This window comes from Boleophthalmus pectinirostris, unplaced genomic scaffold, assembly GCF_026225935.1.
Source record: "Boleophthalmus pectinirostris isolate CB_2022bp ecotype Guang Dong unplaced genomic scaffold, ASM2622593v1 HiC_scaffold_1, whole genome shotgun sequence".
Taxonomy (NCBI): domain Eukaryota; kingdom Metazoa; phylum Chordata; class Actinopteri; order Gobiiformes; family Gobiidae; genus Boleophthalmus; species Boleophthalmus pectinirostris.
In genome coordinates, this window is record NW_026570970.1 from 4,338,358 (window position 1) to 4,482,536 (window position 144,179).

Sequence of the window (144,179 nt, forward strand, 5' to 3'; positions counted from 1 at the left end):
TCAACTGGACAAAAATTGATTTTGGTCAAATACGTTTGGCAGCTCATCCAAGCTGCTTCTTCAGTTCTGGTCAGACGCTGGTGGACACTTCCTTCTATCTGTCTGACGGGAGGAGCTAACGACACTGAAACTACTCTGAAACTAACACACCTATTTGTTTACAGTTTCTGTTTGTTAGTTCGGCCTATTGAACCTATTGTGAACAAGTTGTGTGTTAGTTTCAGAGTAGTTTCAGTGTCGTTAGCTCCTCTCTTCAGACAGATATAACGAAGTGTCAGCCAGTTTCACCGGTCGGGTTTGACCTCACAGCATTAGGATTTGTTCACTCAACAGTAGGTTGGTACTTTTTTTATTTAACTAATCCCTGCTGTTTGGTCATGACGTATGTCACCAAATTCACCAAACTTTCTCTTTGTTGCAGCTTTAAATCCTCGATCTGGGAAATCATCGCCACCACAGAATGTTTGTCTTCGTCTACGTCCATCTCCACGCTTTGTTTACTGTTGTGCTGTTCCACAAAAGGGACACAGACAGACGCCACCAGTTTGACGTCATGACTTCACAGCTCACAGCTGATTGGTCGGTGCGCCGTCTACAACTTCCGGGGTTCTTGTAAACCGTCTAGTGTATTCTGATTCCTGATCTAGTCACTGGAGAGAAATGAAATTGAGCGGAGGCACTAGGTGACACCAGCCTGACTAATGTCCACCAGACCAGAACTGAAGAAGCAGCTTGGATGAGCTGCGAAACATATTCGACCAAAATAAACTTTTGTCCAGTCGACATATTTTATTTCTTCTTTGCCGTGGACGACTGAGGGATTGTACACACATCTGGTCACACTATGATAGTTAGATGACACTTCTCCCTCTACACACTTTGTTTGGTTTGAGAATCACGGACGACTCTAAGTGTTTAGTGAAGGTGACTGAACTTTACTCACCCTGTTACCAGGTCAGACCTCCTCCTCCTCCTCCTCCTCTCGTCCTCCTCCTCGTCCTCCTCCTCTTCCTCAGGGCACCACCTCTTCACTACAGTTACTAAAAAACAGAATCATGGAATCAAATAAAGTCCAGGCTTAACTAACAAAAAACTCCTGAACACATGAAACACGTAAATATGTCAACGTTTCCCTATTTACATCAGATGGCCTTCCTGACCCAACCACCCTGGACCGTGGGCTCCCTGTGTGGTAACGTAACCCCTGACCTCTGACTCCGAGCATGAGACCATAGTGCATTTCAATCAGAAGTTTAGAATATGTTTTGGTCAACAGTAAACAGAAAAAGTGTGGTGTTCTAAAACCTTTGACCTGTAGTAAAAGTGTGTCCACATTTGTCAGATAGAACAGCTGAACACACTCGTGGCTCGTTCTTTTTACAACCAAATCAAATATTGTTCAGAAAGTTTTTCCCGAGTCTGTCGCAGAAGTTTCCATAAATGTGTAGCACTTGTCGGTCGCTTCACTCTTCTGTCCAGTTCATCCCAAACCAGCTCCATGGGGGTTTAAAGGTTGTATGGAGGATTTTTTTTTTTCAGTTTCAAATTTTCAATGAAAGTTTAAAATACCATTACAGAGATGCAGCAGCTTTGTAATTATGATGACCAAAAAAAAAAAAAAAAAAGAATGAAAATCCATCAACTGTGGACATGTTGAGGCCAGAGAAACATCAGCCAATAGAAAACGAGGCTGCCTCATTTTCTATTGGCTGTTAGGTTGTCAATCAAACTCCCTACGTTTCTAGTGTAACTGACTCGCGGTGCGCTGGGATTACGTGGTTTAGAGGCTTAGAGGCTTTTTCAAACTGTCGCTTCCTCGCATTTTGCACAAAGTTTGTTGCGATGGCGGACGAGAATCCACGAGCAGTTCGCCGCAAAAGAAAGTCCGTTTTTGAGGTCACTGAAAGAAGAAGAGAAGGGGAAAAGGAGCGAAGACAAACTGGAGTGATTCTTGGAGATTTCTTCCAGCGATGGCGCGACTGAAGAAGACGAAGGGTCTAAAAACTGATGACACGTCTGTCGCTAAATTATTTCAAGACAGGTCACTTCAGCAGTAATTCTGAACACGCACTGGATGTAAACAAGCGTGATTTCTCCAGTAAAGAGGCGGGAGGAGATGTTTCTACTGAGGGAGCTGGAGGAGGACGGTGGTGTCACACATGCACAAGGAAGGACTGTCGCTGTATTTCTCTTCCCTTAAAAAATCCTCTGTAGAGGCTTTGCACCGTCACGTGACCCCTATTGCAACGGTACTTACGTTGCCATGACACCGGACACACTATGTCATTGACTTCAGCTGCATCGCAGAAACACGGGCAGGTTTTGTTGTGTATTTGGTTGTTCTAGACGCTCTGAAAGAGATAAAACGAATCATTTCTTCACTGTTCCTCTGGAAATGACTCATCAGGATCAAACAAGGGAATTATCGAAAAAAAAGACACAGGTTATGTCTAGAGAACATAAACCACGAAGAGATTTCCAATGGTCCCATCAAGACACACTCACGTCACTTTCATCAAGGTATTTGCTATTTAAATTGTTTCATAGTTTATTTAATGAGAGAAGCACATTTACTGAACTAAAATGTAAAAAGAAAACATTTGCAGTAGAAACTGTATCTTCCAGCGCACATATAAACATGTCACTCGTCGTAGGACCCATGTTTTCTTTATTGTCTTGTTTATCCACAACTTTGTCTTCTAGAATTAATCACTTTTTGTGAGTGGATCTTTGTAACGTTCGCGAGGATCTTTTCATGGTCGATTCTTTCGAGGTTCGGCTCACAGACTCGGCGTCATGTTGATCATAGGAGCCCAGTGTGGGTTTGTTGAATCGTAAACTAGTGCGGGTTTTCCTGGATAAATTAATGAAATTTTAGTTCAGTAAATGTGCTTCTTTCATTAAATAAACTATGAAACAATTTAAATAGCAAATACCTTGATGAAACTTCGTGTGGCTTGATGGTACCGTTGGAAATCTCTTCGTGGTTCATGTTTTCTTGACATAATTCCCATCTTTTTTTCGATAATTCCCTTGTTTGAGCTCCTGATGAGTCATTTCCAGAGGAACAGTGAAGAAACGATTCGTTTTATCCCTTTCAGAGCGTCTAGAACAACCAAATACACAACAAAACCTGCCCATGTTTCTGCGATGCTGCTGAAGTCAATGACATATTGTGCCCGGTGTCATGGCGGCGTAGTTACCGTTGCTATAGGGTCACGTGACGGTGCAAAGCCTCTATACAACCTTTAAGTCTTGACACTGTGCTACTGGACACTCCAGGTTTTCAAGTTTTACCATCTTGTTCTTTTTTCCTGAGGTCGTTTTGGCAGAGCTTGGACTTGTGTTTTGTGTCTTCTATCTTTTTTTTTAACCTCTGTCTGTTCAGTTTTTACTTTTGGACCATTTTAGGCTCTTCATTGGACTTGCACAACCTGAATTGCAATAAATAACTGGAAAAATGAGTGTGTTCTAAAACTTTTGACCGGTAGTGTATGTATGGATTAATCTTGTAGCCCTAACACAATGCACAATGTCCCGCCCCCTCCTCTCCTCTTTCCCCTCCTCCCTCTTTCCTCTCGTCCCTGGGCCCCCGGTCGGGTTCATCTCTCACTCTTCAGGACGCCTGTTACCTCAGCTGTCCACGGCTCTGCTTTCACACACGCCCAGCGGAGGAGGAGGGGGAGGAGGGGGAGCGAGTTCGCCTCTGACCCAATGAATGAGTCAAAGGAGAATCTGGAATCTTCGATATAAACTCTGGGTCATTTCAGTGTCTAGTGTGTCATCCGCTCGATCTTATAGTACACGAAATGAATCCATGACCCGTGAGTGGATTTGTGACAGAGTTTCCCAACAACAACAACTCAGACACATGGTTTATAACAGGGGTGAGCACTTATTTTTTTCCTTGGGGCCACATGAGAAACAGAAAATATTATGGAAGGCTCAATTCTGCATAATATTAATTGTATTTCTTTTTAAAAAGCAGTAAATAGTATTGTTTGGACAAGCTGGTAAGAGTGCTGTCATTTCCCGACTACTGAGCGCACTTGAATATAAGCCACATCAACTAAATTTTGAAGGACAAAAAACCCTGCATATAATGGCCGCACTTGTCTATAAGTCGCAGGTGTCCATGTTGTAACTTGCGCCTACATCCGCTGTGTTCATAAACAAATAATCTGTCCATAAATTTGCCACATCGTTGTATAAGCCACAAGGTTAAAAGTGTGAGAAAAAAGTAGCGCATATTGTCCAGAAATTATGGTCTATGTAATGAATAAGAAATGAAAAAGTTAGTTTGTCTTACAAGAAATGTTATTAAAAAACACCTAAAATAAGAGCAGTGCAGCTTTAGTCCATGCATGAGGTATGCTTCTTAAAGGATCCAGTCAGAGTCGACCAAAGGGTATGTGTCCGGGAGCTGGACTATGCTCAGGTCTGGTTTATAAGAACTGTCATAAAATATTTGGGCTTTTATTTGAACACAGTGGTGAGTTTCTTTGGTTTGACTCGTGTTCGAGCGGTTGGCTCCTGTTCACATGAGGAGGCTCCAGTTTGGACGGTGTGTGAAACAATGTGAAAACTGCTGTTTATAGCAGTCGTGCCCTTTGACCTTTAGAGCCTGGGCTCAGGCAGGTTTCATATTAACTTTTACCAATGTTCTGACTTTTATTAAAAGGAAAACAGAAAACGCACACCAAGATTTCTGCAGAGGTGAATGCAAGGAGTAGCCAGATCAGAGTGAAAAAATGCATAGCACTCGGTTGGGATGTCCAAATACTATTTTATTAACAAAATAACGTTTCGGCAAAAAAAAGCCTTTCATCAGATATTTTTCTTGTCTTGGACCACAGCACACAGTTCTGACTTTTATTACACAAAATGTGAACATTACATAAGAGTTTTTCATCTCTGGTTTTCCACTGAAGTGATGATAGATCATAATACAACAGATCACTTCTGTATGACTCTGCTCTGTACTCTATACCTCCATAGTCTCTACAGTGTGTGTAGTGTGTGTAGTGTGTGTAGTGTGTGTAGTGTGTGTAGTGTGTGTAGTGTGTGTAGTGTGTGTAGTGTGTGTAGTGTGTTTAGTGTGTGTGTAGTGTGTGTGTGTGTGTAGTGTGTGTGTGTAGTGTGTGTAGTGTGTGTAGTGTGTAGTGTGTGTAGTGTGTGTAGTGTGTGTAGTGTGTAGTGTGTGTGTAGTGTGTATAGTGTGTGTAGTGTGTGTAGTGTGTGTAGTGTGTGTAGTGTGTGTAGTGTGTGTAGTGTGTGTGTGTAGTGTGTGTAGTGTGTGTAGTGTGTGTGTGTAGTGTGTGTAGTGTGTGTGTGTAGTGTGTGTAGTGTGTGTAGTGTGTGTAGTGTGTGTGTGTGTAGTGTGTGTAGTGTGTGTGTGTGTGTAGTGTGTGTGTGTGTGTGTAGTGTGTGTGTGTGTAGTGTGTGTAGTGTGTGTAGTGTGTGTAGTGTGTGTGTGTGTAGTGTGTGTGTGTAGTGTGTGTAGTGTGTGTAGTGTGTGTGTGTCTGTGTGTAGTGTGTGTGTGTGTAGTGTGTGTAGTGTGTGTGTGTGTAGTGTGTGTAGTGTGTGTAGTGTGTAGTGTGTGTAGTGTGTGTGTGTGTGTAGTGTGTGTGTGTGTGTAGTGTGTGTAGTGTGTGTAGTGTGTGTAGTGTGTGTAGTGTGTGTAGTGTGTGTAGTGTGTGTAGTGTGTGTAGTGTGTGTAGTGTGTGTGTGTGTAGTGTGTGTAGTGTGTGTAGTGTGTGTAGTGTGTGTGTGTAGTGTGTGTGTGTAGTGTGTGTGTGTAGTGTGTGTAGTGTGTGTAGTGTGTGTAGTGTGTGTGTAGTGTGTGTAGTGTGTGTGTGTGTGTGTGTGTAGTGTGTGTAGTGTGTGTAGTGTGTGTAGTGTGTGTAGTGTGTGTAGTGTGTGTAGTGTGTGTAGTGTAGTGTGTGTGTGTAGTGTGTGTGTGTAGTGTGTGTAGTGTGTGTAGTGTGTGTGTGTGTAGTGTGTGTGTGTGTAGTGTGTGTAGTGTGTGTAGTGTGTGTGTGTAGTGTGTAGTGTGTAGTGTGTGTAGTGTGTGTGTGTGTAGTGTGTAGTGTGTGTAGTGTATAGTGTGTAGTGTGTAGTGTGTGTAGTGTAGTGTGTGTAGTGTGTGTAGTGTGTGTGTGTGTAGTGTGTGTAGTGTGTGTAGTGTGTGTAGTGTGTGTAGTGTGTAGTGTGTGTAGTGTGTGTAGTGTGTGTGTGTGTGTAGTGTGTGTGTGTAGTGTGTGTAGTGTGTGTGTGTGTAGTGTGTAGTGTGTGTAGTGTGTGTAGTGTGTGTAGTGTGTAGTGTGTGTAGTGTGTGTAGTGTGTGTGTGTGTAGTGTGTGTAGTGTGTGTAGTGTGTGTAGTGTGTGTGTGTGTGTGTGTAGTGTGTGTAGTGTGTGTAGTGTGTGTAGTGTGTGTGTAGTGTGTGTGTGTGTAGTGTGTGTAGTGTGTGTAGTGTGTGTAGTGTGTGTAGTGTGTGTAGTAGTGTGTGTAGTGTGTTTAGTGTGTGTAGTGTGTAGTGTGTGTAGTGTGTGGTGTGTAGTGTGTGTAGTGTGTGTGTAGTGTGTGTGTGTGTAGTGTGTGTAGTGTGTGTAGTGTGTGTAGTGTGTGTAGTGTGTGTAGTGTGTGTATAGTGTGTGTAGTGTGTGTAGTGTGTGTAGTGTGTGTAGTGTGTGTAGTGTGTGTAGTGTGTTTAGTCTTTGTGCATTCAGGCTGATTCTGTAAGAAACACTGCAGGGCCACTGAACTGACCAGAGAATTATAATTGTGCTGGACAAATCCTGCACTTTATGCTGCAGTGACTTTGCCTCATCGTCTCATTTAAACTCATAGTCTCATATCTAGATGTGTGTTCATTCTGTTGTGTTCATTCTGTTTCTATTTGTGTATTTGTGTATTTGTGTATTTGTGTATTTGTGTATGACTCTGAACCCTCAGGACTCTGCGCTGGTTTTGTCCAGTTTAGTCCAGTTCAGTCTGATTGCGCTTCTGTTGTAGGGAGTATTATACCTCAGCTGATCACATAACAGTGAGCCTCCTCTGCACATTCTAATGTCTTTACACACACACACACACACACACACACATAGAGTACATACATTTGCCCTTTTGGGAGTTATTTCAGACTCCTCTGTGTGGAGTTATGTTAATCTGTGTTTACAATAAGAGCGTCTTAGCTGCAGGCCTGACTCTTCAAGCCTGCGCTAATGCTCGCTTACGTAAGACGCTCTCATGTCCCAGACTCACACAAAAGCGGCCGAAGAAAGGACGTCCAGAGAGAGAGAGAGAGGCCATGTGACATTTAAACGTACAAAGACGCAAAGTGCATTTTTTCCTTTAATTACATTTTTAGCCTCAATATAGTAAGAAAAAACTGACATCACGTTAAAAACCTTTGTAAAAACATGAACGACAGCTGTCCACATGATCGGGAGGAGGTACAGAACGTCTTTAATGACCTTTGACCCTCACAGGTGATCCGGGTGTTTGTTTGGCGGCGTTTCCCGGGGACCCGAGTGCTGCCGCGGTGTGAAGTCTGCTCATTTGCATCGCGTCAGCTGCTGCGAGGTGAGGTCAGCTCTATTTTGGGCTCGATGTGTCCGTGGTCACGTTATGGTCATGTTTCTCTAAATGTTGTCAGCTCGTTCCAACAGCTGTGGGCCCGAGCTGAGCCTGGACCGTCGAATGGACAAGGAGACACCCACACAGAGAGAGAGAGAGAGAGAGACAACCACTGGGAGATTTTAAAGAGCTAATGTGACCAGACGTCCCTGTTTACCCGGGACAGCCCCAGTTTTGAGCCCAGTGTCCCCTGTCCCAGCAGATTAATCCAAAACCACTGATTTGTCCCAGTTTTATAAAAGAAATGTTCCAGATATCCAGATTTTTGACAAATTTGATCCCTGACAACAGTAAAGAGACACATACATTGACATTTGTTTGGGTAAATTACAAAAAAGCTGCTTAAAAATGACCAAAACACACAAAAAAAAGTGTGATGGAAATTTATATTGTGGAAAGATTTCTCTCAATCTGTCTTTGTGTAAAAGGAAGTGATTTCTGCCAGAGACTAGACCAGTCATTAACAAGTGTAAAGGCTCAGCAAACACAACTGTCTCCTTTCTTGTACTTCCTGTCCTCAAATGTATGAGCACAAATCTGTGAAACAAGTCTGGATCTATTAAAATAACCGGAGGGTGTTGCTGCTTGTATCTGCCTCCAGTTGCCGTAGTGACACTCGCCGGTACTGGCCGAGAAAGGATTTTTTCTCCTCGAGAGCAATACAGACTACGTTTACACACAGCCGTGTATGTTAAGAAACAAATATTTCTCTCTCTCTGTTTTCTAAAATAACATTGTACACAAAGCATCGTTTTCAAAAAAGTTTTCGTTTACATCGACCTGCATAAATACGCCATCGAGCGCCGTCATAACTATGCATTTATTTCATTACAGTTGTAAATTTTACTCACAAATACCTTGAAAAACGTGCATTAGTGAGCAGCTCGCCTCTCCACAGATCTGTTAGAGAAGTGGTAAAATCACTGACCTCCGAACTCATTAGTCTCTGGTCATGGATATGAAACATCAACTGTGTGAAAACGAAACACATGAAAAGTGTTTCACCTGAAGAAATGTGACTGTTGCTCTGATGCTTCATCATCATCATCATCATCATCATCAGAGCAAAAGGGAAACACTGGTTGTACTTTTGTTGCATCAGCTCCTAAAACTCTGTTTATCTCACTTTACCTGCATGTTTTGCAGAATCTTCACTCCAGCTGGAGTTTTTAGAAAGATTCGTTTTCAGAGGTGAATTTGCTGTTTGTGTGTAAAAGATGGAAACAAACAAAGGGAAATGTTTCCATTTTTAAAAATACTTGTGTACATATAAAAGGGGCTGCAATCAAAACCGTCTCATGTTTGTCGGACAGGGCACCAACAACTTTCAAAAATGTACATTTTTACCTGTTTTTAGATCATAAACTTTTTCTCCGCTCAAAATTCTTCTGTTGTGTAAAAAACACTTTATGATCGTTCACTCCGGCTCCGCTCTTCTCCTCTCGCTCTGATTGGTCAAAGTGATTCATTTTATTTATTTAGACAGGGACAGTGCACTATTTTGACATGAACCTGAACAGGAGAGATGTTTGTACATCAGGTTGTGGCACCAGTCTTAATTTCCACCTGTCGTCCCTGGACAGATTCATTGATTGATTGTATTTTTAATATAAAATATTTCTGTATCGGGCTATTACTGATCATCAAGAGATACAGTAAATTAAGAACATTTAGCTTTATTTGAGTAGATTCATTTTGACAAGTAAAATGAATTCAAGCAACATTTGATTTTGTTTCTTATTTCAAGTCAGTGCAAAAAGTTGTAGTTTTTCTTATTTTAAGTGCAGCAAGATGCATTTTCATATTTTAAGGACAAAAAGTCTTATTCCACTGGTAGATCATTTTACTTGTCAAGTGAAATTTACTCAAATCGTGATAAAACTTTCTTAATTCAAGTCATCTGAACTTGACTAGATTTTGTTTTTTGCTGTGTACTTTACATTTATTCAGTTACAGGTGGTTTTAAAGCTCAAAAATACCTAGAAAAACAAGATTCTGACTGTGAGCGGGGTCGCCTCTCTGCAGATCTGACCTGTAACTTGGTTTGGTTTCGTCTCCATGAAGATATAGTTTAATGCCATACTGACAAAGTAATAAATAAAAGTAACATCATGGAGAAAAGTGTTTGACGGACGCTGTACCGGAGAAGTGCCAGAGTGCACCTGTTTTCCTGCGTGTTTTCCCGTCCGACCTGCCTCATGAACCTGAAATAATGGCGTGATCTGAGCCGCGCCGGAGTGAGAGCCGAGGTGATGTTTTGATACCCCAAAAACTTCCCGTCAGAGGGTTGCTACACGACCGCAGACACACACACTGCTCGTATCTGACCCAGCGGCTAAAATAAAACGCGCTTAATTTAGCCCTCACATCCGAGCATGACTGGGAAAATAGTTTGTGCACATGCTAACGCGCTCAAAATACCTGCACCAGACGCCGACGGTACGGACTATTTAAAGCACAGGCGGGTTCAGGAGAGGCGCCATCTACAGGAGGAAAAGGGGACTGCGCTGTTGCACACTCAGAGGCAATGTGTTATTTTAAAGCACGGGGGAATTTCCTAAGTCAAGTTTAGCAACGTCCACTCAGAATTTTTAAAAGCAGTTTTTTTTTTAAAGGTTCTATGTTACGTAAAGTGGACTCTTGTGAACTTTAAGCCGTGTTTAGAATACTCTTACCTCCTCAAAAACAGACCTGGAGTTTGTGGCAAAGGAGAAATTCAACTAGACAAAGATTATTTTGGTCAAAAACGTTTCTCAGCTGCTTCTTCGTGAACTGAACTGAACCGAAGAAGCTTGGATGAGTGTCAGGGAATTTACCCTAAGACATCAAAATACATTAAATAAAGACACACCAAAACGAGACAGTTAAAAGTAATCACTTGCGCAAGGGAGAGAGAGCTGTCAGAGCCTGTCAATACCACTGGCTGAGCCTCTCTACTCTCTCAGCTCTCCTCCCAACAGCAGTATTTATTGCAGTCATTTCACAGATAACAATACAGTACATTATGTTATATCACACGATGGTTACAATGATCACATGGTAACAATCTTTAGGCTAAACCACCCTCCCATTTCACACTTGATTACAGGCTCCAGGTGATAAACAATTTGGTCAGTTTTCTCCCAAAAACTTATGCTAACCACATGAGGGAAAAAACCCTTAGCTGTCTTCTCATGGGCGACTCAGTAGATTGAGCTTAAAGAGTCAGGAGTTCTTGAACTAGGACATATGATATACATATGGAAAAACCCTAAAACGCAATTGTTGATAACTTTACAAATGATTATGATTTTAAATGATTCATAATATTTAAAATAACACAGAAATTCTTTCACAATGAGCTGCGAAACGTTTTTGACAAAAATAAACTTGAAATTGCAAATTTTGTCGTGGATTTTTCCTGGACCGACTGCGGGATTTTACGCACATACCTGGAGTTTTGTTTCATTCACACATGTCTGAGTTCCACCTCAAGTTTTTGCCGTTTATTCCGACATCCCAAACTTTAGACAAGCCGGTATTACAACATCTCAGTTAGTATTGGTGTTCCGACATTCCCGACACTTTCTGGTATCACAATTCCGACATGTGTTATAAATAAATAAATAAATATATATATGTTTTTTTTTGTTGTTGTTTTTTAGATAGAGCAGATAAATAGGTAGGTAACATGTAAATGGCAGGTAGATCTATAGTTACGCTCAGTGTGTTGGACACCAAGTGCTTGGGGGGCTCCACGTGAATTCTCGTAAAACTATTGCTCATCACGGGCGTCTCTGGAATCACCCTCGGTCCTTCTCTGTCGCAGGCACGGATCACACACATCTCAGATTTAGTTCAGTGCTTCACTCAATGATTCTGCAGAAATCCGCTGTGTGAATCTGCCTTTCTTTTTCTTTTTTCTCCATAAGCAGACATATTATTGCTTTTGAGGAGCCACGATGGACGAGTGCGACTGAAACGTTTGTTACAGCTCGAGTGAAAACTTTGCGAGCTGCACTAAGAATTTTAATGTACAGTTTAATCTGCAGACTGAACAAATCACACAATGAAATAATAATGTCACTCACAAATTTGAGATTCAGTGCAATAAGTTCAGTCCGACATGTGGAGACTCTGGTGCGGCTCTTTTAAAAACATGGATGTTTATTGTTTTGTTTTGTCACTGTCCTTGTCTGTTTTTTAAATGGACCATGAGTCCAGAATAAAAATGATGATGATGATGATGATATTTGTTTTGATGCAGCTGGACCATGTGGGTTCCTGATTGGCTCGTCCACCTGTCAATCACTCCCATCTGAACTCAGGGAGATTCACGTCTCATTCTTCACACGTCACAACTTCGTAAAGTGTTGAAGAAGTGTGTCATTTCTATATTTCTACACACTTTAGTCTCAAATAAGTGACGTGTGTTTTCTTCTCAGGAAAACAGGACATTGTGACCTGATTATGGACAGATCGATCTATACTTTACTGATCCCAAGAAAATAAATGTATCAATAAAATAAATAACATGTTAAATAAGTAAAAATATATAAATAAACATAAAATAAAAAGCTAAAACATTGTCTTGTTGTTCTGGTGTGGTGATGCTGAGTTGGTTCACAGACATTTGGGTCTCACTTTACAGCAGGGTCTTGGGTTCAATTCCCTCACCGTGTGGGGTCCGTCCGTGGCACTTTGCACCTTGTGTTTGGGTCGTTTTCCTCCGGTGCTCTGGTTTCCATCTGAACACAGTCTGATGTTTAGATCTGCAGAGGAGCTCCTGAAAGGCTCCTGTGGTAGAACAATAATAATAATGATACATCGGATTTATAAAGCGCTTTTTGGACGCTCTTTTGGCTTTACAAACAAATAAGAGTAACACTGTAGAAAACGGGGAAACATGGGGGGGATGCCAGGTCGAACAGGTGAGTTTTTAGATGTAATTTGAAGCGCCGCAGTGAGTCCGAGTTCCTGATGGATTGTGGGAGTGAGTTCCAGAGGGAGGGGGCAGCAGCGGCGAAGGCGAAGGCTCGGTGCCCCAAGGTCCTGGTGCTTTGTCCGGACGAGGGGAGTGAGGAGGTCGGTGTGGGCTGATCTGAGGCGGCGGGTGGGACGGTGCAGACGGAGGAAGGGGCCAGGTTACGGAGGGACTTGCAGGTGATGAGTAGAACCTTGTACTGGATGCGGTGTTGCACGGGGAGCCGGCAAGAGTTCTGAACGTATTGCAGTTTTTGGAGGTGGGTGGAGGGGAGACCAAACAGGAGGCTGTTGCAGTAGTCGAGTCTGGAGGGATGAAGGCATGAATGAGTATTTCTGCGGTGGGCTGAGAGAGGGAGGAGCGGAGACGGGCGATACTGCGAAGGTGGAAAAAAGATGTTTTAGTGATGTGACTAATATGGATCATCAGAGAATCATCAGAATCTGTCATAAACACTTTAAAAGAGTCATGTTGTGCTTCTTTCTCGTACTTGATAATACAGTATGAAATAAATACATCATTATTTTGAATTTTGTTTATGGTAAATTTCAAAAACTGATCTAAAATGACTTCGTAGTAGGAACGGGACCTTTGACTTCCCGTTGTCGTTCAGTTTCGCCTTTCACTTTAAAGACTTTCTGATTTACGGTTTAACGTCATTCACACACACTCAGCGTTGTGAAGGTGACTTGTATGTATGTAATGTAATCCCCTACAGATTACAGATTATATAACCCAAAATGTAGTTTGTAACGTATTACATTAAATTACTTAAGGTGAATAACGTAATATGAATACTTAGATCACTTGGTTTGCTGTAAAGTAGCAAAGACTAGGATGGTTTAGTCCTGGTTTAGACCTGGTTTTAGACCTGATTTTAGTCCCGGTTTAGTCCTGGTTTAGACCTGGTTTAGATCTAGTTTAGACCTGGTTTTAGTCCTGGTTTAGACCTGGTTTTAGACCTGTTTTAGACCTGGTTTAGATCTAGTTTATAACTAGTTTGGACCTGGTATTAGTCCTGGTTTAGACCTGGTTTAGATCTAGTTTAGACCTGGTTTTAGTCCTGGTTTAGACCTGGTTTTAGACCTGTTTTAGACCTGGTTTAGCTCTAGTTTAGATCTAGTTTAGGCCTGGTTTTAGTGCTGGTTTAGTCCTGGTTTAGACCTGGTTTAGATCTAGTTTAGACCTGGTTTTAGTCCTGGTTTAGACCTGGTTTTAGACCTGTTTTAGACCTGGTTTAGCTCTAGTTTAGATCTAGTTTAGGCCTGGTTTTAGTGCTGGTTTAGTCCTAGTTTAGACCTGGTTTAGTTCTAGTTTAGACCTGGTTTAGATCTAGTTTAGTTTCCGGCAATGAGTGAAATTACCAAAAAGGGGGATGGATTTAGCCCAAAATGCAAAAACAGGAAAATCCCTCTGTGTAATCCATTTATTTGAACAAAGTAACTGTAATCCAATTACCACTCACTGAAACAGTAACTGTAACTGAATACAGTTACTCATCATTTGTACTCTGATTACATAACTCCAGTACATGTAATCTGTTACTCCCCGACACTGCACACACTGACCCGCGAACGTGTCCGTCACTCATGTGGAGAGGGTCGGGTCGGGTTTGCAGAGTCCAGCGCAGCAGTGTGGGTGACAGGATCTGCTTTCGGACTTTTCCTTTTGATGCCACGTGTTTGGGGTTCTAGCGTAGACGCAACTACACACTTCACCAGAGTTCAAAGTTATTAGAGGTTCTATATTATGCAAAATGGACTCTTGTGAGCTTTAAATCATGTTATAATGTTGTTACTTCATCCAAAACAGAGCTGAAGTTGTGTTTTCATTCATATTTGTGCATCCGATAATGCAGCAGGAATTTACCATTATCGGGGATAAATACGCGAGGTTACGCACTGTGTTTGACGCTACCGTGTTTCTTGCCTCTGACCAAAATATTTCCCAGCAGCAACGCGGGCTTTTAATAACAATGACGTCAGCTGAAACTCTCCTATTGAATTGTTTGCATCATTGTCTGTTTTTGTTTACTTTCTGGATGCTGTTTTTATTGTTCTTTACTGCGTGTACAGCACTTTGTAAACCTTGGTGCTTTATAAAAAAAGATTTGTATTATTATTACTACATCTCCAAAGCTCAAAACGCACTGTTCCACTTTGCGATGTCATGAAGTGTTAGTTTTCACGTTAACAACTGCCTTTTACATTTAGTTTAGTACAGAGATTGACCATTCCAGAACTGAAATGATCCAAATGTGACGTAGTGAACATATATGGAGTTTAAAAACACAGTGGAGCACTTCCTGTATCACCACATGACATCACAAGGTGGAGCAGTTTCAGTTTGAGAGAAGAACTCAGCGTAAATGTGCAGAGTTTGTGCGTTAAACGTGTGTGAATGAAACAAAACACAACTCCAGGTCTGTTTGTGACGAGGAAACGACAGATCAGAAAATAGTGTCATACGGGCCCTTTAAGGATGAACGATGACGGACACAGATGCATTATGGGAAACTACGGTGTTCGATAACATATATATATTAGTTTGTATTATCATAACTATAAACAGGATTGGCTTGCGTACTAAAAAAAGCAAGTGGAATCTGTTTACGTATTGAATCACCACATATATTTAAACGTGTCTGGAGGTTGTATTGCGTAATATTAGAAAGAAAAAGCACCTTGGTGACTTGAGCGTGTCGTGGTGAGACGGAGCGGGGCTGTACGTGCACACGGAGGGTCCAGAGGCATGTGTGTACTCATGTTTGGACTGTCACCCAGCAACTGGTTTATGAGGGGAGAGAGACACCACCATAACTCACCTTCATGATCCTCAAAATGTGGTGCTCTTTATCATTCAGTCTCATTTCAGAATAAAAATAAATCAGTCAAATTCAATTATATTAACTAATACTTATACATACATACATACATACATGCATACATACATGGGCCCGGTCAAGCAGAAGTAAACAACAAGGCCAAAAATTCAAGTTATTTCATCTGATATAAAAATGTATTGAACAGATACATATGTACTTTAGTTTATGAAACTGTTGACCTTTTTTCTGTACCATTTTTGATTCTAAAGTTCCATATGTTTTAAACAGACCATGTATGAAACATGGAACAAAAATTATTTCCCAAATTTCAAAGACCTGCAAATAATGAAAATAAATGGATGTATTTCATCATATCTTGTGTTATTCCATCTTTGAACTGTTGATGAAGGTGCATGATTTTTCAACAAAAAAAAAGTATGTAAAATGATAAAAATTTGCTTGGAAGGACTGACGTATTTTATAGAAATAGTTTCCTTTCATTTTGAAGTAATATTAAAGTATTCAGAAGAAAAAAGCGACAAATGATGTAAAATCCTGCACCTTCTACTTGTTTGTACAATTTTCCCTCCGTTACTTTTCCCTCCGTTACCATGACCTTTCTTAATAAAAAATCTCATGAGTCAAAAAGTAAGAGGTTTTTCAACCTAATCTTGTACCATATGGTAGAAAACTATATGAAGCAAATATTCAAACCAGTTTGTTAAGGATATGTAAGTGAGAACCAAGAGTTATCACTGTTTGGATTTATTGCCCAAAAAGTGCTGCATATTTCATTCCCTCCGTTACCGACATGAGTTTTTAAAATTTTTTGTCAACAACTTGAAAGAATCTCACAGGTTTAACTTGACCCTGTTGGAGTGTAACTCTTTCCTACATTCTGATACTTTACTTATTTCAATAGTTCCTCTAGTTTCTGAATAAGAGACATTTGAATGTCAAAAATCTGCCCCTGTTTCCCTCCGTTACCACTTGACCAGACCCAAGGGTTTCGTAGGAGCCGTATTGTACACTGGGTCAAAACTCCTCTAATGTACACTGAAATTATAATTAGACAAAAAGCAAATTTAGGAAAACGCCTTTATTTTGTTTAAAATGTTGGAAAAAATGTGTTTCTTGTGTAAATTGTGCAGAGCTGGTGCACAGTGGCTGGTGGCTCCACAGCAGCCTCCCTGAACTGAATCCAGTCACTGTCACAGAGGCAAACATCCAGGAAAGAGTCTCAGGTATGAAAAACTGGACAGCACCAGGCCCTGACATGATTTACACAAACTGGCTAAAGTAACTCACTGCACTCCACGAGCGCCTGGGCAGAACAAAAGAACCAGCTGCTAAAGGATGGGACCCTGAATGACTGAACAGGTGAACGAACCTGATCCTGAAGGATTCCTCAAAGAGTCCCATTAAACTGTCAGCGTATAACCTGTCTCTCCACAACATAGAAGCTCATGTCAGGCATCATCATGACTAATATCAGAGAGCACGTGGATCAGTACATGAGCACAGCACAGACGAACATCGGCAAAGACACCAGGGAAGCCAAACCCCAACTCCTGGTATGGGGCTGGGGTTTGGTCTACAGGGCTACAAACATTTACCTTTATCAAAGCCACTTAATCTCAGTGACACAGTTTCTTTGTTAGATTCCAATCAGTTGTGAGCTGTGAAGCCATGACGTTAAACTGGTGGCGTCTGTCTGTGTCACTTTTGTGGAACAACACAACAGTAAACAAAGTCGAGATGGATGTAGACGAAGACAGACATTCTGTGTTGGCAACGATTCCTGAGGATTTAAAGCCGGAACAAAGAGAATGTTTGGTGAATTTTATCAAGGGGAAAGACGTTATTGTCCTTCTTCCTACAGGATTTGGCGCATTACATACGTCACGACCAAACAGCAGCGATTGGTTAAATAAAAAAAGTACCTGCCTCCTTCGTGCGAATGAATCCTAATGCTGCGAGGTCAGACGGTTTCCATGAAGTGAAACCTGCAGATGAATCAGGCTATTACACTGCGGCATTTCCAAAAAAACTAATCGAATCAGAGCATTTTCCCATTAAATAAACAGCTATTGTCCAAAACTGTTTTATTATTAAACTTACTCTCAGACACCAGTGAAGATTCCTGGGTCTCGTCACTCTCGTCTGGACAGAGTTTGCTTGAGGTCTTTCAGGCCGTGTGTGGAGATCTCCTCTGTCCAGAGCAGAGCCATTATGTTCGGTCTATTTTAGTTTTAGCAGGTTCAACCCAACAATAAAAGTCAAAACCAACCAACCATCCAGCAAAAGGTTTAAAAGTTTAATTAGACTTTGATCAAAGGGGACAAGTACATACATGAAACTGCTCCTGTCTACACTGCCCAACTTTAACATGTTACAGAGAAGTTTTGTGCTGTGAAAAGAAAGAAGCTGATGGGTTAAAGCTGAATCTTCTGTTTAGTGTGACATTGGTTCACAGGGATTTGAGTCCAGTACATCTTCATTCTTACAAAGCACAATCAACCATCTGAGTCTATAATAAGAAGATACACTCACTGGACTGACAGCTGTACCATTAACTGACTGTTTTAGTTGTAGCCTTTATTTTCAAATTCAAGAAAGAAAATAACAGAGTTAAAATTCAACTTAACAACAAAAACACACGTATTCTTAAAACATAAACCCAGCCCTGCGTGTCAAACATCTAAATACACATTGGATTAACATTTACACCACACTAATCATATTTTCTGAGGCAGGATGGACATCGACTTGGAGGTTGTGAACATTGGAAAGAGTTTCTGGCGGTAGAGCTGAGAGAAGCTGTGCAGGCGACTGTTTGTGTCAGCGTCGTAAAAGGTCAGTTTGCGTTTGTCACACTCGAGATGAACTCGGATTCTCCTGGGATTATACTTCAGTTTGATGACAGATTCCTTTTTCTTGTCAATGTTAAATGCAGAATATTCATTCATCCTCAAATTCAAGTGACCACCATCCAGCATCATCAGGAATATAGTCATTATCTTGTGAGATATAATAAGCAGAATGTGTCACTAATCCAATCCCCATTCATCACTGTCTCCTACATCTACATCCCAGCTGTGAGAGCCACTGTTCAAAGCCAACAGAACCACGAACCATTTTATAATCAAGAACTCTTACTCTTTCAGGTATTTTTGGAAGCTTCTGCTCTTCCCCAGCTGTAAAACTCCTCAGATCAGTGGATAGAATGAGTTCTGGGTGAGCTGTGTTAGGATCCAGTATGACTGAAGAAAACTGCACCAGTCTCTTCATCTTGTTCCAGATGTCATAAGATAAGTTTCCAACATGTTTAGCCTGGTCTATCAGAGCTCCTGTGCCCAGCTGTGGTTCTTCCTGCAGGGGGCAGCGCTGCACTCTCTCTGTTGTTGCTTTATAGTTGAGCAGGAAGGAGATGTCTGCAGCTCTCAGCTGCTCTTCTGTGGTCCTGATGGTTTCTAACAGAACTTCTATATCTTTGTTCACAGCAGAAATCTTGTCCTTCATGCTCTGAGTCTTCTGCTCCTCTTCCACCTTCAGAACCTTCATCCTTGACTCCTGTTGTTCTGAAAGAAAGTCATGCAGTTTGATAAACTCTTTCTCAATCAGATTTGCCATTTCACGTGCCTTGGCCTGAATGTGAATCAAACTTAATTCACAGTTTTCTTTATATTGTTCCATAGTCTCCAGTTGTGCTTTTAAAGGATCCAAAAACACCTCCAACTTGTTTTTTAGATCTTTTGTTGCTTCATCAATGGGTTTAAACTTGTGACGGCTGTGTGCATTCGAGTCTCGACACACCACACACACAGGCTGCAGGTCAGACAGACAGAACAGTCTCAGTCTTTCTGAGTGCAGTGGGCACATGTGCTCCTCTGATTCTGGAGCCTTTTTCTTATGCTTTGCATATGCCTCACACAGGTTTCTCAGAGATAAATTCCGTGGTGGATCACTCTTGGATGATCTTCTCTTACAAAAAGGACACTCTTGTGTGGGCTTCTCTTTCCACCATCTCTTCAGACAGTCTTGACAGAAGCTGTGGCTGCAGGTCAAAACCACAGGCTCTTGAAAGATTTCCTGACAAATGGAACACATATCAAATCTTCTTCAGGTAGAAAAGCCATGATTGTTGAGTTCACACGCCCTTCAAACAGTGACTCCTGACTGCTTTCTGTATTTATAAGATCACCCTGGAGGTGTGTCACTGGTTGGGACTTTCCCATAAGAGATTTCCTGTTTCCTGTAATTCGTGAGAGACCTGCCAACAAATCATGTGGGAGATACTTTCTTCCTTCTTAAACAGATACTTGATTCTCCATGAGATAATAGAATGCTTTGAATATGATTGCAGCTTCTCTTTGTCCTGTCTAAAGCCCTGTGACAAAAAGAAAAAGAAAAGAAAGAAGTCTATAGCCAATTCTAACAGGTCTATAGTAAAAATGACAGAACAGGCTTGTATTCATCATCTGGGCAAGGTGACCTTGGCAAACGCAGCAATATCAAAACTAAATTCAAAAATTGTCTTTCTGAACCTAGGCTTCTTTAAATCACTCATAACTGCCACAGGAATACTGTGCTGGTGGTCATTGCACAAATACAACAATAAATACATGCTTTCATGTTAAACTGCAAAAAAGAAACTGTTAGATTCCAGTCCAATGAGGTCCATTTGGTCTTCCAATTATTTATTTTAAGTGATTCTTTTTTAGACCAAAGTTGAATTTGTTTTCATACCTGACAGTTTGGACTAGTGGTCTTCCTCAGCCCCTGATCCCGGTTTGTAGTCCCCTGGGTATGTCTCTGTATTTTGATTTCCTTCTTGACCCAGCGACAATATTTGTTGTCTTCTATCGCAATAATTTTTGCCATAGTAATATTATTGTACATTAGGGGTATGACAGAGAAAGTACAGAGGAGAATGATAAAACACAATATAAACAGACAAATAAAACCATGCAAAAAAACTCAGCAGCTACTCTTCCACCCAAAGATAAAATAGAACTGCAGCACAAATATCATGTCATATACAAAACACCTGCATGACTTACAATAAAACATACACCAGTAAACTGGGGAGTGTTCAGTACTTGAAAAAAGGAACAGGACAAAATGTGAGAAGGAAACAAATTACAACATAGATTACAAGTTCAAATTTGAGTTGAATTGTAATAAAGTATAATGGAAAACTGGGAAAATGGGACCACCACCCCAGTCTGCCAGTCCAGAGGTATTGTCCCAAACTGCCACACCATGTTACAGAGACATGTCAGCCAAGCCCCACAACATCCAGAGACTTAAGATACTCAGAACGGATCTCATCCACCCACAGAGCCACCGAGGAGCTTTAACCACCTCAGTCCAGGGTGATGGACGAGTTTGCCTCCGAGTCCCCAGCCTCGGCTTACTCCTCGGAAGACGTGATGGTGGGAAATTGAGGAGATTCTCAAAGTTTTCCTTCCATCATCAAAACAACATCCCCAGTTGAGGTCAACAGCTCTCCCCCTGCACTATAAACAGTGTTGGTGAAGAACTGCTTCCCCCTCCTGAGGCACCGGATGGTTTGCAAGAATTTCCTTAAGGCCGACCAGTAGTCCTCCTCCATGGCCTCCCCGAACTCCTCCCAACTCCGAGTTTTTGCCTCTGCAACCGCGCAGGCTGCAGCGTGCTTGGCATGGTGTTTGTTAAGGACAAACTGTGAGTAGCACATAAGTCCAGTAACAGAACACCACTTAGGTTCAAATCAGGGAGGTCGTTCCTCCCAATCACCCCTCTCCAAGTGTCACTGTCGTTGCCCACGTGGGCGTTGAAGTGCCCCAGGAGAACAACGGAGTCCCCAGTCGGTGCACTGTCTAGTACCCCTCCCATGGACTCCAAGAAGGCCGGGTACTCTGCACTGCTGTTTGGTCCGTAGGTGGACACCACAGTGAGAGACCTGTCCCCGACCTGAAGGCAAAGGGATGCGACCCTCTCATTCACCGGGGTGAACACACGGTGGCTGAACTGTGGGGCCCACACCAGCCCGCCGCCGCTCCCTGTGGGTAACGCCAAAGAAATGGAGGGTTCAGTCCCTCTCAAGAAGTTGGGCTCCAGAGCCCAAACTGTGTGTGGAGGTGAGGCCGACTATATCTAGCCGGTACTGCTCAACCTCCCGCACAAGCTCAGGCTCCTTCCCCCCAGTGAGGTGACGTTCCACGTTGCCACAGCCAGATGTGTCCGCGGACCGGGTTGTTGAGACACCTGTCCCCGACTGCTGCCCAGTCCTCTGTGCACCCGACCCTTATGAACCCCTCTGTGGGTGGTGAGCCCACAGGAGGGTGAACCTACATTGTCCTTTCAGGCTGGGCTAAACATTAATGTGCATTTTATTATCATTTTAACAGTAGGTGATTTGATTGACAGGGAGGGGGGCACTTGGAAAAATAAATGGAAAATGCTTTTGAAAAAAATATTTTCAAAATCTGTTTTGTACCAACATTTAAAAATTACCAACTTATTATGAACTGGTTTGTACATTTAGACAACTGAACATATTCAGACAAATTGGACAAATCAAACTTTCCTTAAGGTGAAAGTGAAAGAGCAAACATTTACTGACTGCTCTTATCTGTATTTAACCTGTATTTAGTTTGAGGTGTGTCACTGATTGGAAATTCTTGTAAAAGTTTTCCTTGTTTTAGTCATGCTGAGAATTCAGCCACCTACGTGGTAAATGTCTTTCTTCCTTGTTGAACTACATAAGATAAAAAGAGAATGATAAAACAAATATATAAACATACAAGTAAAACCATGCAAAAAAAAAACCTCAGCAGCTATTTTACCCAAAGGTAAATTAGAACTGCAGCACAAATATAATGTCATATACAAAACTCCACATGAGGCAGGGACTCTTCACCCACCTGGAGAGGGCAAGCCACCTTTTTCCGGTCAAGAACCATAGCCTCGGACTTGGAAGAGCTGATCTTAATCCCAGCCACTTCACACTCAGCTGCAAACTGCCCCAGTGCTGCAGGTCCTGGTCTGATGAAGCCAACAGGACAACATCATCTGCAAACAGCAGAGATGATCCTGTGGTCCCCAAACCGGACCCCCTCCGGCCCCTGACTGCGCCTAGAAATTCTGTCCATAAATACAATGAACAGAACCGGTGACAAAGGGCAGCCCTGGCGGAGTCCAACATGCACCGGGAACAGGTCTGACTTACTGCCGGCAATGAACACAGCTCCTGCTCCGGTCATACAGGGACCGGACAGCCCTTAGCAAAGGGCCCCGGACCCCATACTCCCAGAGCACCCCCCAAGGGACACCACGAGGGACACGGTCAAATGCCTTCTCCAGATCCACAAAGCACATGTGGACTGGTTGGGCAAACTCCCATGAACCCTCGAGCACCTAATGGAGAGTGTAGAGCTGGTCCAGTGTTCCACGGCCAGGACGAAAACCACACACACCACACATTCCTGAATCCAAGGCTTGACTATCGACCGGATTCTCCTCTCCAGTCCCTGGCATAGACCTTACTGGGAAGGCTGAGAAGTGTGATTCCCCTGTAGTTGGAACACACCTTCCGGTCCCTCCTCTTATACAGAGGGACCAACACCCCGGTTTGCCAGTCCAGAGGTACTGTCCCCGACAACCACGCAATGTTGAAGAGACGTGTCAGCCAAGACCCACAACATCCACAGACTTAAGATACACAGGACAGATCTCATCCACCCCCGGAGCCTTGCCACCAAGGAGCTTGCCAACCACCTCAGTGACTTCAGTCCAGGGTGATGGACGAGTCCGCCTCCGACTCCCCAGCCTCGGCTTCCTTCTCGGAAGACATGATGGTGAGATTGAGGAGATCCTCAAAATACTCCTTCCACCGCCGGACAACGTCCCCAGTCGAGGTCAACAGCTCTCCCCCCGCACTGTAAACAGTATTGGTGAAGCACTGCTTCCCCCTCCTGAGATGTCAGAATCTCTTTGAGGCCGTCCGATAGTCCTCCGCCATGGCCTCCCCGAACTCCTCCCAACTCCGAACTTTTGCCTCTGCAACCGCACGGGCTGCAGCACGCTTGGTACCTGTCAGCTGTCCCACAAGGTAAAGAAGCCTGATAGGACTCCTTCTTCAGCCTGACGGCATCCTTACTTCTGGCGTCTACCACCGGGTTCGGGGATTACTGCCACGACAGGGACGAGAGACCTTGCAACCACAGCTCCGAGCGGCCGCATCGACAATAGAAGCCGAGAACGAAGCCCACTCAGACTCCATATCTCCAGCCTCCCCTGGAATCTGGGAGAAGCTCTTCTGGAGGTGCGAGTTGAAAGTCCCTCTGACAGAGGCTCTGCCAGACGTTCCGAACAGACCCTCACTACACGCTTGAACCTGTCAGGTCTTTCCGGCTTCCTCCTCCGCCAGCGAACCCAACTCACAACCAGATGGTGATCACTTGACAGCTCTGCCCCTCTCTTCACTCGAGTGTCCAAAACACGCAGCCGGAGGTCAGATGACACGACTACAATGTTGATCATCGACCTCCGGCCTAGGGTGTCCTGGTGCCACGTGCACTGATGGACACCCTTGTGCTCGAACATGGTGTTTGTTATGGACAGAGAAATAGAGACTCCAGCCCTTCTCAGAGCCCAAACTGCGCGTGGAGGTGAAGCCAACTATATCTATCTATATCGGTAACGCTCAACCTCCCGCACAAGCTCAGACTGCTTCTCCCCCATCGAGATGACATTCCATGTCCCCAGAGCCAGTCTCCATGTCTGGACATCCCGTCGCTGACGCCCCGCCTTTGACTGCCACCCAGATCTCAAGTGGAGGAGTTCAAGTATCTCAGGGTCTTGTTCTTGAGTGAGGGGAGGACGGAGGAGCTCGGTATAGAGTCACCGCTCCCTCCACTGGAGGGACTATGTCTCTCGGCTGGTCTGGGAACGCTTCTGGATCACCCCAGAGGAGCTAGAGGAGGTGAAGGAAGTCTGGGAGACCCTGCTTAGACTACTGCCCCCGCGACCCAGCCCGAATAAGTGGAAGAAAATGGATGGATGGATACAAAACACCTCCATACCTTACAATAAAACGTAAACAAACAGATTACTTGGGAATATGTTTTTTTTTTTTTATTAGCAGTTTTTTTTTTTTTTTTTTTTTGCATGTGCAGTGATTAATTGACTTTATGACTTAATACAGTTATTTATGTGTTACAAAAATAAAACCAATAGAAGCCAAAATCAGCACCACATTCATAAGAGAAAACCTGACTTCATCCTCTCACCACTTGAGATCCTCCTCAGTGCACACCAGAGTATCTGACAAACAGATGATGCTAACAGATTCATTTAAACTACACGTACGTTTGCCTTGCATTTTGTTTACTTATGTGACAGAACAATTCTATAGGGTACTAATTTCAGTTCTCGGCCCCCTCCTCTTCATCCTCTACATCCTCCCCCTCGGTCACATAATTCGCTGCCATGGCCTCCAGTTCCATTGCTACGCTGACGATATCCAACTCTACCTGTCCACCAAAACCATAACCCCGGCCACACATTCCACCCTCACAAACTGCATCTCCGAAATAAAGTCCTGGCTACAGTCAAACTTCCTCCAACTCAACTGCAGCAAAACTGAAATAATCATCATTGGCCCCAAAACACTAACCAGAACTCACAATAACTTCTCCCTCTCCATTGATGACTCCTCAGTCCCCTCCTCCTCCCACCTCCGTAACCTCGGCATCCTCTTTAACCAGACCCTTTCCTTTAAACACCATGTTAAACACATCACTAAAACCGCCTTCTATCACCTCCGGAACATATGCTCGCCTCCGCCCGTCCCTCTCCCCTCAGTCTGCTGAAACCCTCATCCACGCCTTTGTCACCTCCCGCCTCGACTGCTGCAATAGCTGCTCTACGGTTCACCCTTCAAACTCCTCAACAGACTCCAGTACATCCAGAACTCTGCTGCCCGCCTCCTCACCTGCACCTCCTCCCATGAACACATCACCCCTGTCCTCATAGATCTCCACTGGCTCCCCATCCCCCAGCGCATCCAGTTCAAACTCCTCAACACTGTGTACAAGTCCCTCCACAACCTGGCCCCCACCTGCCTCTCTGAGCTCCTCCTCCACCACCACACCCCCGCCCGTGCCCTCCGATCAGCTGATGCCAACCTCCTGTCTCCCCCCGCCAGGACTAAACATAAGACCTGGGGGGACCGGGCCTTCTTCTCCGCCGCTGCTCCCACCCTCTGGAACTGCCTGACCAAACACATCAGAGACTCATCCACACTCCCCATGTTTAAAAAAGCCCCGAAAACCCATCTCTTTAAAAAAAACTTTCATTAACTGTCTTTTTCTCTTGTCATTGTTTGTCTTCCCATGTAAAGCATCTACGGGTATCTTGAAAAGCGCTATACAAGTGTTATGTATTATTATTATTATTATTATTATTATTATTAATAATTTTTATCTCAGCTGTAACTAAATTTAATTACTAAATAATGCAAGTCCATTGCTGAGTACAGAAAGAGGCAAGGTTTGAGTTATTTACATGGAAGGATTTATACTTTAAATAATTTTGCTTGAAATAGTTTGTAAGAGTTCCATTCTTAACTACCTGGAGACGAAGGTGCTGAGGGACAATGACAAAAGGGGATCAGAAGTGTGAGAGGTCAGAGGGCGACACTTACAAAGTGCCACTGAGCATTAATGTGCATTTTATCATCATTTTAACAGTTGGTGATTTGATTGACAGTGCGGGGGGGCACTGGCAAAAATAAATGGAGAATGCTTTTGAAAAACTGAAAAAAAAACTGGTTTGTACATTTAGACAACTGAACATATTCAGACAAACTGGACAAATCAAATTTTCCTTAAGGTGAAAGTGAAAGTTAGTGTGATTGATTGATTGATTGAGTCCACACCCTTCAAATATTTATTGACTGCTCTTATCTGTATTTAACCCATACTTAGTTTGAGGCGTGTCACTGATTGGAAATTCTTATAAATGTTTTCGTTGTTTTAGTCATGCTGAGAATTCAGCCAACTACATGGTAAATGTCTTTCTTCCTTGTTGAACTACACAAGATAAAAAGATAATGTCTCATTTCTTCTTTATTTGTCCGCCACTGCTCTTTCCTCTCTTTACTTCCTTCTCAGAAATTGAGAGTTTCACACACACAACTCTTCAGTATTTCTTCTCTGGCTGTGAACACTTCACCAAAGTCTCCTTTCTGGTTAACGTCTGGACCAACAGTGCAAACATACAATATGGGAAACACTGGCGCCATCAGGTGTCACTGCTGAGACTCAAACTCCCAAAAGAAAAGAAAGAATCAAGACGGGCAAAGAAACAAAGTGTGAGATTGCAACAGCACCTGATGCAACTCTGTAGTGACAGACTGATCAGTGGCTCCTGAAGAGTTCCTGGAAACCTGGACCTTTTCAAGATATTATTGTTTGCACTTTATGATTTTCTTTTCTTTTTATTTACTTTATCCATCCAATTAAACGCTCACTTTGTTTTTGGGGAAAATTTTATCTTTAGCAAGTTACTGGAGATCTTCTCCCAGTCTGTGGGGCCAACGCCCTGGACTTGGCTGTGTCCTGCTGGAGGAGCAGCTCCAGTAAAAAGGACATTGGGCAGATCGACAAACTGATCCGTAAAACTGGTCACGTGATCAGCTGGGAACTCGAGCTTAGAAATCATTATTACTATGTTATCCTCTTTATTATTATATATTGTGATGTGTGAGCTACTGTGTCCAAATAATTTCCCTTGTGAATCAATAATCCCCTCACTCTCCCCTTTAGTCCTCCAGACCCTCCTCCTCCCGCTCACTCTCCCCTTTAGTCCTCCAGACTCTTCCTCCCCCTCACTCTCCCCTTTAGTCCACCAGACCCCCCCCCCCACTCTCCCTTTTAGTCCTCCAGACCCTTCCTCCCCCTCACTCTCCCCTTTAGTCCTCCAGACCCCTTCCTCCCCTCACTCTCCCCTTAGTCCTCCAGACCCTCCTCCCCCTCACTCTCCCCTTTAGTCCTCCAGACCCTCCTCCCCCTCACTCTCCCTTTTAGTCCTCCAGACCCCTCCTCCCCCCTCACTCTCCCCTTTAGTCCTCCAGACCCCTCCTCCCCCCTCACTCTCCCCTTTAGTCCTCCAGACCCCTCCTCCTCCCGCTCACTCTCCCCTTTTAGTCCTCCAGACTCCCTTCCTCTCCCCCTCACTCTCCCCTTTAGTCCTCCAGACCCCTCCTCCCCCCTCACTCTCCCCTTTAGTCCTCCAGACCCCTCCTCCCCCTCACTCTCCCCTTTAGTCCTCCAGACCCCTCCTCCTCCCGCTCACTCTCCCCTTTAGTCCTCCAGACTCTTCCTCCCCCTCACTCTCCCTTTAGTCCTCCAGACCCCTCCTCCCCCCTCACTCTCCCCTTTTAGTCCTCCAGACCCCTCCCTCCCCCTCACTCTCCCCTTTAGTCCTCCAGACCCCTCTCCCCCTCTCTCTCCCTTTAGTCCTCCAGACCCCTCCTCCCCCCTCACTCTCCCCTTTAGTCCTCCAGACCCCTCTCCCCCCTCACTCTCCCCTTTTAGTCCTCCAGACCCTCCTCCCCCCTCACTCTCCCCTTTAGTCCTCCAGACCCCTCCTCCTCCCTCACTCTTCCCCTTTAGTCCTCCAGACCCCTCCTCCTCCCCCTCACTCTCCCCTTTAGTCCTCCAGACCCTCCTCCCCCTCACTCTCCCCTTTAGTCCTCCAGACCCCTCCTTCCCCCTCACTCTCCCCTTTAGTCCTCCAGACCCCTCCTCCTCCCGCTCACTCTCCCCTTTAGTCCTCCAGACTCTTCTCTCCCCCTCACTCTCCCCTTTAGTCCTCCAGACCTCCTCCAGACCCCTCCTCCCCCTCACTCTCCCCTTTAGTCCTCCAGACCCCTCCTCCCCCCTCACTCTCCCCTTTTAGTCCTCCAGACTCCTCCTCCCCCTCACTCTCCCCTTTTAGTCCTCCAGAACCCCTCCTTCCCCCTCACTCTCCCTTTTAGTCCTCCAGACCACTCCTCCCCCCTCACTCTCCCCTTTAGTCCTCCAGACCCTCCTCCCCCCCTCACTCTCCCTTTAGTCCTCCAGACCCCCTCCTCCCCCTCACTCTCCCCTTTTAGTCCTCCAGACCCTTCCTCCCCCCTCACTCTCCCCTTTAGTCCTCCAGACCCCTCCTCCCCCTCACTCTCCCCTTTAGTCTCCCAGACCCCTCCTCCCCCTCACTCTCCCCTTTAGTCCTCCAGACCCTTCCTCCCCCTCACTCTCCCCTTTAGTCCTCCAGACCCCTCCTCCCCCCTCACTCTCCCCTTTAGTCCTCCAGACCCCTCCTCCCCCCTCACTCTCCCCTTTAGTCCTCCAGACCCTTCCTCCCCCCTCACTCTCCCCTTTAGTCCTCCAGACCCCTCCTCCCCCCTCACTGTCCCCTTTAGTCTTCCAGACCCTTTTTAAAAAAATTTTTTTTGTCATTTTGAGGGAAGTAATACCAAGCACATTAATAACAAAACAAAAGACTAATACAAATACAAAAAAGTGTGCATTTGCATTTTAAATTCAAATTTACATTTACATATTTTCTGTTTGTTTATATATTTTTTTTCTGTTTATTAATCTTTTTTTTTTTTTTTTTTTTTTGACTATCCATATGTAGGGTTTTAATTATTTTCTTTTATTAGCTGCTTGTCTTTACAGTCTTCATTTTTAAAGGTGCACTAAATAAACTCTTCTGTGGCTGAACGTTGAGGTTTAGTCAATGATCCTGTACTGCAGAAATAAAACAGCAGGGGGCAGTAACGCGCCACACACGGTCCAGAGCCAAAGCAGAGGAAAGTGAGCGACAGAGAGCAGAGATTCTTTAGCGGAGGGAGATTACAACCTTATTATACAAAAAAAAAATAAAAAAAAATCGATGTTGGAAAGAATAAGTTTTGTCTTTTAAGCATGTAATGATGATCCCTCTGTTTTAAATGAGAGATTTTGAATATTCACAGATGTAGTAACATTTGGCTTTTTGTGTGAATCTGACCAGAAATGTGTAAATAAATAAACAGCATAAAAATCTGAATTTGTCTTTGTGTATATTAGTGTTGTCGTGATAATAAATTTCTAACTCCTGGTTTAGTCCTGGTTTAGAACCGATTTAGTCCTGGTTTAACCTGTTGTTGGCTCTGGTTTGGACCTACTGCTAGTATTAGTAAGACTATAATTTAGTCCTGGTTTAGTCCTAGTGTAGAACAGATTTAATCTTAGTTTAGAACTGATTTAGTCCGGTTTAGTTTAGTCCTGGTTTAGTCCAAGTTAAGAACTCATTTAGTCCTGGTTTAGAAACAATTTAGTCCTGGTTTAGTCCTACTTTAGAACTGGTTTAGTCCTGGTTTAGTCCTTGTTTAGAACCAGTTTTGTCCGGGTTTAGAACTTATTTAGTCCTGGTTTAGTCCTAGTTTAGAACAGATTTAGTCCTGGTTTAGTCCTAGTGTAGACCTTATTTAGTCCTGGTTTAGTCCTAGTTTAGAAATAATTTTGTCCTGGTTTAGAATTTATTTAGTCCTGGTTTAGTCCTACTGTAGACCTTATTTAGACCTGGTTTAGTCCCAGTTTAGTCCTAGTTTAGAACTGATTTAGTCCCAGTTTAGAGCTGGTCCTAGGTCCTAGTTTAGAACGATTTAGTCCTGGTTTAATCCTAGTTTAGAGCAGATTTAGTCTTGGTTTTGTTCTAATTTAGAAATAATTTAGTCCTGGTTTAGTCCTAGTGTAGAAATAATTTAATCCTGGTTTAGTTCTAGTGTAGACCTGATTTAGTACGGGTTTAGTCCTAGTTTAGAACCAGTTTAGTCCTGGTTTAGTCCTAGTTAAGAAATTATTTAATCCTGGTTTAGTCCTAGTGTAGAACTGATTTAGTCCTGGTTCAGTCCTAGTCCTAGTGTAGACCTGATTTAATCCTAGTTTAGAACCGGTTTAGTCCTGGTTTAGAACCAATTTAGTCCTAGTTAAGAAATTATTTAATCCTGGTTTAGTCCTAGTTTAAAACTGGTTTAGTCCTGGTTTAGAACCGGTTTAGTCCTGGTTTAGTTCTAGTGTAGACCCGATTTAGTCCTGGTTTAGTCCTAGTGTAGACCTTATTTAGTCCTGGTTTAGTCCTAGTGTAGACCTTATTTAGTCCTGGTTTAGTCCTGATTTAGTCCCAAAACTAAATAAACACGTTCTTGATTTTTAAATTTAAATCCGCCGATGGTCTTTCCCGCTTTCCGATTGGCTCCGGGCTCGTCACGTGACCGGGGGGTGGGGCTTACGCTGGAGCAGGAGGAGATGCCCGTGTGTTGTGTGTTTTGTCGGCGATCTCTTCCGGTCAAACAGTCTCTGATGAAGCAGCAGCGGCAGCAGCAGCAGCAGCGACACGGGAACCGGACCGCTCTCGTTTCTGTGCGGGTTCTGTTCTGGTTCTGCTGCTGAAAAAAACCCAAACCCGCGCTTTTAATCCCGGAAAACTGCGGGGGGGAAAAGAACGCGACGGATCGGGCAGCGGCGAGACGGGAAAAGGAGCGGAAAACGTGGGACGCCGTGGCCGAAAAAGGCAGCTCCAATGCGGACTGGCTCGTAAGGTAAGATCGATATCGTTCACTTACGGAGTTGGTATCGATCCGGGGCTCGTCTGCGGTTCGTGGGGGGGTTACTGCGCGTGCTAAATGTAGGTCATTGTGTCTGTGGGCCGAGCCGAACCGCGCCGAGTCGAGCCGAGCGCAGCCGAAGGGAGTGTGCTGCATTCAGGGCCCGCGGGGAGAGAGAGGGACTGGCTCCTGGACACGGATCAATACAGAAGGGATCGGATTTATGGAAATACTCAGGGTCATCACAGTCCTGGTTTAGTCCTGGTTTAGTCCTGGTTTAGTCCTGGTTTAGTCCTGGTTTAGTCCTGGTTTAGTCCTGGTTTTACCTGTTGTTGGCTCTGGGTTGGATCTACTGTTAGTATTATTAAGGCTATAATTTAGTCCTGGTTTAGTTCTAATTTAGGACAGACTTAGTCCTGGCTTAGTCCTAGTGTAGAACAGATTTAGTCCTGGTTTAGTCCTGATTTAGTCCTAGTTTAGTCCTGGTTTGACCTGTTGTTGCTCTGGTTTGGACCTGGTGCTAGTATTTTTAAGGCTATAATTTAGTCCTGATTTAGTTCTAATTTAGAACTAGTTTAGTCCCTTTAGAACAGATTTAGTCCTGGTTTAGTCCTAGTTTAGAACAATTTAATCCTGGTTTACTTCTAATTTACAACTGATGTCCTCCTGATTAGTCTTGGTTTAGAACTGATTTAGTCCTAATTTAGAACTGATTTAGTTCTGGTTTAGTCCTAATCTAGAACTGATTTAGTGGTGGTTTAGTTCTAGTGTAGAACTGATTTAGTCCAGATTTAGTCCTAGTTTAGACTTACTTTAGAACTGATTTAGTCCTAGTTTTGTCCATGTGTAGAACTAGTTTAGTCTTAGTTTAGAACCGATTTAGTCTCGATTTAGTCCTGGTTTAGTCCTAGTGTAGAACAGATTGAGTCCTGGTTTAGTCCTGGTTTAGTCCTGGTTTAGTCCTGGTTTTGGTCCTGGTTTAGTCCTGGTTTAGTCCTGGTTTTACCTGTTGTTGGCTCTGGGTTGGATCTACTGTTAGTATTATTAAGGCTATAATTTAGTCCTGGTTTAGTTCTAATTTAGGACAGACTTAGTCCTGGTTTAGTCCTAGTGTAGAACAGATTTAGTCCTGGTTTAGTCCTGATTTAGTCCTGGTTTAGTCCTAGTTTAGTCCTGGTTTGACCTGTTGTTGCTCTGGTTTGGACCTGGTGCTAGTATTATTAAGGCTATAATTTAGTCCTGATTTAGTTCTAATTTAGAACTAGTTTAGTCCCTTTAGAACAGATTTAGTCCTGGTTTAGTCCTAGTTTAGAACAATTTAATCCTGGTTTACTTCTAATTTACAACTGATGTCCTCCTGATTTAGTCCTGGTTTAGAACTGATTTAGTCCTAATCTAGAACTGATTTAGTGGTGGTTTAGTTCTAGTGTAGAACTGATTTAGTCCAGATTTAGTCCTAGTTTAGACTTACTTTAGAACTGATTTAGTCCTAGTTTTGTCCATGTGTAGAACTAGTTTAGTCTTAGTTTAGAACCTGGATTTAGTCTCTGGTTTATTTAGTCCTGGTTTAGTCCTAGTGTAGAACAGATTGTGTCCTGGTTTAGTCCTGGTTTAGTCCTGGTTTAGTCCTAGTGTAGAACAGATTTAGTCCTGGTTTAGTCCTGGTTTGATCTGTTGTTGCTCTGGTTTTAACCTGCTGCTAGTATTATTAAGGCTATAATTTAGTCCTGGTTCAGTTCTATTTTAGAACAGATTTAGTCCTGGTTTAGTCCTAGTTTAGAATTGGTTTAGTTTTAGTGTAGACCTGATTTTGTCCTAGTTTAGTCCTAGTTTAGAACAATTTAGGCCTGGTGTACTTCTAATTTCATCCTGATTTTGTCCTGGTTTAGAACTGATTTAGTTCTGGTTTAGTCCTGGTTTAGTCCTAGTGTAGAACTGATTTCCTTCTGGATTAGAACCAATTTAGTCTGGATTTAGTTCTGATTTAGTTCTAGGTTAGAATTGGTTTAGTGTTAGCGTAGTCCTGGTTTAGTCTTAGTTTAGAACCGAGTTAGTCTTTATTTAGTCCTAGTTTAGAATTGATTTAGTCCTGATTTAGTCCTAGTTTAGAACTGCTTTTGTCCTGGTTCAGTCCTAGTGTAGACCTGATTTAGTCCTGGTTTAGACCATAATTTAGTTCTGCTTTGGTCCTAGTTTAAAACTGGTTTAGTCCTGGTTTAGTCCTGCTGCAGAACAGATTTAGTCCTGTTTTAGTCCTAGTGTAGACCTGATTTAGTCCTGGTTTAGAACACATTTAGTCCTAATTTAGGCCTGATTTAGTCCTGTTTTAGACCTAGTTTAGAACTGGTTTAGACTTAGTTTAGAACAGATTTAGTCCTGGTTTGCTCCACTAGTTTGGTCCAACCTGCACTGTAAATATTAAAGGTTCTATATTACGCAGAATTGAGTATTGTGAACCTTTCTCCTCAAAAACAGACCTGGAGTTGTGTTTTTTTTGGAGTAATTTTTATTTTATTATTAGTCTGTCTACATTTCCAAAGCTCAAAATGCTCTGTTCCACTTTGTGATGTGTGACGTTTCAGTTAACAACACTTTTTAACCTTTTAGTCCAGTAGAAATTGGCAAATAAATGAAACAAAACACAGCTCCAGGTCTGTTTGTGATGAGGAAACGGCATTATAACGTAGAACAGAAAATAATGTAATATGAAACCTTCAATTTCGGCGTGTGCTGAGCAAATGTCTGAAGCAGCAAAAACGCAAAAGCAAACACAGACAAGACAGAAACGGTGAATTAAAGTCGTCCGCCTCTCTTTAAATGACCGCTGATGTCATTAGATTATGTTTTGGTTTGGGCGCGGCGTCATTAAGAAGTTGCTGATACGATACAAACCTCGATACAGTGCACTTTTGGTTTCGATACGATATATTTAAAATAAAGAATCAAGTCTAAATCATATCTGTGGTACAAAAAGTCTTTGTTAAACCTCTTCATATGAAAGACAAACATTTTAATTATGTCCGTGACCAACGTGACCCGACCCAGAGTCCTGCACCGGTCCATTTTTAGAGATCCGCACCCGCCCGGACCTGTTAACATTCTACCTGTTAATACACGGACCCAGGACGGACCCAGGACGGACCCAGGACTGACCCAGGACTGACCCAGGACTGACCCAGGACTGACCCAGGACCGACCCAGGACGGACCCAGGACGGACCCAGGACAGGACTAACCCAGGACTAAAACAGGACAGACCCAGGACAGACCCAGGACGGACCCAGGACGGACCCAGGACGGACCCAGGACGGACCCAGGAGGACCCAGGACGGACCCAGGACGGACCCAGGACGGACCCAGGACCCAGGACTGACCCAGAATTAACCAAGGACTAACCCGGGACTGTCCCAGGATTAACCCAGGACAGACCCAGGACTGACCCAGGACTGACCCAGGACTGACCCAGGACTGACCCAGGACTGACCCAGGACTGACCCATGATAAAACAGGACTAACCCAGGATTAACCAAGGACTGATCCAGGACAAACCCAGGATTAACCTAGTACTAACCCAGGACTGACCCAGGACTAACTCAGTAACCCAGGACTAACCCAGGTGCGCCCACGTAGACTGTCGGGTGACCACAGGCAAAAGGACTGCCTCTTTGAACAGAATATTTTTGTTAAACCGTAAATAATAAGGCTGATCACACTCTGAAAACTCACATTTAGATATTTATTCTGACTCAAAGCCCCGCTGTGCACTACCGTACAATTATCGAGAACAAAACGTGCAGAAGCTTGACTACATTGTTGACAGTTTTCCAAGTGTTTTTACTGCTTCTGTTTTCACTGCTACTGCTGATGTTCCTGCTGTTTATTAAAGGTGCATTGCGTAACTTTTCTGTCAAACGCTTTTCCCCATGGAGATGTTATTGCTTTGTCAGGAATGTTTCATAGTATGGCATGAAACCTTTCTATTTTCATGGAGACTAAACCAGACCAAGTTACAGGTCAGATCTGCGGAGAGGTGACCCCGCTCATACTCAGAATATCTGTTTTTCTAGTTACCGTATTTTTTGGACTATAAGGCGCACTTAAAAAACTTTAATGTTCTCAAAAATCGACAGTGCGCCTTATGTATTAATTCTGGTTGTGTTTACTGACCTTGAACTGATTTTCTGTGGTACACGGCGCTCAAAAATCTGTCAAAATATTTTAGTGCGACATTGGTAAACTAGGAATCCGCACTGCTTGATGGATTGTGGGAGCATTAAGGCGACCGTAGTCAGGAGCCTCGTGGAGTAAAGAGCGAAGTATTGTTCTGCGTCGACTCACCGCAAGCTGCTGCCGTTGCCTTGTCGCCGTCGTTTTTGATTTAAGGGTTTGTGTCGAGGTCTGTGCGCCGCAAAGTAATTCACTGCCACAGTGCTAGGAGACGAGGATTTAAACCTGACGTTCGTGTAAACCAGGGGTCGGCAACCTTAAATACTCAGAGATATTTGGATCATCTCCCACAGAAAAGAAAACACCCAGAGCCACAAAACCCCTTTTGACTCTAAAATGAGGAGAAGACTGCAGATCATTTATTTACCTGTGGCTCTGTATAAAAGACTCTAGTGTGTTGCATTTATGAAATCAAAGAAATGCTACAGAGAATATTTGTTCATTCATTTACCGTATTTTCTGGGCTTTTAGTCGCTCTGGATTATAAGACGTACTGTCATTAAATGGTCTATTTTTGAACTTTTTTCACAAATAAACCGCGTGGGACTTTAAAGGAAACACAACAGTGTGATGGGTGAGTGGTTTTGTTTGTTTGTTCGTTCACGGTGACTCTGGGCTTTGTTCAGTTGTGGCGTGTAGGGAGGGTGTGTCTGGGACCAACGGATTGTCGGCGTGTTCGCAGTGACTCAGTTGTTCAGTCGTGTCTAGAAGTGGCACGTCCAGCTCGCTTTTTCGGTTCATTCCTTTGTTCCGTTCCTCGTCGGCGTGGAGTGATGAGTGTGTCTGTGGGTGTGTTTCGCTGTGCGGTCGCTGTCTGCTCCGTGTGTGTTTGCGTGTTCTGTGGGTGGTGCGACTTTTTTAGTAGTTTACTGAAGTCGTGCTGGGACACCCGAGTGGATTCGTGTATGGGGCGCTCTGGCTTGCGGCGAGTGCGGTCTTTTTTTGATGGGATTAGAGGCTTAAGAGCGCGTCTAATAGCCCGGAAAATACGGTATACAGTCTCTGCGTTTGACCTGCAGATTTATAATCTCTGAAAAGTTTAACATGAACCATCTACAAGAACAGACTCACCATCAGCAGCACATCCTCTGCCACAGAAAGAACACTCATATTCCACTGAGTCGTGTCCTTTAGTCCGACAGAAGCTGAACTGTATCAGCGCACAAGGAAAGAGCTGTTTTTTTTCAGCGCTTATAGTTTATGCAAATCAGTCATGTGGTTTGAAGTTTCGTTTCTGTAAAACGTAAACAAATGTGCACAAAGCTGCATTAAACACATTATTACTCAATGTATATTTGAGTCGTCCTCGTAGGAAATAAAAAAACAAACTTAAATGATCCACCCACATTCACATTCATAATCCACATTCACCAAGACAGAGAGGAAACACCGGGCGAATTACACCACGATCTGCCGATGGATCGTGGACGCCTGGACTAAGGATCAGACTCAAGTGTCTTCCTTTTGTTTCACTTAATGCTCCTTGGAGTAATCAGGTTCACCGTATAGTCAGAAAAATATGGCATTTTTGAGCTATAAAACCACCTGTAATTGAATAAATGTAAAGTAGTGCTGTTGTTTGTTTTGGTGCAGCAATAACTAACAAAAGGAGGATACTACATAGACCATGATCCTTTGCTCTTTTTAGTAATTTTAAAAGGAAAAAGAAGCACAATCACAGTTTTGTTGGCCATCAAAAAAATATCTTAATAAATATGTTATAGGGAGATTTGGATATTGTTTCATCCCTTCTGTTTATGTCCTTAAAACGTGATAGTAAAGCTGAAGAGAGAAATACTAAAATTCAATCTGCTGTGATTTTGGAGGCAGCATTTTCCAAAATATTTCGCAATAATCCTTTTCATAACTCGGAGTAGACTTTTGGGTTCAGAAATGTACAAGTGGTTTTGATTAGGCTTTCCTTGGCACACCCTGGTCTGGCTTATGTCATTGCCCCAGTAGACTTTTGTCCTTCTACTATTACTCTATTGCGTAACTTTTCTGGTGGACGGTCCGTCAGATGCTTTTCTCTACGGAGATGTTGATGTTGTCACCTTTTTAAAGCTTCACTATGTAGCTTTTCTGGTGGTGAATCTGCTGTTTGCTTGTCTTTGCTGGATATTATAGCTTATGTCCCACAGAATAGCTTTAAATAGAGCTGGGTATCATTAAGAAGTTGCTGATACGATACATATCTCCATACGTAGGCCATGATACGGTACATACCTCGATACGTAGGCCACGATACGGTACATACCTCGATACGTAGGCCACGATACATACCTCGATACGTAGGCCACGATACGGTACATACCTCGATACGTAGGCCACGATACATATCTCGATACGTAGGTCACGATACATACCTCGATACGTAGGCCACGATATGAGGCATACCGCGATACGTAGGCCACGATACGGTACATACCTCGATACGTAGGCCATGATACATATCTCGATACGTAGGTCACGATACATATCTCGCTACGTAGGCCACGATACGAGACATACCTCAATATGTAGGCCACGATACGATACATACCTCGATACGTAGGCCACGATATGAGGCATACCGCGATATGTAGGCCACGATATGAGGCATACCGCGATATGTAGGCCACGATATGAGGCATACCGCGATACGTAGGCCACGATACGGTACATATCTCGATACGTAGGCCATGATACATATCTCGATACGTAGGTCACGATACATATCTCGATACGTAGGCCACGATACGATACATACCGCGATATGTAGGCCACGATATGAGGCATACCGCGATATGTAGGCCACGATATGAGGCATACCGCGATACGTAGGCCACGATACGAAACATACTGCGATACGTAGGCCACGATATGATACATATCTCGATACGTAGGCCACGATATGAGACATACCTCGATACATAGGCCATGATACGATGCATACCTCGATACGATGCATACCTCGATACGTAGGCCACAATACGAAACATTACACACATAAATTACTGCTTAAACTTTCTTTTTTGAGATATAATGTTAAATTAGGACACTTTAGGTAATAGGTAGAAACAGAAAGAGATTATTATTATTATTATTATTTTTATTGATGTTGTATTTCATTGACCTCCAATAGCTATCAGCTTTTCTTCCTGGAGACCTATGTTGCATGTTTTTTGGGTTGATGTGGGAAACCGGAGTGCACGGAGGAAACTCACCAAGACACGGGGAGAACATGTGAACTGTAAATGTTTTTTTTGTTAATAAAAAAACAGTAACTTTGAACGATACAATATTTTTATTAACCCACACAAAGAAAACAGTCATGTGACCTCCTTAATGCTTTGGAGTTTAGAAAAAATAGTTGTTTAACATTACAAATTAGACGATAAGAAAGGGATTATGCAGTATTTTTTATGCCAGCCTCGTTTTCATGTAGTCCATTTTGTGACATGCATAGGTCTCAACTACAGTGTTTTATTTGACTTGGTTCCATATCCAGAAATATTAGTCCTGACTGTGTTAAGAATCTGGCAAAGTTTCATATTTGTTACATAAAAGTGAAATATTTTGGTCCTTAACAGCTCCACTATATTGTTACATCTTCACTTAACACTGTCTCTTGTGTTTCTGTAGATGTCTAATGTTATGATGGAAGCCACCACCATCCTCCCCATCCTCAAGAAGAAGCTGGCCTTCCTCTCAGGTACTGCACGCGCCCACATCTCGTCAACATTAAAATTGTAACGTACATAACGGTAACTGGAGACGTATTTTGTACCCAGGGGGTAAGGACCGGCGCAGCGGGCTCATCCTCACCATCCCCCTGTGCTCCGACCAGACCAGCATGGAGGAGCTCAGTGCCACGCTCGACTACCTGCTCAGCATACCCAGGTAACACTCAGCAGCATACCCGGGTAACACTCAGCAGCATACCCGGGTAACACTCAGCAGCATACCCGGGTAACACTCAGCAGCATACCCGGGTAACACTCAGCAGCATACCCGGGTAACACTCAGCAGCATACCCGGGTAACACTCAGCAGCATACCCGGGTAACACTCAGCAGCATACCCGGGTAACACTCAGCAGCATACCCGGTAACACTCAGTGTACCCATGTAAAACTTGACATACCCTGGTAACACTGCCCATACCCGAGTAACATTGCCCATACCTAGGGAACACTCAGGGTACCCAGGTAACACTCAGTAACACTCTGCATACCCGGGTAACACTCGGCGTGCCCGGGTAACACTCGGCGTGCCCGGGTAACACTCGGCGTACCCGGGTAACACTCAGTAATTCTCAGCGTACCCGGGTAACACTCAGCATGCCCGGGTAGCACTCAACATACCCATGTATCACTCAGTAACACTCAGCATACGCAAGTAACATTCAACATACCCAGGTAACACTCAGTAACACTGCATGCCCGGGTAACACTCAGCGTACCCAGGTAATACTCAGCATGCTCGGGTAACCCTCGGGCGGGACGCGAGATGCATTTACATGAGAATAAAACTGGTAGAAGCCGTTTAATTCAATGGGAAACACAACTTTTTGTCTTTTTTCCATTTGCTGGCAGATTTTGTGAGTCTGAACAGACATTGTCGTCATGGTGTTGGACCATAGAAGTAAACAGATTGTTTTTTACTCATGTTAAAATAAAGCAGACTGCGTTAGCCCTCAGCTACTGTGAGCAGTCTGGGAGTTTTATTCAGATTTGAGCAGCTGGACCATGTCACTTTATGTTTCGTGTCTGTTTTTGACAGAATCTCCTAAAGTCTGTTTCTTCTTGTAATTGATCAGTTGGGAATAGAAAAGCTCTTCTACATTTAAAGGAATATTTTGTTTACCCCCTCGGAGATGTTTCCACCGTCCGTCAGTGGGCGTTTCCGCATAAATCTACTGCAGTATTATTACATCTGCACAATATGAGAAAAATATGTCAAATTCAAACTCTTTTCTTTTGCGGTAATGATATTATTTCAATATTTTAAAGGTGCATTCTGTAACTTTTCTGGTGGAGGGTTCGTCAAATACTTTTCTCCATGGAGATGTTATTGCTTTGTCTGGAATGTTTCACAGTACGGCATTAAACCTTTTTATCTTCATGGAGACCAAATCAGACCAGGTCAGATCTGTGGAGAGGCGACCCTGCTCACAGTCAGAATGTTGTTTTTCTAGGTATTTTTGAGCTTTAAAACCTGCACCTGTAATTTAATGAATGTAAAGTAGAGCTGTTTAATGTCACACTGTGGAACATTTTGGGCAATAACATCTCCATGGAGAAAAGCATTTGATGGACCCTCAGTCCTGGTCTCAATCCTGGTCGGGTACTGGTCTCAATCTTGGGCTGGTCCCGGTCTCAATCTTGGTCTCAGTCCTGGTCTCAGTCCCGGGCAGGGTCTGGTTCCGGTCTAGGTCCCGGTCTGGTCCTGGTCTCAGTCCCAGTCTCAGTCGTGGTCTCACTCCTGGTCCTGGTCTCAGGCCTGGTCTCAGTTCTGGTCTGGTCCCGGTCTCAATCTTGGTCCCGGTCTCAGGCTTGGTCTCAGTCCCGGTCTCAGTCCTTGGTCTGGTCCCGATTAGTCCTGATCCCCTGACAGTCCTGGTTCAGTCCTGGTTCAGTCCTGGTTTAGTCCTGGTTTAGTCCTGGTTTAGCTTAGACCTGGTTCTGGTTCCTGGTTCCTGGTTTCCTGGTTCTGGTCCTGGTTCTGTCCTGGTTTAGACCTGGTTTAGACCTGGTTTAGACCTGGTTCAGACCTGGTTCAGACCTGGTTTAGACCTGGTTCAGTCGCTGAACTGGTTCAACGTTAGGTTTTCTTATTTTTGGTTTTACTTTGAACAAGGAATGAACGAATGATACACGGATTCACCAGAAAAGTTACACAATGAAACTTTAAATCATATCAGATTAATATGACAAGTTTGTGGATCCAGTTCAGAAACAGAAAATCTCCCGTAGAGTTATAACGGCACCTGCCCTGGCTCCATCTGAAATCCTCATCAAATTCAAAGCAATTTTATTTAAATATTTTATAACAAGACCAGATAATAAAAAGAAAAAGACGAAAATTAGGATCCATCCATTTGAGAAAAAATTTAAACTGCCCTATTTTGTTCTGCTCGTTTTGATTTTGTGTGAACATGTCTTTGCTTGACTCCACAAACAACTTTTCTCAGAGGAGCTGTTCCAAAAAAAAAACTTCTGTGATTTGGTGACTCAGTGTTTATTTTAAAGTTCTTCGCAATATCCGAGGATTTCCAAAAGAAGGTCGAGAGCTGAAAATCTTTGAAAATAACATGATCTGAAATGCACGGGATTCTTGGACTAGTTTATTTATCTGTTTGTTTTTGATTGGTTAAAGAAATCTGTTTACATCGAGTTTGTGCCTAGAGAAAAAATAATATACATATAATAAATACATACTACATTATAAACAACAGACTTATATTAACTCACACATGTTCATTACAGAGTTTTAAAAACATATCTGGTTACTTATGAGCCCGGTCAAGCAGAAGTAAACAACAAGGCCAAAAATTCAAGTTAATTCATCTGATATAAAAATGTATTGAACAGATACATATGTACTCTAGTTTATGAAACTGTTGACCTTTTTTTTGTACCATTTTTGGTTCTAAATTTCCATACGTTTTAAACAGACCATGTATGAAACATGGAACAAAAATGTTTTCCCAAATTTCAAAGACCTGAAAATCATGTAAATAAATGGATGTATTTCATCATATCTTGTGTTATTCCTATCTTTGAACTGTTGATGAAGGTACATGATTTAAAAAAAAAAAAAAGTATTTAAAATGATAAAAATTTGCTTGGAAGGACTGACATATTTTATAGAAATAGTTTCCTTTCATTTTGAAGTAATATTAAAGTATTCAGAAGAAAAAAGCGACAAATGATGTAAAATCCTGCACCTTCTACTTGTTTGAACAATTTTCCCTCCGTTACTTTTCCCTCCGTTACCATGACCTTTCTTAATAAAAAATCTCTTGAGTCAAAAAGTAAGAGGTTTTTCAACCTAATCTTGTACCATATGGTAGAAAACTATATGAAGCAAATATTCAAACCAGTTTGTTAAGGATATGTAAGTGAGAACCAAGAGTTATCACTGTTTGGATTTATTGCCCAAAAAGTGCTGCATATTTCATTCCCTCTGTTACCAACAGAGGGAATAAGTTTTTAAATTTTTTGTCAACAACTTGAAAGAATATCACAGGTTTAACTTGACCCTGTTGGAGTGTAACTCTTTCCTACATTCTGATACTTTACTTATTTCAATAGTTCCTCTAGTTTCTGAATAAGAGACATTTGAATGTCAAAAATCTGCCCCTGTTTCCCTCCGTTACCACTTGACTGGACACATATGTACATTGATCATGAAACTTAACAAATATTTACATTATAGCAAAATAATTCACACACTTTTTGGCATCAGTTTTGGCAATTTAGACAATTTTGACCCATTTTATTTTGGTTTTTGTACTGTATTATGTTTTACAATTATTATTTTATCTGTTTACTTTTTTTAAATTATTACATCTTGCAGCGCTGTCACTCACTCACCCTTATACCACGAAAGCAAAAGATCTTTATAATTTATTTTGAAGCTGTGGCCGCGTCTCATTTCTCTTTCCTCACGTCCTTCTTCTCGATCCTCCGTTTTTCAGCTGTCAATCAAATGTTTCATATGAAGTGTTGTCCCAAAGAAAACCACAGAATGAAGGAGTAAACCTGAGGGAGGCTTCAGGAGCAGACGCCAGAGAAAAAAATCAAACTTTATTTGTCTCTGTGAGGAGTTTAGATCCCGGGACAGTCCCAGTTTTGAACCTGTGTCCCCAGTCCCAGCAAATTTATCCAAAAGCAGTGATTTGTCCCAGTTTTATACAAGAATTGTCCCAGGTGTTTCTATTTTTGACCAGTTTGAGCTAAACCGGGACTACATCAGGTCTAAACCAGAACTAAAACAGGACTATTACAATTTTTGACTAATTTAATCCCTACCAGCAGTAAAAAGGAGCATACATCGTCATTTGTTTAGATAAAATGCAGAAAAAAAAAAACGTGTTTGCAAATGACCATAAAGAGAAAAAATAAATAAATAATGCAGTGTCACAAATTTCAAATGAGCAATTAATTGAATTTTGATCATGATTTTGATTTGTGTGTCAAATCTCCAAACTCATATCATCGAGTTAAAATGATAACTTGACTGATTATCTTTTGGGATTTTTTAAATATAAATAAGTAAATTTATTTGATTTTTTAAAAAATATACAGATTGTAGAACAGCTGGATATATAGTTTATTTTGGACACATTTATGTTTTTTTTTTTGCTTTATTTCATGTTCAAAGTTTATTTCTTTTTATTTTGTTTTATACAATCGTAAAATTGTTCATACTTGTATCCTATATTTATTTTCAGTTTGAAAGTTTTGTGTAAATTATCAGTAACAAAGTGTTTTTTGAGAGAGAAGTGCTGAATAAATGCATAAAATAGTTTATAAAATAGTTTAAATAATCGTGATTTCAATATTGACCAAAATAATCGTGATAATGTTTTTTTTTCCATAATTGAGCAGATCTAGTCACATGTCCCTCAGCTCATAACTGAAACGAGAATCCACAATGTTACGCACCTTTTTCACAATTTTATTTATACCAAACATCTCAACCCGGGTTTTTCCCCGTTTTGAATTTTGACGTTTTAACCGTAAAATTGTGTGTGTTTTTTTTCAGCGAGAAGTGCAAAGCTCGGGGCTTCACCGTGATCGTGGACGGACGCAGGTCTCAGTGGAACATCGTCAAGACCGTGGTGCTCATGCTGCAGGTAACCCACGGCAACGGGGCGCGGGATCGTTTTCCTACGCGTCTGTTTTGCATTTTTCATTTATCAGACCTTTGTTTTTGCATTCACCTCCGCTCTTGTTTATTACTGACACCTATTTTGTGTTTACGAACGGGACGAACATTTCCATATGACGAAGCAGGGCAAAAGTCGGATGTTAAATGTCGTATGGAGGATTTTTTTTACTTTCAAGTTGTCAGTGAAAGTTCAAAATGGCGTGATAGAGATGCAGCAGCCTTGCAATTAAAATCCATCATGGTGGGACCAGATAAACATGAGCTGATAGATAACGAAGCTACCACGTTTCACACGAAGGATCTAAAGACTGATGCACTGGTCGCTAAATTACTTCTGGACTAGGGACGGGCATTTGATTAAATTTTCTTAATCGATCGTCAGAAGAATTAACCATCGATTATCGATTAATCATTAACGTTTTTATATTAAAATGATCATCATTATTATTACTATCTGCACTAATCTGCATAAATAAATTCAACTTTACGACAAATAAACCGTAACGACTCTAGAGCCACATCAGCTGTTTGACATTATAATGTGTTTAATTCAGTTTTGTTCAAATCTCACAGAAACAAAACTTAAAACCGCATCACTAATTTGCATGAATTAAGCGAAGATAAAACTGCAGCTCTTGTGTCGCTGATGTGGTTCAACTTCTGTCGGATTAAAAGACATGACTCAGGTGAATACAGGTCAGTGTGACCAGATTTGTGTTTGTCAAAACCAGGACAGCGTACGGGGGGAGGGGGGCGGGGCCTCGTCATCCACATTGAGCGACTCTCACCTGGAAAAACTTTTTCCCTCTGGACACAGAAACATATGTGCTGCTTTATACACTGTGCACATGGACTCACACTTGTCCCAACGCAACGGAAAGTGTGGAATTTCTTGTACAAATCATCGTTAAATCCACATTTGTGCTTCGGTTCGTTACAGACTGACCCACTGTTTGTGTCTCGCTCCTTCTGATGCAGAGACACATGTACACACCTGTTTGGTCACGATACACACAGCAACCTACATTCGGTTTGTCGATTAAAATGAACATAATCCATGAAATTCTTAATGATCAATTATCGATTAATCGACTAATCATGCCCATCCCTATTCTGGACAGCTAACTTCAACAGCAGTTTTGAACGCACACCAGCTGTAAACAAGCTTGATTTCTTGCCTAAGGAGGAGACAGGAGGAGACGTTTCTACTTAATGAGCTGAAAACCGACAAACAGTCACTGTATTTGACTTTCCTTGGAAAATCCTCTCTGCCAGTGTTTCCCAAAGACTGGGTTGCAACCCCCAGGTGGGTCGCAAGAGATTTTTTTTGGGTCACCTTGTCACGATCTGCATGTAGATTGTAGATTTTGTTCCAGTATTGCTGGTTCAGTTGAATGCTGAAAAGAAAAAGAAATGTTCTACATTTAATGTCCAAACAGGCGACTTCTGGATCCTTTTATTGCTGCTTCACTGACTGTTTTTCATTATTTAAAACTTGAGTAACTCTAATTGTTCAGAGACACGATCACTCAGTCAACAATAAATCATCCTCATTAATGTTCAGTAACTTGGGTTGCAAAAACTATGGATCCACAGAAGAAAGTTTGGGAAACATGGCTCTGTACAACCTTTAACTTAGAGTGATTTGGTCTGTAGACTAGAAATGACACGATATCCAAATTTCTCAGTGCGATATGTTGACAATATGCATCTCACGGTCCGATATTGATTGCTATATTTTGAATTGTGAATATATTACTTTTTTTCTTTAAAGTTGCCTTGACAAGCCTTTGGTTCTGTCATAAACCAGAGAGTTAAGATTTAAAAGTGCTTAATATATGGAAGATAAGTTGTTTCATTAGATTTTTCATTTTAAATACGCAGATTTCCTCCTGAAAACGCTTGTCTAAACGCGGAATAAAAAGGTGAAGACGCGACGCCACTTTTGCGCCTTCTGTTCAGACCCTCATCATATAAACATAGACTTATTCATAAACTAATTCCTACAAAGGTCATAACAAAAGTACTAAATGTTTTTCTATTAATTTGAGTGGTGGCAGGGGGCGCCATCAGAAATCTTGCCCAGAGATCTTGCCAGAACAGCTCTGAAACACAGATAAAAAAAAAAAAAGTATCTGATTATTTTTCTAATTAAAAACAAATCTTTTTTTATTTCTGTAGAACGTGATCCCGGCGGAGGTGTCCCTGGTCTGTGTGGTCAAACCCGACGAGTTCTGGGACAAGAAGGTCACTCACTTCTGCTTCTGGAAGGAGAAGGACCGTCTGGGCTTTGAGGTGAGTCTCATATTAAAACACAAACTCTGAACTCTGAAGGTCGTATATGACACACAGTTTGCTGCTGTGAGCTTTAACTCTTTCCCCCTGGCCTTGTTTCCTTAATGACGTGTTTTGACTCCTCCGCTGTGTCACTAAAGACGTGATTTGACGACCATTAGAAACGACTCGGTTTTTCACATGTAAACAGACGCTGCGACAGGTGGGGGCCACTATAACCCACATCTTTTTTTTCCAAGATGCGATGTTTGACAGAATTGCTGCAGAAACAAAGGTTTATGAGGAAGCTCTGCGCACGAGAAAGTAGCCAAGATGTCAAATACTGAACACCCACTGACGAGGAAGAGATGTATTATTATATTATTATATTATAATAAGATAAATGAGTTGAATAAGTTAAATGGAAAAAACAAATTAGGTCCACACAGGTGAACAACAGGTAAAAACAGGTGCACACTTGGCTATACTGCATCTGGTGATATGAAATCTGTTTAAATACTTTGACAAATACATATATATATATTTTTTATGAATATAGTACTCAGAACCTGCATATATCAGATGCTGAATGTAGTTTTTTGTTTTCGATTTTGCACCTGACCAGGTAAACTCTCATTTTCATTGAGCTGTTATAAACCTGTAAATGAGTTGAATCACATTTAAACATCCAGAAATGAAGAGTTCAGAGTCTGAGGTTTCCAGAGATACAAATATGTCCAGTGTAGTGAAGGTGACTTTTAAAATGTAATCCCCTACAGATTACAGATTACATATCCCAAAATGTAGTTTGTAACATAATCCATTAAATTACTTAAAGTGAGTAACGTAATCTGAATACTTTGGATTACTTGATTTGCTGTAGAGAAACAAAGACGAGGAAATCGTAACATAAGAAGTTTTATCTTTCAAAAGAAAATAAAAAGTCCAGACTTTACTGAACCAAATTAAAAATATTATTGATAGAAGAAAAGGAGACACGTCCACACAGCAGGATTTAGTCCTGTTAAATCCTGTTTGAGACATAATTTAGTCCTGGTTTAGTCCTGGTTTAGTCCTGGTTTAGATCTAGTTTTAGACCTGGTTTTAGACCTGGTTTTAGACCTGGTTTTAGACCTGGTTTTAGACCTGGTTTTAGACCTGGTTTAGACCTGGTTTAGACCTGGTTTAGACCTGGTTTTAGACCTGGTTTTAGACCTGGTTTAGACCTGGTTTTTAGACCTGGTTTTTAGATTTTGGTTTTAGACCTGGTTTTAGACCTGGTTTTAGACCTGGTTTAGACCTGGTTTTAGACCTGGTTTAGACCTGGTTTAGACCTGCTTTAGACCTGCTTTAGACCTGGTTTAGACCTGGTTTTAGATCTGGTTTTTGCCCTGGTTTTAGACCTGGTTTAGACCTGGTTTAGACCTGATTTTGCCCTGGTTTTTGCCCTGGTTTTAGACCTGGTTTAGACCTGGATTTAGACCTGATTTTAGACCTGATTTTAGACCTGGTTTAGACCTGGGTTTAGACCTGGTTTTAGACCTGGTTTTAGACCTGGTTTTGACCTGGATTTAGACCTGGTTTAGACCTGGTTTAGACCTGAATTTCCCCTGGTTTTTGCCCTGGTTTTAGACCTGGTTTTAGACCTGGTTTAGACCTGATTTAGACCTGATTTTAGACCTGGTTTGGACCTGGATTTAGACCTGGTTTGGACCTGGGTTTAGACCTGGTTTGGTGTCCGGTAATGAGTGAAATTACAGAGAGAGAAAAAAAAAAAAGGGATTTAGCCCAAAATGTGAAAACAGGAAAATCCCTCTGTGTAATCCATTTATTTCAACAAAGTAACTGTAATCCAATTACCACTCACTGTAACAGTAACTGTAACTGAATACAGTTACTCATCATTTGTACTCTGATTACGTAACTCTGGTCCATGTAATCTGTTACTCCCCAACACTGCATATGTCTGTGTTTCAATTCAGTTCATGAGGGTGAAAATCATTTATAATCGTGGAAGTCTGTTTTCTTTTATGCTTTTATGCTCTATGTTTAGCCCTGGTCATGTATGTGTGGGCTGTTCCTAGTCGGCGTCCAACGGGGAAAGAGTTAAGTCATGCTCTAATATTATTACCGCCTCAAAAACAGACCTGGAGTTGTATTTTGTTTCATTCACACGTGTTTGAGAAACTCTTTATTATTAGTCTGTCTGCATCTCCAAAACTCAAAACGCTTCATGTAGTGGTAGTTTTCATTTTCACAGCTACTTTTTTACATTTTATTCAGACAATTCTGGAGCTGAAATCATCCAAATGATTCCAGTGAAGGTGTTTGGAGCTTGAAAACACAGTGGGGTTTGTGCGTTAAACGTGTGAATGAAACAAAACACAACTCCAGGTTTGTTTGTGATGAGGAAACAAGACTATAACAGATCAGAAAATAGCGTCATATGGGCCCTTTAAGTCTAGTCTTTCCCCTTTATCTGTGTTTTTATTATTTGAAATGATTGATTTTATTATTATTAATTGAAATGTTGCTCAGAGCCAGTAGCAGCAGCGGCAGAGCACCGGTTTATCAGGCGGTGAGAAAAAACCCAACACCACGAGATCACAAGACCTGTCAGTGTTAGACCTGGAGGAGAGACAGTGATTATAAACTAGAGTTATTTATTCGCACTATAAGTCGCAGCAGACAAAAAACTGCCTATTGAAGAAGAAAAAAACATATATAAGTCGCACTTTTTGGGTAATTTATTTATTTTTTTTATAAAATCAGAGACCAGGAACTGACATTTCCTCAAGTTGTAGTAAAAACAATAGAAGAGAGAACAACAGACTGTTAACGTCACATATGAACAGTTCTTCAGATAAACTATAACATAAACAACAGAACAGAACAAGTTTAACCGAACTCTCCATCTCACTCCAAATCACTAAATCCATTCAATTCTTCATCCTCGGTGTCACTTCTGTTGTTTTTTTTTTTTTTTTTTTTTTGAGGGAAATGTTGAATAAATGCATCGTGTAACTAAAAAATAATAATAAAGAATAATCGTGATTTCAATTTTGACCAAAATAATCGTGATAATGATTTTTTTCCCATGATCGAGCAGCTCTAGTATAACACAGTAAAACAGAGGGAACTACATAGAACATGATCAGACTACATGACAAAATAACTCTCATTCAGCTCTTTTAAATCTAAATTCTTTCTATTCTGACCATAATGATTCACACTAAGATCGTGACAAGACATTAAAAAAGGAAAAACTTGCATTTCTACAACTATATAAATACTCATATATAAATATACCATGAGTTTTTAAGTACAATTTCGTTTAAAATTCATAGAAATGGCAAAAATCTAAGCAGTATTTGGTGCTTTGGTTTAAAGACTTGAAATGACTTGAAGCTCAAAGCAGACGACTTGGACTTGGACTTGGACTTACGGGCCAGTGACTCGAGACTTGACTTGGACTTACGGACCAGTGACTCGAGACTCGACTTGGACTCGACTTGGACTTACGGGCCACTGACTCGAGACTCGACTTGGACTTGACTTGGACTTACGAACCAGTGACTCGAGACTCGACTTGGATTTGACTTGGACTTACGGGCCAGTGACTCGAGACTTGACTTGGACTCGACTTGGACTTACGGGCCAGTGACTCGAGACTCTACTTGGACTCGACTTGGACTTACGGGCCACTGACTCGAGACTCGACTTGGACTTGACTTGGACTTACGGACCAGTGACTCCAGACTCGACTTGGACTTGACTTGGACTTACGGGCCAGTGACTCGAGACTCGACTTGGACTCGCCCGTATTTGACTTGGACTTGACTTGATATACTTACTTGAATATACTTATTTATTTGAGACTCAGACTTAGAGATTTTATTTTAGACTTATAAAACAAAGACTTGGTCCCACCTTTGGCAGACACATTATCAGACAGCAGTAAAGTAGGCGGCCTCTAGTGGTGACCGGTGAGATTACAACGGGGGCGGGTCGGTCAGCGTGACTGTGGGCGTCGGCTTTAAAGTCGCTCTTGAATTCCAGAATCCTCAGTCACGGGGCAGTTGTTGAGCGGACAGTGTTTGGTTTGTGGAGCAGCTGTCTCCGAGCAGCTACACACCTCATGAGTCACATCAGGCCGGAATCTCCCACAGCTGTGAGCCACACACACACACACACACACACACACACTCGCCTCACACACACACACACACACACTCGCCTCACACACACACACTCTCCTCACACACTCCCCTTCATTCAATCATTCTGTTTATTTTAAGGCCGTGTTTAGATTCAATTTGTGCTCACTTTAAGAAGACGTATAGATTCTGTCTGTGCTCTATAACAGTGGACCTTTTTAGACCTGGTTTAGTCCTCTTTTAGACTCTGTTTAGACCCTGTTTAGACCTGGTTTAGACCTGGGTTAGTCCTGGTTTTAGTTATGCTTTAGAGGCGCCATGTGGCTTGGTTAAGTCCTGGCCAAATCCTGTTTTAGTCGTGTTTTCGACCTTTTTTACACCTGGTTTAGACCTGGTTTAGTCCTAGTTTAGACCTGGGTTTTAGACCTGGTTTAGTCCTGGTTTAGTCCTGGTTTAGTCCTGGTTTAGACCTGTTTTAATCCTGTTTTAGACCTGTTTTAGACCTGTTTTAGTCCTGGTTTAGTCCTGTTTTAGACCTGGTTTAGACCTGGTTTAGTCCCGGTTTAGTCCTGTTTTAGTCCTAGTTTAGACTGGTTTAGACTGGTTTAGACCTGGTTTAGACCTGGTTTAGACCTGGTTTTAGACCTGTTTTAGTCCTGATTTTAGTCCTATTTTAGACCTGGTTTAGACCTGGTTTAGTCCTGGTTTAGTTCTGTTGTAGACCTGGTTTAGTCCTGATTTTAGTCCTAGTTTAGACCTGTTTTAGACCTGTTTTAGACCTGGTTTTAGTCCGGGTTTAGACCTGGGTTTAGACCTGGGTTTAGACCTGGGTTTAGTCCTAGTTTAGACCTGTTTTAGACCTGGTTTAGTCCGGGTTTAGACCTGGTTTAGTCCTGGTTTAGACCTGGGTTTAGTCCTGGTTTTAGACCTGGTTTTAGACCTGGTTTAGACCTGGTTTAGTCCTGGTTTAGACCTGGTTTAGACCTGGTTTAGACCTGGTTTAGTCCTGGTTTAGACCTGGTTTTAGACCTGGTTTTAGACCTGGTTTAGACCTGGTTTAGACGTTCTGGATGTTCTGGATGTTCTGGATGTTCTGGATGTTCTGGATGTTCTGGATGTTCTGCAGCGTCTCACAGTTGTCTACTTCTCCAAACCTCAACATGCTCTGTTCCACCTTGTGATGTCATGTAGTTGTAGTTTTGTTATTAACTTAACGCTGCATTTTACCTTTAGTTCAGCAGAGATCGTCAATTCTCGAGCTGAAATCATCCAGATGATTCTAGTGAAGGTGTGTGAAGTTTAAAAACACAGTGGAGCACTTACTGTATAACCACATGACATCACAAGGTGGGACAGTGTTTGTTTTCAGTTTGAGAGAAGAGCTCGGCCTAAATCTGCAGCGTTTGTGTGTTTAAAAAATGTGTGAAAGAAACAAAACATCATAAAACAGAATAATATTTGATACACAAACCAGAACCGTCCTTTTCATATTCGCTGTTTTTATTGATTGATTGATTGATTATATTTAATTGACCTCCGCTAGTCAGCTGTTCTTCCCGGAGACCTGCGTAGCGTGTTTTGGGTTGGCGTCGTTTGTTACGGAGTGCCCTGAACGCACCACACGCCCAGGCTGCGGTAGAAAAGGCCCATTGTTTAAACGGTGTCGCAATCGCCGGTCCAGTGCCGCTTCACTGACCAGCAGGAAAATCTGTAAAAGTCGACACGAAGTCAGTTCAGTTCAGAGTTTCTGTTGGAGGATTTAATTTTGTCTGTTTTTATATATCTTCCTAAAAATATATAAATAAAATATAAATGGTAATAATAAATTGCTTAAAGTCGCAAAAAAAAAAAAAGAAAAATGCAATAGACTGGTGTCAAATAAGACATAATTATATAAATGTATTATAATTGTTGTACAGTTGTAGGGAGTATTATCTGTTACATAAGGGTGACTTGTTGCACAGTTGTAGGGAGTATTATCCGTCACATAAAGGTGACTTGTTGTACAGTTGTAGGGAGTATTTATCTGTCACATAAGGGTGAGTTGTTGTACAGTTGTAGGGAATATTATCTGTTCCATAAAGGTGACTTGTACAGTTGTAGGGAGTATTATCTGTCACATAAGGGTGAGTTGTTGTACGGTTGTAGGGAGTATTATCTGTTACATAAACGTGAGTTGTTGTACAGTTGTAGGGAGTATTATCTGTTACATAAAGGCGAGTTGTTGTACAGTTGTAGGGAGTATTATCTGTAACATAAGGGTGAGTTGTTGTACAGTTGTAGGGAGTATTATCTGTTACATAAGGGTGACTTGTACAGTTGTAGGGAGTATTATCTGTTACATAAAGGTGACTTGTACAGTTGTAGGGAGTATTATCATACATACGAGTTCCAGTTAGTATTATTATTATCTTTATTATGAGTCTGTCTACATCTCCAAAGCTCAAAATGCTCCGTTCCACTTTGTGATGTCAGGAAGTTGTAGTTTTCGAGTTAAAAGCTCATTTTTACTTTTTAGTTCAGTCGAGAAGAACCGTGAATGAAACAAAACACGACTCCAGGTCCGTTTGCGACGAGGAAAAATAATTTTGTTAGGCTCCACCGCTGCTAAAATCAAACCTCTCCCACATTGAATCCTCCCCGTAGCACGTCGTATCTGATCCTTCCCAAAAAACTACAAATCCCAGGTCTCTCCTCCCGTCTCCATGGAAACCGCGGTAAGCCCAGGTCCAAATGTGGGTCAGGGCGGGCGTCGTCAGGCCGACCATCTGCTTCCATAGGAGTAGATCCTGGCGCGTTTCGGAGCTCCGGAGAGCGGCTCGGGTTGCGGCGTTGTCTCCGGGGGCAACGGAAACGTGAAGGTTCAGGCGGCGCGATGAAAGAGGAGACTATTATGGGATGGAGAATGGAAACTAATGCGGGAATAAATCAGGCCCTAACGACCGAGCGGTGTCGGATAACCCGGAAAGATCGTCTCTCCGCTGGCACTGGTACACACAAGCATACGCACAAACATACACACATACATAGAAACATACATAGAAACATACACACACACAAACATATACACATACAAACATACATATAAACATGCATACAAACATACACACACACAAACATACATACAAACATACATACACACAAACATACATATAAACATGCATACAAACATACACACACACAAACATATACACAACATACAAACATACATACAAACATGCATACAAACATACACAACACAAACATACATACACACAAACATACACACTTACATAGAAACATACATAGAAACATACACACACACAAACACATACACATACAAACATACACATATAACATGCATACAAACATACACACACACACACACAAACATACATACACACAAACATACATACAAACATACATACAAACATACACACACACACAAACATACATACAAACATACACACAAACATACATACAAACATACATACACACAAACATATACACATACAAACATACATCACACACAAACATATACACATACAAACATACATACAAACATACATATAAACATGCATACAAACATACACACACACAAACATACATACACACAAACATACACACACAAACATACATACAAACATACGCACAAACATACACACACACGCACAAATATACACACAAACATACGCACAAACATACGCACAAACATACACAAACATACATACAACATATACACACAAACATAACACAAACATACACACATACATACACACGCACACATATACACACATACATACGCACAAACATACGCACAAACATACGCACAAACATACACACACATACATACACACATACGCACAAACATACACACATACATACACACACACACGCACAAACATACGCACAAACATACACACATACATACACACACACAAACATATACAGACACACGAACACATGCACAAACACACACACACAAACATACATACATACATTCAAACATACATACATACGCATACACACATACACACAAACATGCACACACACACAAACATACATACATACATTCAAACATACATACATACGCATACACACAATCGTATAATTTAGCAAAACTGACTTGAGTGAGTTTTTACCTCCTCAAAAACAGACCTGGACTTTTGTTTTGTTTCATTCACACGTGTTTGAGTAAAGGGCCGTTCACACCAAAGCGTCAAAAAAAGCCTTGATGCTTCTATTTGAACACCTTTACATTTGAGTTGAGATGCCCTCGACACGTCTTTGACGCCGTGGACGAACAGGAGAAAAATACTTGACACGCGTCCGTTGCCCTGGAAACAAGAGCCCGGTCCCGCTCTTTTCCCGAAACAATGTCAGACCAGACTGAGAGAGACTTTAGTGTTTTTATGACATAAAACATCAGCGGAGGAGATCGGGTCGACAACTGGGGCATATATATATTTATACTCCGCTAATGACACTGGATCAGTCCCGGTCTAGTCCCGGTCTAGTCCTGGTCTGGTCCCGGTCTAGTCCAGGTTTAGTCTCTGTCTATTCGCGGTCTAGTCCTTGTTTAGTCCTGGTCTAGTCCTGGTTTATTCCTGGTCCGGTCCTGCTGTAGTCCTCGCGATCCACTCGGTGATTGTGGTGTATATATTTATTTTCTGCTCATGTTTGTGGTTCTCGTTCTGATTCTCGGGTTTATCTTCCTGATAATAACGTCGCTGCGTCACTGGATACTCGTCCCTGATTGGTTGACGCGGCGCGTCTGATGCAAAAAGTTCAGCATTTTCAACTTCTTGCGCTGACGCCGCATCTAGACCGCCGACGGCAAAATGCTCAAGACAGATTCGTGCCACGCTGATTCCGAAGACACGCTGCAAAAACGCAGGACGCTCTAGTCGCGCATCCACATCGACTTTACGTAGAAACTGGATGCTTTAACGCCTTGGTGTGAACGGCCCTTAAAGCTCAAAAAATATATTACCAGATTATCGTTCAGTTCCACAATTCACTTTTTGACTCACGTTTGAAAACTTTTAAAATCTGTTCTTTCTATCAATAAGAAAGGAATATTGAAAACATTTCCCAACCGGCACTTTCCAACATTCCAACGTCTCGGAAATCATTTAGAATCTGCAGAAAACCTGACAAATGTGTTTTGAATTAAAAGTGGAAAAGCGTCCGTACGGCTGCTCTGCTCCTTCGATCTTCGCTTCTTGAATTGTTCGCTGTTCTCTCCGAGCTGGACCTCCGTTTACAAAAGCTGCTTGTGCCTAATTTAGCGTTTCACTGGTGAGACTGGACTCAGCTGTGACCCAGTTTGAGCCTCTGACAAAGATCCTGCACAGAAACGTATGCGGCTGGTTTGAAATGGACAGAATATAATGACTTTAAAGCTGCACTGTGTCACTTTTCTGGTGGAGGGTGCGTCAAATGCTTTTCTCCATTGCTTTGTCTGGGATGTTTCACAGTATAGCCTCAAACCTGTCTATATTATTCATGGAGACCAAACCAGACCAAGTTACAGGTCAGATCTGTGGAGAGGTGACCCCGCTCACAGTCAGAAAGTTTGTTTTCTAGGTATTTTTGAGGGTTCGGCAATTTCTGAACCATCTGCGGCCTAAAATATTCACCCAATCATCAACTTTCAGCTAATGAAAAGCCAAATTTGTGTGTCTCAAAAAAATGAGTTAACGCCAGGTCTTGCTCTTCTTCCTGTCAGGTGATCCTGGTTTCGGCCAACAAGCTGACGCGATACATCGAGCCCTCTCAGCTCACGGACGACTTCGGAGGAACGCTGGACTATGACCACAGCGACTGGCTCGGCAAAAGACTGGTACACTTTTCACGCACTTTATATTGTGTAACCTTTCCGCTCGATCGTCTGTAAAATGTTTTTCCCAGTGCTGTTGCTTTGTCTGAAATGTTTCACAGTGCGACATTAAACCTTTCTATCTTCATGGAAACCAAACCAGACCAAGTTACAGGTCAAATCTGTGGAGAGTTAACCCCGCTCACAGTCAGTACGCCTGTTTTTTGAGGTATTTTTGAGCTATAAAACCACCTGTGATTGAATAAATGTAAAGTAGAGCTGTTTAATGTCATACTGTGGAACATTCCAGGTAAGGCTGTGCAATTAATTGAATTTTGATCGTGATAATTTTGTTTTATACATCGCAAAACTGCTCTAAGCTTCATAGTTTTAGCCTATATTTATTTTCAATTTGAAAGTTTTGCGGAAATTATCAAGTGTTTTTTTTAGAGAGCGAGAAATGCTGAGTAAATGCATTGTGTAACTAAAAAAATAATAATTTAAACAATTGTGATTTTTATTTTTTTCCGTAATCGAGCAGCTCTAATTCCAGGCAGAACAATGACATTTCCATAGAAACAGGCAAGTGACAGTCCCAACTGGGGATGGGCATGATCCTCCATCCATCATTTTCGTCCGCTTATCCCGGGTCGCGGGGGGAGCAGCCTAAGCAGGGACTCCCAGACTTCCTTCACCCCAGACACGTCCTCCAGCTCCTCCGGGGGACCCCGAGGCGTTCCCAGGCCAGCCGAGAGACATAGTCCCTCCAGCGTGTCCTGGGTCTTCCCCGGGGCCTCCTCCCGGCGGGACATGCCCGGAACACCTCCCGAGGGAGGCGCCCAGGAGGCATCCGGAACAGATGCCCGAGCCACCTCAACTGGCTCCTCTCGACGTGGAGGAGCAGCGGCTCTACTCCGAGCTCCTCCCGTGTGACTGAGCTCCTCACCCTGTCTCTAAGGGAGCGCCCAGCCACCCTGCGGAGGAAACTCATTTCGAGCGCTTGTATCCGCGATCTCGTCCTTTCGGTCACTACCCAGAGCTCATGACCATAGGTGAGAGTAGGAACGAAGACCGACCGGTAAATCGAGAGCTTCGCCTTTCGACTCAGCTCCTCTTCACCACAACGGTCCGATACAGCGACCGCATCACTGCCGAAGCTGCACCGATCCACCTGTCAATCTCACGTTCCGTCCTTCCCTCACTCGTGAACAAGACCTCGAGATACTTGAAACTCCTCCACTTGAGGCAAAGACTCCCCACCCACCCGGAGAGGGCAAGCCACCTTTTTCCGGTCGAGAACCATGGCCTCGGACTTGGAAGAGCTGATCTTCATCCCAGCCGCTTCACACTCGGCTGCAAACCGCCCAGTGCACATTGCAGGTCCTGGTTCGATGAAGCCAACAGGACAACATCGTCCGCAAACGGCAGAGATGAAATCCTGTGGTCCCCAAACCGGACCCCTCCGGCCCCTGACTGCACCTAGAAATTCTGTCCATAAATACAATGAACAGAACCGGTGACAAAGGGCAGCCCTGGCGGAGTCCAACATGCACCGGGAACAGGTCTGACTTACTGCCGGCAATGCGAACACAGCTCCTGCTCCGGTCATACAGGGACCGGACAGCCCTTAGCAAAGGGCCCCGGACCCATACTCCCAGAGCACCCCCCACAGGACGCCACGAGGGACACGGTCGAATGCCTTCTCCAGATCCACAAAACACATGTGGACTGGTTGGGCAAACTCCATGAACCCTCGAGCACCCTATGGAGAGTGTAGAGCTGGTCCAGTGTTCCACGGCCAGGACGAAAACCACACTGCTCCTCCTGAATCCGAGGTTCGACTATCGGCCGGATTCTCCTCTCCAGTACCCTGGCATAGACCTTACCGGGAAGGCTGAGAAGTGTGATCCCCCTATAGTTGGAACCCACCCTCCGGTCCCCCTTCTTATACAGAGGGACACCACCCGGTTTGCCAGTCCAGAGGTACTGTCCCCGACCGCCACGCGATGTTGAAGAGGCGTGTCAGCCAAGACAGCCCCACAACATCCAGAGACTTCAGGTACTCAGGACGGATCTCATCCAACCCGGAGCCTTGCCACCAAGGAGCTTGCCAACCACCTCAGTGACTTCGGCCAGGGTGATGGATGAGTCCGCCTCTGAGTCCCCAGCCTCCGCTCCTCCTCGGAGGACGTGACGGTGGGATTGAGGAGATCCTCAAAGTATTCCTTCCACCGCCGGACAACGTCCCCAGTCGAGGTCAACAGCTCTCCCCCCGCACTGTAAACAGTGTTGGTGAAGAACTGCTTTCCCCTCCTGAGGCGCCGGACGGTTTGCCAGAATCTCTTTGAGGCCGTCCGATAGTCCTTCTCCATGGCCTCCCGAACTCCTCCAGCTCCGAGTTTTTGCCTCCGCGACCACACGGGCTGCAGCACGCTTGGCCCGCCGGTACCCGTCAGCTGCCTCAGGAGTCCCCCGAGCCAGCAAGGCCCGATAGGACTCCTTCTTCAGCTTGACAGCATCCCTTACTTCCGGTGTCCACCACCGGGTTCTGGAGTTGCCGCCGCGACAGGCACCACAGACCTTACGCCCACAGCTCCGAGCAGCTGCATTGACAATAGAGGCCGAGAATGAAGCCCACTCGGACTCCATATCTCCAGCCTCCCCCGGAATCCGGGAGAAGTCCTCCCGGAGGTGCGAGTTGAAGGTCCCTCTGACAGAGGGCTCCGCCAGACGTTCCCAACAGACCCTCACTACACGCTTGGGCCTGCCAGGTCTTTCCGGCTTCCTCCTCCGCCAGCGAACCCAACTCACGACCAGGTGGTGATCAGTTGACAGCTCAGCCCTCTCTTCACCCGAGTGTCCAAGACACGCGGCCGGAGATCAGATGACACGACGACAAAGTCGATCATCGACCTCCGGCCTAGGGTGTCCTGGTGCCACGTGCACTTATGGACACCCTTGTGCTCGAACATGGTGTTTGTTATGGACAAACTGTGACTAGCACAGAAGTCCAATAACAAAACACCACTCGGGTTCAGATCGGGGAGGCCGTTCCTCCCAATCACCCCTCTCCAAGTGTCACTGTCGTTGCCCACGTGGGCGTTGAAGTCCCCCAGGAGAACAACGGAGTCCCCGGTCGGTGCACTGTCTAGTACCCCTCCCAAGGATCCAAGAAGGCCGGGTACTCAGCACTGCTGTTCGGCCGTAGGCCGACACCACAGTGAGAGACCTGTCCCCGACCGAAGGCGCAGGGACGCGACCCTCTCGTTCACCGGGGTGAACTCCAACACACACAGCGGCTGAGCTGTGGGGCAATGAGCAGGCCACACCAGCCCGCCCGCGCTCCCGCGGCCAACGCCAGAGAAATGGAGAGTCCAGCCCCTCTCAAGGAGTTGGGTTCCAGAGCCCAAAACTGTGCGTGGAGGTGAGGGCCGACTATATCTAGTCGGTTAACGCTCAACCTCCCGCACAAGCTCAGGCTCCTTCCCCCCAGCGAGGTGACATTCCATGTCCCCAGAGCTAGTCTCCATGTCCGGAGATCCGGTCGCCGAGGCCCCCGCCGTCGACTGCTGCCAGATCTCTCTGCACCGGCCCCATATGGATCCTCCTGCGGTGGTGGGCCCACGTGAGGACGGCCCCACGTCGCTCCTTCGGGCTGAGCCGGCCGAGCCCCGTGGGGGGAGGCTCGGCCACCAGGCGCTCGCTGACCGAGCACCCACCCCAGGCCTGGCTCCAGGGTGAGGCCCCGGTGACGCCAATCCGGGCGACGTAACTGGCCTTGCTGGTGTACTCATCATAGGGGCTTCTGAACCGTTCTTCGTCTGACCCGTCCCCCCGGACCTGTTTGCCTTGGTGACCCTACCAGGGGCATGAAGCCCCCGACAACATAGCTCCCGGGATCATTCGGGCACTCAAACCCCTCCACCACGATAAGGTGACGGTTCAAGGAGGGCATGATTAGTCGACTAATCGATAATTGATCATTAAGAATTTCGTCGATTACGTTCATTTCTAATCGACAAACCGAATGTACGTCTGGGCTCTGGCACCTCCTTGGAGACACTGTTCCACTCAGTAAGTTTGTTTAATAAAATTTCATCGAATGCCCATCCCTAGTCCCAACCAAAAAGTTTCACAAAGCACCTTTTGACTGGGAATAATGTTGGATCTGTGACTCATAATATAAAATTACACGAGTGTTTTTGCTTCTCAGGTTTTTGAGAAGTTCACCAAAGAGTCCACCTCGCTCCTGGACGAGCTGTCAATCATCAACGACGCCGACAAGAGCAGCGCACAGGACAAAGACAAGTACGGACACTCTGCATCTTATCACAGCATTTAATACAGAACTCCCACCGGGCTGTTGGGACCAGAAAATTATAAAAATCTCACTTAGATCTAGTGATGTGTGAGTGGTTTTGTTTGTTTGTTTCACGGTGACTCTGGGCTTTGTTCAGTTGTGGCGTGTAGGGAGGGTGCTGTCTGGGACCAACTGGATTGTCGGCGTGTTCGCAGTGACTCAGTTGTTCAGTCGTGTCCAGAAGCGGCACGTCGCGCTCGCTTTTTCCGGTTCGTTCCTCCGTTCCGTTCCTCGTCGGCGTGGAGTGATGAGTGTGTCTGTGTGTTTGCGTGTTCTGCGGGTGGTGCGGCTTTGTAGTTTACTGAAGTCGTGCTGGGACACCCGAGTGGATTCGTGTATGGGGCGCTCTGGATTGTGACGCGCGGTCGTTTTTTGATGGGGTTAGACCAGGGGTGGGCAAACTTTTTGGCTCGCGGGCCACATAGGGTCCTAAAATTTGACTGAAGGGCCGGACAGAAGACAGGACATAACACGTTACGAGCTCAGCTTCATTACATTCATATTCACGCGTTTATGTAGGACTTCGGACGAGCATTACCGCTTCAACTTTGCTGCGAAGATTCAGAACACATAAAAGTGTATAGATCTTTCCCACTGCACAACACAGGTGAATGAATATCGTGAGCTCACCGTTTTCGAGTCTGACTGTAAAATAGCTCGAAAACAAAGCTCACGCCACACAGCCACACAAACACCTGCGAGTGCTGTAAAACCAAACTCTATGATGTTCTGTGCATTGATATTTACAACATAGAGTCTAAAGGTTTCCTCTGTTTGACTTTTACCAACTTCACTCATGGTCTGAATAACTCCTGTAAGAACACTTTCCCATAAAGCATTGCGGCCAACATAATACACCACACCTAAGTGTATATATAGTGCGCCATCTACTGGGAAACGCCGGAAATGCATGACAAATAAAACATCAACAAGGTTTATTATTATAATTTATTCCAGTTCGGCGGGCCGGATTGAAAGGTTTAAAGGGCCACATATGACCCCCGGGCCGTAGTTTGCCCACCCCTGATCTGTGAAAACATGAACCATCTCCAACACGACACACAGAACAGACTCACTACCATCATCATCCCTCTGTCACAGAAAGAACACTCATATTCCACTGAGTCATGTCCTTTTGTCCGACAGAACCTGAAAAACATCAGCGACACAAGGAAAGAACTGTTTTTATCAGGCTTATAGTTTATGCAAATGAGTCATGTGGTTTTAAAGGGATAGTTCAGGTTGACATGAATCTGTATATTATTCCTGTCAGCAGTGTGGTGCATCCACACTGACTTTACCTTCGAAAGCGTCCGGTGAGCCGAGATCCTGGCCGGTTTTGGTGCTGAGGAAAGTAGTTCGGCAAGTTGGCTGGGGACAGTCTAATAAAGTGTTTTTCTTCTCAAAACAATTTGTGTTAAAAAGAGTGATACATTTGCACCACAAAACCTCCGTCCACTAAAAAGTCAGACCTCATTATCACTTGGCGCTATTTTCTCTCCGTACGTATCACTGCGCGCCTGTTTCACTTTGTTAACTGCTCGGAATGTCAGCGACAACATGTCTGACTACGACACCGATGATGAAGAAACTGATTTTAGCACAGAGCCAATGGGATATCTTTTTGAACCCGAATATACCAATGCCGAAATTTGCCAGAGAGAGTTAGACGAAATTAAAAAAGAGAGAGAAGAGGCGAACATTCCGAGCAGTTAACAAAGTGAAACAGGCGCGGCTGTTACCTGGCGGCCGCGCGCAGTGATACGAACGGAGAGAAAATAGCGCCAAGCGATAATGAGGTCTGACTTTTTAGAGGACGGAGGTTTTGTGGTGCAAATGTATCACTCTTTTTAACACATGTTGTTTTGAGAAGAAAAATGCTTTATTAGACTGTCCCCAGCCAACTTGCCGAACTACTTTCCTCAGCACCAAAACCAACCAGGATCTTGGCTCACCGGGAGGCCATACAGATTCATGTCTAAAAACCTGAACTATCCCTTTAAGTTTAGTTTGTGTAAAACATAAACAAAAGTGTCAAATCTGCATTAAACACATTATAATGTCAAACGGGCTGATGTGGCTCTAAAGTCGTTATGTTTATATGATGTAAAGCTGAGTTTGTTTATGCAGATTAGTGACAGGAATAATAACGATGATCATTTTAATATAAAAACGTTAATGATGAATCGAAAATTCGATCGTTAATTCTCTCGACCCATTAAGAAAATTTAATTGAATCCCCATCCCTAGTTCCTAGTTTCCATTCTTTTACTGCTTTTTGGAACTGTAAGAGATGTAACTCACCAACACGTCACGCTTTTATGTCCAATCCAAATATAAACACGTGGAAAAAAATCTCTCGAGATCATTTTTCTCATCCCTAGTTATCTGTAAAAGTTATAATGAATTTTAACTTGTTTACCTCATATCTGCGGACGGGGACAGACACAAATACACAGAGGTCAAGTTTATGAAGTTTTAAATCAGAATCTTTGACAGTTCCTTAAAAGTAGAAAAGTAGAATGATAAACCAATACCTTTTATAATATTCTAAGTATTAGTTAATAGAGTTTATATATGTACAGTTTTAATTAAAATCTATATTTATAGTCATTTAAATCCTGTTTTTTTTTCCACAGACCCGCGGACTGTAACCTGCTGCCATCGTTTGACCCTGAAACTGTCCTCCAGAGCGGTAAATATCACCACACACCAACCCTTTAGTTCCAGTTAGAATTATTCAGGTCTTTCTGAATCTCGACAGGATGGTTTCGGTGTCACTGAAGTCCAGACTTTGTCCATCATCCAGTGACTTCAGGAAAGTTTCATGGTGCATCCTCCCGGTGTCACAAGTTTCCCTCTCACTCCAAACTTTCTTTCTGCTGCTCGATTTACGTTTTCAGCTGCAGATTTCATGACTTGCAGTTTGTAATCTGCAGAATCTGATTTTGTTTTTAGGGGCATTTGTGTTCAGTCTTTTCAATCGTCTTTATAAGCTTAAAGTTTAAATGTTAAATTGTTGAGTGGTGCAGAAGTAACAGTGCGATCGACTGACATGATACAGACAGGACAGAGGCTCTTTCTGCAGGAGACATGCGCAGTAGAGCCAAGTGACAGTGGTACAGGCGGAACAGGAGCAGCAGATACTCACACACAAGACTAGAACCTCTCCACACTTCACCAAAAACATTTTAATATAGAAGTCACACCGGAGAATAAGTCCCAGGAAAAAAAGTGACACTTATAGTCCAAAAAATATGGTAATTTCCATATCAGCGTGCAATGAGTTTGCAGTTTTCTTTAATGACAACGTTCAGGGTATCAAAAATACCATCAATTCCACAACGCAAATAACAACCATACAGCCGGAGACACTTGGAGCTGAGTCACTTTACACCTGTAACTGACAGAACTCATAGGCTGCGTTCAGACTGCAGCCTGAAGTGACCTAAATCCAATTTTTTGGCTTCTATGTGACCTGTATCTGATCTTTTAATGACAGTCTGAACGACACAGATCCGATTTTTTCAAATGTGACCCAGGACACTTGGATATGTGGTCCTGAAACTGATACATATCTGATCTTTTGACATGTGACTTCAGTCTGAACGGCCAAAGTGCATTCATCCACCTACACGTTATCAACAAGACACAAACGTCACTATTCTGCGCTGAAGTTCAGATCTCCAGTGTGAACATTAAACGGCCCAAAAGTGTCCCACATGTGACACTGGAGACACGACGACATCAACCGCAGCGAGCGTCTCTGTGTTTACGGAAGTTGTCCAAACATGGACGCAGCATCGAGCACCTGGAGATTTTAAAGTTCCTCTCGTACCGGAGCCAGAACATGAACAACTTACTTGTTTTAAGGAGGAGATTGAGAAGGAGAAGGACGAGGTTTTTGGTCGTGGTGTTTTGTGGTTCAGTCCGTTGAAAGGAACGTGTGGATGTGGAGACGGAGCCAAGAGTGGTGAGTGGTGATGTGCTTCTCTTCACTGACATGGAGTTCATTAACAATTTTCATATGATGAGAAGAACGTTTGTGAACATTTGTAACGTGTAGGTGGATGAATGCACTTTGTCCGTTCACACTGAAGTCACATGTCAAAAGATCAGATATGTATCAGTTTCAGGAGCACATATCCAAGTGTCCTGGGTCACATTTGAAAAAATCGGATCTGTGTGGTTCAGACTGTCAATAAAAGATCAGATACAGGAACATAGAGACAAAAAATCAGATTTTGGTCACTTCAGACTGCAGTCTGAACGTAGACTTAGAGATCGTCACCAATCTTGCCTGCCTCGTCGTCTTACCCACTGGATTTCTGAAGTCCGTCCTCAACAGTTTGCCTTCACCACTCGCTCACATACACTACCGGTCAAAAGTTTTAGAACACAGGTGTCAAACATACGGCCCGGGGGCCAGATCCAGCCCTCCAGGACTTTTAATCTGGCCCTCGGCTGATTTTCTACTAAAATATTTTAATTATATTTTCTATTAAAATCTTGTTAATTTTCTGTGGTGTTTATCACAGCAGCGTCTCCAGCGTCTCTGTACGTGGCCCCTCCCACCAGAGCAGCACAAATGAAGACTTGTCTCTTTCCAAACGCTCTTAAAGGACGATCGTTTTGACTGTTGACCGTGACACCCTCATCAGAAAAATGTCCAACATGAGAAAAGTGGAGCCGAGTGCAGGATTTTACAACAAAAATTTACTTATTCCTATTTATACAAGTTCATGTTAAAACAAGTTCATGTTAAAACATTGTGTTGAAATTACATTTTTCTTAAAGTTTCAGGTTGTTCATAATATTATAATATTTTGTAAAAGAAAGAGTTCATTCATTAAAAAAGATTTCTGTAATAGATTTGCGTTTCTCTGCACAAGTATTTTTAAGGTTTATATGACATGAGTTTTCTGATCCGGCCCCTTTAGGATCAGAGTAGGTTGGATACGGCCCCCAGAACAAAGTGAGTTTGACACCCCTGTTTTAGAACACCACACTTTTTCCAGTTTTTGATGTCGACCAAAACATATTCTAAACTTTTGATTGACGTGTGTGTCGACTTTTGTCAGATAGAACAGCTGAACACACTCATGGCTCGTTCTTTTTGCAACAGAAATCAAATATTGTTCAGAAAGTTCTTCCCGAGTCTGTCGCAGAAGTTTCCATAAATGTGTGGCACTTGTAGGTTGCTTCAGTCTTCAGCTCGATGAGGTTTAAGTCTGGACACTGTGCTGCTGGACACTGCAGGTTTTCAAGTTTTACCATTTTGTTCTTTTTTCCTGAGGTCGTTTTGGCAGAACTTGGACTTGTGTTTTGTATCTTTTATCTTTTTTTTTTAACCTCTGGCTGTTTAATTTTTACCTCTGGGTCCAGTCAAGCGGTAACGGAGGGAAACAGGGGCAGATTTTTTACATTCAAATTCAAATAAGTTGTTGACAAAAAATTTAAAAACTCATGTTGGTAACGGAGGGAATAAAATATGCAGCACTTTTTGGGCAATAAATCCAAACAGTGATAACTCTTGGTTCTCACTTACATATCCTTAACAAACTGGTTTGAATATTTGCTTCATATAGTTTTCTACCATATGGTACAAGATTAGGTTGAAAAACCTCTTACTTTTTGACTCATGAGATTTTTTATTAAGAAAGTTCATGGTAACGGAGGGAAAATTGTTCAAACAAGTAGAAGGTGCAGGATTTTACATCATTTGTCAACTTTTTTCTTCTGAAAACTTTAATATTACTTCAAAATGAAAGGAAACTATTTCTATAAAATATGTCAGTCCTTCCAAGAACATTTTTATCATTTTAAATACTTTTTTTGTTTTAAATCCTGTACCTTCATCAACAGTTCAAAGATGGAATAACACAAGATATGATGAAATACAAACATTTATTTACATGATTTTTGGGTCTTTGAAATTTGGGAAATAATTTTTGTTCCATGTTTCATACATGGTCTGTTTAAAACGTATGGTAACTTTAGAACCAAAAATGGTACAGAAAAAAGGTCAACAGTTTCATAAACTAGAGTACATATGTGTCTGTTCAATACATTTTTATATCAGATGAATTAACTTGAATTTTTGGCCTTGTTGTTTACTTCTGTTTGACTGGGACCATTTGTACCATTTCAAGCTCTTCACCAGACTCTCAAATCTGCCGTTTTTTGTCAAAGTTCTTGAACGTATAGACCTAGACTGACTTAAAGCTCACACGAGTCGGTTCTGTGTGATGTGGGCCCTTTAAGCGTCTTTTTGATCCTTGTTTTTCGTAGCTCGGGCGTGGCATCTGGTTTAATCCGCGGCTCCTTCAGTTGTTTGGGCGTTTGCGGTGTTGTTTTGTTTTGACACGAGCGCCTCAGTCCTCTGTGTGAGTGCGGGAGAAGAGGCTCTTTGTATATGTGGTACCACTCTGTCCTCTACTCCCTTCTCTCCTCCTCCTCTCCATCTCTCCCTTTCTCTCTCTCCTCTTCTACATCCCTCTCTTACTTTTTATCTCCAAATCTCCATCCTTCTCTGACCCTGTTTCTTTGTCTCCTCATCTCAATCCTTCTTTCTCCTCTCCAAGCCTCTTTTCTTTTTTTTCTCTCTCTCTCTCTTGCTCTTTCTCTCTCTCTCTCTTCCTCCCTTTCTCACAAACTAGTAAGAATTTGTTTACAAACAGAATGGGCAGAGTAACATGCTTTTATTCTGCCTCCATCTTCTCTCTCTCTCTCTCTCTCTCTCTCTCTCTTTCTCCTTCCCTTCCTCCCTCCATCCCTCACTACCTCTACCTCTCTCTCCCTCCTCTCCTTCCCTCCCTTCCTCTCTCTCCTCCCACCTTCACATCTCTCTCTCCTTCTCTTTCCATCCCTCCCCCTCTCACTCTTTCTCTACCTCTCTCTCTCATCGCTCTCCCTCCCTCTCTCACTCGCTCTCTCCCCCTGTCGATCCCTCTCTCTCTGTCCCTCTTTCTCTCTCCCTCTCTCCATCCCTCCCTTCTTTTTTCTCTCTCTCACTTTCTCTCCCTCTCTCTCTTCCTCTCTCTCCTTCTCTCTCTCTTTCCCGCCCTCCCCTCTCTCTTTTTCCCTCTCTCTCTCTTTCCCTCTCTCTTTCCTCTCTCTCTCTCTTTCCCTATCTCTCTCTATCCCTCTCTCCCTTCCTCTCCCCTTCCCTTTCTCCATCTCTCTCTCTCCCTCTCTTCTCTTCTCTCTCCCTCTTCTCTCTCCTCTCTCTCTCTCTCTCTCTCTCTCTCTCTCCTCTCTCTCTCTCTCTCTCCTCTCTCTCTCTCTCTCTCCTCTCTCTCTCTCTCTCTCTCTCTCTCTCTCTCTCTCTCTCTCTCTCTCTCCTCTCTCTCTCTCTCTCTCTTTCCCTCCCTCCTCTCTCTCTCTTTTTCTCTCCTGCCTTCCCTCCCTCTTTCTTTCTCTCTCTCTCCCTCTCTCTTCCTTTCTCTATATCTCTCACTTCCTTTCCCTCTCTCTATCCCTCCTCTCCTTCTCTCTCTCCTTCTCTCTCTCTCTCTCTCTCTCTCCTTCTCTTTCCCTCCCTCTCTCTCCCTCTTTCTCTCCCTTCCTCTCTCTCTCCCTCCCTTCTTTCTTTCTCTCTCCCTCTCTCTCTTTCTCTCCTGCCTTCCCTTCCTCTTTTTCTTTCTCTCTGTCTCCTCTCTCTCCTCTCCCTCTCTCTCTCTTTCTCTCTCTCCCTCTCTTCCTTTCTCTATATCTCTCACTTCCTTTCCCTCTCTATCCCTCTCTTTCTCCTTCTCTCCCTCCCTCTCTCCCTCTCCTTCTCTCTCTCTCTCCTTCTCTTTCCCCCCCTCTCTCTCTCCCTCCCTTCTTTCTTTCTCTCCCCTCTCTCTCTTTCTCTCCTGCCTTCCCTCCCTCTTTTTCTTTCTCTCTCTCTCTCTCTCTTCCTTTCTCTATCTCTCTCACTTCCTCTCCCTCTCTCTATCCCTCTCTCTTTCTTCTTCTCTCCATCCCTCCCTCCCCATCTCTCTTTCTCTCCCTTTCTCCATTTCTCTCTCTCTCTCCCTCTCCATCTCTCTCCCTTTTTTCCCCTCCCTCCCTCCCTCTCTCCCTCTCTCTCTTTGTCTCCCTCTTTCTTTCTTTCCCTCTGCCTATCCCTCTCTCTCTCTCTCTCTCTCCCTCCCTCCTTCTCTCTCTCCCTCGCTCTTCTCCAGTCTAGTTTCTAACCCTTGTCTTGTGTGTTTTGTGTTTTGTGTTTTATGTTTTTTGTTTTGTGTTTCAGGTCATGAGCTTCTGTCTGAGCTTCAGCAGAGGAGGTTTAACGGTTCAGAGGGAGGAGGCCCTGGAGGTGAGGAGGAGGAGGAGGAGGAGGAAACTGAAACTCTGCGCAACACGACATCCACTATTTAAACATCTTATATGATTCTAAATCCATTATAAATCCTGTTACCTCCTCAAAAACGCAGAGCTCTTTTGCGAGGTCATTCACGTTTCCAGTTAAAGGTTGTATGGAGGATTGTTTTTGTTTCAAATTGTCAATGAAAGTTTAAAACACCATTACAGAGACGCAGCAGCTTTGTAATTATAATGACCAAAACAAAAAGAACGAAAATCTATCAACTGTGGCCGTAGTGAGGACAGATAAACATCAGCCAATAGAAAACGAGGCTCCCTCATTTTCTATTGGCTGTTAGGTTGTCAATCAAACTCCCTAGTGTAACTGAGTCGTCGGCGCGCGGGGATTACGTGGTTTATGCAGCGGTTCTTTGAGGCTTTTTCAAACTGTCGCTTCCTCGCATTTCGCACAAAGTTTGTCGCGACGGCGGACGAGAATCCACGACCGGTTCGCCCCAAAAGAAAGTCCGTTTTTGAGGTCGCTGAAAGAAGAAGAGAAGGAGAAAAGGAGCGAAGACAAACTGAGGTGATTCTTGGAGATTCCTTCCACCGATGGTGCGACTGAAACAGACGAAGGGTCTAAAAACTGACGCGTCGGTCACTAAATTACCTCTAGACAGGAAACTTCAACAGTGATTCTGAACGCGCACAAGGACTGTCGCTGTATTTCTCTTCCCTTAAAAAAATCCTCTATACAACCTTTAAATGTGACTTGTATGTGATCTCCAGTGTGAACTTTAAACGGCCCAAAAGTGTCCCGCACGTGCACTGGAGACACGACGACGTCACACTCGGCGAGCGTGTTCAGCGTTTACGGAAGTCGCCTAAACTCTGGGCTGGTCTCCCAAAATCCGGTCCAGTTGTTGGTAAAATGTTCAGGTTACACGTCCACGGCCGCTTCGTGTGTTTGAATCTTTACCTACGGAAGCCGAGAGGGGTCGCAACAAACGCAAACGCCGCAACAAATAGAAATGCGACAACACACCAAAAAAAGCCACAACAAACCAAAAAAAGCCACAACGGAAATGACCGCCAGACTATTTTAATGCAAATGCCGCAACACATTAAAAAGCCGCAACACATTAAAAAGCCACAACACATAAAAAAAAAAAAAAGCAACAACAGAAGTGACCGCGGGACTCTATTTTCCGACGGACCGATCAAGCGGCAAGTGAAGAAGAAGAACTACAACGTGAAACGAATGACGATAAAACAATAAATTACTTTTACTTACGTTTCCAACTTCTCCGTTCCTTTACTTTTCACGTTGTAGTTCTTCTTCTTCACTTGCCGCTTGATTGGTCCGTCGGAAAATAGAGTCCCGCGGTCACTTCCGTTGTGGCTTTTTAATGTGTTGCGGCTTTTTAATGTGTTGCGGCATTTGCGTTTGTGTTGTGGCGTTTGTATTTGTTGCGGCGTTTGCATTAAAATAGAGTCCCGCGGTCATTTTCGTTGTGGCTTTTTTTGGTTTGTTGTGGCTTTTTGTTGTGTTGTCGCATTTGTATTTGTTGCGGCGTTCGCGTTTGTTGTGACCCCTCTCGGCTTCCGTATTTATCCTCCTTGTGTTTGACTCGCGGACTCTTTTTCATCAACATTGGAGTCAGGACCGTCTGTAGTCGCGCTCGGACATTTCTTTGGCAATCATTTAAAAAAAATGCCCGGTTCTGATAAGACTCCTCCAATTTGTCCTGAATACAGTGATCCCCCCACATATTAATGAACTCACTAACCTCACTTTTGACTCCAAGTCCAACGAGTAGGTGGATGAATGCACTTTGGCCGTTCAGACTGAAGTCACATGTCAAAAGATCAGATATGTATCGGTTTCAGGGGCACATATCCAAGTGTCCTGGGTCACATTTCAAAAAATTTAATCTGTGTCGTTCAGACTGTCATTAAAAGATCACATTTTTATCGCATAAGGGCCAAAAAATCTGATTTGGGTCACTTCAGAACCCGTGTGTCATTCGTTCATAAGTTTTTCAATATAAAACCAAAAATAAGAAAATTAAAAAACTACAGCTTTCTTCATTATTTGTCTCCAAAACCAAAATGAAATAACGGATAATAAGTCATTTTTTTTCAGTTTTCGATTTTGTGTTTAACTGAAGAATGGAAAAAACAGATTACAAACGTTTACATGACTTCCATGACTGTGATGTTGGACTTTGGCACCGAATACGGACTGAACCAGGACTGAACCAGGACTGAACCAGGTCCGGGACCAGGTCCGGGACCAGAGCGGGACCAGAGTGGACTCCGAGCTTTGACTCTGAGCCTCCGCAGGGTCCGAGCCTCAGCTTCGAGCTCCGGCCCTGACATGGGCTCTGAGCCTCCCCTCTAGTCTTGATCTGGTCCCGGTCTGGTCCAGGTCTGGTCCCGGTCTTGTCTCGGACCTGGATCAGCCCAGGTTCAGTCCAGCAGTCAGGGAAGTCACGTAAACGGGCCGTTATCCGTTTTTTCCATTTTTCATTTAAACACAAAATCGAAAACTGAAAAAACAACTCATTATCTGTTTCTTCATTTTGGTTTTGGAGACAAATAATGAGGAAAATAGTAGTTTTTTTGTTTTCTTATTTTTGGTTTTATATTGAAAAATGAATGAACGAATGACACACGGATTGTTCAGGCTGCAGTCTGAACGTGGCCATAGACCGTTGTGGGTTTTTCGGAAGGTTCCATGCGTGTCCTAAAAAGAAGCACAGGAGATGGAGAATCCGAGAGAACAGGCCACTTTATTTCGTCATTTTCCATTGAGAGATTCAAGTTGATTACCAAGTACAACTGTCACCCCGGAACGACACCTCAAATGACCAACTCAAAATCAGGGGTAGCTTTATACTACATCTTGACAAAACATTAACTTGTTGATTTAGCATATACAGCAAGAAAATGAACAATACTGCTGACCCAGTGCACCTTATCATGGGTGGGAACATGTCACGGGGACCACACATGTCAGTTTTGCTGCTTCATGGCATCTCAAAGTCCAAAAAAACATATTCTTTATGGCAAGAAAAACATTTTATGTAGACCTACAGATAGTCATACGTTTTCCACCCTGTTGTCATTCTAAAGTCCATAATGTTAGGTGAATTAGCATGGCCAACACATAATTTCCCACACCGTCTAAAAAAATAAATAGACACAGTTAAACCTTGATATCTTCATGGAGACCAAATCAGGCCAAGTTACAGGTCAGATCTGTGGAGAGGTGACCCCACTCACAGTCAGAATTATGTTTTTCTAGGTATTTTTGAGCTATAAAACCACCTGTGATTGAATAAATGTAAGTTAGAGCTGTTTAATGTCACACTTTGGAACATTCCAGGCACAGAGAAACAAGCATGGATGAAATAAAAACTCCTCAGACATGTTTTTGATGAGAGAACGTGGTAGAAAGCTGCGTAATAAAAACTCCTTCTGCTTTTCACACTTTTAAAACCGTAAAAATCAGGTACAGCTCCTTCACACACTAAAATTCAAAACAAAATGTCCAGACTTTTTAAGATTTTCCCGCTCAATCTGGCTTCGGCCTCTTCTTCTTCTGCTTCTTCGTGTGTTTCTCCAGGCCCGGCGTGGTGTCCCATGGAGGAGGAGCTTCTGGCCCAGCCTCAGGTGATGAAGCTGCTGGACTCGCTGAGAGAACAGTACACCAGGTACCAGGAGCTGTGCAGGCAGAGGAGCAAGAGGAGCCAGCTGGAGGACATCCACACCAAGGTCATGCAGGTGAGAAGGTCCAGGACACGAGGACACTTCACCTCCTCCTCACCAGTGCTGGAAAGTAACAAAGTAAAAGTACATCGGTCCCTCGTTTGTTCTAAAAACAAACCGCGATAGGTGAAATACGTGAAGTAGTCATCCTTCTTAAAACTTATCGTTGCCGTCGTACTTTTGTTATTTTCCGCCTTCTTTATGTAACGAACTGAAGATTAATTTATTTCGTAATGGAGTCCTAGAGCGCAGAGTCCCGCACGGGTCCGTTTTTGGAGACTCGCACCCGCGCAGGACAGGACCGCACCCGCCCGTTAACCTGAGATTATATTGAATTTTTCTTCTGCATACGCCACAGACTGAACCAAAACTAAACCAGGATTTACCCAGGACTAACCAAGGATTAACTTAGGACTGAACCAGGACTAAACCAGGACTAACCCAGGACTGAACCAGGACTGAACCAGGACTTAACCAAGACTGAACCAGGACTAACCAAGGATTAATTTAGGACTGAACCAGGACTGAACCAGGACTCAACCAGGACTAACCAGGACTGAACCAGGACTGAACCAAGACTGAACCAGGACTAACCAAGGATTAATTTAGGACTGATTCCAGGACTAAACCAGGACTAAACCAGGACTAACCTAGGACTGAGTCCAGGACTGAAGAGGTGGACTAAACCAGGACTGAACTCGGACTAACCCAGGACTGAACCAGGACTAACCCAGGACTGAACCAGGACTAACCCAGGACTAAACCAGGACTAACCCAGGACTGAACCAGGACTAAACCAGGACTAAACCAAGACTAACCCAGGACTGAACCAGGACTGAACCAGGACTGAACCAGGAACCAGGACTGAACCCAGGACTAACCCAGGACTAACCCAGGACTAACCCAGGACTGAACCAGGACTAACCCAGGACTGAACCAGGACTGAACCAGGACTGAACCAGGACTGAACCAGGACTAGCCCAGGACTGCACCAGGACTGGACCAGGACTGCACCAGGACTGCACCAGGACTGAACCAGGACTGACCAGGACTGCACCAGGACTGCACCAGGACTGCACCAGGACTGAACCAGGACTAAATCCATCAAACAGCGCGGCTTCGTAGTTTACCAAAGTCATACTTGAACATTTTGACAGATTTTTGAGCGCCGTGTACCACATAAAACCAGTTTGAAGTCTCTAAGTACGACCAGAATTCACACATAAGGCGCACTGTCGACTTTTGAGAAAATTAAAAGATTTTAAGTGCGCCTTATAGTCCAGAAAATACGGTAATCGTCTTCACAGAGATACGTATACTGTTTTGTCCAGAAGATTCCATAGTATGGCATTAAACAAACACAGCTTTCTCCAAGAAGACACACAAAGGAGGTTACCAGAGCAAGTTACAGGTCAGATCTCTGGAGAGGCAAGCCCGCTCAATGAAAGAATGCGAGTTTTTCAACCTATTTTCTAAAACAATAACTAGTCTATGGACGACCGATCAAATCTAGTAGTAAAGTGTCTGTACTTTACTCGATTTTAAAATGGATACTTCATACTTTTACTTCACTACTTTTCAGAGCAGGTATTTGTACTTTCTACTCCACTACATTTTTTGAACTGGACTGACAAGTACAAGTATTTTTCTTATTGTTTAGACCTCAGAATTCATCATTTGAGCAAACAAAAATACAGATAAAAACTATTGATTCGTTCAGTTGTTTCTTTCCGACAAAATTTTGCACACATCTTTATCAAAATCACAACATTTGAAGCTTTCTTAGATCTGAAAATCTGTCAGTATCGCAGAAAATAATACATAATAATAATAATTAGATAATATAATAATGAACAAAGGAGCAACAATATTTGAGATTAATGGAATAATAACGTTTCCGGAGCAACAAACCCCAAAATGTCAAGATCTCACTTCCATCTCGGTCTCCTCCAGTCGATCGTTCCCGTCCCCCCCCCTGGTCTTTCTTTCCTGGATCTCAGAACTAGGCTAACCCCCTCCAGCTCTGACCCAGAATCCTCCAACCTCTTTCCCCAGGCTGTTCTCGCAGACAGACCCTTTACCCATCAGCCCCGGCGCCTCCAGACCACATAATAATACCACGGCCTTTCACACAAGTGTAATCAAGTGTGTGAGCCTGAGCTGGTCCAGGGGTCGGGGGTCGGAGGTTTACAGCCCGCAAGAACCTACAAGCAGATAGACATTAGAGGCCGTATTTCAATATAAATACAGCCGTATTTAGGGATGGGCATGATTAGTCGATTAATCGATAATTGATCATTAAGAATTTCATCGATTACGCTCATTTTAATCGACAAACTGAATGTAGGTTGTTGTGTGTAGTGTGACTAAACAGGGTCTGTACATGTGTCTCTGCATCAGAAGGAGCGAGACACAAACAGTGGGTCAGTCTGTAACGAACCGAAGCACAAATGTGGATTTAACGATGATTTGTACAAGAAATTCCAAGCTTTCCGTTGCGTGTGAGTCCATGTGCACAGTGTATAAAGCAGCACTTATGTTTCGGTGTCCAGTGGTTCGATTAAAGTTTCGTCAGGTGAGAGTCGCTCAATGTCGATGACGAGGCCCCGCCCCCCTCCCCCCGTACGCTGTCCTGGTTTTGAAAACGCAAATATGGTCACACTAACCTGTATTCCACTGGGTCGTGCCGCATCAGCGCACAAGAACTGTTTTTTTTTCTCCTCTTAGTTTATGCAAATGAGCCATGTGGTTTTAAGTTTTGTTTCTGTAAGATTTGCGCAAAACTGAATTAAACACATTATAATGTCAAACAGCTGATGTGGCTCTAGAGTCGTTATGTTTATATGTCGTAAAGTTGAATTTATTTATGCAGATTAGTGCAGATAGTAATAATAATGATGATCATTTTAATATAAAAACTTTAATGATTCATCAATAATCGATCGTCAGTGTTGGGGAGTAACAGATTACATGTACCAGAGTTACGTAATCAGAGTACAAATGATGAGTAACTGTATTCAGTTACAGTTACTGTTTCAGTGAGTGGTAATTGGATTACAGTTACTTTGTTGAAATAAATGGATTACACAGAGGGATTTTCCTGTTTTCACATTTTGGGCTGTATCCCCTTTTTTTGGGGGGGGGGTAATTCCACTCACTGCCGGAAATTAAACCAGGTCTAAACCAGGTCTAAACTAGGACTAAACCAGGACTAAGCCAGGTCTAAAACCAGGTCTAAACCAGGTCTAAACTAGGTCCAAACCAGGTCTAAATCCAGATCTAAACCAGATCTAAACCAGGACTAAACCAGGACTAAAACCAGGTCTAAACTATGTCTCAAACAGGATTTAACAGGACTAAATCATGCTGCATGGACCATGTCTCCTCGTCTTCTATCAATAATATTTTTAATTTGGTTCAGTAAAGTCTGGGCTTTTTATTTTCTTTTATCAGACAAAACTTCTTATGTTACGATTTCCTGGTATTTGCTTCTCTACAGCAAATCAAGTAATCCGAAGTATTCAGATTACGTTACTCACTTTAAGTAATTTAATGGATAACGTTACAAACTACATTTTGGTGTGTGTAATCTGTAATCTGTGGGGGAATACATTTTAAAAGTAAACTTCCCAACACTGTCAGTCATTAATTCTCCCGATGGTCGATTAAGAAAGTTTAATCGAATGCCCGTCCCTGGTGAGGTTAGAGAGTTTATTCATATTTGTGGGGGTCGCTGCATTCAGGACAAACTGGAGGGTTTTTTAAATGATGTCCGAGCGCGACTAGATACGGTCTTGACCCCAATGTCTACGAAAAATAGTCTGCGAGAAAAAATACAAGGAGGATAAAGACTCAAACAAACGAAGCGGCCGTGGACGTGTAACCTGAACATTTTACCAACAACTGGATCGTGTTTTGGGAGACGCGCCCTTAGTATTGACGACTTCTGTAAACACTGGGCACGCTCAGTGGTTACAGAAGATTGGGTCCACGACAATGACACAGGAATTTGACATAATATAATAAATAATAAATAAACAATAATAATAACGTAGTGCAATGAATTTCAAGAGTTTGGCTTCACTATTTTTACTTTAATGGTCATTGTATTGTTTGTATTCTTTTTTGAACTACAGCCGTCCAAAACAAAGATAAATTCAGGAGTTCAAAAATCTCCCGAGATCATTTTTCTTATGTGTGTGCTCGATCTTGTGGCACGAGATGTGTCAGTTCTCTTCTCGTCCTGCAGGTGGTGACGTGGCTCCAGGGTCCAGGCTCCGAGCTGCTGAAGTCCCATCAGGCCATAGGAGACTCCATCAGAGCGGCTCAGGCTCTGCAGCAGAAGCACGAGGAGATCGAGAGTCAGCACAGCGTGAGTACAGACCCCGAAGATATCATCAAACCAAAAGAACAGAACAGCTAAAACGTGTCTTTAAAGGTCCTGTATTACCGTAATTTCCGGACTACTGAGTGCACCTGAATATAGGCGAGTTTCAGCTGACGTCATTGTTATTAAAAGCCCATGTTGCTGCTGGGAAATATTTTGGTCAGAGGCGAGAAACACGGTAGTGGTCAAACACAGTGCGTAACTTTGCGTATTTATCACCGATAATGGTAAATTCCTGCTGCATTATCGGATGCACAAATAGAAGCACGGAAGAAGGAAAATGTCTTTCTCGTATTCTGAGTGAAAAGAACCACTAACGGTGAATTAAACGACTTTCAAACATCCGCAGAGCAAACGTAGAAGATCCTAACAAACCGTGGACTCCAACAAGTTCAACAACACATCGAGACTCTTGGAGGTTTTCATCTTTTCTGCTGTGAATGGCCCAGGAGTTTCCACCAAGTCATTGTGGATATCACCAACGTGAATATTTGTCCAGGGAGTTGGCGATTTTGACCAGAAATTTGGTTTGGTCCACCTTTTGTCGGGGTTGAAAAGGGTGATTTGGCGTCCGTCGATGCTTATGACCAATTTCTGGTCAAATGGTCTTGGGTCCTCTGCCGTTAGAGTGGATAAATAACAGGGTTCAATACCCTTTACGTGCTTTCTCGCTCCGTCCGTCATGTTGAATTAGTGTTTCTTGCCGCTGACCAAAATAATTCCCAGCATGCGACGCGCGCTTTTGTCAACAATGAAACTCGCCTATACGCCGCATGAACAAAATTTTAACTATATTTTAAAATTGTACATAAATAGGCCCCACCTGAATATAAGCCGCAGGTGTCCACGTCTTCGAGAACGTTTTCAAGTCGGGGCCGTCTGCTTTTCTCGCCTCCGAAAGTTTTTGGCGATAAACTCAGACTGCGTCGAGTCACTTTTTTTACGCTGCCGTCGCCAAAATCTCACCATCGGCTCACTGATGTTGAGCTCACGTGCGGCAGCAGCTGTTTCCTTCTTCCACAGACACATCAGTCGACTTTAACTTAAAAGCTGCATCATCTGCTTATAGTCCGGAAATTACGGTACCCAAAACTGACTCTTGTGAGCTTTAAGTCATGTTATAATGTTGTTTCCTCAAAAACAAGACATGGAGTTGTGTTTTGTTTAATTCGCACGTTTGAGTAACTCTTTATTGTTAGTCTTAACTCTTTCCCCCATGAAGACGACATTTGACGACCCCTTGTTTCCTTAATGACGTGTTTTGACTCCTCCGCTGTTTCACTAAAGACGTGATTTGACGACCATTAGAAACAGCTCGGTTTTTCATATTTAAACAGAGACTGTGATTGGTTTAGGCCACTACAACCCACACTAGACTGACCAATAGGATTCAAGGATACGTTTTCGCCGATTTTTTTCTTAAGTTAATCGAAGTAGTGACGATGGTAGCTTACGGAAAAAACACAACACGAAACACGAGCAATGGAAAGATCGCAGCGCTGCGGCGCACAGTTTAAAAAAAAAAATGAGGAGCGGACGTATTTTATGGATAAGTTTTGAGAAAGTGACTTTTATAGATTTCAAAGTGATGATGTTGAAGTTGATTATAAAGTGGAAAACAGCGATAGCGACGGACTTTAGGGGAGTGAAACTTACGAAGATGAGAATGCTGCTGATGCATCTGTGTGGAGTCCTGCGATATCCAAACAAACTATCGGGCTTTATATTTGATTATGAACCAAACTTGCCCTGAAATCTGGATGTTGCACAGTCTAGTCCTTTTAAAATATTTCAGTCTTTTTTTCCAAGATGAGATGTATAACAGAATTGCTACAGAAATAAACGCTTATGCGGAGCTCTGCACACGAGAAAGTGACCAAGATGACAAATACTGGACAAACACTGACAGGGAAGAGTTTTATTATTATATTATTATATTATAATAAGCTGAATGAGTTGAATAAGTTAAATGGAAAAAATGAATTAGGTCCACACAGGTGAACAACAGGTAAAAACAGGTGCACACTTGGCTCTACTGTATCTGGTGATATGAAATCTGTTTAAATACTTTGACAAAGTATATTTTTTATTTTTTTATGAATATAGTACTCAGAACATGCAGATATCAGATGCTGAATGTAGTTTTTTGTTTTCGATTTTGCACCTGACCAGGTAAACTCTCATTTTCATTGAGCTGTTATAAACCTGTAAATGAGTTGAATCACATTTAAACATCCAGAAATGAAGAGTTCAGAGTCTAAAGTTTCCAGAGATACTAAATATGTCTGTGTTTCAATTAAGTTCAAGAGTGTAAAAATCATTTATAATCACTCGTGGAAGTCGGTTTTCTTTTATGCAGTTATGCTCTATGGCACAGGTGTCAAACATACGGCCCGGGGGCCAGATCCGGCCCTCCAAGACCTTTAATCTGGCCCTCGGCTGATTTTCTACTAAAATATTTTAATTATATTTTCTATTAAAATCTTGTTAATTTTCTGTGGTGTTTATCACAGCAGCGTCTCCAGCGTCTCTGTACGTGGCCCCTCCCACCAGAGCAGCACAAATGAAGACTTGTCTCTTTCCAAACGCTCTTAAAGGACGATCGTTTTGACTGTTGACCGTGACACCCTCATCAGAAAAATGTCCAACATGAGAAAAGTGGAGCCGAGTGCAGGATTTTACAACAAAAATTGACTTATTCCTATTTACATCCAAGTTCATGTTAAAACTTTGTGTTGAAATTGTATTTTTCTTAAAGTTTCAGGTTGTTCATAATATTATAATATTTTGTAAAAGAAAGAGTTCATCAATTAAAAAAGATTTCTGTAATAGATTTGCGTTTCTCTGCACAAATATTTGAGCTTATTGTTATTTTGGGGGTTTATATGACATGAGTTTTCTGATCCGGCTCGTTTGGGATCAAAGTCGGTTGGATACTGCCCCCGGAACAAAAGGAGTTTGACACCCCTGCTCTACGGGCAGCCCTAGTATCATATGTATGGGTTGTTCCTAGTGGGCGTCCAGGGGGGAAAGAGTTAAAAAAAAAGGTTTCACAATGCACCTTTAACCGTATTCCCACCTCCTCACCCGCGTCTGCGCTCGTGTCTCTGGGCAGGAGTGGTTTGCGGTGTACGTGGAGCTGAACCAGCAGATCGGCGCCCTCCTCAGCGCGGGGGAGGAGGAGGAGGTGGTGGAGCTCAAGTCTCTGCAGCAGAAGCTCAGCGACGTGTGCTACAGGCAGGCCGCTCAGCTGGAGACCCGGCAGAACGTGCTCCAGGCCGCGCACAGCTTCCACAGCACCACGCAGGAGGTACGCTAAAGCCACACTGACGGACATTCCAGGCAGAGCGGTAACAGCTGAGTGAGACCGTCCGCCAGGAAAGTCTAATGTCGTTTCCTCGTCACAAACAAACCTGGAGTTGTGTTGTTTCATTCGTTTAATACACAAACACGGCAGAGTCGAGCTGAATCTGTGTGTGTCATTCGTTTATTTGTTTTTCAAAATAAAACCAAAAAGAAGAAAATGAAAAAGCAACTAGTTTCTTCATTATTTGTCTCCAAAACCAAAATGAAAAAACAGATAATGGACTGAACCAGGACTAAACCAGGACTAAACCGTTTTCAGTCCTGATCTGGCCTTAGCCCCGGTCTCAGTCCCGTTCTGGTTCAGGTCTCGGTCTCAGTCCTGGTCTCAGTCCCGGGCTGATCCCGGTCTTGGTCTCAGTCCTGGTCTCAGTCCTGTTCTCAGTCCCGGTCTGATCCCGGTCTCGGTCTCAGTCCCGGTCTCAGTCCTGGTCTGGTTCCGGTCTGGTCCTGGTCTGGTCCCGGTCTCAGTGCCGGTCTCAGTCCCAGTCTGGTCCCGCTCTCAGTCCTGGTCTCAATTACAGTCTGGTCCTGGTCTGGTCTCTATCTCAGTCCCGGTCTGGTCCCAGACTGGTCCTGGACTGGTCCCGGTCTGGTTCCGGTCTGGTCCAGGTCTCAGTCCTGGTCTCAGTGCCGGTCTGGTCCTGGTCTCAGTCCTGGTCAGGTCCATGTCTGGGCCCAATCTGGTCCTGGTGTCAGTCCTGGTCTTGGTCCCGGTCTCTGTCTCAGTCCCGGTCTGGTCCTGAACCTGTTTTAGTCCTGTCTTAGTCCTGTTTCAGACCCGGTTCAGTCCTGGTTCAGTCCAGTTTTAGTCCTGGTTCAGTCCAGTTTTAGTCCTGGTTCAATCCTGGTTCAGTCCTGGTTCAGTCCTGCATCACAGTTTAAGTCATTTAAACGGGAAACGGTCGTTATTCGTTTTTTCCATTTTTCATTTAAACACAAAAACAAAAATTGAAAAAAAAACAACAACTAATCATTATGTATTTTTTCATTTTGGTTTTTGGAGACAAATAATAATTCGATAAATACAATCCTAGAATAACTGAGTAACATAAAATAACATCGTACAGCGGAGTCCTGCGCCTCCTGTAGGTTTGAAGAAAACTCTGTCTGTTCTGTCCAGACGTCCTGATAAAATGCTCTCGTTTGTATAAACTCTGTGGACATGAGATGGTTTCGTGTGATGTTGTGATTGGACAAATGCGCCTCGTCTCCCCGCAGTTGTCCCAGCAGCTGGACAGTCTTCTGGGGATGCTCTGTGCGGACGTGGCCCCGGCCGACGGAGCCGCCATCCAGCAGAACCTCAAGATGCTGGAGGAGAAACTGCAGACTGTGGGTGAGTGACTGTGTCCTGCGTCCTGTCAATCGTTATATCATCTCTGCTCTGTTTTTCTTTACGACCTCGTGTATAAAGCTGAGATATACTGGATTTTTATAACTTTTTTTTTTTTTTTATTGTTTACCGTATGTTCCGGGTCATTAGACGCGTTCTTAAGCCTCTAACCCACAGGTGTCAGACATAAGGCCCGGGGGCCAGATCCGGACCTCCGAGACCTTTAATCTGGCCCTCGGCTGATTTTCTACTTAAATATTTGAATTATATTTTCTATTAAAATATTGGTAATTTTCTGCGTCGCTTAGCATAACAGCATCTCCAATGCCTCTGTGCGTGGCCCCTCCCACCAGAGCAGCACAAAAGAACACTTGGCTCTTTCCAAACAATCCTTTTTGACTGTTGACCGTGACACCCTCATCAGTAAAATGTCAAAAATAAGAAAAGTGGAGCTGAGTGCAGGATTTTCCAAGAAAAATTGACTTATTCCTATTTGCATACAAGATCATGTTAAAACATTGTGTTGAAATAGAATTTTTCTTAAAGTTTCAGGTTGTTCATAATATTATAATAAGAAGAAAGAGTTCATCAATTAAAAAAGATTTCTGTAATAGATTTGTGTTTCTCTGCACAAATATTTGAACTTATTTTAATTTTTGGGGTATATGACATGAGTTTTCTGATCTGGCCCTTTGGGATCAAAATAGGTTGGATACGGCCCCCGGACCAAAATGAGTTTGACACACCTGCTCTAACCGCATCAAAAAACGACAGCGTGCCCTGCAATCCAGAGCGCCCTGTACACGAATCCACTCGGGTGTCCCAGTACGACTTCAGTAAACTACAAAGCCGCACCACCCACAGAACACATAAACACACACGGAGCAGACAGCGACCGCACAGTGAAACACACCCACCAGACCGAGCTCCGAACTTCACCTTTCACTATTTTTCAATTCCGTTGGGAAAGAAACAGTTTGAACGGAGGTTTGCAGTCACACACATCCGATTCACTTTTGCATTTATGGAGTTCACAAACTTCCGAAACACATTTCCTCGAGCTGTTTTGCGCTGTTAGGATCCAACGACCACACAATGACGATGTACGAATCCCAAAACTAAAATATGACAATATCAGAACCAGAAACAAAAGTGATATGGTTCAAAAGACTTGAAAAGATCGACTTTGTCAATAGACACATCCCACTGGGAAAACAAACATGGAGGTTTTGATGCTCACTTTTTCAGAAAATCCTTCTCAGTATGGATTGCACAAAGTCCGAGATTCATGGCGCATGCATTAGAAGCAGACAGAACCCAGTGGACCTATTTTGACCTGTTTTATTCAGTATATCTGGTGGAGAACCTTTAACTCTTGGCTCTGTCTTGGTTTTGTTTTCTCTTGTCCATGTCGTGTCGTTTGTGCTCTCCAGAGTCGGGCCTGACGTCGCTGCGGCAGAAGGGGGCGCTGTTGCTGGAGCAGATGTGCGGGCAGACGGCGTGGCCTGTGGAAGAAGCAGAGGGGACGTCGGAGGAGCAGCAGGGCAACGTCCAGCAGATCCAGGCGGTCATGGACGAGATGCAGCTCCGTAAGCAGAGGTCAGAGGCTCCACCGGAAAAATTTACACGAAACCTTTTGACGAAACCTCTGCCACAGACGACTAACCTGACAGAACGTGATCGAGCGTTCTATTTTTGTCTCGTACTGCGCCTTTAAACGCCTTTGGTGTCTCACACATTTGAAAATAGCGGTGTTGCGTTGGTTTCCTCAGGTGTGAAGACATGGTGGACGTCAGGAGGCTCAAGATGCTACAGATGGTCCAACTGTTCAAGTGTGAAGAGGACGCTCTACAGGTCAGAATATACTGTAACAAGCAGACTATTTTTCATGGTTTGTGTGTTTCCTGTGACTTATTCTCCGGTGTGACTTATATATTAAAATGTTTGAGTGAAGTGTGGAGAGGTTCTAGTCTTGTGTGTGAGTATCTGCTGCTCCTGTTCCTCCTGTACCACAGAAAGAGCCTCTGTCCTGCTGCAAGTCGTAAATTCTGCAGCTGAAAACTGAAATCGAGCAGCAGAAAGAAAGTTTGGAGTGAGAGAGAAACTTGTGACACCAGGAGGATGCACCATGAAACTTTCCTGAAGTCACTGGATGGATGGACAAAGCCTGGACTTCAGTGACACTGAATCCCAATAGGATAGTTTCGGAAAGGCCGGAATAATTCTAACTGGAACTGATGCTGAGTCTGACGACAGCGACACAGAAGAGGAAGTGGCGCTCCGTTTACCTCCAGAGGTTGAGGCCGAGTTGTTCAGAAGTGACACCGAGGATGAAGAACTGAATGGATTTAGTGATTTGGAGTGAGATGGAGAGTTTGGTTAAACTTGCTCTTTTCTGTTGTTTATGTTATAGTTTATCTGAAGAACTGTGAAATATGTGACGTTAACAGTCTGTTGTTCTCGCTTCTAGACTAGAGCCTCTCCACGCTTCACTCGAACATTTTAATATTTAAGTCACAGGAAACACCCAAACCATGAAAAAAGTGACACTCATAGTCCAAAAAATAGAGTAACAAGACAGTGCAGTGGTCACACAGGTGCACCAATAATTCTTCAGTCGGTTTAGTGACTGTTCTCTTTGTGATTCATGTTTCTCTCTCTTCTTCAGTCGGTGGAGTGGCTGGGCGAGCTCCTGGACGCTCTGCTCAAGACTCATGTCCGACTGGGAGACGATTCTCAGGAGACCAGGACCATGCTGGACAAACACCGCAAGTTTGTGGACGTGGCTCAGGTGAGGCTTTCAAACACCGTGTGCAAAAAATTGTAAAACAATGACAAATAATTTCTTAGAGCCTTGATGCCTCTATTTGGACGCCTTTGCATTTGAGTTTAGACGCCCCCGACGCCCGTCTTTGACGCCGTGGACGAACGGGAGAAAAATACTTGATGCGCGTCCGTTGCCCTGGAAACAAGAGCCCGGTCCCGGTCTTTTCCCGAAACAATGTCAGACCAGACTGAGAGACTTTAGTGTTTTTATGACATAAAACATCAGAGGAGGAGATCGACTCGACGACTGGGGCGTATATATATTTATACTCCACTAATGACACTGGATCAGTCCCGGTCTAGTCCCGGTCTAGTCTAGTCCCGGTCTAGTCCCGGTCTAGTCCCGGTCTACTCCTTGTTTAGTCCTGGTTTAGTCCTGGTCCGGTCCTGGTTTAGTCCTGGTTTAGTCCTGGTTTAGTCCTGGTCCGGTCCTGGTGTAGTCCTCGCGATCGGCTCGGTGATTGTGGTGTATATATTTATTTTCTGCTCATGTTTGTGGTTCTTGTTCTGGTTCTCGGGTTTTTCTTCCTGATAATAACGTCGCTGCGTCTCTGGATACTCGTCCCTGATTGGTCGACGCGCCGCGTCTGTTTCGAAAAGTTCAGCATTTTCAACTTCTTGACGCGGACGCCTTGGACGCGCGTCTAGAGCGTTGACGCGAAAACGCTCAAGATGCACCGCGTTAACGCCAGATTCGCGCCGCGCTGACGCCAAAGATGCGCCGCAAAAATGCAAGACGCTTTAGTCGCGTATCAAAAAAATTTGTGCATTTGCAGACTGAAATTTTTACTTGTGGAAAATATTTACACACACGGGAGAAAAATATGAATAAATGTGTAGATTGATATTTGCATGAACAAAGTGACATCTGCATCCATTATGACAGATACAACCACAATTCAGCGACTGCAACTTCTCAAATGTGTCCCAGCAGGTTCAAATCTGCGCGCCTTGACTTTTGCAACACATTTTGCCATGTGCATGTGGCAAAACTGATCTGCACTTGTAGAGAGCTGGGGGGAGGAAGGGGGAGGGGAAGGAGGAGGGGTTGACCAGACAGAAAGCGGGAAGATTGTAACAAATCACCTGTTCTCGACAAGAGAAAAGCTACAACGCAAAATTAAGGTCGCGGGAGGATCCATTCATATCAGCGGGGGTGAAACAAAGACACGCAAAAAAGGAAATGCTGTTGGCCTATCCGGCTTTTTATTGGCATTGCCGGATGGTATAACAGCTGCAGGCGTGGAGAAACTAGCAGGTCTCCAGGATGATCGGGTTCTGGGCTGAGACCTTTTTAGTTCTTCTGCCCACCTCTGATCTCTGCGTTGGAGGCAAGCGGCAACTACCTCGTCAAAATGTTGCAGCTTAGAGTCCACAAGATGAAGAATCCGTCATTTGTTTTTCAAAATAAAACCAAAAATAACAAAAAGAAAAAACTACTAAATTTGTCTCCAAAACCAAAATGAAAAAAAAAAGAATAACGGCCAAAATTTCCCGTTTAAACTGCGATGCCGTACTTTTGCATCGCATACGACTGAACCAGGACTAAAACAGGACTAAAACAGATCTAAACTGGTCTGGTTCTGGTCTTGTCCCGGTCTCAGTCCTGGTCTGGTCCCCGGTCCCGGTCCCCAGAGAGCAAAAAGTAACTGCGGCGGAGGTACCCAGAGATTCGCCGTGGGTCAGCAGAACGGATCCACAACAGAGTTCACTTGTACATCGCGACAGATCCCCAACTAATCCACCGCGCTGATCCGCTGCGTATCTCACGGATCCGCCCAGGGCACGTTTTGGATCTCTGGTTCAGTCGTATGCGGTGCAAAAGTACGACATCGCAGCAAATAAGTATCCTAACAAGTCGTAGAGTTGTACAGAGGCAGGAGTCTCTGGATTCTGAGGCAGGAGAAGTTTATTCTTCAGTCGGGGACCCGGTGAACTTGAATCCTCAACGTTGAGCGTTACTATCGAATATTCAAGCCTGACTCTGCTTCCACACAAGGAGGTTTAAATTGAAGCTAAGAAGGACAGTGTGGAGAGAAGTTGGCTGAGATAAAACGAGAAGAGCACAGTGCACCAAGGAAACTGATAATGTTAAAGAAAGACCAATTCTGTAATAGTTGAACGGAGGTGTCCTTGCTGAGGCTACCGTGCAACTTTATATATTTAAAAATGGTTGACTGGAATGATCTTACGTTGTTGTCATTGTGTTATTGTTGTTTATTGTTATTGTAATATTAATCTCCGTCTCTCCGTGCCCTCCCCTCAGAGCACGTACGACTACGGGCGGCAGCTGCTGCAGGCGACGGTGGTGCTGTGTCAGTCTCTGCGCTGTACCACACGCTCCTCGGGGGACACGCTGCCCAGACTCAACCGCGTCTGGAAACAGTTCAGCGTGAGCGCGGACCAGAGGCAGGCCAGGCTGGAGCTGGCCCTGGACTTCCACACCGCAGCAGAGAGGGTCAGACACACGATAAGATTTTCCCGGAGTCATGTGGGTCAGAGTCCTGCACCCGGTCAGGTTCCCGTAAATAGATGCTGAAACGGGCGGGTCACGTGAATCAAATCAGCGACAAACGGGAGAAAAATACTTGACGTGTGTCCAGGTCGTCTGTTGCCCTGGAAACAAGAGACATTTCCCAACTTTTCCCCGAACGATGGACCAGACTGAGAGAGACTTTAGTGTTTTTAGCTGCACTCCTGGTTTAGTCGTGGTTTAGTCCTGATTTAGTCCTGATTTAATCCTGGATCTGGTTTAGTCCTGGTTCAGTCCTGGTTTAGTCCTGGTTTAGTCCAGGTTTAGTCCTGGTCCAGTCCTGGTCCAGTCCAGGTTCAGTCCTGGTTTAGTCCTGGTTCAGTCCAGGTTCAGTCCAGGTTCAGTCCAGGTTCAGTCCAGGTTCAGTCCAGGTTCAGTCCTGGTTCAGTCCTGGTTTAGTCCTGGTTTAGTCCTGTTTAGTCCTGGTTTAGTCTTGGTTTATTTCTGTTGTAGTCCTGGTTTAGTCCTGGTTTTATTCCTGGTCCAGTCCTGGTCCAGTCCTGTTATAGTTCTGTTATAGTTCTGTGGTAGTTCTGTTGTAGTCCTATTTTAGTTCTGTTGTAGTCCTGGTTTAGTCCTGTTTAGTCCTGGTTTAGTCCTGTTTAGTCCTGGTTTAGTCTTGGTTTATTTCTGTTGTAGTCCTGGTTTAGTCCTGGTTTAGTCCTGGTTTTATTCCTGGTTCAGTCCTGTTTCAGTCCTGTTGTAGTCCTGGTTTAGACCTGTTGTAGTCCTGGTTTAGACCTGGTTAAGTCTTGGTTAAGTCCTGGTCCAGTCCTGGTGTAGTCCTGGCAATCGGCTCGGCGGTTGCGGCATGTATATATCATCCACTAATGACACGGCGCAGGTTCAGTCCTGGTTTAGTCCTGGTTCAGTCCTGGTTTAGTTCTAGACTACTGGGCTGTTGGACTAATGGGTTGACCCCGATTTATCACGGGCACAGGCTGGTAATGGTTGGCACGTTACCATATTATTGATGAAGTCACAGGTTACCGGGCGGGACCGGGTCTCCAGAAATGGACCCGTGCAGGACTCTGATGTGGGATGGTCTTTCTGGGTTTTGCTTTCATTCACACATTTGAGTAACTCTTTATTATTTGTCTGTCTGCATCTCCAAACCTCAAAATGCTCTTGTTGAACAGTTTGTTTTCTTTTCTCTCAGCCTAAATCTGCAGGGTTTGTGTGTTGAACATGTGTGAATGAAACAAAACGGAAGCACACATTTTTAATATCTGTGTGTGTGTGTGTTTTGTGTGTGTGTGTGTGTGTGTGTGTGTCCAGGTGCTGCAGGAGGTGTGTGTGGACGCGGCCGCTCTCGATGACGTGGATTCTTCGGGGAAAGCTCTCCTGGACAGACTCACTTTGCCGGTCATCTTCCCCGACGGGTAAACTCCACAAACTTTACCGTGTCCAGAGATTTTAATTTTTTATTGTGCTCAGTTTCTATAATTTGATAATGTCATAGGAATTCACAATTATTAAAAATCTAAATATTAAATTATAGTCCTTTAAAGGCTAGCTCAGACTGCACCTAGTGATTAATTAGGATGCCCTGAATGCTTAAGGCAGACGTGTCAAACTCAGGCCCGGGGCCAAATTTGGCCCGCGATATAATTATATTTGGCCCATGAGATCTTATCAAATCTGTATTAGAGCTGCCCGCCGCTCACAGATAGACTATAAAGACATTATTTATTTCACAAGTTTCTCTCTCACTCTGCTGCTCAATTTCCGTTTTGGGCTGAATATTTCACTATTTGCAGCAGGACAGAGGCTTTTTCTGCAGGAGACATGCGCAGTAGAGCCAAGTGACAGTGGTACAGCAGTAATAGTAGTACTAGATACTGACACACAAGACTAGAACCTCCCGTGGCTGTCAGTGTGAACATAAACATTTAATATAGAAGTCGCACCGGCGAATAAGTCACAGGAAACACCCAAACCATGAAAAAAAGTGACACTTCGGCTATGTTCAGACTGCCTGAAGTGACCCAAATTCGATTTTTTGGCCCCTATGTTCCTGTATCTGATCTTTTAATGACAGTCTGAACCACACAGATCAGATTTTTTCAAATGTGACCCAGGACACTTGGATATGTGCTCCTGAAACCGATACATATCTGATCTTTTGACATGTGACTTCAGTCTGAACGGTCAAAGTGCATTCATCCACCTACACGTTATCAACAAGACACAAACGTCACTATTCTGCGCTGAAGTCGGCGAAAATTGTTAATGAACTCCATGTCACTGAAGTGAAGCACATCAACACTCACCACTCTTGGCTCCGTCTCCACATCCACACGTTCCTTTCAACGGACTGAACCACAAAACACCACGACCAAAAACCTCGTCCTTCTCCTTCTCAATCTCCTCCTTAAAACAAGTAAGTTGTTCATGTTCTGGCTCCGGTACGAGAGGAACTTTAAAATCTCCAGGTGCTCGATGCTGCGTCCATGTTTGGACAACTTCCGTAAACACAGAGACGCTCGCTGCGGTTGACGTCGTCGTGTCTCCAGTGTCACATGTGGGACACTTTTGGGCCGTTTAATGTTCACACTGGAGTCACATACAAGTCACATTTAATTGGAAATGTGAACGACCTCGAAAAAACATCGGATTTCACAAAAAAATCGGAACTGAGCGTTAAGCCAGCATTCTGAACGTAGACTTATAGTCTGAAAAATACGGTAATACCCAGGATACTGATACTCATTGAAATCACAATATATTTCACTTTTGCTTCCATCTGCCTCTATTTTGAAATTTAGAATGTTTTTGTTTGTAATTTTATAAAGGGTTTACGTGTGTGTTTCATGTTTTGTCGTCCAGGAGCGAGCACTTCTTCGGCAGCCCCAGTGACACGGCGGTGGCGGCTGAAGGCGTCAGAGAGCGCCTCCTGCTGGTGGAGGAGCGGCGGTTACAACTGCAGGCGGCGGGCATCGGGTACCACGACGAAGAGGAGGAGGAGGAGGAGGAGGAAGGGGAGGGCCGCGAAGGGGAAGGGGCGGGGCTTCTGAAGAGACAGGACTCTAAACTGGACGTGATCGGGGAGGAGCTGAACGAGAGAGACGAAGGAGAAGAGGAGGAAGAGGAGGAGGAGGACGGGGAGCTGCACAGAGACGAGCAGGACTGTTGAATATAATATAAAAAAATGAACTTTAACCGGGATTATGGAGATCTGGGGTCCACCGAGGCTACATCCAGGGGTTTCAGATTTTACAAAAAAAATTTATTGATGTTGCAGATGTTGCAATTTCATCCACATTTTTTTTTTTTTTTTTTAAATCAAGTTTCGGTGCACATGAACATTTGCAAACATCACAAAAACACAGAAATAAAAACCCGTCGTCACTTCACAGGCAGAAGAAACATCGACTAAAACTGGACTAAAATTGGACTAAAGCTGGACTAAAACAAGACTGAAACTGGACTAAAACTGGACTGAAGAAGGACTGAAACAGGACTAAATCCGGTTTAAATGAGGTCTAAACCAGGACTGAACCAGGACTAAAACAGGAGTAAATCAGGACTGGTCCTAGGAGGACTAAAACAGGACTGAACCAGGACGAAGACTGGACTAAACCAGGACTAAACCAGATCCATACCAGGAGTGATCCCAGGAGGACTAAATCAGGATTAAGTCAGGACTGAACCAGGACTGAACCAGGACTGAACCAGGACTGAACCAGGACTGAACCAGGACTGATCCAGGACTGATCCCAGGAGGACTAAATCAGGACTAAATCAGGACTGAACCAGGGCTAAAACAGGACTAAAACAGGATTGAACAGGTCTAAATCAGGTCTAAATGAGGTTTAAATGAGGTCTAAACCAGGACTGAACCAGGACTGAACCAGGACTGAACCAGGACTGAACCAGGACTAAAACAGGACTAAAACAGGTCTAAATGAGGTTTAAATGAGGTCTAATGAGGTCTAAACCAGGACTAAACCAGGACTAAACCAGGACTAATCCCAGGACTAAACCAGGACTAAACCAGGACTGATCCAGGACTGATCCCAGGAGGACTAAATCAGGACTAAAACAGGACAAAAACAGGATTGAACAGGACTAAATCAGGTCTAAATGAGGTTTAAATGAGGTCTAAACCAGGACTGAACCAGGACTGAATCAAGACTAAACCAGAACTAAAACAGGTCTAAATGAGGTTTAAATGAGGTCTAATGAGGTCTAAACCAGGTCTAAACCAGGTCTAAACCAGGACTAAACCAGGACTAAACCAGGACTAAACCAGGACTAAACCAGGACTAAACCAGGACTGAACCAAGACTAAAACAGGTCTAATGAGGTCTAAACCAGGACTAAACCAGGACTAAACCAGGACTAAACCAGGACTAAACCAGGACTGATTAGCCTGTCGGACAAATGAGCTGATCCCGATTTATCACGGGCACGGACAGGTAACAGTTGGAATATGACGGGTGCGGATTTAGCTTTGACATTATAATAATAATAATAATAATAATAACAACATAGGACCTTTTAATAATATTAGTTTTGGATGTAGCCCGCTGACCCCAGAGCCTCGTCATGACCCTGTGAGCTCAAAGCTACAGCCGGTTTGTGGTTCTAAACTGCAAAACCCTGCACTAAAAGACTCGACACTACATTTCCCATCAGCCATCTGGAGAAAAGCCTAACTCGAGCCTGGACTGTTACTGGACTTACGCGATGATTCTGCTTTGTAATACTTTCCTAAAGACTATTCCAACATTCCCTTTTCCCCCCATGTGCATGCCGCGTTACTGAAGCCGAAGGGAACAACGGAATTTTCAAATATGGAGGAGTCTTTTTTTTTTAAACTAAAGTCTGATGTTTTCGCCGGTGCTAATCTGAACCCTGTGTGTGCCTCTCTCCGTCTGCTTCTGGCCTTTAATTATTCCCTTGTGCTAATAAAAACATTTGGTGCCATTGACTCGGATGTGAATAATATTTAAGAGAAAATACAGTATTTTTTGGACTATAAGTCGCTCCGGACGTTAAGTCACACCAGCCAAAATATGAGCAATGAAGAAGGGAAAAAAATAAAACAACGTATATACAGTCAAGCCCAAAATTATTCACAAATTTTGACTTAAAGTTACTTTTATTCAACCAGCAAGTTTTTTTCTTGACTGGAAATGACACAGGCGTCTCCCAGAAGATAATAGATGATGTACAACAGGCATCATTGTGGAAAAAAATATTCCTCAGCTTTTATTTACATTTGAACAAAAAGTGGCATGTCCAGAATTATTCATACTCTTTTCGATAATCAATAAAAAAGCCTTTATTGGCTATCACAGTAATCATCTTCCTATAATTACTGACCAGTTTTTTTTGCACGTCTCCATTGGTATTTTGGCCCATTCATCTTTAACAACGAGCTCCAGAGCTTTCAGATTGGAGGGTCTCTTTGCCATCACCCTGATCTTTAGCTTCCTCCGCAGATTCACAAGTCAGGACTCTGGTTGGGCCACTGCAAAACAGTAATGTTGTTGTCCAATAACCAATTTCTTCACCACTTTTGCAAAAATAATAAAACAAAAAAACAACTGTTTTCTTCATTATTTGTCTTCAAAACCAAAATGCAAAAACGGATAATGATTTGTTTTTTCAGTTTTCGATTTTGTGTTTAAATGAAGAATGGAAAAAACAGATAACGACCGTTTCCCGTTTACGTGACTTCCGTGACTGCGATGCCGAACTTTTGCACCACATACGGACTGAACCAGGACTGATCCAGGTCCGGGATCAGAGCTGAACCAGAGCGGGACTGAGACCGAGACCAGGCCGGGACCAGACCGGAGGCTCAGAGCCCACGGCAGGGCCGGCGCTCAATGCTGAGGCTCAGACCCCGCAGAGGCTCAGAGTCAAACTCAGAGTCCGCTCTGGTTCCGCTGTGGTCTTGGTGTGGTCCCGGATCTGGCTCAGTCCTGATTCAGTTCAGCATCGCAGTCACTGAAGTCACGTAAATGGGAAATGGTCATCATCTGTTTTTTCCATTCTTCATTTAATCACAAAATCGATAACTTCATTATCTGTTTTTTTCATTTGGTTTTGGAGACAAATAATGAAGAAAACAGCTGTTTTTTCATTTTCTTATTTTTGATTTCATATTGAAAAACGAATGAACGAATGATACTCGGATTGTTTTGGGTCATTGTGCTGAAATGTCGTCTGATTATCTTCTGGGAGAAGCCTGTGTCATTTTCAATCAAGAAAAAACTTGCTGGTTGAATAAAAGTAACTTTAAGTCAAAATTGGACTCTATTAGTGCCAAGTGCATAACAATTTCCCTTAATTACACTCTCGTTTTAAATTTTATTATTACCAACCCAAACCTGGGATGTCCTAGTTTTTTATTTTGAAAATCTGGTCACCCTACAGACACGGTTTAGCTTTTAAGTGTGATGGGAAAAGTTTAACCAATTAGAACTTGCTAAATAACTAGTTATATCTGCACAGACAATGATAACAATCCAAACATACTCGAGTAGGGATGTAACAACCGAAATATCGTGATATTGTATCGTCAAAAGTCTCACAATATATCGAGTCACAAGTTCCTTTGCTTAAATGCTAAGTTTTACAGTTGCAGCATCTTATAAACGCCGGGAACTACATATCCCATGATTCATTTCAGCGCAAACAACATGAAGAAATTTGTTTTTGACTTGAATTCTTTAGATTACGACGGAAATAATTCACATCAAAGTATTTTAAAAGCAAAAAAAGTGTCTCATCTACAAATATATTAGCCTCTTTAAAATATCACAATTATTATCATACCGTGAGATGCATATCGTGATAATATCGTACCGCGGAACCTTCGTTTAACCCTCGTTGCGTTTGCGGCCGGACCATAATAACAACAGGAACTGAAGATGGCGACCTCTCTGCTTCGGATCGGGCGAGCTGCTTCTCTCAAGGTAAAAGCCTCAAAAGCGGATTAACGCGTCTTAACATGAACACATTTTTACGCAAAATAAAGACAAAAGTGCAGTGAAAGTAAAATAGTTAAAAATATAAATATTGTACGCATTTAAACGACAAAAAAAAGCGAATACCTCACGCAAATTTAAAGGACACACTTCCTGAACATAAGACGCTCCGAACGTTCAAACCACGTCTGGAAAGAGATTATTATTTTCATTTAATTTTTTATGTTAATTGCAGTTAAATTACACTGGTCTCAAATACAGCGTTCAAGTCAACGCAAAAACAAAAACAAAATAATTAATTCAAATGTCAGGACGTACGCGCAAAGGTTATTCTGACGTCACCACGTACTCGGTTAAAATCAAAATACTGCTTTTATCTCTTTTATTCTTTTATGTTTTTTTATGTGAAAACGTTTCTAGAATTATTGCGTTTGAGCATGTAATTTTTCTCTTTATAAAAGTTAATTTAATTTGATAAAATTTAATGTAGAAATAAATATAAGAGTTTAACCCTGGTGGCAAAAATATACACTGGAAAAGAATACCACAATATTTTTATGGTGAACGGATTTTTGTCCAACTTTTTTTATTTCAGTGTCTTCATTTACTTTTGCCCTAAACATACATACCAAATAATATATAATATTTTTGAATTTTAGCCCCTTAAATGCCATTTTTGACAGAAAAAGTATCAGATTACATGCTTGAAAAAAATGGAAAAAAATAGATTTTTTTTTTTTTCCTGTATCTTTCAAGTAATTTTAATTAGTTTGTGATGGGATTATCAGAGGCTGGGGGCTCCTCTAGAACAGCGATTCTTAACCATAACCTTATTACCTTATCCTTGGGGGCCTCACAATCAGTACAGTGTAATGTATTTAATATGAGATAGGGCCCCAGGTTACTTTATTCAGAAAAAGTCAGGCCCCGAGATTGAAAAGGTTAAGAAACCCTGCTCTAGAACACACCCAGATCATTTTAAGGTCAAACATCTACCTCTCTGTCCTTCAGTGTGGACTCATGTACAAAATGTCTTTCTATTGATATAAACTTGTAATGAAAGATACAAATCTAAAAAAAAATAAATAAATCAATCAAAAAGACACTGAAACAAACAAAATTTGAAAGGTTTTCAACACCAAAGAATGAAAAAACAAACATAAAATATAAATATACTGGCAAAGTTATGTCAGTGAAAAAGCCCTTTCGAATGGAAGTGAACGGGACAAAAATGTACCTAAGAATCACAGGTGTGAGTATTTTGATTCTAAGCTGTTCACTTAATGTGATCTTGAAAGAAAACACAGAAATTAAAAATACACCATAAAATACCCAAACTGGCCAATTCTATTTGGTTCTATTTCATGCAATTTAGCCAAAGTTATGCAAAAAAGAAAAGTTGAGATGTGCAAAAATGTAGGCAGGTGCAGGAGGGTTAAACTATTCTCTCCGTAAAGCATTTTTGTGCTGAAAAGAAATGTGTACATCATGTCCTGGGGCTGCGGATCATCTCTGATATATTTCTATTTTTTTAAGAACCAAATACTAGTCCATTTTAACAACTGTATTTCATTATTATTATTTTATTTTATTATGTCTTTATTATATTATTAACCACTACATCCACAAATGTATTATAAAATATATAACCATTTTAATTATTTAAATGGTGAATATGTCAAATTATTGCAAGTTTTGTTTCTCTTTACATGCAACAAAACTGTAGCGGTGTCAATATATCAAGTTTACATGTAGATCTGAGCAACAGAATTTAATATTTGGTTTTGTGTTCTTCTTCTTTTTTTTAATCATGTAATTTCTGTTTCTCTTTCAGTGTCTCCAGCTGGAGAGCCTTTGTGCTCTGAGGAGTCGTCCTGTGGCCAGACTCTGCACTGGGGCCAAAGAACCTGCCGAGGCCAAGAGTAAGACCCACAAACTTCAATAACTACTCTGTTCAAAAATATCATGTTTCCTGCACATAATCATATGACCGTTTGCCCTTTGTGTGTTAATTTTCTCTATTTCACCGTAAAAGTAATGATTTCATTATCATGTTTGGATCTCTGTCAAATTTAAATTGTGTTTTTTTTAATTCCCATTCCCCAACAGTGTGTTTAATCATGTTTAATCCCACCTCATGTTGAAACTGTCTGGTGCTAATTTGGCACAGCTGGAGCACCGCGACCCAGGATTTTTTAATATCACGAAGAATTCTTTTAAAAACACAAATATATTTTTCTCTTTTATAAGACACTTTTTGTATTTTCAATTTGCAAATTGTATTTTCTGCTAGACACAAGTGTTTTCTCAACATTAGATGGCAGCACTAGAAAAGCACAAAATGTAAAAAGAAACCCGCACCATAGCCATTTGTTAAGTTTTTATTTTTTTTATTATGATTATCATGTTCAGATATAACTAACTTATATTCTACACATCTCTGGTAATCACAGTAGTAACTTGAATACAGTAAATCTGTGTCTATCTCACTGCTTGTATTTTAATTTGATTTGAATAGAAACTGCAGCAGATTCAGTCACTTACATAAAAAAGTGGAGTACGACTCAAGTATTTTAAATGCGAGGTGCATCTTCCATTCTACTGTTGAGAATACACAGACTGTGGACTTATGTGTCTTAACACTTTATGACTGTTTCCTCACAGCAGAAGCTCCAGACGAGCGAGCAGCTCTCCTCTCCTACAAGACCTCCGTTGCCTTTCCAGTTAAACTCTTAGACCCTGGAGTTTACTCACAGCAGCCTTTAGTTGCAGCAGCAGAGTCTGTAGCTACATCCACAGCTAACCCTGAAATAATCACAGAACCTCAGACAGAAAGCCCCTCCCCAGAGCCTGTTGTTACAGCACCAGAGGTTAGCTCAGCTGAATCTACCTCAGAACCCACCGAACCTGCTCCAAGTGTAAATGTTGAGGCACCAGCAGAAACGCCGTCTCAGGACCAAGTCCTTGCAGCTCCAGAAGTTGCTGATTTGGCAGAGGCCAAAGTTACTCCATCAGAGACACCAGTGGAGGAGCTGGTTGATTCTGCTCCTGTCGCTGTAGCGGCTGAAGTCCCTGAGGTCAAAGCAGAAGAGTCCACTGCAGCTGCTGCAGCAGCACAAGCCCAAAGTGCTGAACCTGCTGAAGCAGAACCTGTGGTCAGTGCAAGTGCAGAAGAACTTGTTGATTCTGCTCCTGTGATTCCAGAAGCTCAAGAGCCGATCAGAGTTGAAACTACAGCTGAAACTACGGCCGAAACTACAGCTGCACCTACAGCTGCACCTACAGCTGAAACTACGTCTGAAACTACGTCTGAAACGACAGCCGAAACTACGTCTGAAACAACAGCCGAAACTACGGCTGAAGACACTCCAGTATTATCCACTACCTCAGAAAGCTCTGCCAAACCGGATTCATCTGAGTCCGCTGGAGCTCCGGTCGATGCATCCTCTTCGTCTTCCTCAAGTGATTCTGATTCCGACTCTGACTCGGATTCAGACTCAGAAGATGAGAAACCAGACGTCAAAACACAAGCCCCCAAAGTGAAAGAAGATGTGAAGGTGGACGAGGCCCCTAAAGAAGCTCCTGAGACTATTAAAATTGTTATTGATGTCGAAGATTTGGCGGATCCTGCCCCTGAGGTTCTGACCGCAGCTGAAGCTTCTGTTGAACCAGTGGCTGCTGCTACAGAACCACACGTCGCTGAAGACCCCATCAGTGAAGAGAAGGCGAGAAGCCCAAGTGAAGCTCCTCTCGAAGCGGCACCAGCTGAAGCCAGTGGAGATGTGGAAACCGCTCCAGAGGTTGTTGAAGAGGCCAAGTTAGTCCAGGAAGATGCAGCCCAAGCCCCAGAAGTTCTTGCAGCTGTGCAGGAAGTAGTGGAAAAGGCTCCCGAGGTGGTTGTACCGACTGAAGAACTTGTTGATACAGCTCCTGAGGTTGAACTAGCTGCTCCAGAAGTTGTAGCGGAAATAGTTGCTGAACCAAGTGAAGAAGTTGTTGAATTGGCTCAACCTGTCGTTCAGGAAGTCGTAGATCCAGCTCCAGCAGTTGCAGATTCAGCTCCAGAAGTTGTAGATCCAGCCCCAGAAGTTGTTGAATCGGCACAAGAGGTAGTCGAAACTCCCCCGGAAGTAGTAACGCATCACCCCAAGATGTTGCTCCAACGGAACCAGACGTAGTGGAAGCAACCCCAGAAACAACAGAACCCCCCGCAGAAGTTGCTGAATTGGCACCAGCACAGGAAGTAGTCGCCTCTGCCCAAGAAGTAGTTGAACCAGCACCGGACGTAGTTGCACCAACACCGGAAGTAGTCGCCTCTGCCCAGGAAGTTGTAGAACCTCTCGTGTCGGCCCCAGAAGAAGCTAAAGCACCCGTAGAAACCCCCGTAGAACCAATCGAACCAATCCCGGCCAGCGCTTCTGCGGAGGCCGGCGCGGAGGAGCTGGTGGACCCCGCTCCGGCTGTGGAGGCCAAAGCCGAGGAGGAGTTGGCTGCAGCCGAAGCGTCTGAGGGTACACACTTTAAACTCCCCCTCTTAAAGAAACAAAACAAAAACACGCTACCTCTTTTTACAGTTCCCTTCGCACGAAATGCCTCCCTCTGTGGGGCGTGGAGGTGTTAACCCATGTCACTCACGCTAGCTCATGCTACAGCCGCTTCACCGCTTTTACGGGACACTTTCACACCTGAAACGAAGCACTGGTTGGAGTTTAGTTGTAAATCCAGCTTGAAGGCGAAGGTAGTTAAAGTACAAGGGCATTGTAGTGCGTCATAAAATTTTCTGAACAGGGATGGGGCAAATTTTCGTGGCACAAGATCTCGCAAGATGAAATTAAGCTCTAGAAAAGCCGTACCGTATTTTTCGGACTATAGGACGCACTTAAAATCCTTAAATTTTCTCAAAAATCGACAGTGCGCCTTATGTATTAATTCTAGTTGTGCTTACTGACCTCAAACTGATTTTATGTGGTACACTGCGCTCAAAAATTGACTTTGGTAAACTATGAAGCCGCACAGCTTGATGGATTGACGGAGCATTATGACGACTGTTGTCAGGAGCCTCGCGGCATAAATTGTGTCTTTTAGTCGGACAGCATCAGCGCACAAGGAGTGAGCTATAGGAGGAGTGAGTTATAGTTTATGCAAATGAGTCATGAGGTTTTAAGTTTTGTTTCTGTAAAACGTTAACAAATGTGTCAAAGCTGCGTTAAACACATTATTACTCAATGTATATTTGAATCGTCCTCATAGGAAATAAGAAAACTTTACTTATAATTATAATATTAATTATTACCCACATTCACATTCATAATCCACATTCACCAAAGCAGGAAGGCAACGTCGCGAATTACGCCACGATCTGCCGATGGATTGTGAACGCCAGGGCTAAGGGATCAAAACTAAATATTTTATCGGAAGTGCCTTTCGTTTAGACGGTGACGGCATTTTTGGCGCCAAAAAGGCAAAAATCCAAAACCACCGTCCAGAGTGGAAAAGTTGAATTCGCTCCGCCATAGTGTTTCTGTCTACACTGCCCAAGATGAAAAACTCTGGTCAGATCTGCTCAGGTCATGTACACGTTTACGTCACGAACATACAGTACACAGAAACAAACATGTGGGATCATTTCCATATGTTGCACCTTCAAACACCACCTAACTACCTGGCGTTCATACCCAATCAAATTCCACACGCTTCCACGTCACCGAATGCGCGCAGATTTCCTCCCGAAATAAAATTCCTCGTCTAAATAAAAAGTGAAGACGCAACGCCACTTTTGCATCCTCTGTTGAGACTAGAGGTCTGCGTGGGACAGAATTTTCAGTCCCGTTTCCGCCCGCTCGCGCAAAAAATTGCAATTTTCAGTCCTGCTCCCGCCCACGAGTCCTGCAGGATGGGAACGTTTGCTTTCTTAAGCTCACGGAGAAGCGGAAAGAAATTGGGCTGAGTATGGGAGGAGGCGCAGGGGGTGGTCCGGCAGCATGGTTCAGTCCTGGTTAAATCCTGTTATATTCCTGTTTTAGTCCTGGTTTTAGACCTGTTTTTAGTCCTGGTTTTAGACCTGTTTTTAGTCCTGGTTTAGACCTGGCGACGTACAGGAAGAGGGTCTGTCCACTCGGCGTACGTGACGGGAGACGTTCTGCTGCTTAAAATGTTTTTATTAATGCAAAATAAAATATCCAGCACAAATTATGCATGATATACTTACATTTATCCTTTAAATATTGTACTTTACTCTCATATTTAGTTTGCGGGACTGCAGTTTATCATCCCGCCCGCCCGCTTCCGAGTTGTGCAGTCCCATTATCGCCCGAGCTTTCAAAATGTGTCCCACGCCACACCGTTTTGCATCGGCTCCCGCGGGTTTGCAGGGCTCTAGTTCAGATCATCATCAGCCTCAGATTTTGTCAGAGTTACTATCGCAAACTGAGCCCAAAGAAAGTCGTCATCCACATGTTTCCAAACGTTTTCCGGTTTTGAATAGAGCCCGTTGTTACTTCAAGCACAAAACGGCTTCAGGTGTGAAACTGTCCCTGGATCATTCCCATGTTTAACCCTTGAGTTTAACCTGCATGACGTGGGCTTGTGTCTTCATCCGCCATCGCTGCCGCTGGTTTGTGCTGCTTCTCCAGATTTGCTTTAGATTTGGCTGCTCTGATCATCTGGCTTAAACGCTTCTTTGCATCCCGCCTTGTTTGCTTTTGGCTTTTTTTTGGTTGTTGTTGCATAAATGTCCATTGTTTTAAACCCTCGCTTCGCCTCGCAGTTGCCAAATTCACCCTTATCTGGTTAAAAGTTGGTCGTCTCTGCATCACTTGGGCTCACGCGATTCAAATTCAGGTTTCCAGAAGATAAAAATGACTAAAACATACAATATCTACAGGAAATATCTATAATTTAACCGTATTATTTCCTTTGTGTTTTAAGTATATTTGCATTTTTTATGCTTGTATAATTGATTTTTGTGTGTCGCCCTATATTTCGGATGTTTTGTTTGTATAATTTTGACATCCCTACTTATCCCCTGCCTTGGTATCTAAAAAAATCAAATAAAATCATGACACTTTCATGTAGTCACCAGCAGAGGGAGTCCTTGAACAAGAAAAGGGCAATGTAACGTGATTTTATGATGACTAATGACAATATAAACCGATATTAATGCTTTATTTGCTACTGGTGAATTATTTTTGGGGTAATTTTGATGATCTAATAATAAATTAATCAAATTTACATATTTCTAATATAAAATCCAAAGTATATTTTCAAAGCGATGTAGGATTATTATTAATAATTTGACCTAATTGTTTATATTTACAAATTTAAAAAAAACAACAAAATTTTCTGATCTGTTATAGTACTGTTTTCTCGTTGAAAACTTACCCGGAGGTTTTTTGTTTTTTTTTTTTACACATTTCTGTCAAACACAAAACACTCTGCTCCACCTTGTGATGTCATGTGGTGATACAGGACGTGCTCCACTTTGTTTTTAAACTCCATGCATCTGCACAGGGTTCTCACTGTCATGGAAATCCTGGAAAACTCATGGAATTTTAGTATCTTTTTCACTCAACTACAGCGTTCTGTTAAAGTCCAGTGCGGTTTATTTGTGAAAAAAGTTCGAAAATAGACCATTCTATGAGAAAATACGGCAATTCGATATATTGTGACAGAGAGTTTTGATGATACGGTTATTGTTACATCCCTAATTATTACAATTTATATTTTTACTCTTCTTTGTTATTATAATATATTGTGATGTGTGAGCTACTGTGTCCAAGTCATTTCACTTCTGAATCAGTAAAGTTGAGTTCATTAGAGATTGTCGATTCTAGGGCTAAAATCATCCAAATCATCCCACTCTTTTTCACTGACGAAATTTCAAAACTTTTCCATGACTTTTTCATGACCTAAAGTGAATTTTCCATGACTTTACGGCTCCTACGTGTGAAGAATTGATCAGACTTTTAGGGCTAAATATGAAATGTTAACCCCTTTCCCCTCACCTTATGGTTTGGGATTATAGTTTTTAACATTCAAAATCCTGTCAGCGCATTTATTGTCGTGTCTTTTAAACAAAAGGCGCAGACATTTAGAAATAATCATAATAGCCAGGGCTGTATATCATTAAGAAGTTGCCGATACGATATATAACTCGATACAGTGCACTTTTAATTCGATTCGATACATTTCAAAACGATTCGATACGGTTCAATTAAAAAAATAAAGGCTAAATCATGGCTGTGACACTAAAAGTCTTTGTTAAACCACTTTTTGCGTAAAGTTCAAATGAAACACAAACATTTTAATTAATCATCGAAACTGTGAAAAAGTCAAATGTGTCACAAAAACAAGTTTCCTTCCTCTGAACAGGCAACAGAACTGTAGCTGTAACAAAATAAATTAGTAAAATACACCAAAAAATATATATCGATACTGTATCATCACATTGAATGATACGATATTTCGATATTTTTGCACACCCCTAATAATAGCCTAATGAGAACTTAACCCTCACGCTCTCCTCAGGGCCACATTGACCCGAAGAAAGATTTTTTTTCCTTCCCGCTCTCTTGGGGTGGGTCAATCAGACACAAACATTTATTTTCTCGCCTAATGGCAGCTTATAAACATCGGGAACTACATATCCCATGATTCATTTCAGCGCAAACAACATGAAGAGAGATGTTTTTCACTTGAATTCTTGGGATTATGACGGAAATAATTCACACCAAAATCTTCTCAAGGTATTTTCAAAGCAACAAAAGTGTCCCATCTACAATTACATCAGCCTCTTCAGAATATCGCAATAAATATCGTACCGAGAGATTTAGATATCATTACATCCTTAGTAATAATAACAATAACTGAAGGTAAAAGGAGTTGTTAACTCAAAAACTACCACTACATGACATCACAAGGTGGAGCAGAGCATTTTGGGTTAAGGTGATAAAGGTTAAAGGTTTGTTTTTGACGCGGTAACAACATTATAACACGATTTAACGCTCTCAAGAGTCAATTTTTGTGTGATATAGGACAATTTACTTATGATTTCTCTTAATTATAAATCTCAAATTTCAGCAAAAACCTGAATTTGAACGAACGTAAGCCCAAGTTCTCCATAAAATTCGACCCGCACCGACAATATCTTTCATTTTAAAGTCATTTCCCTATTGGCTTCATTGTTTTTATAAGCTGTTTTATCTATAACATTTGACGCTTGCTTTGAATTCCAGGATTTTGTAAAGTATATAAACATCTGTGCCATGTAATGTTAACGTTAAAGCTAATGTTAAAAGTGCACACGTTGCAGTGAAGCCGGGCCCGGACCAGACGGTGACCAAACAAAGCCTGGGTTTAACTCTTGAAGCAGGATTTACACACGTGAAAATCACATTTGTTCCACTCGTACAAAACCGTAAACCTTTTTTAGATTGGCCTTTTGCTTCCTGTCTCCTCCACACTTCCCCGACCAACTGGTGAATCCTGCTTCGAAAAACTACGACCTCTCCTCCTCCTCCTCCCCGTCTTCTGTAGAAATAACCCCCCCACCCCCCCGTTTCTCACTTGGAGTTGTGTCCGTGTGTGAACAGCGAGCGCCTGTGTTGCGGACCGTGTGTGTGTGTGTGTGTCGGGGTCACGGTGGTGCGAACGTCGTGATCGGAGCATGATGGCCGAAGGGGGTGTCCTCAGGTGGAAGGAGGAACAATCGGACGTTTCTGTGGTCGCTTAATTTGTTCTGGGCGGGGAACGGACCGTCTCCAGAGCCGCACTGGAACCGGAACTGAGCAGTGTTTTTTTTAGACAAGACTCGATTTAGTTTATATATTTAAAGTTTTGAGCCCGTGTCACCTGTCCCAGTGATTTGTCCCAGTTTTATACAACAGATGTCCCTATTTTTGATCAATTTAATACTTGCCGACAGTAAAGAGTGGCATAAACTGTGATGCCAAATACAAAAAAGCTGCTTAAAAACGACCAAAACACAAAGAAAATGTGACTATACTGACAGATGTTAGTCGTGAATGTCCTTAATTAATCACTCGTTTCACAATTTTATTATTACCAACCACCACAAAACGAGTGTGTCCCAGTTTTTGATTTTGATTTTATCTGTTAAAAAGTAAAAATATATGAGAACAGAAGTATTTTTAGAACTATTAAAGCGTAAAATGTAGTGATTTTTATCATTTTTTAAGCTGTTTTTGTGTACCGTATTTTTCGGACTATAAGTCGCAGCAGACAAAAAATGCATAATGAAGAAGAAAAAAACATATAAGTCGCACTTTTTGGGGAAATGTAATTTGTAAATACATTTATATTTATGGCATAAACTGTCATTTATTGATGCAAAATACAAAAAAGCTGCTTAAAAATGACCAAAACACCAAGAAAACGTAACTCTACTGACACAGATGTTAGTCGTGAATAGGACGACTGCAGAATTGTTCTCCTTAATTACGCACTCGTTTCATAATTTTATTATTACCAACCACCACAAACCGAGTGTCCCAGTTTTTGATTTAGAAATTCTGGTCACCGTATTTATATGTACTGTATTTTTTGGACTATAAATCGCTTCGGAGTGTAAATCGCACCAGCCAAAAAATGCATAATGAAGAAGAAAACATATAAGTCGCAACGTTTTGGGGGAAATTTATTTGATAAAATCAGAGACCAGGAACCGACATTTCCTGTGTAAAGCGAGAGGCTTTAGTCTTGTGTGTCAGTATCTGCTACTGCTGTACCACTGTCACTTCACTCTCTACTGCGCATGTGTCCTGCTGCCAGTAGAGAAATCTGCAGCAGAAAACGGTAATCGAGCAGCAGAAAGAAAGTCTGGAGTGAGCGAGAAACTTCTGAGGGACTGGCGGAAACGGGTAGAGAGAACAAAGATTCACGGAGATGGGAAAGGCGCACCATGAAACTTTCCTGAAGTCACTGGACGGATGGACAAAGCCTGGACTTCAGTGACACCGAAACCATCCTGTCGGGATTCAGAAAGGCCCGAATAATTCTAGCTGGAACTGATGCTGAGTCTGACGACAGCGACACAGAAGAGTTTGCGTCGCTCTGTTTACCTCCGGAGGTCGAGGCCGAGTTGTTCAGAAGTGACACCGAGGATGAAGAATTGAATGGATTTACGCTGCGTTCAGACTGCAGCCTGAAGTGACCCAAATCCGATTTTTTGGCCCCTATGTTCCTGTATCTGATCTTTTAATGACAGTCTGAACGACACAGATCAGATTTTTTCAAATGTGACCCAGGACACTTGGATATGTGCTCCTGAAACTGATACATATCTGATCTTTTGACATGTGACTCAGTCTGAATGTCAAAGCAGCCTCACCATCCTACACACACACGCTGAGTGAAAATTGTTAATGAACTCCGTGTGACTGAAGTGAAGCACCATTCTCCACTCACCACTCTTGGCTCCGTCTCCACATCACACGTTCCTTTCAACGTTCTGTCCCACAAAACACCACGACCAAAACCTGGTCCTTTTCTCCTTCTCAATCTCCTCCTCTTAAAACAAGTAAGTTGTTCAGTGTTCATGTTCTGCTCCGGTACAAGAGAACTTAAAATCTCCAGTGCGCTCGATGCTGCGCCATGTTTGGACACTTCAGTAAACACAGAGACGCTCGCTGCTGCGGTTGATGTCGTCGTGTCTCCAGTGTCACATGTGGGACACTTTTGGCGTTTAATGTTCACACTGGAGTCACATACAAGTCATATTTAATTGGAAATGTGAACGACCTCGAAAAAAACATCGGATTTTCAAAAAAATCGAATTGAGCGTTAAGCCCTGCAGTCTGAACGTAGCCTAAGTGATTTTGTGAGAGATGGAGAGGTTGTTAAACTTATTCTGTTCTGTTGCGTTTTCGTTGTTTATGTTAGTTTATCTGAAGAACTGTTCATATGTGACATTAACAGTCTGTTGTTCTCTCTTTCTTTTTACTACAACTTCACTCTACAGGGAATGTCTGCTCCTGGATCTCTGATTTTATGAAATATATTTCCCCCAAAACATTCAGAATTACATGTTGTTGTTTTTTTCTTCTTCATTCATTTTTGCTGGGTGCGACTTATACTCCGGGACTTATAGCTGAAGGTAAGGTACGTAGAAATATAGACCAGAATTTCGTAGAAACTGGGACACTCAGTTTGTGGTGGTTGGTGATAATAAAATTATGAAACAAGTCCGTAATTAAGGAGAACAATTCTGCACTCGTCCCATTCACGACTAACATCTGTGTCAGTAGAGTCACATTTTCTTAGCGTTTTGGTCATTTTTAAGTAGCTTTTTTTGTATCTTGCATCAATAAATGACAGTTTATGCCATAAATATAAATGTATTTACAAAATATATTTCCCCAAAAAGTGCGACTTTTTTTCTTCTTCATGGTGCATTTTTTGGCTGGCGACTTATAGTCCGGAAAATATTTTACACAAAAACAGCTTAAAAAATGATCAAAATCACTACATTTTACACTTTAATAGTTCTAAAAATACTTCTGTTTTCATATTTTTTTTTACTTTTTGACAGATAATAGTTTATAGTGCATTAAAATCCTTCAGGTCCAAATGAAAACCATTCCCTTCACTTTCCAAAAACCTCCCAAACCCAAATCTTAAGTGACGACACGGTGACGCGGTGAACACTGAGCTTTGTAGAGTCCCAGTGTGTGCTGTGGAGACTGTGTGATTCCCCCGTCCCGGCCCGTTCGCACCGCCCCGTCTCTGCCTCGGAGGGGGGTCGAGCGCCTGCCGTCGTTAAGGGAAGCACTTCCCCGACGACCACCTTTTTGTTCCTGTGTGAATTTATGGAAATGTGCCGCCACCTTTTCACTTTTTAGCATCCACTCTGGAACTCCGCAGCCGCCAAAAGAGAAGAGAGGCTCTAACGCAGGTGTGAGCGGGAGGGAGAGCCGGGCAAACGAAAGAAACGAAGACTTCCTGTATAAACGGATTATTTAAAGCTGCACTGCGTAGCTTTTTTCTTGGGTTGTTCTTGTTTCTTGGGGTTCTACAATATGACAGCTCTACCTTCAATTTATTCGTCGGAGGTGGGTTAATTGCTCAAAAATACCCAGAAAAACTGATTCTGATGTGTGAGTGGGGGTCGCCTCTCCACAGATCTGACCTGTAACTTGGTCATATATGGATGACCCACCCGACACCCCCACCCATGCAGCTTAAGGTTACTATATTACGCAAAATGGACTCCTGTGAGCTTTGAGTCAAGTTATAATGTTGTTGCCTCCTCAAAAACCGACCTGAGTTGTGTTTTGTTTCATTCTCACATGTCTGAGTAACTCTTTATGCTCCGTTCCACCTTGTGATGTCATGAAGTGGTAATTTTCAACTGAATAGCTCCTTTTTTTAATCTTTAATGCAGTAGAGATCGGCAATTCCAGGGCCGAAATCATCCAAGTGATTCTAGCGAAGGTGGTGGAGTTTAAAAACACACTGCGAGCACTTCCTGTATACACCCACACCACATGACATGCAACATTTTTTTGGGCGACATGTAGGCAACTAATAATGCCTTCACTCAAACGTGTGTGAATGAAACAAAATCAGTCTGTGCAATTAATCGAATTTTCATAGCGATTTCGATCTCCAAACTCATATGATTGAGCTGAAACGATATTTTATATAATAAGTTTGTTTATTTGATTTTTTTAAGAGATTGTTAGAACAGCTGGATATATAGTTTATTTGAACATTTATGTTTTTTTTTTTTTTTTTGCTTTAGTTCATGTCAAATGTTAAATTGATGTCCTTTTTTGTTTATACGTCAAACTGCAGCAAAGTTCATATTTGTAGCCTGAATTTATTTTCAGTTTGAAAGTTTTGCGTAAAGTTATCATCAGTCAAAGTGTTGAGTTTTTTTTTGAGAGAGGCGAATTGACTGAATAAATGCAAAGCTTGTAACAAAAAAAATAAATTTTGAAAATCGTGAAAAACCTTGGACACGTTTATTTAACTACTACTTGATAGAGTTCTTCTCTGAAACAAAAAACCCTCTGTTCCACCTTGTGATGTCATGTGTAATACAAGAAGTACTCCACTGTGTTTTTAAACTCCACAGATTTCACTGTCTCTGGAATTGCCGATCGCTACTGAACTAAAGGTCAAACAAAGGAGCTTTTAACTTGAAAACTACAGCTTCATGACATCACAAGGTGGAACAGAGCGTTTTGAGCTTTGGAGATGTAAACAGACGAATAATAAAATGTTACTCAAACATGTGAATGAAACAAAATACGTCTGTGCAATTATTGAATTTTTCGTGATTTCATTTTGTGTTCAAACGACTCAATAATATGAACAGAAAAATGATATCTTTGGGATATTTTATAAGCCGGGCAACGTTAACGCGTGTAATTTTTGCGTTATAATTAATTCATTACCGCCGACAATTATTTTAACCCGTTAATGCGATTTTTTTTAATATATATTATATTATTTTAAATTATTTAAACTCTGTTTGTCTCTTGCTTTATTATTTTAAAGTCCACCCGCGAGCGTTTTGAGTTTGACGTCTTTTCTTTACATTTTTACTTTTTTCCTTTACTTTAGATGCCACTGTTCCGAGCCTCAGCGGCCGCGGGCTCACACAGGTACAAAGACTGGGATTTGTGAATGACCGTCCATCTCAGTCACTGATTTACCCAGATACTATTGGAAGAAAAACTGTGATTGGTCCATTTCCATTCCATTATATTAACCCTTTGTTTCCCAAGAAATATCAGTCCAAGTTTAAAACAGTCATCTAGAAATTATTACTAGTGCAGTGTTTATTACTCACTGAATAGAAAATATTGAAAAAAATATATTAGTACAAAAATTCATTCAATATTTTTTTCAGAATATCTTGAAGGCTTTGTGAAAGAAATGCTGTTTGCACAACAAATGTTTGGCTCTTTCATTTACGTTTCCAATAAAAGTGCAGCTGTACACTACTTTTTAATTCATTAATTGGTTTTGCGTATAACATGCGATTAATATTTATTCATATTTTTTATTTTTTTGCCCAGCCCTAATTTTTATATAAATAAGTATATTTATTTTATTTTTTTAAATATAGAGATTGTAGAACAGCTGGATATACAGTTTATTTTGGATACATTTATGTTTTTCTGCCTTATTTCATGTTCAAAGTTTATTTTACTCATTTTTTTTCATCGCAAAACTGTTCATATTTGTAGCCTATGTTTATTTTCAGTTTGAAAGTTTTGCGTAAATTATCAATAAAGTGTTTTTATGAGAGAGAAATGCTGAATAAATGCATCGTGTAACTAAAAAAAATAACCATTTGAATAATCGGGATTTCAATATTGACCAAAATAATCGTGATAGTGATTTTTTTTTTTTTTTTCCATAATCGAGCAGCTCTAAAACAAAACACAACTCCAGGTCTTTTTTTGAGGAGGGAACAACATTCTGAAATAACTTGGAAGCTCACAAGAGTCAATTTTGTGTAATTTAGGTCTTTAAATCCAAGACAGGCTCCCACCACCGACTCAAACCTGCTCAGAGGCTCATTCTCGTGACATTCATTTGACACGTAAAATTAATTTCACCGTATTTGCCACAAAAACTTTTCACCGTTTCTGTATTCTGTGTTTTTAATCCACGTTTTTGTTTCCCTTTTTCGCCCAGAAGCCGCAGCTCCTCCGCCGGAACCAGAGGAACCCTTCGATAACACTAAGTACAGGAACTACGAGCACCACAGCTACACGCCGTACACTTTCGCCGATTTCGACCTGGAGATGGCGAAGTACCGACTGCCCCAGCCCTCTTCGGGACGCCCATCCCCCAGGCACTAGACACCGCACTTTCTGAAAAATAACGACGTATATTTACCCGATTCTCGAGAGATAATTTGAGGTTTTGTGTGTTAAAAAGAAAGTGTAACGTAACAGTAGTGTGCGCGGCTGCAACTGATTTTAAACCATGGGGTAAATCAACTAAACTAGGGTCAATCGTCGCTGTAAAATTTCACGCAGTGTTCGGAGTTTGCTTCTGAAATAAGGGAATTAAAGTATGTAAATGGTCTGTTCCACCTTGTGATGTCACGGAGCGGTAGTTTTCATGTTAACAGCTCCGTTTACCACAAGTGGAGATCGATAATTCCAGAGTTTAAATCATCCAGGTGATTGTAGCGAGGGTGTGTTGAGTTTAAAAACGCAGTGGAGCAATGTAAAATTTCATACAATGTTCGGAGCTTGCTTGGCATTTCACTCAAATAAGCAGAATTTAAATATTGTCCAAATTGTATAAATAAATGTTTTGGAGAACTGTTATGGCAATAAAGTGGAAGAGAAAGACTTAAACAAAAAAATTATAGCGTTTTTTTTTTTTTTTTTTTTTATGTTTCTGTTCTGGGTTTTTTCAATCTATTTATTATTTGAAAGGTGTATTATTATTATTTTTTAACTGTTAAAAGTCCTATAATACCAAAATATTGTGATATCGTATCGTCAAAAGTCACACAATAATATCGAGCTGTCACAATATATCGAATCACAAGTTCCTTTGCTTAAATGGAGGTTTTACAGAAGCAACAGCTTATAAACATCAAGAACTACATATCCCATGATTCATTTCCAGTGATGGGAGTAATGCGTTATAAAATTAACAAATTACTGTACTGCATTGTTTTTTGCTGTAATGCAGTAATGGGGCATTACAGGGGGAAAAAATTGTCATATTTTACTCGATACAAATGCCAGTAACAAACTATGCACAATGTCACAAAGTTTGTTTTTTTAACCTGGATTGAAGTGTTGTGTTTTTGTTTTTCTTCATACAAATTCGCTAAAATCACCGCGATATCAGCAGCGGTGGAACGGCATCGTTACGGTTCCGAGTGTCGGGACGGGCTCGGAGGTGCGCCCGCGTAGACCGTCGGGTGACCGCGGGCGAAAGGACCGACGCAGAACTCCACGCTCTACGGGACGATTTATTGCGATGTTTTGAGGAACTGTGAATATGCGACTTTTTCCTCTTAAAATGTCTTGACAAGATTTAATCCAAAAAACTTTAGCTGTTCCTGGACCATTGCTCTTGTAATTCAACATATTGTGATGGTCCACGATGTTATTGTGAGAACTTTGACGATATTTCGGTTATTGTTACATCTCTAATCCCAATATAATACACAAAATTAACTCTTGCGCTGCTTTAAAGGTGCATTGTGTAACTTTTTGGTTGCGCCACCTGCCACTGAGACCAATCCGGGTCTCAGTCCTGGTCTCAGTTCTGGTCTGGTCCTGGCCTCAGTCCCGATCTCGGGCATAAACCAGGACTGAACCAGGACTGAGTGTTGGCACGGGCCCGGAGTTGCGCCCGTGTAGACTGTCGGGTGATCGGGACTGAGACTGGGACTCGGACCGGGACCAGATCGGGACTGAGACCAGCACTGAGACTGATTTAGTCCTGGTAGACCTGGTTTAGACCTGGTTCAGTTCGGCATCACAGTTTAAGTCACGTAAACGGGAAACGGTCGTTATCCGTTTATTCCATTTTTCATTTAAACACAAAATCAAAAACTTGAAAAAAACAAATCATTATCAGTTTTTTCATTTTGGATTTGGAGACAAATAATGAAGAAAATAGTTGTTTTTTCATTTTCTAATTTTTGGTTTTATTTTGAAAAACGAATGAACGAATGGCACATTGATTTATACCAAAGCTCCAAATGCTCTGTTCCAATTTGTGATGTCACGATGTGTAACCTATGCAGATTGACACATTTCCTCCCAATATTTCTAGCGCGGCGTTTTCTCGTAGTAACTTTTGTTCCCTCTCCTCGTTTCGCTCTAATTGAATGTAAAACTTGAGCTCACTTCAAACGCTTCCCCCTCCGCCTTGGGGCCTCGTTAGAAAAAAGCCGAGTCCGTGTTCTGTTTTAATGATGTCACTGGCCCACTTCTGGAGACGCGGCCGCTCAGCCAATCGCGGCGCGGCGTTCTCCCCCTCGCGCGCGCACACATTTGCATAATATAAGCCTATGCATTTTAACACCGTGTTTACACAGTTACACAAAGAAATCACGAGGATCTTCATCTCAGAGCTGCTCGATTATGGAAAAAAAAATCACGATTATTTTGGTCAATACTGAAATCATGATTATTTTTTTGTTACGTGATGCATTTATTCAGCATTTCTCTCTCAAAAAAAACAAAAAAAAACACTTTGTTATTGATAATTTACGTGAAACTTTGAAACTGGAAATAAATTCAGGCTACAAATATGATCCTTAGAACAGTTTTGGGATGTATAAAACAAAAAATGAATCATATACTAATAAAATATACCATACTAACATGCTCAACATACTTTGAACATGAAATAAGGCATAGACCAGGGGTGTCAAACATAAGGCCCGGGGACCAGATCCGGCCCTTCAAGTCCTTTAATCTGGCCTCGACTGATTTTCTACTAAAATATTTAATTATATTTTCTATTAAAATCGTGTTAATTTTCTGTGGTGTTTATCACAGCAGCGTCTCCAGCGTCTCTGTAATGAAGACTTGTCTCTTTCCAAACGCTCTTAAAGGACGATCGTTTTGACTGTTGACCGTGACACCCTCATCAGAACAATGTCCAACATGAGAAAAGTGGAGCTGAGTCCAGGATTTTACAACAAAAATTTACTTATTCCTATTTACATACAAGTTCATGTTAAAACTTTGTGTTGAAATTGTATTTTTCTTAAAGTTTCAGGTTGTTCATAATATTATAGTATTTTGTAAAAGAAAGAGTTCATCAGTAAAAAAAAGATTTCTGTAATAGATTTGTGTTTCTCTGCACAAATATTTTAACTTATTGTTATTTTTGGGGTTTATATGACATGAGTTTTCTGATCCGGACACTTTGAGATCAAAGTCGGTTGGATACGACCCCCGGAACAAAATTAGTTTGACACACCTGGTCTTGAAAAAGAAATGTATCCAAAATAAACTATATATCCAGCTGTTCTACAATCTCTATATTTAAAATATCAAATAAATAAATATATATATATATAAAAGCCACAATAAACTTTGTTAAGCTTTATCGTATGAGTTTGGAGATTGTTTGACACAAAAATCAAAATTCAAAATTAAATTAATTACACAGGCTTAACTCATCTCATTTTCTAGACAAATAACATACGAAAATGATCTCACTTATGTCTATGTAGCCCAAAATGTGAAAACAGGAAAACTGGAAAATACCTCTGTGTAATCCATTTATTTTAACAAAGTAACTGTAATCCAATTACCACTCACTGAAACAGTAACTGTAACTGAATACAGTTACTCATAATTTGCTTTAAAACCACCTGTAAGTCGAGCTGTTTAATGTCACACTGCGGAACATTCCAGGCAGAGCAATGACGTATCCATAGAAACACGCTGGTGACGATCGTCCACCCAAAAAGTTACATACTGTTGTCTTATGTATTATTGTTTATTGCAGTATTTTCTGCAGGAATTATTGCATTTCCAAATTTGTTATCACCACAGACCTAATTTGAATGCTAAAGCTACATTTAAAGAGTGTATATTAAAGCTACACTGCGAAACATTTCTAGTGAAGCGTCTGCTACCTGCATAGCTCCATGGAAATGATATTGCTTTGCCTAGAATGTTCCACAGTGTAGATTAAAGCTGCCTTGTGTAACTGTTCTGGTGGCAGGTCCGTCAAACGCTTTTCTCCGTGGACATGTTCTCGCTTTGTCTGGAATGTTCCACAGTGTGGCATTAAACCTTTCCCTCTTCATGGAAACCAAACCAGACCAAGTTACAGGTCAGATCTGTGGAGAGGCGACCCCGCTCACAGTCAGAATGTTGTTTTTCTAGGTATTTTTGCGCTTTTAAACCACCTGTGATTGAATAAATGTAAAGTAGAGCTGTTTAATGTCGCACTGTGGGACATTCCAGGCAGAGCAATGGCGTATCCATAGAAACGAGAAGGTGACAGACAGTTTCATTCACACATGTTTGAGTAACCCTTTGTTATTAGTCTGTCTACATCTCCGTTGTTATAAAATTTTAAGATATATTGCAGTTGTTGCTTTGGAAATATGCAGACTTCAGACTGCAGAATATCTCATACGTATCGTCTATAATTAAAACTATTGATACGTAACCTCAAAAAGAGAGAATTGTTTTGTAAAATGTCCTTAAAATAATTGTTTTGTTTGTTTTTTTTTCTTCTCAGATCAAGTTTTCGTTCATTTTCATACTTAACAGTTTCGACATCTTTCCTAAAAAAAAAAAAAGCCTCTTAAAAGGGAGATTTCATCAAAAATCTGAATCTAAACTTAATTTTTTTCCTTTGCTAAATAATTACAGATACTTTGCTTCATATATTTGGTATCTTCTGTGTGTATATAAATGTAGAAAGTGGTAAACTTAAAGAAAAAAAGAAAAAAACACTGAAAAAGAAGGTGTGTCCAAACTTTTAGTAGTGGTGGTGATTACAGAATTATGCATAAAGTAATTTTTTGTCAATATTGCCAGCCCCGAATATTATTGTAGCCACTTATTAAGACTAAACAAGTTTATTATGATGTAGAAACAGATTTGCTTTTGCATGCACCCCAAAATTAGAGTGACCAGACGTCCTTATTTACCCGGGACAGTCCCAGATTTGAGCCGTGTCCCCTGTCCCAGCAGATTTATACAAAACCAGCGATTTTTCTATCAAAAAAATGTCTATTTATGACAAATTTGTTCCCTGAGAGCAGTAAAGAGAGGCATAGATTGTGATTTATTTCAGCAAAATACAGAAAGGCTGCTTAAAAATGACCAAAACACAAAGAAAATAATGACTACGCTGGCTCACATGTTGGTCATGAATGGGCCGAGTGCAACAGTTCTCTTTAATTACACAATCACTTCACAATGTTATTATTTATTTATTATGTATCAGGTCACTCTACCCAAGCTAGTAGTGTGAACTTGTTGATAAATTGTCATCGCTCAGGCAAGAATATCATACAGTGACCAGACGTCCTTATTTACCCGGGACAGTCCCAGTTTTGAGCCCTGTGTCCCGTGTCCCAGCAGATTTATACAAAACCAGTGATTTGTCTATCAAGAAATGTCTATTTTTGACAAATCTGATCCTGCCAACAGTAAATTTGGCTAAATTTTGACTAAACAGTACATTTATTTAGTTAAATATGGAAAAGATGCTTTAAAAATGACCAAAACAAAGAAAAAAATGACTATACTGGCTCACATGTTGGTCATGAATGGGCCGAGTGCAACAATTCTCCTTAATTACACAATCATTTCACAATGTTATTATTTATTATAAATCAGGTCACTGTACCCAAGATAGTAGTGTGAACTTGTTGATAAACTGTCATCTTTCAAGCACGAATATCTTATGGTGACCAGATGTCCCTCTTTACCCAGGACAGTCCCAGTTTTGTCCCCTGCCCCAGCAGATTTATCCAAAACCAGATTTGTCCCAGTTTTATACAAGAAATGTCCCAGGTGTCTCTATTTTTGACAAATTTGACTCTGCCAACAGTAAAGAGAGGCATATATTATAATTTATTTCAGTAAAATAAAGAAACGCTTCTTAAAAATGCTCAAACTCACATGTTGGTCATGAATGGGCCAAGTGCAACAATTCTCCTTATTTACATTAATTACTCTTTTCACAATTTTATTGTTAATTTGGTCACTCTACCTAAGATAGCAGTGTGAAGTTGTTGCTAAACTGTCATCTCCTAAACAGGAATATTAAATGGTGACCAGACGTCCCTATTTACCCGGGACAATCCCAGCAGATTTATACAAAACCTGTGATTTGTCTATCAAAAAATGTATATTTTTGACAAATTTGATACCTGCCAGCAGTAAAGAGAGGCATAAATTGTCATTTATTTCAGTAAAATACAGAAAATCTGCTTAAAATGACCAAAACACAAAGAAAATATGACTATACTGGCTCACATGTTGGTCATGAATGGGCCGAGTGCAACAATTCTCCTTAATTACACAATAATTTCACAATGTTATTATTTATTTATTATAAATCAGGTCACTCTACCCAAGATAGTAGTGTGAACTTGTTGTTAATAAACTTCCATCTCCCAGGCAAGGAATATTATATGGTGACCAGACAACCCTATTTATCTAGGACAGTCCCCTGTCCCAGCAGATTTATACAAAAAACTGTGATTTATCTATCAAAAAAATTTCTATTTTTGACAAATTTGTTCCCTGCAGGCAGTAAAGAGAGGCATAAATTGTCATTTATTTCAGTAAGATACAGAAAATATGCTTTAAAATGACCAAAACACAAAGAAAAAATGACTATACTGGCTCACATGTTGGTCATGAATGGGCCGAGTGCAACAGTTCCCTTTAATTACACAATCATTTCAGAATGTTATTATTTATTTATTATAAATCAGGTCACTCTACCCAAGATAGCAGTGTGAACTTGTTGCTGTGCTGCCATCTCCCAGGCAGGAATAGTAGCCTTTGAGAATTTATAGTCTAGAATCCAAAATTACAACTAATACTCGCGTCCTGGCGCAGATATCGTCCCTTAGCACGCTGAATACGAGCCGCAGCGGAGATATTCATAGAAAAGGAGGCCAGCGGGTATCATTTCCACTGCATTGGTCCCAGGCAGACTCACACTTGAGGGACTGGGCACGTCATGAGTCCGCCCACTGCATCCATATTCATGAGCTGAGCGCCCTGCGTGCCATCCGCGGCCCTTACGCGATGACGCAACGTGACAACTGCGGGTCCCGATTGCTGCAGCCGCTTGTCAGTGTGACGAAGATTGGCACTCAGGTAAGCTGTCACTCAAAATCCCTCTTTTTCCGTTCCCTATCAATCAAACAATCTGGGCCGCACGCGAAAATGCCCCAGGGCGAGCGGCGCGGACCTGGGCAGGGCGGCGGAGCGCGTTTTTCGGCACTCAAACGCAATCGGGGCAGCGCTACGAGAAGAATATAAAAAAAATCTGTCTAATGCGAGGCAGGGGCTGGGTGAGGGAGGGGGTAAAAATGTCGGCGTTTTGGGGGCTGAGTGAGGATAGTGGGGAAACGCGAAGGCGAGCGGAGAAGCGAGGCCCGGCCCGGAGAGCGAGCGCGGAGGGAGGGGAGACACGGGCCAGCTGTCCCCCCACGTCTGATTGATTGACTGATGTGGGGAGATTTTTTATTTATTTTTATTTTTTTGTGTGATAAAGCTAAAGATAAAGCTTCGGCCTGCTCGCTGCTTTTAACCTTAACACCAAGAAAACAGTCGCACTTGCAGATCTGCGCGTGCGGGATCCCGGGGTCCGCGATTTCAGTCCGGTGCGTGTTCGCTTGCGTGCACATTGCTGCCGCGTATCAATCCGCTGCTGGGCTTTTTTTGTAACACGCCAGCGTAGTTTGAAGTGTTTTTTTGGCGACGGGTCCTTTGGCTAAATATGGCGCTTCGCACTGGCATTTTGGCCGCACGCAAACACGAGATGCGCCTTTCACAGCCGCTAGCGTTAGCACGTTAGCTCGTTAGCATGTTAGCTCCTTAGCTTAGCCGCGGGTCCAATGAAAACAACAAAACCAGCCGAGCTAAACTGGCTCGGGTAAAACTCAACATCGCTTTGGTTCGTGAAAAACACTTGCAGAATGTCCCCGATTTTTTTTGTTTTTTTTAAAGCGCAAACCCGTGTCGTTTCAAGTGTCTCCCCGAAGCTAACACGGAGCTAACGTGCTAATGCTACATCCATCGTGGTGGGTGTGTAAACATAAACTCCCCGTCACTACAAAACAGAAAAGCGTCCCTTTTGCAAAAAAACAAACAAAACAAAACACATCTTTTATAAACGAATCACAATAATGGTTTCGTTACTGTTTACACTCTGGTGTTTGTCATTTACATTGTTGAAAATCTCTGCCAAACCTCAACCACACAACAAAAGCATTGAATTAAATAAAAGATGCACTGTGTAACTTTTTTTTCTAGTGGAGTTTCCGCCATCTGCTTGTCCCCGTGGTGATATTATTGGTTCGCCTGGGAGTAAACAAACATATCTCACATTTTTTCTATTGTAACTACCACAAAAACATGTATTATTTCGGTGAGCGGGCCCACTTTCTCCACAGATCTGACTTGTAACTTGGCCTGGTGATGTTAAATTAAATGCCGTGCTGTAGAACATTCCAGGAAAAGTGTATCAGTAAATGTGTCTTGCATTTATAAAGTTACAGGAGTTTTTATTTCTCAAAACTACCTCAAAAACATGCATTATTTTGATCAACAGGCCCGCTTTCTCCACAGATCTGACCTGTAACTTGGTCTAGTGATGTGGCAGTTTGTTTCCATGGAGATAGTTAAATTAAATGCCGTACTGTAGAACATTCCAGGAAAAAAGTGTATCAATAAATGTATCTTGCCTTCATACTTTTACAGGAGTTTTTATTTCTCAAAACTACCACAAAAACTTGCCTTATTTTGGTCAGTGGCCCCACCTCTCCACAGATCTGACCTGTAACTTGGTCTAGTGATGTGGCAGTTTGTTTCCATGGAGATAGTTAAATTAAATGTCGTACTGTAGAACATTCCAGGACAAAAAGTGTATCTTGCATTTATAAAGTTGCGGGAGTTTTTATTTCTCAAAACTACCTCAAAAACATGCATTATTTTGACCAACGGGCCCGCTTTATCCACAGATCTGACCTGTAACTTACTCTAGTGATGTGGTAGGTTGTTTCCATGGAGATAAATTAAATGCCATACTGTAGAACATTCCAGGAAAAAAGTGTATCAATAAATGTATCTTGCATTTATACTTTTACAGGAGTTTTTATTTCTCAAAACATCTTCAAAAACATGCATTATTTCGACAAGCGGCCCAGTTTCTCCACAGATCTGACCTGTAACTTGGTCTGGTGATGTAGTAGCTTGTTTCCATGGAGATAAATGCCGTACTGTAGAACATTCCAGGAAAAGTGTATCAGTAAATGTATCTTGCATTTATACTTTTGCAGGAGTTTATATTACTCAAAACTACCACAAAAACATGCATTATTTTGGCGAGTGGGCCCACTTTCTCCACAGATCTGACCTGTAACTTGGTCTGGTGATGTAGTAGCTTGTTTCCATGGAGATAAATGCCGTACTGTAGAACATTCCAGGAAAAGTGTATCAGTAAATGTATCTTGCATTTATACTTTTGCAGGAGTTTATATTACTCAAAACTACCACAAAAACATGCATTATTTTGGTGAGTGGGCCCACTTTCTACACAGATCTGACCTGTAACTTGGTCCGGTGATGTCGTAGCTTGTTTCCTTGGAGATAGTTAAATTAATTTCCGTATGGTAGAACATTCCAGGAAAAGTGTATCGGTAAATGTATCTTGGATTTATACTTTTACAGGAGTTTTTATTTCTCAAAACGTCTTCAAAAACACGCATTATTTCGTTGAGCTGGGCCCACTTTCTCCACAGATCTGTCCTGTAACCTGGCCTAGTGATGTGGCAGCTCGTTTCCATGGATATAGTTAAATTAAATTCCATACTTTAAAACATTCCAGGAAAAAAAAATCTACATGGAGTCAAGCAGGTGGCAGATCTTTTTCCAGAAAAGTTACACAGTGCACCAATAAGTTTAAATATTTCTTTTCATACTTTCAAATTGTATGTTTACCCCCAATTATGAGCTACATAACTAATATTTCTGTGATTTAACTTTATATTAGTGCTCATAAGGGTGAGGAAAATCACTAAGAATTATTTTAATATGGAACTTTACTGTATTTAATCTCGTTACATGTCTTGGCATTCATGTATTTTAACATATAGTACACATTTTTTTACATTTAATAGGCTCACATGGAGATACTAAGGGTGAAATAATTTGGCAAAAGAGGCTTTGCACCGTCACGTGACCCCTATAGCAACGGAACCTACGCCGCCATGACACCGGGCACACTATGTCATTGACTTCAGCAGCATCGGAGAAACATGGGCAGGTTTTGTTGTGTATTTGGTTGTTCTAGACGCTCTGAAAGAGATAAAATGATTCATTTCTTCACTGTTCCTCTTTATTTCATAGCTTATTTAATGAAAGAAGCACATTTACTGAACAAAAATTACATTAATTTATCCAGGAAAACCCACACTAGTTTACAAACCCACACTGGGCTCCTGTGATCAACATGACGCACGAGTCGAAGAGTCTGTGAGCCGAACCTCGAAAGAATCGGCCATGAAAAGATCCTCGCGAACGTTAGAAAGATCCACTCACAAAAAACGATTAATTCTAGAAGACATAGTTGTGGATAAGCAAGACAATAAAGAAAACATGGGTCCTACGACGAGTGACATGTTTATATGTGCGCTGGAAGATACAGTTTCTACTGCCACTCACACTGCAAATGTTTTCTTTTTACATTTTAGTTCATTAAATGTGCTTCTCTCATTAAATAAGCTATGAAACTATTTAAATAGCAAATACCTTGATGAAAGTGACGTGAGTGTGTCTTGATGGTACCATAGGAAATCTCTTCGCGGTTTATGTTCTCTAGACATAATTCCCATCTTTTTTTGATAATTCCCTTGTTTGAGCTCCTGATGAGTAATTTCCAGAGGAACAGTGAAGAACCAAATCTTTTTATCCCGTTCAGAGCGTCTAGAACAACCAAATACACAACAAAAACTGCCCATGTTTCTCCGATGCTGCTGAAGTCAGTGACATAGTGTGTCCGGTGTCATGGCGGCGTCGGTACTGTTGCTATAGGGATCATGTGACGGTGCAAAGCCTCTATATGTGAAAATGTCTAAATGTTGTCTAAAATTATTCTGCAAAACTGACTCTTTTTGCGAGCTTTAAGCCATGTTAGAATGTTATTATCTCCTCAAAAACATACTCAAGATTTGTGTTTTGTTTCATTCACACGCGTTTGAGTAATTCTTTATTATTGGTCTGTTTACGTTTCCAAACCTCAGAATAAGTCTGTGCAATAATTAAATTTTGATAGCGATTTTTATTTATGTGTCAAACGATCTCCAAACTCATATAATTGAGTTGAAACGATTCAAGCTTAAAGTTTATTTTGGATATTTTTTATATAAATAAGTATATTTATTTTATTTGTTTAAATATAGAGATTGTAGAACAGCAGGATATAGAGTTTATTTTGGATACGTTTAAGTTTTTCTATGCCTTATTTCATGTTCAAACTATATTTTATTCATTTTATGCTTTATACATCGCAAAACTGCTCTAAGGTTCATGAAGTGGCTAAATTTCCCTTCTTGTGTTCAGTGAGTTCTTATTCATGAAATTGACCACTTTCAGACGAGAAAGAATGAGTCTACTCATATCTGAACTAATTCAAAACTAAATTAAAATTACATTAAATACAAATGATCAAATATAGTACTGTAAATGTAATGTAATCCTCAGTATGCTGTAAAATCCAATCATTACATATAAAATCAAATTATATTATGAATCTGAACTGAATCTGAGCCTAAATTGCAACATAGAAAATGGCATCGACAGTTCATATTTGTAGCCTATGTTTATTTTCAATTGCAATTGCGTAAATTATCAATAACAAAGTGCTTTTTTTGTTTGTTTTGTTTTTGTTTTTTGAGAAATGCTGAATAAATGCATCGTGTAACTAAAAAAATATAGTTTGAATAATCCTGATTTCGATATTGACCGAAATAATCGTGATAATGATTTTTTTCCATAATCGAGAATGCTCTTGTGATGTCATGAAGTGATAGTTTTCAAGTTAGGAGCTACATTTTACCTTTTAATTCAGTACAGATTGGCAATTCTAGGACTGAAATGATCCAAATGATTCCTGTATTACCTACCACATGACATCACAAGGTGGAACGGAGCTTTTTCTGTTTTGAGAGAAGAGCTCGGCCTAAATGTGCAGGTTTGTGTGTTTTAAACATGTGAATGAAACAAAACACAACTCCAGGTTTGTTTGTGATGAGGAAACAACATTATAACACATCAGATAATACTCCCTACAAATGTACAACAACTCATCTGTATATAACAGATAATACTCCCTACAATTGTACAATAACTCATCTGTATGTAACAGATAATACTCTCTACAACTGTACAACAACTCATCTGTATATAACAGATAATACTCCCTACAATTGTACAATAACTCACCCTTATGGAACAGATAATACTCCCTACAACTGCACAACAAGTCACCCTTATGTAACAGATAATAATCCGTACAACTGTACAACAACTCATCTGTATGTAACAGATAATACTCCCTACAACTGTACAACAACTCACCCTTATGTAACAGATAATACTCCCAACAATTGTGCAATAACTCACCCTTATGTAACAGATAATACTCCCTACAACTGTACAACAACTCACCTTTATGTCACAGATAATACTCCCTACAACTGTACAACAACTCGCATTTATGTAACTAATAATACTCCCTACAACTATAGAACAACTAATCCCTTATTTAACAGATAATACTCCCTACCATTGTACAACGGCTCACCTTTATGTGACAGGTAATACTCCCTACAATTGTACAGCAACTCACCCTTATATAACTGATAATACTCCCTACAACTGTACAACAACTCACCTTTATGTGACAGATAATACTCCCTACAACTGTACAACAACTCGCTTTTATGTAACAGATAATACTCCCTACAATTGTACAACAACTCATCTTTATGTAACAGATAATACTCCCAACAATTGCGAAATAACTCGCCTTTATGTAACTAATAATACTCCCTACAACTGTGCAACAACTCACCCTTATGTAACAGATAATACTCCCTGCAACTGTACAACAATCACTGTCAGTCATTTCATCTTTACACTGTTTTTCTTACGACCTTCTGTAAATAACTGAGATATTTAAATTATTACTTATTTTTCTATTTTGTTTTTACTTGTACTTTTACATTTATATAATTATTTCTGTTTCCGTGTGGTGATTCGCTCAGTCTAATGTTGTTTGTTTGTGTGTGTGCAGGTGTCTCGTCTGCGGTCTCTATAATGCTCCAGCTCCTGCAGTGTGAGCAGTGAACCATGGCAGCCCAGGTTTCTATAGACAAGTATCAGAAAGGAGAGCAACAGGTCAGTGTCACCGAGCGCGGCCAAGATTAAAGGTGCACTGTGTAACTTTTCTGCCGCCGGGTCCGCTACCTGCTTTTGTGTCCGTGCCTGGAATGTTCCACGGTGTGACATTAAACAGCTCTACTTTACGTTTATTCAGTCACAGCTGGTTTTAGAGCTCAGAAATACTTAGAAAAACAAACATTCTGACTGCGAGCGGGGTCGCCTCTCCACAGATCTGACCCGTAAATTGGTCTGGTTTGGTTTCCATGAAGATAGAAAGGTTTAATTTTAGGGGGCAGTGTTACAGGATGTGTAGACATTGTTCAGTGCAGGGACCAGTTCAAATACAAAGTTGAAAAAGCTGTGGCACTCAGAAAATACAACATATTTTCTGTATTTTTCGGACTATAAGTGTCACTTTTTTTCATGGTTTGTGTGTTTCCTGTGACTTATTCTCCGGTGCGACTTCTATATTAAAATGTTTTTGTGAAGTGTGGAGAGGTTCTAGTCTTGTGTGTGAGTATCTGCTGCTCCTGTTCCTCCTGCACCACTGTCACTTGGCTCTACTGCGCATGTCTCCTGCAGAAAGAGCCTCTGTCCTGTCTGTATCATGTCAGTCGATCGCACCGTTACTTCTGCACCACTGAACGATTTAACATTTAAACAAACTTATAAAGACGACTGAGAAGACTGAACACGAATGCCCCCAAAGCAATAAAAAAAAGCTTTTGACTGACTCTCCAGAAGAAAAGTTACGCAATGCACCTTTTTAAAATCATGATTTACAAATCATAACTCATGTTTTTTTCAAATTAATATATATTTTTAATAATAATTAAGTCTTCATCAGCATACTTTTTTAATTACACTTTTCTATTCTTTTACACTTTTGTTTCCTCGTCCATCTTTCTCTTTGTGTGTGTGTTTCATTTGTTCATTAATTTGTTTTGTTTGTGCTGCTTTCTTCTACCTATAATGTCTCCTTGTGAAACGTGTGCGTGCGTGTGTGTGTGTCTGTGTGTGTGTCTCTGTGTGTGTCTCTGTGTCTCTGTGTGTGTATTCGTGTGTGTATTCTTGTGTGTCTGTGTGTGTCTGTGTGTGTATTTGTGTGTGTGTGTATTGGTGTGTGTCGCTGTGTCTCTGTGTCTCTGTGTGTGTATCCGTGTGTGTGTGTGTATGTGTATCCGTGTGCGCGTCTGTGTGTGTGTATTCTGTGTGTGTGTGTGTGTGTGTGTATCCGTGTGCGCGTCTGTGTGTATTGGTGCGTGTGTATTCTTGTGTGTGTGTGTGTGCGAGCATGTGTATCCGTGTGCGTGTCTGTGTGTGTGTGTATTTGTGTGGTGTGTGTGTGTGTGTGTGTGTGTATGTGTGCGAGCCTGCGCGTTAAAGAGTGGTGCCTGGCTGCTCTTATGCAAATCTCCCACAGACGCCTCTTTCTTCTGGTGCCAAGTTTGGGAGCGAGTTGTGATTCAAGAACAATCTCTGACTAATCAGAATGTTCCACCTCGGGCAGCCTGTATTTTTAGCTCAATCTCGGCTTTGTGGGCAGTTGTCACATGCTGGCCGGCAGAAGGGGCTCTCGGCAGCCAGTGGGGGTCTGCTGAGATCAGAAGCGGGTCATGTGATCAGCTGGAGGGGGGTTGGGCTGGGTGAGAGGGTTAGGTGACAGGTAGGGATGTAATTATAACCAAAATATTGTGATTTCGTATCGGCAAAAGTCTCAGGATAAATGAATTATTAGTTTTGGTGCAGTAATAAAACACAGAACTACATAGACCATGATCCTTTGCTCTATTTCAGTGCAGACTACATGGAAAAAAAACAGTTATAAGCACTTTTAAACTTTAGGTCTTTGGATTATGACAGAACCAGCGTCTTTCATTTCGATTTAAGAGGAAAAAGTAGTGTGTTCACAGTTTTCTTAGCCTCCACAAAATATCGTAATAAGGTTCAAGGTTCAAGGTTCTTTATTTGTCATTCAAACATGCGAGAGGAACACATGACAGAACGAAATGTGCTCCCCGAGGCCCAGAGATCCAGAAAGAGATAAAAACAATAATAAAAAAGCAATGTTAAAAAGTAAATACATTCAAAACAACAACATTTAGCAGTCCAATGAACAAGTAGTAAAAAAAATAAATAAATAAATAGAGATGTAAATAAATATTTGGTTATCGTTACATCCCTAGTGTTTTTACTTCAGTGGGTTTGATCAGTCGGTCGGCGAGCTCAGTGTCGGGAACTACACCGGAAGTCGTCATCGCATGTTTCCAAACGTCTTCCTGGTTTGTGACGCAAGCGTGAATAGAGCAGATTCTCTTAACAGGTCGCTGTGAGATTTAGGCTAAGGCTCCGCCGACGAGCCTGTCTCCCATGCTCCCACACAACATTTCTCTATACATATACAAAAGCGAAAGTGAAAGTTATAAAACATGCGAATACCGTATTTTTCGGACTATAAGGAGCAATATCAATAATGTTGAATTCTCTCGTCTATTTTCATACATAAGTTGCACTGGATTATAAGGAGCATTAAGTGAAACAAACGGACGACACTTGAGACTGATCCTTAGTCCAGGCGTCCACGATCCATCGGCAGATCGTGTTGTAATTTGCCCGGCATCGCCTCCCTGTCCTGGTGAACGACGACTCAAATATACATTGAGCAGTAATGTGTTTAATGCAGCTTTGAGCACATTTGTTTATGTTTTACAGAACGAAACTTAAAACCACATGACTCATTTGCATAAAATATAAGCGCTGGAAAAAAACAGCTCGCTCCTTGTGCGCTGAAGCCGTCAGCTTCTGTCAGACTAAATGGCACCATTTAGTGAGGCTCCTAAATACAGTCGCAGTAATGCTCCGACAATCCATCAAGTGGTGCGGCTTCGTAGTTTACCAAAGTCGTACTAAGGCTACGTTTACATGATGACGGTCTGAACAGAAGACGTAAAAGTGGCGTTGCGTCTTCACTTTTTATTCTGCATTTAGACGAGTGTTTTTGGGAGGAAATCTACTTGCATACGGTGATGCAAAAGTGTGTGGAATTTGATTGTGTATGCGTGCCATCCGACATGTTTCTTTCTGTGTACTGTATGTATGTGACAAAGATGCAGATCTGACCAGAGTTTTGCGTCTTGGGCAGTGTAGACAGAAACGCTACGACAGAGCGTATTCAACTTTTCCACTCTGGAGGTGGTTTCAGATTTTTGCATTTTTGAAGCCCCAAAAACGCTGTCGCCGTCTAAACAAAAGGCACTTCCCATAAAATATATTGTAATTTTTACCTGCAAGTGTCCTCGTGTAAACAAGCCCTTAAACATTTTGACAGGTTTTAGAGCGCCGCGTCGAGGTCAGTAAGCACAACCAGAGTTAATACATAAGGGGCACTGTCAATTTTTGAGAAAATTAAAGGATTTTAAGTGCACCTCCTGGTCCGAAAAATACGGTACATTGTTTTCGGCAAAACAACAACATTTTCAAAACAATAAATGGAACATGGTGATCTAAAGATGTCAGGTGTTAAAGGTGTAACTTTTCTGATGGAGGATCAGTCAAATGCTTTTCTCCATGTCTGGAATGTTCCACAGTGTGGCATTAAACCTTTCCGTTTTCATGGAGACCAAACCAGGCCAAGTTACAGGTCAGATCTGTGGAGAGGCGACCCCGCTCACAGTCAGAATGTCTGTTTTTCTAGGTGTTTTTGAGCTATAAAACCACCTGTAATTGAGTAAATGTAAAATAGAGCTGTTTAATGTCACACTGTGGAACATTCCAGGCAAAGCAAAGACATTTTCATAGAAAGAAGCAGGTGACGGACCCAAAAGGCAAGACAATTCGTGCACAAAGTAATTCAAAGTGCTTTACAGAATAAGAACGACATTAAAATCACAAGACAAAAAAATCAAAACTTAAATAATCATCATAAATTTCACATTAAGAGAGATGGATGTGGAATAAATGTCTTTCAGTCATACAGAATTGCAACTAAAAAGTGACATAGCGCACCTTTTAAGTAAAACACCTCGTCTTTAAAGTTATTAAAGTACAGTGTTGGGAAGGTGACTTTTAAAATGTAATCCCCTACAGATTACAGATTAAACACCCCAAAATGTAGTTTGTAACGTAATCCATTAAATTACTTAAAGTGAGTAACGTAATCTGAATACTTTGGATTAATTGATTTGCTGTAGAGAAGCAAAGACGAGGAAATCATAATATAAAATGTTTTATCTGCTAAAAGAAAATAAAAAGACCAAACTTTACTGAACCGTATTAAAAATATTATGGATAGAAGAGACACGTCCACACAGCAGGATTTAGTCCTGGTTTAGTCCTGTTAAATCCTGTTTTAGTCCTGGTTTAGTCCTGGTTTAGTTGTGGTTCAGTCCTGTTTTAGTCCTGGTTCAGTCCTGGTTTAGACCAATTTTAGACCTGGTTTAGGCCTGGCTTAGACCTGGTTTAGGTCTAGTTTAGATCTAATTTAGACCTGGTTTTAGTCAAGGTTTAGACCTGGTTTAGAACTGGTTTAGACCTGGTTTAGGTCTAGTTAAGATCTAGTTTAGTCCTGATTTAGACCTGGTTTAGATCTAGTTTATACTGGTTTTAGTCCTGCTTTAGTCCTGCTTTAGTCCTGGTTTAGTCCTGGTTTAGATCTAGTTTAGACCTGGTTTAGTTTCCGGCAGTGAGTGGAATTACCGAAAAAAAGAAAAAAAAAAGGTGGGGGGTGGGTATAGGAAAACAGGAAAATACCGCCGTGCAATCCATTTATTTCAACCAACTGTAATCCAATTACCACTCACTGAAACAGTAACTGTAACTGAATACAGTTACTCATAATTTGTACTCTGATTACGTAACTCCAGTACATGTAATCTGTTATTCCCCAACACTGTTGAAGTATGGGACGGGATGAGCTGTACCTTTTTCAGAACACGAGTCTTTGCTTTCAGGTCGTGTTTGGGGCAGTTGTTTGTGTTTCTTTTGTTTGGTGAAGTGAGTGCTCTCATGTGACTGGTGCCAAAGACCCTCTTCTGTCTGTTTACTTAAAGCCTCTGGCCCCGCCTCATGTGACCTACGGACCAAAGTGCCTTTTATACTCCTGCCACTTTCCTTCGGGAGGTTTAATTTGACACGAAAACATGCAAATCCATCCTTTAGTCAGAGGTGGTTAAAGCACCGTGTTGTGTAACTTTTCTCTGGTGGAGGCTCCGTCAAACACTTTTCCCCCATGGAGATGTTATTGCTTTGTCTGGAATGTTTCACAGTACGGCATTAAACCTTTCTATCTTCATGGAGACTAAACCAAACCAAGTTACAAGTCAGATGTGTGGAGAGGCGACCCCGTTCACAGTCAGAATGTTGTTGTTTTTTTTGTATTTTTGAGCTTTAAAACCACCTGTAATTGAGTAAATGTAAGTTAGAGCTGTTTAAAGTCACACTGTGGAACATTCCAGGCAGAGCAAAAAGTTACACAGTGCATAAATCTCCTCAGTCTCACAATATTGGTTATATTAAGAAAATGCTGATTCTGCGATAACACAAGCTTCTCTGACGCGAATGTAGTGTTTTTAAAAAATAAAAAGGGTTTATTTGAGTCATAATTGAAATGTTTTTTGTGTCATTTTAAGTATACAGGGCAGCCGCGGCGTCTTAAAAGCCATAAAAAGATTTTAAAATTTCATGTTCCTAAATTAAGGCCTTAAAAAGTCTTAAATTATGTTGTCCAAGTCTTAATTTTTTCACAAAAGTCTTAAATATCATTAGCCTATTTTTTTTTTATAAACTCAACCAGGCTGCAGTGTGATGTTAAACGGAGGGGAAAACAACCCCAAAACAACAACAACAACAACATGAAGCTGAAGTTTGCCTAATAAAAGTACACAAATGCATCTGTGTTTGTCACAATGTGCGTTTGGTTCGGGAAATGTGCAGAGGCTGAATCCCACTCCAAAACCAGGAAGAGAATAGTTAGGAACTTGGAAAAAACAGGTTTAAAAATCTGACCCACTTTTCTGTAAAGTGCCGGTGGAGGTTCTTTTTAAGAAGGGGTTCTCAAACCGTGGCTGAGGGTCCAAAAAAAAAGAGGCGCAGAGTGTTTCAGTGCAGTACAGTTTGTTTGGCTTTGTAGTCGGTAGATCATTCCACAAAATGAAAACCAACATGGGCCAGTTGTTGAGGACTTTGTAAAATAGTGCGAAGAGTCGTATCTACACCGAAATGTATCCAAAACGAAGGATATGATTAATGATTTTCGAAAGCGAGCGCCTCAGTGTGACGTCACAGAGGCTACGTTCAGACTGCAGGGCTTAACGCTCAATTCCGATGTTTTTGTGAAATCCGATGTTTTTGCGAGGTCGTTCACATTTACAGTTAAATGTGACTTGTATGTGTCTCCAGTGTGAACATTAAACGGCCCAAAAGTGTCCCACATGTGCACTGGAGACACGACGACGTCAACCGCTGCGAGCGTACTCTGTGTTTACAGAAGTTGTCCAAACATGGACGCAGCATCGAGCACCTGGAGATTTTAAAGTTCCTCTCGTACCGGAGCCAGAAGGAGAAGGACGAGGTTTTTGGTCGTGGCGGTTTGTGGTTCAGTCCGTTGAAAGGAACGTGTGGATGTGGAGACGGAGCCAAGAGTGGTGAGTGGTGATGTGCTTCACTTCAGTGACACGGAGTTCATTAACAATTTTCGCCAACTTCAGCGCAGAATAGTGATGTTTGTGTCTTGTTGATAACGTGTAGGTGGATGAATGCACTTTGACCGTTCAGACTGAAGTCGCATGTCAAAAGATCAGATATGTATCAGTTTCAGGAGCACATATCCAAGTGTCCTGGGTCACATTTGAAAAAATCGGATCTGTGTCGTTCAGACTGTCATTAAAAGATCAGATACAGGTCACATAGGGGCCAAAAATCGGATTTGGATCACTTCAGGCTGCAGTCTGAACGCAGCCAGAGGTAAAGGGGCAGTCAGTTGAGTGTGTGGACTCATGTAAGTATCTTGGAACACTCATAGATTCAAAATTGAGTTTTGACGATAATTGTTCTGCTGTGGGTAAAAGAGGCCACCAGCGCCTTCATTGTCTGAGAAAGTTTTCCTTTTACCGTGTAGACAGAACCATGATGACACTGTTTTATAAAACATTTATGGAATCAGTTTTAAGGTTTTTGTTGGTCTCGTGGTTTGGGAACGTCTCTGCTAAAAACAAGAACTCCCTGAATCAGTCGGTTAAATGGACGAGTTCGGTGATTCTCCATCCTCAGAGCCGCCTGGACTCTCTGTACTCGAGACACTTACAGACAACGTCCCAGAGGATTTTAAAAGACGTGCAACATTCACTAAACTCGGAGTTTCAGCTGCTTCCTTCTGGTCTGAGGCTTTTAGTCCCAAGATCTAGAACGAATCAGTTTAAAAGGAGCTTCGTTCTGGCTGCTTTCGTACTTATGAATAAATTGTAATCTGTTTATCTAAGATTGTGTGTTTTTAACATATTTAATATTTATTGTGATTTTAGCCAAGCGTGATGGATGAATTTAACTCATTGTTTATGGAACAAACCGTTCTGCACTGCAGCTCTGTAACACTTCATTTTGTAATTGTGTTTTTATACGTTTTGTGGATGAATGAAATGTGAAAAATGTGGAACCTGCCTCTCAAATCTGCAAAGCAACTTTACCTACGGGTACGAACAAAGCGACCTAACCCATTTTGACTTGCTCATTTTATAAGTCGCTCACTTGCTGAAAAGTTGTGGGCGCCCATGTCCTAAATATAGTAGTTGGTCTGTCATTATTAGAATTAGATCTGTTTTTTTTCGACCGCATAATGAGTGCAATGTTGGTCTTAATTTTCATTTAAGTGGTCTTACAAAGGTCTTAAATTTGGTGTAGTCAAACCTGGGGATACGCTGGTATAGTAAAATATCACAACAAAGACTCTGAGTTTGGTAGTTGTGGAGTTGTGGCATGGCTGTTTTTTACCCTCATGCAAAAGTATCTTCATTCTTTATGGAAAATATCATTGAATTTTTTATTTTTTTTCAGTCATGGTTGCAGTTTCACCCACTACCACCATTCAAGAAATCCTCAACCTCTGCTATAGTTTTGATGAAATTGTGCGTATGTTTGTTTAATATATATATTGTGTGTGCGCTTGCAGATGCAGGGCGGTGTGAAGGTGGACAGTGAGTCTGATCAGAAGTTCATGGAGGGGACACTGTCTGATGACCACAGTCCCAACACAGAACCACAGAGCCCCATGGACGCAGACAAAGCCTCCATCTACAGGTAACAGACTCGACCTCGCCCCATTACAGATAAACTATAGAAGCAGCTCTTGACGTCTGATGCTGATAAGTTTATTTTTTCAAGGGAATCCATAAAAATATACCGTATTTTTCGGACTATAAGGCGCACTTAAAGTCTCAAATGTTCTCAAAAAATCAACAGTGCGCCTTATGTGTTAATTCTGGTTGCGTTTACTGGCCTGGAATCGATTTTATTTGGTAGACGGTGCTCAAAAATCTGTCAAAATGTTTTAGTACGACTTTGGTAAACTACGAAGCCGCACCGTTGGATGGATTGTCGGAGCATTACGACGAACATGGTTAGGAGCCTCGCAGAATAAAGGAGCGAGCTGTTATTTTTTCAGTTCAGTTTCAGTTCAGTTTAGTTTCTGTAAAATGTAAACAAATGCGTCAAAGCTGCATTAAACACATTATTACTCAATGTATATTTGAGTCGTCCTCATAGGAAATGAAAAACAAAGTTAAATAAATGATCCACCCACATTCACATTCATAATCCACATTCGCCAAGACGAGGCAACGCCGGGAGAATTACACCACGATCTGCCGATGGATCCTGGACGCCTGGACTAAGGATCAGTCTCAAGTGTCGTTCGTTTGTTTCACTTAATGCTCCTTATAATCGAGTGTTACTTATCAATCAATCAACAACTTTATTAATCCCAAAGGGTAATTCAGTTTGCACAGCTCTGGTTGCGCACAATCTATAAATAATAACAGAAAAAGAAAGACAGACACCGTACATACAAACCACAGTGCATCAGGGACACAGTAGCAAATTCACTTTCCATTTAAAATAGATGAGAAAATTCAACATTATTGATATTGCGCCTTATAATCCAAAGAATATGGTAAACGGTTCACAATTTGACTTTTTCGGGTCAAGATCAGTTTTTGGTTTTATTTTTCATGCTATTTCTTTGCCCGGAATGTTCCACAGTGAAACATTAAAACATTTTTCACTTACCATTGAAAAAAGAGCCATTCCACTTGCATTCTGTGAGCGAGGCACCTCTCCACACACTTGTGAGTCTCATTTATAAACTTGGAATTCTTATCTAAAGTTTACAAGACACAACTTCCACCAGACAAGATGAGATTTTAACATCATTTATAATAAATACATATTGTGATTCAGTTCTCAGTTTTAGCCTCATATTTAATGGTTTATGTTTAATATTTCTGCTGTCATTGTGGAACTTTTTTTTGGAACTACAGCTTCTCAAGAAATGTAACTTGCCAGCGCTTAAACTTTTTTGTCCAATCCAAATGTAAAAACATGGGGAAAATCTCACAAGATTTGCACGCATTGTAAACGAGACCCCGACCTGTGCATGACCTGGAGGCGTCACCACTGGAAAACGAGCAAAATAATAGGAGAGTTTCAGCTGACGTCATTGTTATTAAAAGCCCGCGTTGCTGCTGGGAAATATTTTGGTCGGAGGCAAGAAACACGGTAGCGTCAAACACAGTGCGTAACCTTGCGTATTTCTCCCCGATAATGGTAAATTCCTGCTGCATTATCGGATGCACGAATAGAAGCACGGAAGAAGGAAAATGTCTTTTTCGTATTCCGAGTGAAAAGAACTGCTAACGGTGAATTAAACGACTTTCAAACATTCGCAGAGCAAACGTAGAAGATCCTAACAAACCGTGGACTCCAACAAGTTCAACAACACATCGAGACTCTTGGAGGTTTTCATCTTTTCTGCTGTGAATGGCCCAGGAGTTTCCACCAAGTCATTGTGGATATCGCTGAAGTGAATATTTGTCCAGGTAGTTGGTGATTCTGACCAGAAATTTGGTTTGGTCCACCTTTTGTCGGGGTTGAAAAGGGTGATGTGGCGTCCGTCGATGCTTATGACCAATTTCTGGTCAAATGATCTTGGGTCCTCTGCCGTTAGAGTGGATAAATAACCGGGATCAATACTCTTTACGTGCTTTCTCGCTCTGTCCGTCATGTTGAATTAGTGTTTTTTGCCGCCGACCAAAATAATTCCCAACATGCAACGCACGCTTTTGTCAACAGTGAAACTCGCCTATATGATGGACATAAGCAGGTGACAGACCCTCCGCTGGAATATTTACACACTGCATCTTTAAGTTTAATATAATGTGAATAACAGCCACAGGTGTAGTTGAGCTCATGTCATAAACCACAACATGTTTGTAGCATGAAGTGACAAAAAAAGTTTGAAGGCACACTGCTTAATAATGCATTAGTTTTATGCAGTGTTTTTTCATCCACTTTTCAAAGAGCATTATTCATGTATTCTACACCTAGCGTGGTAAGAGACTATTGTAGCCACAGTTGCCCTGGGACAGACGGACGGAAGTGAGGCTGGCAATCTCCGACCACCACCAACCCTCACTCCACTTTCATACTTGGCAGTGTGGGTGACGCCGAAGGACACAACCACAGACTGTATAAAGAAGTGGACTAAGCCACTGTGACGTCACCCGCAGCGTTCGGCTCCAGTCAAACTCTCCCTGCGTTCGATTTTCTTCCGACTCCCACTTTTTTGACGGACAAAAAAAACTCACTAGGGTCATGTAGAGCAGGTTAAGATGAACATTTTAAGACCAAAATGACGAGGCTGGCAGCAGCAGTTACAGAGAGGGACCACAATATTTTAATATAAGTCAATGGGAGCCAGGGTCAGAAGCCGCATTAGAACTTCCTATTTCCAACTTGTACGTTAACTATGTCCATTTATATATACAGTTTATGGACATAACAGTTTTTGCCACTGGTGCCCCACTGTGCCACCTGATTTTCCCAGTGGTATTGACCAGGCCCGGGCCTTCTTAGCTCCCGAGATGTGACAAAATCAGGCTTTGATGAGGAGGTTTGCCCACGTTAGCATTTGTTGGATTCCGTTTTGATGCGAGTCCTTGTCCCCACAGACACCCTCTGTTCCCGCTGCTGGCCCTGCTGTTTGAGAAGTGCGAGCAGTCCACCATGAGCTCGGACTGCATCACGTCGGCCAGCTTTGACGTGGACATCGAGAACTTCGTGAGGAACCAGGAGAAGGAGGGCAAGCCCTTCTTCAGCGAGGACCCCGAGCTGGACAACCTGGTGAGAAGTTCTGCTGTGACCGCGTGACCGTCCTGAGGCATTTCACACCCACGCTCTAATGTAGCCCCTGACCCCACATCAGCTGAGTGCAGCGGATTCACAAACTTAAAAAATATAAATTTGTTTAAAATAAGTACTTTGAGGAGTATTTTTTCATACATACATGTTGACTTTTGACTTGTAATGGAGTATGTTTTTGTAATTCCACTATTCCATTCCATTATTGGGAAAGAACTAGTCCCAAACTTAAATTACTTGTTTATTTCAATCCGTGTGTCATTCATTTATTTGTTTTTCAATATAAAACGAAAAATAAGAAAACGAAAAACAACAGTTTTCTTCGTTATTTGTCTCCAAAATCAAAATGAAAAAACAGATAATGATTCGTTTTTTTTCAGTTTTCAATTTTGTGTTTAAATGAAGAATGGAAAAAACGGACAACGGACTGAACCAGGACAGAACCAGGACTAAAACAGGACAAAAACAGGACTAAAATGTTTTCAGTTCTGGTCTGGTTCCGGTCTCAGTCCCGGTCTGGTTCTTGTCTAGTCCCGGAACTGATTCAGTCCTTGTTTACTCCTGGTTCGGTCCTGGTTCAGACCTGGTTCAGACCTGGTTCAGTCCTGGTTCAGTCCTGGTTCAGACCTGGTTCAGACCTGGTTCAGTCCTGGTTCAGTCTGGTTCAGTCCTGGTTCAGTCCTGGTTCAGTCCTGGTTCAGACCTGGTTCAGACCTCGTTCAGACCTGGTTCAGTCCTGGTTCAGATGTGGTTCAGTCCTGGTTCAGTCCTGGTTTAGTCCTGGTTTAGTCCTGGTTCAGTCCTGGTTCAGTCCTGGTTCAGTCTGGTTCCATTCCTGGTTCAGTCCTGGTTCAGTCCTGGTTCAGTCCTGGTTCAATCCTGGTTCAGTCCTGGTTCAGTCCTGGTTCAGTCCTGGTTCAGACCTGGTTCAGACCTGGTTCAGACCTGGTTCAGTCCTGGTTCAGTCCTGGTTCAGACCTGGTTCAGACCTGGTTCAGACCTGGTTTAGTCCTGGTTCAGACCTGGTTCAGACCTGGTTCAGTCCTGGTTCAGTCCTGGTTCAGTCCTGGTTCAGTCCTGGTTTAGTCCTGGTTCAGACCTGGTTCAGTCCTGGTTTAGTCCTGGTTCAGTCCTGGTTCAGACCTGGTTCAGACCTGGTTCAGACCTGGTTCAGTCCTGGTTCAGTCCTGGTTTAGTCCTGGTTCAGACCTGGTTCAGTCCTGGTTCAGTCCTGGTTCAGACCTGGTTCAGACCTGGTTCAGACCTGGTTCAGACCTGGTTTAGTCCTGGTTTAGTCCTGGTTCAGACCTGGTTCAGTCCTGGTTCAGTCCTGGTTCAGACCTGGTTCAGACCTGGTTCAGACCTGGTTCAGACCTGGTTCAGTCCTGATTCACGTAAACGGGAAACGGTCGTTATCTGTTTTTTCCATTTTTCATTTAAACACAAAATCGAAAACTGAAAAAACAAATCATTATCTGTTTTTTTTCATTTTGGATTTGGAGACAAACAATGAAGAAAATTGTTGTTTTTTTGTTTTCTTATTTTTGGTTTTATATTGAAAAACGATTGAACGAATGATAGACAGATTTATTTCACTTTTATTTAACTGTCAGGAGAGTCCAACGTTTTATCAGGAGCCACATATCAAAACATGGACAAAGCAGAGTCTGGACTTTGTAGTCTTCTAGTAAATCTAGAAACGTCCCTCTTGTTTGTACCCTGAAGTTCACCCTGCCTGCTCTTGTGCTTCAGATGGTGAAGGCCATCCAGGTGCTGAGGATCCACCTGCTGGAGCTGGAGAAGGTCAGTGACTTGTGTAAAGACTTCTGCAGCCGCTACATCGCCTGTCTGAAGACCAAGATGAACAGTGAGACGCTGCTGAGCGGAGAGCCCGGCAGCCCCTACTCCCCTGTGCCCGGACAGGCCCAGGGCTTCTCCCCCACCAAGACCCCGGTACGACCCCCACAGAGGATGATCTATGTAACTTCAGGCAACGTTTGTAAAAGACTGAAGGAACACACAGAGTTCAGAACAAACAGCAATAATAATACAACAATATATGATTGAACTTACTGTATTTTCCGGGCTATTAGACGCGCTCTTAAGGGACGGGCATTCGATGAAATTTTCTTAATCGATCGTCGGAAGAATTAACGATCGATTATGGATTAATCATTAACGTTTTTATATTAAAATGATCATCATTATTATTACTATCTGCACTACTAATCTGCATAAATAAATTCAACTTTACGACATATAAACCGTAACGACTCTAGAGCCACATCAGCCCGTTTGACATTATAATGTGTTTAATTCAGTTTTGTTCAAATCTCACAGAAACGAAACTTAAAACCGCGTCGCTAATTTGCATAAACTAAGCGAAGATAAAACTACAGCTTTTGTGTCGCTGATGTGGTTCAATTTCTGTCAGATTAAAAACATGACTCAGGTGAATACAGGTTAGTGTGACTATATTTGCGTTTGTCAAAACCAGGACACCGTACAGGGGGAGGGGGGCGGGGCCTCGTCATCCACATTGAGCGACTCTCACCTGGAAAAACTTTTTCCCACTGGACACAGAAACATATGTGCTGCTTTATACACTGTGCACATGGACTCACACTTGTCCCGAACACAACGGAAAGCGTGGAATTTCTTGTACAAATCATCGTTAAATCCACATTTGTGCTTTGGTACGTTGCAGACTGACCCACTGTTTGTGTCTTGCTCCTTCTGATGCAGAGACACATGTACACACCTGTTTGGTCACACTACGCACAGCAACCTACAATTCAATTCAATTCAATTGAATCTTTATTAAGAACACATGATATCTGGTTCATAGTATAAAAAAAAAAAACAATAGTAAGAATAAAAAGTTAAATACAGTGCATGTTATAACGTATACAGACAAGAGCGCCAGTGTCTCCACAGCTTAGAGGTGAATCTGACAGAGCTCCTCACAGGACACACTAGAGCTTCAATGATTTGATTACTCAGATTCACGGCTCTACACATAAATGAATAAATACAACACCTGATTATGACAGCACAGGGTCTCACATCACAATTTACAAACAATTCACTGGCGCTACAGAACCTCGGCACTTTCTGTAATATTCTCAAAGAGTCGTTATACGCCACTGTCAAACTCTGCAAACTCTTTTTCTTATAGTTACGCCAAAGATGCGCAGTATACAAAGGTGAGCAAAAACATTTAAAAAGTGCAATTTTGACATCACTGGAGCACATAGAGAACTTACGGACAAGCATATTGGCCTGGCCATAAAGCTTACACTGCTGCCTGTACATGTCTCTATCATCTACATTCGGTTTGTCGATTAAAATGAACGTAATCAATGAAATTCTTAATGATCAATTATCGATTAATCGACTAATCATGCCCATCCCTAGTTCACACCAAAGCGTAAAAAAACGCCTTGACGTCTCTATTTGGACGCCTTGGCATTTGAGTTTAGACGCCCCGACGTGCATCTTTGACGCCGTCCGTTGCCCTGGAAACATGAGCCCGGTCCCACTCTTTTCCCGAAACAATGTCAGACCAGACTGATAGTGTTTTTATGACATAAAACATCAGCGGAGGAGATCGGGACGACGACTGGAGCGTATATATATTTGTACTCCGCTAATGACACTGGATCAGTCCCGGTCTAGTCCCGGTCTAGTCCCGGTCTAGTCCCGGTCTAGTCCCTGTTTAATCCCGGTCTAGTCCTGGTCCGGTCCTGGTCTAGTCCTGGTGTAGTCCTCGCGATCAGCTCTGTGATTGTGCCGTATATATTTATTCTCCGCTCATGGCTGTGACTCTCGCTCTGGTTCTCGGGTCGTTCTTCCTGATAATAACGTCGCTCCGTCACTGGATACTCGTCCCTGATTGGTTGACGCGCCGCACTGACGCCGAAGACGCACCGCAAAAACGCAGGACGCTCTAGTCGCACGTCCACAGAGACTTTACATAGAAACTGGACGCTTTGACGCCTTGGTGTGAACGGCCCTTTAAGCCTCCAAACCCATCAAAAAACGACCACGCGCCCCGCAATCCAGAGCGCCCCATACACGAATCCACTCGGGTGTCCCAGCACGACTACTGCTCAGTAAACTACAAAGCCGCACCACCCACAGAACACATAAATACACACGGAGCAGACAGCGACCGCACAGCGAAACACACCCACAGACACACTCATCACTCCACGCCGACGACCAACGGAAAGGAGGAACGAACCGAAAAAGCAAGCGCAATGTGCCACTTCTAGACACGACTGAACAACTGAGTCACTGCGAACACGCCGACAATCCGTTGGTCCCAGACACACCCTCCCTACACGCCACAACTGAACAAAGCCCAGAGTCACCGTGAACGAACAAACAAACAGAACCACTCACCCATCACACTGTTGGGTTTCCTTTAAACTCCCATGTGGTTTATTTGTGGAAAAAAAGTTCGAAAATAGATCATTTAATGACAGTGCGCTTTATAATCCAGAGCGACTAATAGCCCGGAAAATACGGTACAAGACATTTCTACTCTACACATTGCATCATATCATGTGCCAATAAGCCAGTGCTTCTCAATTATTTTCTGTCATGCCCCCCCTAGGACGAATAAAACATCTCGCGCCCCCCCGCGTGACTATAGATAGTATCATTTGTCTATAAAATTGTTATAAGTACACCTGTGCGTAACACTGCCACCTTATATGACGCCAACAACGCTCGCTGGTTTACTGAGTAGCAGTCACAAAGCGGGATGATGTCGGCAATATTCGGCACGTTTTCGCTGAAAAATCTCAAGCGGCTTATCAGAGTGAATCGGGGTGTAATGTATTTAAGTGACGCCTTAATTTATTGGGCTTCATGCTGTCCGCTGCCAACATTTTTAGACACAGTAAGCACACCGGTCTTTCCTCGTCTCCCACCGTAGTCACAGTGAAGCCAAGCGCTACATACGCTTCGTCATATTTCCTCGTCTTAGCTTTCGGGAGATTTTCGTTTGTCTCTTTAATCTCCGTCTCTCTCCACCTGTCTTCTCATCCCTGTTAAATATGTTTTCATGGTGTCACTTGAGGGTCTGCTACACTTCGTGTCTAACTTCATACTCAAACTCTGTGCTGTGTGCAAAGCGCGCATGCTCAGTGCAAACAAAACTCCTACACCACCGAGCGAATGCTCCCTGCGCACAACTTGCCAATGAGAGCGCCACTGCCCCTAATGTAGTGAAGTGCAATTGCACTTTATTCAAAGGCCCGTTCAGACCAAAGCGTCAAAGCGTCCACTTTCTATGTAAAGTCTATGTGGACGCGCGACTAGTGCGTCCTGCGTTTTTGCGGCGCGTTTTCGGCGTCAGCGCGGCGCGAATCTGGCGTCAGCGCGGCGCGTCTTCAGCGTTTTGGCGTCAGCGGCCAAGACGCGCGTCCAAGGCGTCAGCGTCAAGAAGTTGAAAATGCTGAACTTTTCGCGTCAGACGCACCGCGTCGACCAATCAGGGACGAGTATCCAGAGACGCAGCTACGTTATTATCAGGAAGAAAGACCCGAGAACCAGAACGAGAACCACAAACATGAGCGGAGAATAAATATATACGCCACAATCACCGAGCCGATCGCGAGGACTACACCAGGACCGGACCAGGACTAAACCAGGACTAGACCAGGACTAAACAAGGACTAGACCGAGACTAGACCGTGATTAGACCAGGACTAGACCGTGATTAAACCACGACTAGACCGGGATTAGACCAGGACGAGACCGGGACTGATCCAGTGTCATTAGCGGAGTATAAATATATATACGCCCCAGTCGTCGACCCGATCTCCTCCGTTGATGTTTTATGTCATAAAAACACTCTCTCAGTCTGGTCTGACATTGTTTCGGGAAAAGAGCGGGACCGGGCTCTTGTTTCCAGGGCAACGGACGCGCGTCAAGTATTTTTGTCCCGTTCGTCCACGGCGTCAAAGACGCGCGTCGGGGGCGTCTAAACTCAAATGCAAAGGCTCCAAATAGAGGCGTCAAGGCGTTTTTTGACGCTTTGGTGTGAACGGCCCTTAAGACAGTAAAAAAAAAATCTAAATAAAAAAATAAAAAAGCATGTTCGCCGAGGTCAAACGCGCCCCCTTGACGGGGGCGCCCCACTATTTGAGAAGCACTGCAATAAGCCAACCAATCACTGTCACTCTAACATCAATGAGACAATCCAGGAGTGTGGAGTGTCTTGCCAAAGGAAAAATAATATAATAATGTAAAATTGGCAACAACAATAGTGGGGATCTGACTGCCAACCTCTGGGTTGGTGACCGTCTTTTAAAACCAGCCCGTGGTAAATGTACATATCTCCCACAAAGGAAATGATTATGGGCTAGAGCATGGGTCAGCCTACAATAAAGCAAACATCCTGATTATTCTTGTGTGTCCCTCAGACGTCCAACTCTCTGGGGGCCCTCAGTCCTCAGGGACAGATCGTGGTCCCGGCCTCAGCGCTGCAGCAGGGCAACGTCACAGTGACAGCAGTCAACCCCACACAGGTGGTGGCAGGTGGGTCTCTTCTCCTAAACTCTACAGACTATACTCAGAAGGGTACTGTCTACAGCCTGTACTCTATAGTCTACAGCCTGTACTCTATAGTCTACAGCCTGTACTCCAGGGGTGCTCAATACGTCGATTGCCAAGGTGGTGTGGGTAGATCGCCGTGTCTCGTCTCAGACTCGCGTTTGGACTCGGTCTTGTCTCTCACTCGAGGTCTGACACTCAACAAGTGCGATCATATTTCATTCCGGCCGCTGCTGTTGGTAATAAACTTGTAGCGGGTGCAGGAGCGTGTGGGGCGTCTCAGTGCAGCCTGTGCGCTCATTTGAAACCCGCGGAGACTCTACGGCGCATCACAAACACACACGCTCCCTATGCACGGCTCGTCTGCGACAGCGTGTGTCCTCGTGTACCAGCGTGCATCACACAGGGCAGGTTCAACTTCCTAAACATCCTACCTGTCCATCTGCCTCACGTCAGCACGCCGCCCCTCACCTTTTCACGCTCTCGCTCCTTCCTGCGTACAGCGAACACAAGCCCCTCCCACAGTGCGGCTGATTAGAAGAACAAGACCAAACGTGAAGCAAAAACCAGTCTAAATTTGTGTTCCAGTGTTGGCACAAAGCAGGTCTACAGCATAAAGCGGATCTACAGAACAGACCTACTGCCACATTTGGCTGAAGTTTGTTTAACAAAAGTGACAAATGCATCTGTGTTTGTCACGATGTGCGTTTGGTTTGGTAAACGTGCAGAGGCTGGTAAATATCACTGCAAAACCAGAAAAGAATGCAACTCCAGTTTGGAACTTTAAAAAACAGGTTTAAAAATCTTCCTTCACTTTTTTCACAGTTTTGTGTAAAGTGCCAGAGGAAGTTCTCTTAAAGAAGAGGTTCTCAAACTGTGGGGGAGGGTCCAAAAAAGGGCCACAGAGTGTTTCAGTGAAGTTTGCTTGGCTTTGTATTAGGTAGATCATTTTGACTTGGTCATTTTGTAAGTAGCTCGCATGATGAAAAAGTGTGAGCACCCCTGGTCTATAGTCTACAACCTAATACTCTATAGTCTACAGCCTGTACTCTATAGTCTACAGCCTGTACTCTATAGTCTACAGCCTAATACTCTATAGTCTACAGCCTGTACTCTATAGTCTACAGCCTAATACTCTATAGTCTACAACCTAATACTCTATAGTCTACAACCTAATACTCTATAGTCTACAACCTAATACTCTATAGTCTACAGCCTGTACTCTATAGTCTACAGCCTGTACTCTATAGTCTACAGCCTGTACTCTATAGTCTACAGCCTGTACTCTATAGTCTACAGCCTGTACTCTATAGTCTACAGCCTGTACTCTATAGTCTACAGCCTGTACTCTATAGTCTACAGCCTGTACTCTATAGCAGGGATTTCCAGCCTGTAGATCAGGAGCAGTCAGTATCTCTCCACTCTCTTCCAAGTAGGCCACTAAAGAATTTCTGAATTGTATGTAATGCATGTAATAACTAACATCAGATTTATTTCCACTGTAAATGTGTCATTTTCATGTCTGACTAATAAATGGATAATGGTTTATGTTTAATAAGCATCTAACTGTACCCCATCTAAAGCTCGCCATAGCTCTTCTACATTTTTAATTTCTTGAACCCGCTAAAATGAGTAGCTCTCTGGCATTTTTGTTTCATGAAAGTATCTCGCCAGAGGAAAAAGGTTGTAGACCCCTTCTCTACTGTCCACACTCTCCAGCAGGAGAGTCAAACTCAAATTCACAGAGGCAAAAATTAAAAACTGGGACTAAGTCGTGGGCCAAACAAAATATTTATTGAAAAATCTCAATAACATCTGCATGTTTTCTCTTCTTTCGAGATATGTAATAAACCTTTTCTTATTAAAATAAATGTTTAATAATAGTTTTGCTTAAACATTGAATTCAGCATACAACAAGCATAATATAAAATGACAAAATTTTAAATAAATAATGTCTCTATAGCTGTAGCTGGTGGTTAATACATATTTGATATGATCTCGTGGGCCAAATTTGGCCCCTGGGCCTGAGTTTGACATGTCTGCTCTACAGCCTATACTCTATAGCCTACAGCCAGTGGTGTAGTGGGGATTTTTTTAAGTGGGGGTACACCCCCCCTTCACTATTCAGTACAAACAGAAAAGCGCCAGGTCATTTTTACTCAAAATGAAGCGGAATCATTTTATTTACATATTTATTAACACTGTTCGTAATCACCTACAGAACATAAATCATAGACTACAACACATTAACCAGGTCTAAACCAGGACTGAACCAGGTCTGAACCACATCTAAACCAGGTCTAAACCAGGACTAATCTTGGACTTGAGAGAGAGGGAGAACCCCAAGCCCGTGGAGCACGGTGTCCGCAAAGCACAATCGTGTGACGGCTGCTCTTGGCCCCACGGGATGCGGAGCTCTGCACCGGTCCTTTTGCCCACGGTCACCGATTGTCTACGCAGGCGCACCTTCGTGCCCGTCCAGACCTGGTTCAGTCCTGGTTCAGTCCTGGTTCGGTCCTGGTTCGGTCCTGGTTCGGTCCTGGTTCAGGTCACTATAGGACAGTAGTGCAGACATCATGAGCGTATGCAGTTTGTTTTCATTATTGCCAGTAGCTCCGGTTTGACATTTAAGTTGTAACTATTTCATATTTGTTATTTTTTTTATATCTCACGTCTGGAGAAGTGGGTGGACGGCGAACCCCTGCGTGCCACTCCCACTACACCCCTGCGTACAGCCTCTAGTCTACAGCCTCTCATCATGTCCTCTGTGTGCGTCTGTTTGTGTGTTTGTGTGTTTGCAGGAGGCACCGTGTACCAGCCCGTCACCGTGGTTACTCCTCAGGGTCAGGTGGTCACACAGGCCCTGTCCCCCGGAACCATACGCGT

The 144,179-nt window shown here is 42.4% G+C and overlaps 3 protein-coding genes and 2 pseudogenes across 7 annotated transcripts in view; 4 read left to right on the forward strand and 1 right to left on the reverse strand.

Moving 5' to 3' along the window:
* Positions 1-18,121: 18,121 nt before the first annotated feature.
* On the reverse strand, positions 18,122-19,567 carry LOC110159951 (zinc-binding protein A33-like; annotated as a pseudogene).
* Positions 19,568-23,434: 3,867 nt separating this feature from the next.
* On the forward strand, positions 23,435-25,777 carry LOC129408077 (uncharacterized; annotated as a pseudogene).
* A 4,988-nt stretch (positions 25,778-30,765) lies between these two features.
* Positions 30,766-92,195, forward strand: sestd1 (SEC14 and spectrin domains 1). Of its 4 annotated transcripts, none has more exons than XR_008631935.1 (20): positions 30,766-31,050; positions 38,907-38,976; positions 39,056-39,164; positions 44,035-44,125; positions 46,342-46,455; positions 56,302-56,415; positions 60,605-60,699; positions 63,391-63,446; positions 68,991-69,056; positions 72,675-72,832; positions 77,067-77,189; positions 80,320-80,514; positions 81,789-81,903; positions 83,334-83,499; positions 83,673-83,754; positions 84,569-84,691; positions 86,993-87,184; positions 88,538-88,641; positions 90,089-91,459; positions 91,591-92,195. XR_008631935.1 is itself a non-coding variant. In XM_055152162.1 (19 exons), exons 2-19 carry the CDS (start codon positions 38,907-38,909, stop codon positions 90,393-90,395), a joined length of 2,280 nt encoding a protein of 759 aa, XP_055008137.1. In that variant the 5' UTR covers positions 30,766-31,050; the 3' UTR covers positions 90,396-91,552. The 4 variants fall into 4 exon arrangements, 1 of the variants encoding a protein (XP_055008137.1); XR_008631934.1 differs by having other exon boundaries at positions 91,602-92,195; XR_008631936.1 differs by lacking the exon at positions 91,591-92,195 and having other exon boundaries at positions 90,089-91,182; positions 91,449-91,534.
* A 1,925-nt stretch (positions 92,196-94,120) lies between these two features.
* On the forward strand, positions 94,121-98,523 carry LOC110159959 (uncharacterized). The gene is made up of 3 exons (XM_020924556.2): positions 94,121-94,191; positions 96,038-96,125; positions 96,868-98,523. Exons 1-3 carry the CDS (start codon positions 94,147-94,149, stop codon positions 98,379-98,381), a joined length of 1,647 nt encoding a protein of 548 aa, XP_020780215.2. The 5' UTR covers positions 94,121-94,146; the 3' UTR covers positions 98,382-98,523.
* An 18,357-nt stretch (positions 98,524-116,880) lies between these two features.
* The window catches only part of LOC110159955 (homeobox protein PKNOX1), a 32,451-nt gene continuing 5,152 nt past the window's right edge, over positions 116,881-144,179 (forward strand). Inside the window, exons 1-7 of one of the 2 annotated variants that reach the window (XM_055152198.1) lie at positions 116,895-117,029; positions 123,232-123,335; positions 131,482-131,609; positions 134,537-134,708; positions 136,479-136,679; positions 141,164-141,278; positions 144,095-144,179. The exon at positions 144,095-144,179 is cut by the window's right edge and continues 13 nt beyond it. In XM_055152198.1, the coding sequence (XP_055008173.1) occupies positions 123,288-123,335; positions 131,482-131,609; positions 134,537-134,708; positions 136,479-136,679; positions 141,164-141,278; positions 144,095-144,179 (749 nt within the window). In that variant the 5' untranslated portion in view covers positions 116,895-117,029; positions 123,232-123,287. Of the gene's footprint in view, positions 117,030-123,231; positions 123,336-131,481; positions 131,610-134,536; positions 134,709-136,478; positions 136,680-141,163; positions 141,279-144,094 lie in introns of both variants that reach the window. The other variant, XM_055152199.1, reaches the window with a different exon arrangement.

Coding starts and splice junctions, on each gene's coding strand:
- sestd1 (XM_055152162.1), top strand. CDS start 38,907: ATGTCTAATGTTATGATGGAAGCCACCACCATCCTCCCCATCCTCAAG. Junction 63,447..68,990: donor TGAAACTGTCCTCCAGAGCG/GTAAATATCACC, acceptor TTTGTGTTTCAG/GTCATGAGCTTCTGTCTGAG. Junction 80,515..81,788: donor TCCACAGCACCACGCAGGAG/GTACGCTAAAGC, acceptor GTCTCCCCGCAG/TTGTCCCAGCAGCTGGACAG.
- LOC110159959 (XM_020924556.2), top strand. CDS start 94,147: ATGGCGACCTCTCTGCTTCGGATCGGGCGAGCTGCTTCTCTCAAG. Junction 94,192..96,037: donor GGCGAGCTGCTTCTCTCAAG/GTAAAAGCCTCA, acceptor TTTCTCTTTCAG/TGTCTCCAGCTGGAGAGCCT. Junction 96,126..96,867: donor AGAACCTGCCGAGGCCAAGA/GTAAGACCCACA, acceptor GTTTCCTCACAG/CAGAAGCTCCAGACGAGCGA.